At 37.1% G+C, this 144,179-nt stretch overlaps 6 protein-coding genes across 12 annotated transcripts; 5 read left to right on the top strand and 1 right to left on the bottom strand.

The window, feature by feature from the left end:
* Positions 1-53,936: 53,936 nt before the first annotated feature.
* LOC109179737 (aquaporin PIP2-4-like) lies at positions 53,937-55,411 on the top strand. The gene is made up of 3 exons (XM_019329230.1): positions 53,937-54,283; positions 54,500-54,795; positions 54,901-55,411. Exons 1-3 carry the CDS (start codon positions 53,980-53,982, stop codon positions 55,153-55,155), a joined length of 855 nt encoding a protein of 284 aa, XP_019184775.1. The 5' UTR covers positions 53,937-53,979; the 3' UTR covers positions 55,156-55,411.
* Positions 55,412-60,644: 5,233 nt separating this feature from the next.
* On the bottom strand, positions 60,645-61,879 carry LOC109179740. 3 transcript variants are annotated; one of them, XM_019329238.1, is made up of 2 exons: positions 60,852-61,879; positions 60,645-60,779 (listed from the first exon to the last, which is right to left on the bottom strand). In XM_019329238.1, exon 1 carries the CDS (start codon positions 61,835-61,837, stop codon positions 60,854-60,856), a length of 984 nt encoding a protein of 327 aa, XP_019184783.1. In that variant the 5' UTR covers positions 61,838-61,879; the 3' UTR covers positions 60,645-60,779; positions 60,852-60,853. The 3 variants fall into 3 exon arrangements, with proteins under 3 accessions (XP_019184783.1, XP_019184782.1, XP_019184784.1); XM_019329237.1 differs by having other exon boundaries at positions 60,645-60,782; positions 60,855-61,879; XM_019329239.1 differs by having other exon boundaries at positions 60,645-60,790; positions 60,863-61,879.
* A 22,968-nt stretch (positions 61,880-84,847) lies between these two features.
* On the top strand, positions 84,848-88,149 carry LOC109179894 (peptidyl-tRNA hydrolase 2, mitochondrial). The gene is made up of 8 exons (XM_019329372.1): positions 84,848-84,978; positions 85,102-85,335; positions 86,145-86,205; positions 86,334-86,370; positions 86,808-86,885; positions 87,015-87,087; positions 87,434-87,473; positions 87,792-88,149. The coding sequence occupies exons 1-8, from the start codon at positions 84,949-84,951 to the stop codon at positions 87,839-87,841; spliced, it is 603 nt and encodes a 200-aa protein (XP_019184917.1). The 5' UTR covers positions 84,848-84,948; the 3' UTR covers positions 87,842-88,149.
* Positions 88,150-89,737: 1,588 nt separating this feature from the next.
* LOC109179892 (DEAD-box ATP-dependent RNA helicase 31-like) lies at positions 89,738-92,782 on the top strand. Of its 4 annotated transcripts, none has more exons than XM_019329369.1 (3): positions 89,738-89,861; positions 89,954-90,430; positions 90,461-92,782. In XM_019329369.1, the coding sequence occupies exons 2-3, from the start codon at positions 90,046-90,048 to the stop codon at positions 92,587-92,589; spliced, it is 2,514 nt and encodes an 837-aa protein (XP_019184914.1). In that variant the 5' UTR covers positions 89,738-89,861; positions 89,954-90,045; the 3' UTR covers positions 92,590-92,782. The 4 variants fall into 4 exon arrangements, with proteins under 4 accessions (XP_019184914.1, XP_019184915.1, XP_019184916.1 ...); XM_019329370.1 differs by having other exon boundaries at positions 89,954-90,586; positions 90,620-92,782; XM_019329371.1 differs by having other exon boundaries at positions 89,954-90,961; positions 91,028-92,782.
* A 17,413-nt stretch (positions 92,783-110,195) lies between these two features.
* LOC109179732 (probable LRR receptor-like serine/threonine-protein kinase At1g12460) lies at positions 110,196-137,985 on the top strand. Its single transcript, XM_019329222.1, has 3 exons — positions 110,196-110,554; positions 135,546-135,689; positions 137,311-137,985. Exons 1-3 carry the CDS (start codon positions 110,544-110,546, stop codon positions 137,825-137,827), a joined length of 672 nt encoding a protein of 223 aa, XP_019184767.1. The 5' UTR covers positions 110,196-110,543; the 3' UTR covers positions 137,828-137,985.
* LOC109179731 lies at positions 117,217-119,122 on the top strand. Of its 2 annotated transcripts, none has more exons than XM_019329220.1 (3): positions 117,217-118,449; positions 118,530-118,694; positions 118,904-119,122. In XM_019329220.1, exons 1-2 carry the CDS (start codon positions 117,373-117,375, stop codon positions 118,662-118,664), a joined length of 1,212 nt encoding a protein of 403 aa, XP_019184765.1. In that variant the 5' UTR covers positions 117,217-117,372; the 3' UTR covers positions 118,665-118,694; positions 118,904-119,122. The 2 variants fall into 2 exon arrangements, with proteins under 2 accessions (XP_019184765.1, XP_019184764.1); XM_019329219.1 differs by having other exon boundaries at positions 118,530-118,700; positions 118,910-119,122.
* Positions 137,986-144,179: the final 6,194 nt, after the last annotated feature.

The raw sequence follows: 144,179 nt of genomic DNA, 5'->3' as shown, positions 1-144,179 counted from the left end.
GCTAGCAAAATCTGTTCTAAATTCCATCCCCGTCTACACTATGCAAACGGCTTACTCCCGAAAAGCATTTGCATGGAAATGGAGAAGAGAACTAGGAAATTTATCTAGGGGTCGAATAGCGAGGGAAGCAACAAAATGAGCCTCATGAACTGGAACATGGTGACATCCGGGAAATATGCGGGGGTCTAGGCCTCAGACGCCTACATGACCTAAACAAAGCCTATATGATTAAGTTAGGTTGGCGCCTCAAAACCGAGCCATCCAGCTTGTGGGCCAGGGTTATTGCGACGAAATATGCACGGAACGGTAACCTTGGCATACAGGCTGTGGGAAAGAAGAACACCTCCAATGTCTGGAAAGGGGTGACTGCTACATGGGAAAAAATGGAAAAAGGCCTGACTCGAATAGTCCGGAACGGAAGTCAACACGGTTCTGGATGGACGCTTGGCTAACTCCGAGGCCGCTCTACGACCAGATGCTCCATCCTATTTGCCTGCCGGACTTGTACGCTTTTGTGGTGGATTATTGGACGAAATTCAGGGGTGGAAGTGAGACAAGCTAGATCATGTGCTGCCGAGAGAGACGATGGAAAGACTAGCGAGCGTTCTTCTGGCGGAGCCAAATATGACGGACAGGATTGGATGGGGTTTAAATGAGAATGGCAAATTCTCGATTAAGTTGGCGTACGATCTTATAGTACAAGCGAGCCGCCACAACCGGATGATGAATGGAAAATAATTTGGAAGCTCCGCGCTCCGGGGAAAATCTGCTTTTTCATGTGGCTTGTGAAACATGGGAGAATTTTAACCAACGCTGAACGTGTCAGACGACACATAGCAACTGATGCTAATTGCTTTCGTTGTGCAGGTACGATGGAAAATCTTGACCACCTTTTCCGCCGGTGCCGGTAGCTAGGGAGGTCTGGGACGCAGCGCTCACAAGGCGAACAGCGGAGCAGCTCAGCAGACTAAACTGGTGCGACTGGATTTCCGCGAACTTGAGGGGTGATGCAATCTTGGGGTTCGAGGAGGGATGGCCAGAACGTTTTGCAATTCGACTCTGGTGGCTATGGAGATGGCGCAACGACGAAGTGTTCAGGCAAGTTACGACCACTCCCACGCAACGAAGAGGGTGGCTTACGACGTACGATGCGGAGGTCAATGTGGCATTCGCAAAATGCAGGGCTTCGGTTAGGCACAACACTCAGTCTCATACGACCACAGTAGCTTGGGAAAAACCACCGCATGGCTGGTGGAAGATAAATGTGGATGGCTGTAGAAAGCCCAGTGGTGTCGCTGGGATGTGGGGGAATTCTTAGAGATGATACAGGGAACTGGCGAGGGGTTTTATGTGCAATATTGGACGGGGGGTAATGTGGAAGAGGCAGAAACTTGGCAATTCTACAAGGCATCAGGCTTGCAAAACGCCTGGGGGTTGATAAACTCATTGTGGAAGGTGACTCTATGGCGGTCATGGAGAGCTTGCGAAATGGGGATGTGACTCGTAACAACATTGTTGGACATTGCATGAGCGAGGCTGCGGGATTGGCACAGGTGGATTACAGGCATACTTACAGAGAACAAAACAAGGTGGCTGATGCCCTTGAGTCAATGTCAATCTCGAACCAGATTGGGCTACATGTGCTGAGTGAGGCACCTTCAGAAATACAGATGGCCATTCAACAGGACCGCGTCGGAGCCAAGTACCCGCGCAAGACACACCAGGGAAGAGCTGATGGATCGTTGCTTCTTAGGCGCTCTGGCTTACACCCTCTTTTTGATAAAAAAAAAAACAATGAAAATGTGATCCTGAGAGTAAAAGCCCCTCATCCATGAAGATCGTGCCTGTTGATCCAAACTCCCATTGAAGATCAAGCCATTTGAACCCGAAGGCCCTACAACGAAAAACAAGCTATATATACTAGCCTTTCTTTGAAGGTCAAGCCACTTGAATTCCGGAGGCCCTTCAGTGGAGTGTTCAAGGCATCCAATTGAAGAATCTGAGGACCATTTAGAGACTTGTTACCCACACCGTATTGATACCCGATGTAACCAAAATTTTGTATTTAAATATATACTTATTCAATTTTTTGTGTTCACAGTTACTTATTTGTTTTATTTCAGATGTAAATGCATGGATTAATGCGATTTATTTCTCCATCTCCGATAAAAGCTTGGTGTTGGGAAAAGTTGTTTATGTTGCTGATTTTGAACTTGCAAAATCTCTGTTTTCTTTCTCTTCTCTCAACTCTTTACTTACAAATAAATTCTGCCTACCGGTTTCCGTAAATCGTACGAAGTGCTTGCCTTTGTTTTCATTCGCCCACTAGTACAAAAATAAACATAGGAGACTCACTTTGGCAACTGTTATATTAAAAGAAGGTGGTGTTTTCTTTTTTTAAAAACTCACGGTGGCATAAACGTAAATATTTAGATAAGAATTCTCCACCATTTCTAAACAAAACTGTTGAAAAAAAATGCGGATGTTTTTCGTCATTGTTCCAACCGCAATAGTGGCGGAAAGTTATTATTTAAAAAAAATGTTAAACAAAAAAATGCCCTCCCATATCATATCGCAATGTCGCGTCGTCCACAGATCCACAGCAAAAAAAAAAAAATGACAGCCTCCACAGTCTCCTTCTCACTCTCTCAGATCCACCGGGAACCGCCACCACTGCCATAGCCGCCAACTCTCACTCTTTCAGATCTATCTTCTTCGCCAGCCGTCACGCCCCTGCCACGCTCTCACCGCTGTGCCCATGTCTTCTCTGATCCGTCTTTCCTCGTTCTCTCAAGCTTCTTCTTGTTTTAAGATCTATAGTTTTCTTTCTGCAACCTTTTTTTTTTTTCTTTCTACAAATGTTCTCACCGGCGACTACCATTTGTGAGGCGAGAGCAGCGGTGGTGAGTTTCGGCTTCGACACCAACGGTGAGGACTTGGGTTTTTTTTTGGGGTTTTCTTTTTCAGATTTGAACATACTTGATGGGGAGGGATTCAAAAATTCACGGATGAGGTTGGAAGACTTGGCAGGATCTCTTTCTAATCCCATTCTTTCAGCTAATCAAGTCTCTATGCTTTTAGAATGATGGAATAACTGCATTTTTAAGATTTAGATTATGTAGTTTTATTTTTAAAGTTCGGGAATTTAAAAAAAATGTTTTTATGTATGGTTTGTTGAATAGAAATGTGTTATCACAAACTCTACATTAGTTGTTGGATTTGTATGATCAGTTTTAGTACATCTCTTTTTGTACAATTACTACATACTATTCTAGGTTCAGGAATGTAAAGAGTGGAGTGTTGCAAATTACATACTGTTATGTAATGATGATAAGGAAGAGCCTTAATAGAAATTGTAACCATGAAAAATTAAGTCAAATAAGGCATACCATATAACTTTTGGAAGAATTAGTATTTTTATTTAGATTTTTTTCACTTTTGGTCCTATGACTTTTAGTGTTTCCATGAACTTAGGTTCACAACTTTCATTCTTGACATAAGTAATGCTTGACTTTGATTTTTTTGCCACTTTTAGTCCTTCCGACCATCTAAGCGACAACTTTAATCAGAATCAATAAATTGTCTTTTATATTTAGATTTTAGAGGGGTAAATAAGTTTTTCACCATCACTTAAACAATAAGCAAAAGAAAAAGAAAATTAAAGCCATCTGTTTATCTTCTTCCCCCGTATGTTCTCCCTCTATTAATGTAAGCACAATGGACAAAACCTCTAAAAATCCTAACTCAAATCAAGCAAAATATTCTTCTCAATCAGTAATGCCGAGACGAAATCAAGGAAGAAACAAGTATAATATTGGCGTATTTGGCATGTCTTCACAAATAGTTGCATCTTCTTCTGATTAGTTTGTCAGTAATATGGTAAACCAGATGTTCTTTATATGAAGTTGATTTGAGCTTTCTCATCTTAACTCAATCGGCTACTCCCATCTCACTTGAGCCAATTGGGAAAGGCTTTTAGCTGGTGGTTTCATGATAAAAGAAACAGATGACTTTCCTTTTTTTTTTTTTTTTTTTTTTTTTTTTTTTTTTTTTTTAAGACCATATTAGAGGAAGTATTTCCCTTAATTGATTTTCATGTAGAAGGGTCTGTTAGATATAAATGGTCTAACTATAATAAACCATAGTATACGAGAAACCTGACCTCGTATGATAGCGGAAGCGTAGCCGTGTTGATCTCCAGCCATAGTTGATGTTCCTGTTGTGTTGCCTCTTAACGGTAGACCGTTATGTTAGACTAAAGTATCACATGCATCATATAATATGTGATAATAGGATCGACTAACCTCCAGCCATAGTTCTTGATACGGTTGAGCGATCTGGACTGCTGCACAGATAACGAGTACTTTGTCTCTCACTTTACTCAGCTCTCTCTAGATGGTGTATGAGGTATGTAATGTGAGCAGTGAGAGGACTAGTGACCTTATATAACCACTGGCCATCATTGTGGTTGATTGTCTTTAGGTCTCCTAAACCCTAACTAGACTCCTAATCATAATGGTAATCTAGCTATTAGGTTATTAGTGTTGCACCACATATCAAATACTGAATATTATCATAACTTATCCTAATGTTATAATAATAGTAACGGATAAACGTTACATTCTCCCACTTGGTGCAAGCACTACCACTCAATAACAGAAAAACACAACCATAATGATATGTTCTCATTAGCACGAGTAGTATCCATTATGATCAAATGCAAACTGCCAATGAGCACTTAATTAGGAAACAAAACCCAACGAAATAAACCCTATGTTTATTCCAAGTCCCTGAAGTACATTTTCTCATCAATATGAAGCAAATGAAGGTGTACACACTTAATTGAGAAATGTATGAATGCCAAAGAATTTTATTGAAACTGAATGTATATACAAATCACAAAGTGGATGAAAGTCTCATTTTCTGAACCAGATCCTTGAATTTAACTGATGGCATGCATTTAGTCAAGGGATCTGCTATCACCAACTCAGTATGAATGTGTTCAAAGAATACAACTTTATTTTGACACGCTCCCTAATTGCTAAGAACTAAATGTCGATGTACTTAATTCGACTCCCACTTTTGTGGTCTTAGCTTGGAAGACTGCAGTTGAGTTGTCACAGTAGACTTTCAATGGCTTAGATATAGAATCCATAATTCTAAGCCTAGAGATAAAATTCTTTAGCCAAACACCCTATGAAGTTGCCTCGAAACTGGAAACGAACTCGGCTTCCATGGTAGAAGTAGCTATTAAGGACTGTTTAACACTTCTCCATGAGATAGCCCCACTGGCCATAATAAAGATGCACCCTGAAGTTGATTTCGAGAATCAACACAGCCAGAGAAGTCCGCGTCTGAATAACGACAACATCTAAATTGTCTGTCTGCCTAAACCCAAGCTTGTAACCTTTAGTTCCTTTAAGATACCTTAGAACCTTCTTTACAGCTCTCCAGCAGTCTAACCCCAAATTGTGTTGGTAATGCCCAAGCATTCCAACCGCAAAAGCAATGTTCGGTCTTGTACAGGCTTGAATATATCCAACACATCCAATAAGGGATGTACCACATATAAAACAAGGAAACAAATTTTACTCCCACTCACCTTTTGGTATATACAGTTATCTGAGGGATTTTCAACAAAACCAAATGAAGAAATTACCCCATCGAATTTGATATACCATTGACGGGAGGCTTGTTTTAAACCGTATATGGATTTCTTAAGCTTACATACTAAATGCTCACCACCCCTAGAAGAGAAACCTTCAGGTTGTTTCATATAAACCTCCTCTTCTAGATCACCATTTAGGAAAGCAGTTTTCACATCCATTTGTTGCAACTGAAGATTAAAATGTGCAACTAATGCCAGAATGATCCGAAGTGAATCTTTCTTTGATACAGGAGAAAATGTCTCCTTGTAATCGATTCCTTCTTTTTGAGTAAATCCCTTGGCAACAAGCCGGGCCTTGTATCTCTCAATGTTGCCTAATGAGTTTCGTTTAGCCTTAAAGACCCATTTACAACCAACAACTTTGGCCCCATTAGGCAACTCAACAAGATCCCAAACTCCATTGTCCTTCATGGAATTCATTTCATCTTTTATGGCGTCCAACCATAAGTGCACAATTTGTGGCTTGAGAGAATGTTTCAGGATCATTTTCAGCCCCTATGTCAGATTCTTGTAGATACGAAACATAATAACTAGGAACTGCTGATCGCCTTATCCGAGTAGACCATCTTAAGGTTGGACCTCCACCGCCTTGCACAGGCTGCAGGTCAACTACCTCTTCAGGAACTGGTGGCAGTTCTTAAATTGGTTCAGTCTGCATCGGCTCAGAATCTTGCTGTATATCCTGAGTTGGTTCAACCATTGGTTCGAAATCTAGTTCAGGCGGTTGCTGTAAGTCCTGAACTGGTTCTTCCAAAGGTTGATCCTCAACAATTTGTGGAATCTCAACAGTAGGTGGTAAATCTGCAGGCGGAACTAAAGGAGCACTGCAGACAAGTACAACCCCACCAGATGACGTAGAAGGTTGAGAGTCAATATGATCGAATGAAGGAACTAGGTCCTTAAACCGATCACTCCCACTAATCAAGTCATCTTCAAGAAATTTAGCATTCCTTGATTCCACTATCCTAGTAGTATGAGATGGATAATAGAACCTATAACCCTTAGAAGATTGTGCATATGCAATAAAGAAAGCACTAATCATCCTTGGGTCAAGTTTCTTCTCGTGTGGGTTAATATCCTCACCTCAGACGGACATCCCCAAACACGCATATGTTGCAAACTCGGTTTCCAACCTTTGAATAACTCAAACGGTGTCTTAGGGACAGCCTTGGTTGGAACACGGTTTAATATATACGTTGCCATCTTAAGTGCTTCATCCCACAACGACTTCGGAAGCTTAGAGTTGCTAAGCATACTCCGCACCATATCCAGAAGGGTCCGGTTTCTTCTTTCAGCTACACCATTTTGGTCCGGAGAACCAGGCATGGTGTATTGGGCAATAATCCCATGCTCTTGAAGAAACTTAGCAAAGGGACTAGGTGTTTGTCCATTCTCAGTATATCTACCATAGTATTCACCACCCCTATCAGACCTAACTATGTGTATTTTCCTGTTACATTGGTTTTCAACTTCAGCTTTAAATGATTTAAAGGCATCCAATGCTTCATGTTTATGATGAAGTAAATACTCATAGGAAAATCTTGAGAAGTCATCAATAAAGGTGATGAAATATTTCTGACCAGGTATTGTCATATCAGGACAACATATGTCAGTATGAATAATTTCCAACAACGCTGAACTTCTGTTGGCACCTTTCTTTGACTTGTTTGTCTGCTTACCCTTAATGCAGTCAATGTAAGTCTTAAAGTCAGTATAGTCTAGAGTAGAAAGTACTCCATCCTTTACCAACCCTTTAATACGCTCAAGGGAGATATGACCTAATATCCGATGCCACAACATTGAGGAATTGTCGTTAATACTACACCGTTTGGTGCCGTTTCGAACATGTAAAGAATTGTAAACGGAATCATTCTTTAATTTAAGATGGAAAAGACCATCAGACAATGTACCAGTACCAACACAAGTAGAATAACGAAATAACTTGATATTATTGGTATTAAATTCAAAAGAATATCCGAAGGGTACAAGTCTAGATACTGAAACTAAGTTCCTAGAAAAACTAGGAACGTAAAATGTCTTTTCTAACGCCATTACAAAATCATTGTCCAAAACTAAATTGCAAACTTCGACAGCTTCGACTGGTGACACAATCTTGTTTCCAGAGAAGATGCTACACTCAGTTCCCGTTGGCTGTCTCAATTTTGTCAAATCCTGCAAAGAGTTTGTAATGTGGATTGTTGAACCAGAGTCAACCCACCAAGAATTAGTATTAACTTCTGACATATTAAATTCGAAACAAACAAAAGAAGATGGAACATACCCAAGCTTAGCCACAAGCCTTTGTTCCTCCATTGCACACATGGTTATCAACTCATTGATAGACCAGTCCACTTTATGTGTGATGTAGGAAATCTTAAAAGGATTGTACTCCTGAGGAAGGGTATCAAGTGCAAAAAAACACCAAATAATCATCTGGTAGAATGATTTCCAACTCCTTTAATTGAGCCGCAATATCCCTGAGTTGCATAATGTGTTCACGCGTTCCCTTGACAGTGGAAAGACGCAAATTTCTCAACTTCATGATTAGAGTCATTGCCAAAACTTTCTTTGATTCAATGAAGTTATCATCGATAGCTTTGAGCAAGGGTTTCGCTTTCTTAATGTCCTCAAAGCAAAAACGAATTTTTCTGGAAATTCTTGACTTAATGAAGAGCACACATAATCCATTGGATTTCTCCCATTGTGCGCGAAGCTGCTTGGCTTCGCCAGTGCTTTCTTCAGCAACCTTAGGGGGTTCCTCATTGAGAACAGCGTAATCCAACTCTAATAATCTTAATTGCAAGAGAATAACATCTTTCCATTCTTTGTGGTTATCTTCATTAAGGATTGGAACATTAATTTGTGTTTGGGTGCCAGGATGAGTTGCTGTAAAGAATAATAATTAATGCGTGGTTAGAATTTTCGAGGCACAAAAATTAGAGAGAGATACTGAAGTACATAATATTATCAATGTAAAATTATGCAAAAAATAAATTCGGATGCCATAAAAATTGCCTGTGGGCTAAATTTTTACGCATAATGAATTTACCAAAACCGAATGGTGGAAACAGAATGGGCGCGATTTTAAATTTTCCACCCTTAATGACAAAACTACCAAAACTATATGCCGATACATAATCCCTGTGGCAAATTGTGATCATAGTATGGTATTTCATCCTAATTAACCCTACAAATATAACAAAATTGCCTGTGGGCTAAATTTTGCCATATCACGCAGAGTGAATTACAATATTCTTGCAGTAACTTTATGTGAGTAAAACTTAATATGTAATTTTGGAAAAAATTCAAGATGCTGTGGCTACTCTTTAATTAACCAAAGAACATAATCACATTAGCAAGAAAACCTAATAAACAAACAGATTAAACCAAAATATGATAGACAATCCTTAGGTATACTCCCAGAAAAGTTGGTCGAGGCGAAGCTCGGTTAAAAACCAACTCCTTAGACAGAGTAGCGTCGCAAGGGGACTAGTAGCAACAAGGCTTTTAAGCCAGGGCCATAGAACTAGTATTCCTCCCCAAGAAACTTCCCTAATTCATGTGTTCTCATTTTTGAAGTAAAATCGTTTGAAAGATCTAAAGAGTGTAGTTTCACCTATGGATAAGGCTTTAAATAGGGTAAACTACAAATTGTTTATGTACTTTATGTGCTTTAGGAACTTTATAAGAGCACGAATGGAGTAATAATTGAAGAGTGATCAATAATATGCATAATCTAACCTGAAAGGCACTAATTCACCTAAAGGCACTAAATCATGCAAAGCATATAATTCAGACCTAAAAGGCTCTAAATTTCTTAATGAACATGCTTTTCTACAGGCATAATTATAACAGTCAAATAATTATTGCAATAAGGAGATAAATAGCATGCTCAGATTATGCATATTACTCACAAAATACTCCACAATTAAATTGTAACACTTAATACAATTTAAACTGAAAAACATTATTAAATTAAAATTCAACCGAAAAATTAAAACTGAATAATTATTCAAAGTTGAATAATAATTTAATAATAGACTTAATAAAAAAAAAATTCAATTGGATAATTTAATTAGAAGAAGTCCAAATATGATGAAGATGTTAATCTGAATGAATTGATGTAGTCCAAATATCAATTCAGGTTTAACCCAAAACCATAACAGGCCCATATTTAATAAAAAAAAGATTTTTTTTTTTTTATTATGATGAGCCCAAGTCTGGCCCAATTGGGCCAGACCTGGCCCATTTAGCTTATTCTAGCTTCATTCATCATCTTCTTCTTCACGCAGCCAACAGCAGCAACGAAAAACCGTCCGCCCGCCGCAGCCATGTCGCAGACCAGTCACCATCGTCGCCGGTGATGCGTCTCCACGACCAGAACGGCCGCCGGCTCCAGCCATAGCCACCACCGGAATTCCAGAACCAAAAGGAATTCCGGCGAAGCAGCAAAAGCCAAAATTTATTATCCATTATATATATTTTTTTCTTTGTTTCTTAATGCGGAAAAAAAAAACTTAATATTCCAGCAGCCCAGACAATATAATTACAAACAAATATTTAAATATGTATCTCAATTATACAAAGTATACAACATATTTAAAAAATATATGCAATTAAAAAGAACTAGGCAGAGATTATTTATGGCTCTGATACCAACTGTTAGACTAAAGTATTACATGCATCATATAATATGTGATAATAGGATCGACTAACCTCCAACCATAGTTCTTGATACGGTTGAGCGATCCGGACTGCTGTAGAGATAACGAGTATTTTGTCTCTCACTTTACTCAGCTCTCTCTAGATGGTGTATGAGGTATGTAATGTGAGCAGTGAGAGGACTAGTGACCTTATATAACCACTGGCCATCATTGTGGTTGATTGTCTTTAAGTCTCCTAAACCCTAACTAGACTCCTAATCATAATGGTAGTCTAGCTATTAGGTTATTAGTGTTGCACCACATATCAAATACTGAATATTATCATAACTTATCCTAATGTTATAATAATAGTAACGGATAAACGTTACACGTTAGCCATGTTTTGCCTCAGACCTGACTTAGAACCCTAGATGGTGTATTGGTATCTACTGAGCCGTCTGAGTACCATAACTGAATGTGCTAACATCAATCATCCTGTATCCCATCAATCCAGGATTATATTAGGCACAGAGTTTGGTGGACTAACAACTTCTAGTTATTCAGTCCAACCAGACCACTTAATATGCCTAGTCAACTTGCACCACTTAATTAAGGTCCTAATATATAATATATAATATATATTATTAGGGAAAATCTTACATTCTCCCACTTGGTGCAAGTACTAGCACAACCTTCACCAAAGAATAAAACACACACGAATCATAGTGACATGTCCTCTATTTAATCAGAGTAATACCCACTATGGTCACATACATTTTAATTCTCCAACTTAATGATGCAAACCGCAACTGCCTATTGCGCTAACAACGATGACGATCTGCTTGAAAAGAAAAAAAACTCCAGAATTCTCCCAATCTTTACTGTCGATGTCAGCAAACTCGATGCAGCGTCCAATGGCACGTTCAAAAAGTTGATTGGTAGGACTTAATTACCAACATTAATAGTCATATAAAATAAAGTGGTAATCATGCCAATGTACCAAATATAGCAGATTACCATTAAATGATAATTATTATGAAAAGTAATAAAATGAGATTAACCCCTAAGCTTAATAACAGTAATTAATAATGCCAATTAATAATAATTACAATAAAGGTAAAACTGTAATTAAGGGATGCCAAATACTAATCTCAATTGACCATATAATAATTAACCATGACTATAATGATACTTAGGGAGACTGAAGTTAGGTAACGACCAAATTACCATTAGACAGGCAATATACCAACTATATTGCTTTTGCCATAAAATTAAAGACTTAATGTTATTATTAAGGTCCTGAAGCTATTGATGGTCCGTTTGGTTCACGGAATAGACTGGGAATGGCATAGCATTCCCAGTAACAGACCTATTCTTCTGTTTGGTAACAATGTGTATTACAAGGAATACTGTTCCTAGTAATAGCCTATTACCTCAGATGAGGTAATAGCTAATACCAGGGCCCCCCTGGTATTAACTTATTCCTGAGTCCTCAGGAATAGAATATTTTTTTTTTTCAATTTTAACCTTATCTTTCTCGCCGTTCTCTCCCTACGTATCATTCTATCCTTCCCGATTCCTTCATCATCATCATCGATTCCTTCATCATCAACATCAAAGTCAAACAATTTTTCCAGCCAGATCAAATTAAAGCATCATCAACATCAAAATCAAGCAAATCTTTCTGCGACATCAAAGGTAAATTTTCAGAATTTTATTTTTTACCAATTAAATATTTAATTATATATACATAATTATATATATATATATATATATATATATATATATATATATATATATATATATATATATATATATATATATATATATATATATATATATATATATATATATACTGCGGCGGCGAGGAGGGTTCCGCAACCGCATCAGTTTTGTTTAATGTTTTTTTTTAATTAGTTTAGTTTATTATATTATTAATGTAATTATCACAAAATTTATATAGAATGACAAAAGACTCTAGGTCCAAAGTGAGGAATTTCGTTAGCAGTCATCGACTCAAAGAGTCAGCTTAATTAGTTTGATTCTATAATGATAGATTTGGTAGGAGTACCGAATAATGATATGTTCATCTAATAATTTACCATCTAATATCAATCAAAGTTTATTTAATTAAGATTAAGGTTGACACACAGATAATCTTTAACATAGAAATTGGTGAAAATGAAAGAAAAGATTGAATTTTATTTATCTTGAATTGAATTGTAATACTTAGTTAGGAATTGTAATACTTACTCAGGAATTGAAAATGGATGGGTCCTTCACTTAGTTTTTTATTTTTTATTTATTTATTTTTGGTTTTTAGTTTAGTTTATTGTTTATTGTTTTTTTGTTTTTTTGTTTTTTTTTTTTTTTGCTGAAAAGTGTTATTGTTTATTTGGTTTTGTTTTTTGTCATAGCAATGTTATTGTTTATTTTTTTTTACGTAGTGTTATTATAATCTGTATAAGTTATTGTAAGTTTTAAATTAAATTTGCAGTTATGGCTCGATTGCGTTTAATAACTCGTACTGAAAGAAGGAAAAGATGTGTAGCTGTATTGCGTGTATGGTTGGATATGTATGCTTCTGTGAGTTTATTGTTTATCATGATGATGTCAACCTTGACAATTTTGTGTTCTAATAAAAAACGAGTGAAATCTTATATTATAAATACTTTAGGGTCTCGAGAATATATGTTACGAACTGTGTATTCGTGTGATGAAAAATGCATATCTCAACTTAGGATGAATCGACATGCTTTTGTGAAGTTGTGTGCAATGTTACAAACTATAGGAGGGTTAAGGCCAACAAGAAATATGCTTGTTGATGAGCAAGTAGCAATATTTTTACATATTATTGCTCATCACGTAAAAAATAGGATCATTCAAAATAATTTTCAAAGGTCGGGGGAAACTATTAGTCGATACTTTAATATAGTATTGAATGCTGTTTTGAAACTCCGAAATCATTTATTCAAAGATTCTGAACCAGTTCCAGCTACCTCTACATATCATAGATGGAAATGGTTTAAGGTAGTTAAACATATCCCTACAGTTGAGTTATAAGTTTAATAACAATGTGAATATATATTTAATAATATTTGATATTATTTCTAGAATTGCCTAGGCGCTTTAGATGGAACTTTCATTAGAATACAAGTGTCATCGGAAGATAAACCTAGATATCGATCTCGCAAGGGTGAAATTGTAACAAATGTATTAGGTGTATGTACACCTAATATGCAATTTGTGTATGTTCTTCCGGGATGGGAAGGATCTGTAGCAGACAGTAGAGTTCTTCGGGATGCATTATCTAGAAGACATCCACTTAAGGTCCCTAATGGTAAGCATTATAATATTACATTCCAATTATCATGTAATATAATATGCATTCGTATTAAACTATAAACTTATGTTTCTAGGTTGTTACTACTTAGTTGACGGAGGATATGCTAATAGTGAGGGATTTTTGGCACCATTTAGAGGTCAAAGATACCACTTAAATGAATGGCGTCAAGGTCATCAACCGACAACTCCTCAAGAATTCTTTAATATGAAACATGCAGCTGCTCGTAATGTCATAGAATGCTGTTTTGGATTATTGAAAATGAGATGGGCTATACTTAGAAGCCCATCATTTTATCCTATTAGAATACATAACAGAATTATACTTGCATGTTGTTTGCTGCATAATTTTATTAGAAATGAGATGAATGTTGATCCTATGGAAGAGGAATTCGTACAAAGTAACGTCATACATGAAGATGATGATGTCACACAAATAGAGCCTTCAGAAGTTTGGAATAATTGGAGGACAGAATTAGCAAATGACATGTTCAATGAATGGATATCATCTAGAAATTAAGGACATGTTCATTGATGTTTGATTTTGTGATTTGGTGTTTTTTTGTAATGTGATTTATGAACAATGTAATGTGTTTGAGTTTGATGAATAATTTATTATTTCAATTTATTTGTAGTTAAGAATGGCTTCTCCCCCTACTTCTGCAACCATTGGATCTCAAAGTGTTAAGCAAATAAAAAGAAAGTGGACACCCGAAGAAGACATTATATTAGTGTCCTGTTTGACTGAAATGCACACTGTAGGAAAATTTAATTCCGATACAGGGTTTAAGACAGGTTATTTATTAGAACTTGAAAGAATGATTTTGAACAAAATACCAAATTGTACCATAAAAGCTAAGCCACATATTGAGAGTAGAATTAAAACTTTAAAAAAAGAATGGAGCATTATTCATGATATGGTGCAAGGTAAGAACACTAGTGGGTTCGGTTGGAATGATCAAAAGCACATGGTGTATGCTGAAGATGCAATTTGGGAGTCATACTTAATTGTAAGTATTTACTTTTTTTTTTTTTTTTGTACTTTCATTTATTTTTATTAATGTATACATACAAATAATTTATTTATGTTTATTATAGAGTCACAAAGAAGCTGTCCCTTTTAGAACAAGAAGCTTTAGGTTTTATAATGAGTTATCTGTAATATATTCTAAAGATCGTGCAACTGGAAAAGATGCACAGACAGCAGATGACGTAGTTGAAGAAATACAAGATGAAGAACAAAATGATATAAGAGCTGACACAGAAGATAGTGCATTTGTTGGTTTGGATGATATAGATTTTACGAGTACACAACCTGAGCCACAAAATGATGGTAGAAAAAGAAGCAATTCAAGTAAGAGAAAGAGGAGCCATGATGAAGCTATTGAGATATGTGCTGAGAATATGCTTAATGCTGCGAAGCTAATAAGCAATACAATGTCAGAGGTTGGTAAGAATCTGTCTGATGGTCTTCAATATGATCGTGATATGGATATGTTTCAGAAGCTTGAACGTGCATTAAAAGAGGTTGATGGTTTGGCAAATGATGAAATGGACCTTGTTTCGTTTAAGCTCACTGATCATCCTAATAAAGTAGCTTTCTTTCTCAGTCTTGATCCTGATCGAAGACTACAATGGATCAGAAGATTCCTTGCTATCAATTAATCATTTTATGAACATTGTAACTTGCATTGGATTGTTTTGAGTATTTTGTTAAAAATAACATATGTTATGCTTCTTTTGAATATTGTTAAATGTTCTTTACAAAAGTTTGTTATTTATATGACTATTTTGTTTTGAGTATTAATCACTTGATATGACGATGATGATGATGATGATATATAATAGTTGTTGTAATAATAATAATAATAATAATAATAATAATAATAGTAATAATAATAGTAATAATAATAGTAATAATAATAATAATAATAATAATAATAATAATAATAATAATAATAATAATAATAATAATAATAATCATAATAATAATAATCATAATAATAATAATAACAATAATAATAATAACAATAACAATAATAACAATAACAATAATAACAATAACAATAATAATAATAATAATAACAGTTTTTGTACAAGGGCATTTATGTCTTTTAAACATATATTCTATTCCTATTCCTTAACCAACCAAACATTGGAATACAGTTCCCAATGTCTATTCCTTTAGCGAACCAAACAACAGAATACAATTCCTATTCCATTCCTTGCCTATTCTATTCCCTATGGAATAACATTCCTATTCCCTCCAAATTCATTCCGTGAACCAAACGGCCCTTGATAGATTAAAAATTAATCAACTTAAACAATAGTTTGTAATTCTTAATGGCCAAAATAGCAATTAAATCCTTAATCCTTAATGTCTCAAAACAGACCAAGACAATAATTATAACACTTAACCACTCAAATTAGGCTCATAAACCTCAATGGCCCAAGTGAATTATAACATGGATGAAAAATGGTCTAATGGTCTAATACTGAAGTAGACCCAAAACTTAATATTATTACCAACGATGAACCCAAAATATGGTAGTTAGTTATAATTAAAACTTAATAAACATGTTATAAGGAGCTATAATTACTATTTAAATTTAAATATCAATCAAAATGACGGGATCCAAACAAGCTGCTTTAGTAGGTCATAATACCTAAAATTGACTTAAGGATCCAAAATTAAATGATATTTAATAATGAATTTATGAGTTAATAATATGGTAAATCCAACCTTAATGCATGCTATTATGAATATAAAATTATAACAATAATTAATAAATATACGTAGCATGCTAGGATTTGCATATTAATATATTATTAACCCATATATCCTAAATAAATTGGAATATTTCAGGCAAATTAATATAAATCTCAATATTAAATTAAAATTCAAACAACAAATTTAAAACTTAATATCTGTCCTAAATTGAATGATAATCTAATAATTAATTAAGGAGGAATTAAACTGAAAATTGAGCTAAAGAAGTCCAAAAATATGATTATGGTAGTTGAAGCAAGCCCAAAAACTAAATAGGCCCAATTTTTTTTAGTAAGACTGGTCCAGGTCTGGCCGGATTGGGCCAGACCCGGCCCAATCTATAATCCACCATCATCATCTTCTTGTTTAACCAACCAGAAGCCCTAGCAGCGGCAACCAGGAGCAGCGATTGAAACTCGGAGCAGCAGCAACTTGACGTCGCCGGTGTTGCCTGAAGGAGGGAATGGAGCATCGACGCCGCCGGGGAACCCAAGTTCACCTCCACCGCACCTCCTCTCTGCAACGCTGGTGACAGCCGCTGGTCGTCACCAGAAGAACCAGCTCCGTCCAAAATCGAGGAGTAGCTTTAAAGCACAACGGCGTCGCCTGAAGCAGGGGAGTGACAGAGACATCGCCGAAGAATCCAGCTCGCCTGCGCTGGCTCTCCTCGTCGCGACACCAGGTCTGCCAACGCCACCCATCGCACGCGATAACCACGATGCAGATTACCGCTCGCAGTCACGCTCGAGAGCTCGAAAAACAAAAAAAAAAAACAACAACAGACGGGGCAATGCAATTTTCCAGAATCAAATCTCCCTTCACCGCCGTTCATGCTTGCCTCGTATAAAATTAGATCAGTTCGCCGGAAAAATAACAATAAGTCCGGCGAAAAAAGGCTTAGGCAGAACTGAAGAAGGTGATAGAATACCGACGAAACTATCACATCATTTTTGCCATTTTGCTTAATGCCGAAATTAAATTTCAACCATCCAACAAATCAATTATGATTAATTCATTCGAAATATACATGCTAAATTACTCAATTATATCCTAACCAAAAGATATATTTTAGATGCATATTTTGATGAATTAGGATGAATGTAATTCTAAACCAAAGCATATACAAAAACTTAACGTATATGAAATTAATGTTGATCATAGGCAACTCAATCAACCAGACAGAGATTATAAGGGCTCTGATACCAAATGTTAGATCTAAATAGTCTAACTATAATAAACCATAGTATATGAGAAACCTGACCTCGTATGATAGCGGAAGCGTAGCCGTGTTGATCTCTCCAGCCATAGTTGATGTTCCTGTTGTGTTGCACGGTAGACCGTTAGCTATGTTTTGTCTCAGACCTGACTCAGAACCCTAGATGGTGTATTGGTATCTACTGAGCAGTTTGAGTACCATAACTGAATGTGCTAACATCAATCATCCTGTATCCCATCAATCCAGGATTATATTAGGCACAGAGTTTGGTGGACTAACAACTTCTAGTTATTCAGTCCAACCAGACCACTTAATAAGCCTAGTCAACTTGCATATATATTATTAGGGAAAATCTTACAGAGTCAATTATCAGTGGCCTTAAAGACATTTTCTGCACTTATATTCTTTTATTGAAAGAGCCCTGATCTGGACAACATTCCAGTCTATTGTATTGGTGGACTGTGGGATTAAAAAATACATGAACCAGAGCCATCCATTTCTTACCAGGAAAGAATCAACATTGGCACTTTCAAAGCACATGTCAATTAAACTAAACAAATAGAACCATTTAACCCAACAAATTAAATCATTGAACCATCAGAACATTTCATTCATATTTGTAATCCAACTGATCATTCACAACAAATCATTACATTGTTAATTAAAATACTTCATTGCAATCAAAATTAACATAAAAACTACATACTAAACTGCAATGCAAAGTGAACTACAAATTATATTAGTAAAGTGCTAATTGCTTGGGATACATAACAACACTGCTAGAAGATTTGAGATAAACACAAAATAGGATCACAACACTAGCTACAAACACAACAACTAAATTTTGTTTCCATACTGCCTGATTTCAAGCTACTCTTTCACCAACACTGAGTTTTTCTTGCAAGTTGCAACCTTTTAATTTCATCTTCATGTTTATTTATCTTCCTTAGCAAACCTGGATTTATTTTCTTTGATCTCTTGCGCATCGGAGGGTCGAACCATTGCATGTAATCACAGGGTGTTGAACACTAATAAAAAAAATTAAATTTAGATTTCATGTAATCATAGAGTGTTGAACACTAATAAAAAAAATTAGACCTTAGATTTCATGTAATCACATGATTCATAGGGTGTTGAACACTAATAATAAAAATAAAATAAAATAAATATTTCAAAAACACAACAATACAAAAATCTTACTTGACTCATTGGGCATTGCCAAAATCTACGACTAGGATTTTCATTTTTTCAAGACGTTCGTAACTTCAGTTGATGCCCACAACCATAATGTATAACATGAGGCCATTCACCATACTCATTGTACATACTTGTAGAATTCGATGTCGAAGAATGTGGCATTTTCAGTTACCTTCTCAATTGCTTATCTTTGTCTTTAATTTGCTCCTTCAATTTACTTAATTTGATTTCTCTAGCAATGGAGTTAGGGTTTCCCTGGTCAAATGATTGTAGTATATTTTCAAACAAATAAACTTTGAGTAACGAGTTATCAATCCACATGGAAGTGGTTGTATCAAGCACTAGCTACTAATCTATTCTTTTGAAGGTAATCCTAACGAAAGACATGGGTGAATGATTAAAAATAAACATGGAAGTGGTTGTATCAAGCACTAGCTACTAATCTATTCTTTTGAAGTTAATCCTAACGAAAGACATGGGTGAATGATTAAAAATAAGACTATTATAAAAGCAAGATTCAGGTTTTGAAATCAATAGAGAGAATGTGAGATTCCTTGGATTCAAGTATTTAATCACCTAGTGCTAATTCTAAGAACAATATTAAAATTTGGGTTTAACAAGTGTGAGGATGCAAGGTGGTATAGAGTTACTCCCGTAGTCCCTAACACTAGTGAATATCCACTCCCGTTATATAAACACTGAATAAAACAAGACAAGCATTCATAATAAATTCCTAACTACTACCATCTCTCGAGGTGCAATAATTAAGAAATAAACTCCCTAACAAAATTACCCTCTCCCAAGGTGCAACAGTTAGGTGCAATTGTGTGTGCCGTAAGTTATGCCCAACTCCCGTTGTGAAACAAACAAAGCTATGAAGCAAGTAATTTGGGCCCTAAACTACTAGCAACAACAATATAAAACACAATTGCAACACAAGTAATAAACCCAAATAATAATATATTAAAGCATGAAACAACTAGGCATAAAGGTTCATAAATACTTTTACCCAAGAATCTCTAAAGAAAACTTAGCCACACATGGCTAAGATGCAATACATATCAATAATTAAGAGTTTACAAAATAATCTAAAGAGTACAAGAATTAACCAAGCAATTCTCCCAAATCTCCTTGGCCTTCTCCTTGCTTCCCAAGACAGTTTGTAGCTCTCAATTCTCCTCTCCCTTGTCTCCAAAACTAAGCATGAATTCTAGGATTGAACTGTGACAACCCAAAAAATTATTTTCCTAAATCCTATTTTATAAAATTCCAAAATAATTATTTTTACTCTTTCAAAATTTTTCTAAAAACGGTGTATGAATTAAATATTTTAAATCGAGATTTTAAATCAATTCAACACCAAGAAGTAACCTATTTCGAAAATCCTAAATTTCGGGTATATTTATGTACCAAGTTTTGACCCACAAAGTCAATTTGAGTGAAACCTGAGAGGAACTTGTGAAACCTGAACCAAATGTTTTAACTAGAAACTATCTTATAGAAAATCTATTTTGACCCCAGGTTAATGTAAAATTATTTTTAAAACCTTAGATGAAGCATGATGATTTCTACAAAGCCAAAGAGAATGTCTGATATTTTGAACAAGCCATTTTACCCTTTTGCCCTCCTTGCCAATGATTCTTCCACCTAGGGTTTTGAACCCCTATAAATACAACACTATTCCATTGCATTTCTCCTGATCCCCTCCATTTGCCTCTCCACTCCAAACCATAGGAATCTGCCAAGAGAAAGAAGAAGTTTCAGTAAGTTACCTCTGCCTTTATCCTCTCCTGTCATTCATCTCATCTCTTAGACTATCCATCTTTGCCTCTCAATCTCTGAGTATTGTCTTAAGCTTTGTGTGTATTTATGTTTGTTTGAGGAAAATAGGTGGTGAAGGGGGTAACCTCTGAGAAAGAATGGAAGGGGGTCCACACAAGAAAAGACCATGCTCAAGGTATAAACCATGGATTCCCAAAACTAAGATTTTTGGTCTGATAAATGCTAGAAGCCTGAGATTAGATGTTTAGAAATTGTTGAAAATACTTTTTGATGAGTTTTTGTGTGTTGTTGATGTTCTATGATTGATTTATTGTGGTCTGGAATCATATTTTTGTAGCTTTGTGTTGAAGTTTTTTGGAGAAGAAGCCTCTGGTGCACACTGTCTGGTGCACCAGACATACCTTACGGCCCTAGCCAACGGACCTAGGGAAGATCCGCTGGCTAGGACCGTGGAGCAACGGACAATGGGGATGGATCCCAGCTAGATCCGTCACCTAAAGCCGCTGCTTGGCGGAGCCAAGTGGCCGGGTTTTTCAAGCCCCGTCACCAAGCTCCGCCAGGCCAATGTTGAGATGGTCGGGCCCTTTGTGGCTCAGCCATGTGTTGTTTCAGACCGGGACTTGTGGGCCCTTGAGGCTCAGACACTCGGGCTTGTTACGGGGCGCTAGTATGAGTTGTTCTTGTTTGATTTTAGACTAAAAGCATGTTTAGAAGACAAAGATAAAAGATGAGCTCTGTGTGTTGGTTTGGTTGTGAATATGAGTGTGTGAATGGGATTTTAGCATTTGAGTATATGATTGGTTGAGTGGTTGTTCTTTGCACTCTGTTTAACTCTTGTTTAGAAGAATTGCTAAGTTATGGAATTTACTTGCATGAAGTGGTGTATTTTTCCAAGCTTTATACTGAAAGAACATGTTGGCATATTTCCAAGCTTAAGAATATTAACGGCTCTAAGTAAAGCTTAAGTCACATTTCAAAACCTTATATCTATTTTGGAAAATTTATAATTTTTGCATTGAGAAGTTGCATGGTAAATTGATTTCCAAAATGTGAGAAAGAAAAGTTATATGAGATGTATACGTGCATTGAGAAGCTTGCATAATATTTAGATTATTTGCATGAGAAAAGAAGTTGCATGAGAGATATATATATATATTCTATCTATATTATGTGAGAAAAACCTTGTTTTGGAGGCCCGTTAGGACTATGTCCTTTCGGAAGAAAAGAGAAAGAAAGAAGTTTCAAAAAAAGAAAGAAACGGTCATAGAGGACCGACATATATTTATGAAGTAACTTGGTCGATATTCCCGAGTTTCTAGGTTGGATACTACACGCGGGGCTTGAAATCCTGGTTAGGGGGTGTGCACACTGACAAGTACGATACCTGATTCCACAAAGATTTTGTAAGAACCAAGAGTACCAGTTCCGTGGGCGAGATGAGTATTAGGCCGGCTAGATTCCGAGCCCGGATAGGTCCATTCATGATGCGTGAAGTTCCTACCTCGCCCGCGAGTTCAAAAAGAAAGCAAGAAAGAAGAAAGAAGAGAAAAGTGAGTCTAGAGACTCAATAGAGATCCTCCACAGAAAATGTTCCTTTTTATATAAAGAGCGAGAGTATATATATATATATATATATATATATATATATATATATATATATATATATATATATATATATATATATATATATATATATATATATAGAGAGAGAGAGAGAGAGAGAGAGAGAGAGAGTAAATACCGCTTATGGTCCCTCGAGTTTGGTGGCATCGCCATCAATGGTCCCTAACTTTCGTAATTACCATCCGTCATCCTCCGAGTTGTGAAAAGTTACCTTCTAGCGTCCTTCCGTTACTTCCTCCCGTCTCAGCCGTCAAAATGGAGGGTAATATTGCCATTTGACTTATACGAAAATAGTTAATACTAGCCAAGGTCCATCGAGTTTGGTGGTTTGACCATATTTAGTCCCAAGTTTGGGTGCTCAAGGATGGAATTGGATTTCTTAGCAAGATTCTGTTGTTAAACCAAGGTCCCTCGAGTTTTGGCACGACCTCTCAAATCGACCGCCTCCTCTGTCCACCTACGCCTCTTCATTTCCTCCGCGACTACGTTTCCACCAACAAGCCATGCCTTATCTCCTGCGCCATCAACCACTGGCCGGCCACCACTCTCTGGCACTCTACCCAGTACCTCCTCGACGCCCTCTCCTCCTCCATCGTTTCCCTCCACCTTATCCCAACCGTCCGAGCTGACTCCGTTACCTCCCTTCCTACCTCCCCTTCTTCCTTCTACTTTGCCTCAGCACATGTCGAGCAGCTCTCTTTCCCTGACGCTCTGTCAAAGGTTCTCCAATCCGACAACAGTTCCACCATTGCTTACCTGCAGCAATAGAATGATTGCTTCCGTTCGGAGTATGAGGCTCTTGGTTCGGACTGTGAGCCCCATTTTTCCTGGGTATCCGAGGCCCTGGGATGCCTTCCTGATGCCGTGAACCTCTGGATTGGGAATGATTTGTCGGAGACATCGTTCCATAAAGATCATTATGAAAATCTATACGCCGTGATCACTGGGGAAAAGCATTTTCTACTTCTTCCTCCCACGGATTTCCACAGGATGTATATTAGAGAGTATCCGACTGCTCAATACCACTATTCCCAGGTTTAAATTTCTTCTCTCATTATCATATCATAAATTTTTTTTTTGTGTGTGAATATATATGAATTCTGCTAATATGTAGGCAATGGCGTTGAGAAAAATTGAAGAGGAGAATACTATACATTTGTAAATTTTCTTTAATATTGTATAGGAGAAGAGGGAGTTCGTGTTGGGAGTTGAGAAACCACCAACTTTCTTTAATATTGTTTGGCCAAGTTTGGGACTAAAGATGGTCAAACCACCAAACTCGAGGGACCTTGGCTGGTATTAACTCTTTTCGTATAAGTCAAATGACAATATTACCCTCCATTTTGACGGCTAAGACGGGAGGAAGTAACGGAAGGATGCTAGAAGGTAACTTTTCACAACTCGGAGGATGACGGATGATAATTACGGAAGTTAGGGACCATTGATGGCGATGCCACCAAACTCGAGCATCATATCCTTACTTTTTTCATGACTTAGCATATGTTTCATTTAGAGCATTTGAGAAATACAATCTTATTATTGTTTAAGAGTTAGCATGATAGCATGATCTTACTTGTTGAATTTCAGTTATCTCTTTATCTATCGGTATGAGTGTGAGCAGTGCATAATAGACTATAGTTGGTGATATCTGTTTATAGCATGTGAATGTGTTTAAGTATGAGTTATGAGTTAAAGCATGTTTATATGAGTTATAGGTTGCAAGCATATAGAAGTGTTTATGTATATCTATTGAGACCTGTTGACTAAGTGTTGTAACTGTTTATGTTCATACTTGAGATTGTGTGTGAATGCATAATGTTTTCCAACCTATATCTATAGTACTTTACAGGGTTGGGTGGCTTTATACTTTGCATTAATTTGCTAATGAGCTTATTTTCTTACTTTTTTTATAACCCCTTTCAGGTGGGCCTAGTTCTTGAGAGCGCATGTGATAGTTGAGTGCGTAGTTCTAGTGGTAGTAGTTACTAGACAAGTACCGTTTATTTATTAGTACTTGTAACTGGTTGTAGTAAACTATCTTTTGATGGTGCGTAGACACTGGGGTTGTGTCCCCTATATTACTATTTTGTAGAGCTTTTGACTCTAGTTTTGTTAGCTGTTTCGTATCCTGTGCAGTTACCGTGAGTGGTGACTGTGGCGGTGACACCCTTTTAGTTTATTGTTTGATTGGTTATTTAGTTATCTAAGTTATGCTTATTTATCTTAATTAAGCTTGTTTATCTGGATTTAGATTTTAGAAAAGGGAGTGTTACATGAACCAAGCCGGGATTTTATAGCGGGAGTGAAACCGGGGCGAAATCAGAATTCTCCTTATTTCTTTTGGAAAATTACCAACTTTAATCTTTTGGAATTATTTCCCCTTTAATTATTGGAAAGTGCAGCTTTTAATTCTTGGAGGATGCCACGTCTTTGTAATTTGGAGAATGCATTGTTTCAATTTGTAATTAGCAGCGCCCTTTGTAATTTACAATTCAGTGCCGCTCCCTTTATAATTCGAAACAACGCTTTATTTCTTCAGTAAATCTCGACGCGTCAAAAAGCAACTTGACCCGTCTAGTAATGCTGAACGCAAACCACAAACTTTCTAGAATTTTTGGACGCGTCGAGTCCAAATCTCGACGCGTCCAATCCTCTGTAGCATCTCCTTTGGTCCATTTTGACTCTAAAATTGTCCTAGCATTTTCTTTGCTCTTGCACTTGACCTAAAATGATTCCAAAAACAACCACAAACATCGTAAAACATTCAAACCATGTATAAACCATATCTAAATAATAAAACAAGGGAATATGAAATTAAATGTACCAATTTCATGAACTTGAACCCAACAAATATAGTTAATACCAGCCAAGGTCCCTCGAGTATAGTGGTTCCGCCACCTATGGTCCTAAACTTTCAAATCAACCTTCTGTGATCCTCCAAGTTTCAAAAATGACATGCCATAGTCCAACCGTTAGTGTTTTCCGTTTCAGCCATCAAATGTGAGGGCATAATAGTCTTTTCATTTATTATCCAGCCAAAACAATTCATTTTGTGAGGATAAACATCGTCGAGGACACTAACGACGACGATGAGCTTTAGTTTTCAGTAAGAATCGCTTCCGCCAGCTTCCCGATCGACAACTTCTACGAGAGTCCTGAGTGCGGCTGCAGATTCGACTGCATGAATTCGCTCAAATCTGAAACTACCCCCGCTGCCAGGCTCAATCACAAACGTCTCATCGCGTTTTCTTCCTAATTCTACTCCGTAGCTTCTAGAAACGCGGGTTAGTGGTGCTATTGCCTTTGTCGCAAAGGCACAAGAAATCCAGCGTCTTAGTATCAAAACCACACGTCCCGCCGCCCTTAGTAACGTCTTGGAACTCTAAGCATTTTGCCGTCACCGGAATATCAAAGTGCACCTGGACGCCGTACTCCGGCACCTGGTTAAACGCCATGGTGGCACCGAGGTTTCGCTAGTACACGCTGGTGTACGACTTGTAGTGACGCAGCATCAGCCTCAGGGACTCCGTTGCCTTGGGGTAATACGAGCAGTATGAGCTGCCGCCGCGCTGGGCGGAGGGGCACTTTGGTAGTGGCGGTACAGGAAGATGGCGCTGTCGCACGTCGAGTTGCACTGCTCCGGGAACCGCTCGCAAAATGCCAGCTTTGGCTCCCCGATCACCTTGTCACCTTCTCACCGCTGCAGTTGAAGAACAGATAATCGTTCTGTGGCGAGAAACTGAAGTGGGTGCTCGTGTCCAGGCTGAACGACCGCGTCGGCCAGAAATCCTCGTCGTCCTCGTCATAATCCATCTTTGAAATGGATTAGGTAGGGATAATTTTAATTTCCAAGCATTGAAAAATGTGAAAGGTCCATTATGCCCTCACATTTGATGGCTGAAACGGAAAACACTAACGGTAGGGCTGTGGCAGGTCATTTTTGAAACTTGGAGGATCACGGATGGTTGATTTGATAGTTTAGGACCATTGGTGGCGAAACCACTATACTCGAGAAACCTTAGCTGGTATTAACTCCCAATAAATATTATCAAATGAACACTAGAAACATGTACGATTTGACACACATCATTGAAGAACAAAGGCGAAGGAGAACAAGCAAATACGTTTCTTTTTCCTATTCTTTCTCTGATTTTATTTATAAATATATTTAGGGCTATATTAAAAGACACTTTTACCCTTAATGGCACAAGGGTTTGTTGATTTTGAATAAAAGTTGTCGCTCAGATGGCTAAAAGGACTAAAAATGGAAAAAAAAAATCAAAGTCAAGCACAACTTATGTCAGGAATGAAAGTTGTGAACCTAAGTTGACGGAGGCACTAAAGTCGTAGGACCAAAAGTGGAAAAACCTCTTTTTATTTAAAACAAAGCATTATATTCAGTGCTTGCCAAGTAATTTTCTTTCCTAATGGATTGTGATGGATACCAAGTATGAGAACCCGATTGGACTACCTAAACCCGGTCAAACACCTAACACCCCTTCATAACCCCAAAATAAATATCGCTTTACTACCCTATTAACTACTCATAAATCCTCCTAATTACCTCTAAAATTCTATAACCTCCTGGTCAAAACATTATTTCCCACTAACCTACCATTCTACTACCTATTATTACTCATAAAAGCCTAATAAATCCCTTATTAATGACTCATTTCCTCCCCCAACGGCTATAATCTTAATCTTACCACTATAAAAGAAGGGAGGAGCACAACGAAAGGGGGACCACATATTATTCTCCCACATATTCACTACTTTTCATATTAGAGGACTCTTTCTCACCACTCTTCCACTCTTATGAAGGGTCCATTCCATCACTCTTCCTTACACAAGAATGCTCTGATGTTATCACATTTGTGCTTATTTTTATTATTGATTTAATTATATTTATTAGGGTTGAATTCATGATTTTGGTATTTTAATTGCACAATCTCTTGTTTTATTATTTAATTATGGTTTACACTCGTTTTGAATGTTTTACGGTGTTTGTTAGTGTTTTTGAACCATTGTAGGTCAAAGTTATGAGTAAGGGAAGTCCTAGGACAAAATTGGAGTCAAAAGTGGACCGAATGGCGCCTACACAGTACACTCGACGCGTCTAGCCAAAAGGCTCGACGCGTCCAAAATTTCCAGAAGACAAAACGGGCGAGATCAACAGGTCTCGACGCTGATGACAAAAAGGCGCTGAACTCTAATATTGCATGCTGTGCTAATTACATAAGGAAAGGGCGTTGGTTTCAGCAACCTCAAACCAAAACAATTTCCAATGCAAGCTACTTTAACAATTATGGCAGGTTTCCAAATATTTAAGTAGGGCGGCAATTTCTTATTTATAAATTAGGAGAATTCCTATTTCGTCCTAGCTTTGTACCTACTATAAAATCCCACCTTCCTCAACTCTAATGAAGACACGTAATTTAGTTTAGAGTAAATAATTAGAATAGATAATTTACAATTCATAGTTTAGAATTCAGAGGTTATTGGAGACAAGAAGGAGAGAAATCAAGAGCCACAAGTTGTCTTGGAAAGCAAGAACAAGACTAGGGAGATTTGAGAAAATCGTCTGGTTAATTCTTGTACTCTTTTGATGATTTGTAATTCTTTATTTATATTTGCTATGTATAATTTAGCCATGCTTGACTAAATTCTTTAGAGATTCTTGGGTAAAAGTGTTTATGAACCTATGTGCCTAAGCTCTCAGTTTCTTTAATATATTATTATTTGGGTTAGTTTAATACTTGTGTTGCAATCGTGATAATATTGTTTGATGCTTGTAATTAATGGCCATAGTTACTTGTTTTGTTTGCTTTGTTTGTGTCACCAATGGGAGTTGGGGCATAAATTAGGGCACACACGATTGCACCTAATGGTTAGACCTTGGGAAAAGAGAATTTATTGGGGAAATCTTATTCTAGATTGTTGCGCATCAGGAGATGGTAATAATTGAGAATAATTGAATGCTGATCTTCGATCTTATCGGGTGTTTAATTAAGCCACGGGAGTGGAAATTCACTAGGGGTAGAAATTACGGGAGTAATTTTGTAACACCCCAGATTTTCAAGACATTTTAAGCTTATATAATAAAGGTAATATCTCATTACATCCCAAAGTATATCATATGTGTACGGGGTGCTATGCCACACCTGGGCTAGAGAACCCAGGTGCACAGGCTGTCTAACTAATATCCATTGAAACATAATGCATAATATGGCACGCAGGCCGAAAGGGAAACTACTCTACTTCTACGATCCAGTTCTAGCGCGCTCCAGTGCTCTAGTCCTCTGTGCCTGAAAGCCAAATATATCTGTTCAGCGAGAGATGCTGGTAACCCACTCCAACGCGTTGAAATACAATACATATATCGATATATATAGATATACGAAAACCATTTTGAACATGAAGATATATCCTACGAACTCTAGCTTTTAAAACCGGGAATGACTCGACAGATAAGGCCAGACACGAGCAACAGTTATAACAAACATATGCAGTTCACGACAGATAAGGCAGGTAAGGCAAAGCATAAACAATAGTCACAACCCAACATAAACAATCCCCAACATAGATCCCATAGTCACATCCCCCCCCAAGACACTCATGATCACCACTCATCCATATCATAACACATAGCACACTTTGTTGGCGCCACAGGACCAATCGCATGCCCATACATGAGGGTCAGCGCATATAGCTCTGACACGGCCCCGCAGCACCCTGCCCCGTATCGCAACACGGAGGGGTCGATCGCAACCGACCGATGAACCGCAGCTCATCATAGTGTTTGATCGCAACCAAACAGTGGACCGCAGCCCAAGAGAATGTCATCTGACCGCAGCCAGGAAAAAGGACGAACCGCAGCTCGTATAGAAACGTTTGATCGCAACCAAACGGTGGACCGCAGCCCAAGAGTATCAATCTGACCGCAGCCAGCTTCTGAACCGCAGCTCAGGATAACCAATCCGATCGCAACCGAATTGGGGTAACACACACATAACACATGGCAAGCACATGCAACCCACATTACACATTAGGAAGGGGGAGAAAACGTATAACAAAACCTATGCGTGATCCATCACTTACTAAGAATAGTCCTAAGGGGTTCATACTTCTTCCACCTAGGTCAACGGGATACCAATTCAACTAGCATGCAATATAACAGACTCATAAACCTACGAACGGTACCCGAAACATCAAACTAGACATAGGCACGATAAACGGAGTCCGTTGGGACACCACGGGGAACGGGGAACATCAAACGGGGAAGCCGGGATCCCAAGTTGGGGGAATTTCCAGCGGGTAGCCGGTGGGTGGGGGGGCCAGCCGCCGGCTGGCCGCCGGACTCACTGTTCCGGGCAGCGGGTCGCCGGCGGGCAGCTGCCCGCTCGCCGGCTGCCCGCTGCCGGATATACTATTTCCGGCCGTGGGTAGGTGGCGGGTCCCCACCCCCCACCTACCCCCCACTGACTCTTATCACATAATTTCGCCCCGGGAACCGTTGTGGAACCTGAAACCATGCTTAGACACTTTACAACGCGATTAACGACAACACGTAGACAATTAACGGATCAAATACGAGAAACGAACGACACATAACCTATCATGCTTTTCTAAACATAATCAACACCCAAACATGCGATTTCCCCACCCGATAAACCAAGAATAATATCATACGATACAACCTAGGGTTCTAATCACTTTTATATCAACAAGAATACGGTTCGTCTTCTAATTACAAGATTCGGTAAGAATAACGCATAAGCATCAAGAACAACACACAATTATCAAGAACATCACATAATCATCAAGAATTCCAAATAATCATCAAGATCCCCATGTAAGCATCAAGAACACCATAATTATCAAGAATCTCCCAACATCAAGATTATCAAGATTCCTCCTGGAATCATTATATCAATCATTAATAATAATCATCACCAATCATTAATACACAATAATATGGGGAAACCCTAAGGGGGAATCTTAACTATGAAAATAGGTTTTGTTGAGACATGGGTTACCTCTTAGCCTTAATTAATTCCTTGGCTATGAAGGATCTTTCTTTAAGCTTCCTTGCTTTCTTGATTTCTCCTAAGGGGATTCTTGGAGCTCTTTTGGGGTGGTGGGGCGTTATTTTTGTGGGAAGTTCTAGGTGTCTCCTAAGTCCCCTATTTATATATTTAGGAGTCCTAATTAGGAACTAATATTGTAGGCTCGCTAATTCTATTCCTTTTGGAACTAAGGATTGGGTTTAGGGGTTGGGTTTATATATGAGGGCCCGTGGACTATGGTGGGCCTTTTTCCCTAATTAATCATTATGATTTATTCTTTCTCTTGGGCTATTGATTAATTAATTAAATGGTTTTAGGGTCCGTAACACGGGGTGTTACACTCTCCCCCCCTTACAAGGGGCTTCGTCCCCGAAGCCCGGTGTTATAGTTCATCCTTTCACCCCTAGACACCTCGTAGCTCGGCCTCCTGATTAGGGTTGCGGCCTTATGTTTGTCTTGGCTTGGGGTAGGCTGAACTTTTGATGGTGTTGTGATAGAGAATTTTTTCGGTTGTACCTCGGTTTCCTGCGCTGGAACTGGATGCACCGCGAGTGCTCAAGGCGGACTCGATCGCTGCTACCCTTTGATCGAGTGCGCGTGTGGTGCGAATCAAGGATGAGAACCCTTCTTCCATGATTTGATTCTGCCGGTCGAGCTGAGCGAGTATGCGTTCGTTGACCGAACCCTCGTTTTGTCCCCTCGGGTTCCCTCCTGGCTGTGGGTGCATTGACGGGTTAGGCCCGTCTTCCTCCTCTTGTCCCTCATTTCCCTCCGTACCTCCGCAATCTTGCATGGCTCGCTTGAGCTTTTTGTTGGAGATGTCCAATCGATCAACCTATTCCCTACGTTCCTCCTCGGGTTTTTGGCAAATTTCTTCGAGGGTGAGATAGTGTCCTCCCTCGGTGTAGTAGATGTCGTTGCGGCGGAGGTTTTGGGCATTGAAAACCATGCCGTTGGCGGTTTTGACCTCGGTGTGGCTTAGGTCTACCCCCTTTTTCTCCATGATCCAACTTAGGATCATCCCGTAAGGTAGGCTAAGCCGGTTGTTTGTTTTGCAGAACTCTATGTGCTTTAGCATGAGTGCCGGCAGGTTGAACTTGATTTTATGTTTTAGGAGATACGCAAAGGTGCACTCCAAGCTCCCCACATCCTTGCTCTTGTTATTGGTGGGCAAGAGGCTATCGGTTATAATCATAACCAATATCTTTTGCTCCGCCGATAGCCACTTTCGGTTTGGTCGAGTGGCCGAGGTGAACCCGTCCTCTTTCCCGAGTAAGTACCCGAGGTAGTCTTTGTATCCTGTAGTTTGGGTATCAGTCCACCCCTTTCGGTCATAGTTAGACACACCCGTGGTGGTCAATTTCAAGAGCTTGGCCAACCGGCCTTCAGACAGCACAATTTCCTTGCCACGGACCTTGGTGGTAATTTCTACCTTGTCACCCCGTTTGGTGGCCACAAGGTGTTGGTAGAATTCTTTCACCAATTTGGGGTATGTGTCTCCTTTGATGGCGAGGTAAGTATCTAAAAGCCCTTGATGTCTAAGCATGTCAACCAATTCCGGAGAGAATTGGTCGGGTTCGAGTGCTTTACCTCCGATTACGGTGTAATCGGCATTGCTCCACTCCGGGGTGCGGATTCTGAGAGGTTTCTTTGGCATGGTGATGATCGTTTGTTGGTGACGTTTCCCGGCGACTCCTTTTTCCGGCACGGCGGCGACGACGCTTTTCCGGCGGGTTTCCGGCGGCGGTTTCCGGCGGCCTCTTTTTCGGCGGTGGTTTGAGCCGCTACAAGGTGGCGATGGTGGGGCGGAGCTCGGCAATTTTCCGGCGGGGCGGTGGAGGCCTACGGTCGCGTGGGCGTTGGTGGCAGCGGGCGAAGCTTGGGCGGATGGCGGGCGGCGTCGCTGGCGGGTAGGGAGGCAGCGGGTCGCCGCTGGGTGTTCTCCGGGCGGCGGGCAAGGTCGGCTGGGACAGCGGCGCGGCGGTGTGGCGCTTAGCGGTAGCGTTCGGCCGGCGACGGTGGTGCGTGGTCGTCGGTTCTGCTGGGGTGGGGCGGCGAGGTGTGTGAGGTTGGGAAGGGAAAGAGTGGGGAAGAAGAAGGGGAGGAAGAAGAAGAAGGGTTTTTGATTTGGGGGTTTTGTGGGTTTTAGGGACTTGGATGGATTTAACAAGGGGTTATCCCCTTAAGGGTCTAAGAAACACTCATGGCTTAGTGGTTGGGACTTGGACTTGCAAATGTGAGGTCTAGTGTTCAATTCCTAATGGTGACATTAGGCATTTCTTGGTGGTGTGGTCCTCTTTTGTCTTTTTCCTTATTTTGTCCTTTAGTGGGGGAAGGGTTGGGTTGATGATATCACTTGTGCTTTATCTTCGTAGTGGAAATTGAAGTTTGACCAAAGATCCTTATTCATAATACTTCCGAAGTAGCTAAGCTAAATAGACATAATGTTTTCGAAGTATTTAAGCTAAATAGGTGGTCCATACGATACAAGGGGTGGTTACAAGTGGTGTGATGGTTTATCCTAGACAGAATTCGTTTTCTGGGTTTTCTTCGGTGGGATCCGTATGGTCCTCGTCTTCCGGGATTGGGTTTTCCCCTTCTAGGTCTTCCTCGTTTCCGAGGTTGGCTTGAGTGTGGCTCATAACGAATACCTTTCCGGGAGCGCCGTAACTTCCTTGATGACTGGTGCCCCCCGTGTTGGCCCACGGTGGCGGGGCGCGGTCTTTGGGGTCGAGTGCACTGGAAGGCCTTGTGCCCCTCCTCTCCGCAGTTGAAGCATCGCCAGGGGTTGCCTGCGCAATCCTTGCCCCTATGGCTTTTGTTGCATCTCGGACAAGGGAAGCTTCTTGGGTTAGCTTCGTTGTTTCCCAGGGTCGGTCTCTGGTTGGTCGGGTTGTTCGTCCTTGTGCCGGTGTCGTTTCTCGTTCTTTTTACTGGTGGTGCCCCACTTCCGGTGTTTCTTCTTTGTATTTGTTCCTGAACTCCGCGTTGGAGTAGTTGGATCCGATAGAGATTCGCGGCACTGGAGTAAGCCTCGTTGAGGGTCCGAGGTCTGCTTACCACTAGCACCTTTCGAGCTTCGAAGTTGAGGCCCGACACGAATCTCTCTATCTTGGTTACCTCGGTGGGGACTAGCTCTGGCGCGAAGCGTGCCAGCTCGAGGAATCGTTTATGGTATTCTACGACGGTGGCCGTTCCTTGTTTTAGATGAAGGAACTCTTCGTACATGGATGCTCTCACGTGGGTTGGATAGAATCTCTCTCGTAGTCGTGTCTTGAGGTTCTCCCAATTGAACCCCGGTTCTTGTTGATAGGTGGGTCCCTCGTGGATCCACCAGAGGTCGGCCTCGTGCCCGAAGTAGAACGAGGCTATCTCTACGCGGCGTTCCTCTGGGCATTCCACTACTCCAAAAATCTTATCAAGCGTCCGGATCCATTCTTCTAGGATCGCGGGATCCTCTTCTCCCGAAAACGTGGGCGGTCGGTGATTTGAGACTTGTCGGGTGACGTCCGAGTTTGCGTTTGATGGAGGCGGTGGGGGCCTGTTGTTGCGAAGGGCCGCGTCACTTAGTGCCTGTGCGACCTGTGTTAGTTGCTGTAGAGTTTGGGTCAAGGGGTCATTAGTGGCGGGTTCCGGAGTCCTTGATTGCCTTCTGTTCGGTGCCATGCTATCGTCTTTCTGGTCAGTGTTTATAAGAATGTTAAGTTAGAGTTCGATGCACTTCTGGTGAAGTGATAAGTGGGGAAGGGTTTTAGAATGGGGAAGGGCAACGTGTAGGGAAGTTATGTGTAGGTTTCACAATCTCACCGCGCGTCCTAAGATTCCTGGGTCCTATGTTCCTAGGTACTTAGAGTTCAAGCCTAACGTCCTAAAGTCCGGTCTTAAGAGTCTTTTCCTAGGGTCAAACTTAGGCTCTGATACCAACTGTAACACCCCAGATTTTCAAGACATTTTAAGCTTATATAATAAAGGTAATATCTCATTACATCCCAAAGTATATCATAAGTGTACGGGGTGCTATGCCACACCTGGGCTAGAGAACCCAGGTGCACAGGCTGTCTAACTAATATCCATTGAAACGTAATGCATAATATGGCACGCAGGCCGAAAGGGAAACTACTCTACTTCTATGCTCCAGTTCTAGCGCGCTCCAGTGCTCTAGTCCTCTGTGCCTGAAAGCCAAATATATCTGTTCAGCGAGAGATGCTGGTAACCCACTCCAACGCGTTGAAATACAATACATATATCGATATATATAGATATACGAAAACCATTTTGAACATGAAGATATATCCTACGAACTCTAGCTTTTAAAACCGGGAATGACTCGACAGATAAGGCCAGACACGAGCAACAGTTATAACAAACATATGCAGTTCACGACAGATAAGGCAGGTAAGGCAAAGCATAAACAATAGTCACAACCCAACATAAACAATCCCCAACATAGATCCCATAGTCACATCCCCCCCCAAGACACTCATGATCACCACTCATCCATATCATAACACATAGCACACTTTGTTGGCGCCACAGGACCAATCGCATGCCCATACATGAGGGTCAGCGCATATAGCTCTGACACGGCCCCGCAGCACCCTGCCCCGTATCGCAACACGGAGGGGTCGATCGCAACCGACCGATGAACCGCAGCTCATCATAGTGTTTGATCGCAACCAAACAGTGGACCGCAGCCCAAGAGAATGTCATCTGACCGCAGCCAGGAAAAAGGACGAACCGCAGCTCGTATAGAAACGTTTGATCGCAACCAAACGGTGGACCGCAGCCCAAGAGTATCAATCTGACCGCAGCCAGCTTCTGAACCGCAGCTCAGGATAACCAATCCGATCGCAACCGAATTGGGGTAACACACACATAACACATGGCAAGCACATGCAACCCACATTACACATTAGGAAGGGGGAGAAAACGTATAACAAAACCTATGCGTGATCCATCACTTACTAAGAATAGTCCTAAGGGGTTCATACTTCTTCCACCTAGGTCAACGGGATACCAATTCAACTAGCATGCAATATAACAGACTCATAAACCTACGAACGGTACCCGAAACATCAAACTAGACATAGGCACGATAAACGGAGTCCGTTGGGACACCACGGGGAACGGGGAACATCAAACGGGGAAGCCGGGATCCCAAGTTGGGGGAATTTCCAGCGGGTAGCCGGTGGGTGGGGGGGCCAGCCGCCGGCTGGCCGCCGGACTCACTGTTCCGGGCAGCGGGTCGCCGGCGGGCAGCTGCCCGCTCGCCGGCTGCCCGCTGCCGGATATACTATTTCCGGCCGTGGGTAGGTGGCGGGTCCCCACCCCCCACCTACCCCCCACTGACTCTTATCACATAATTTCGCCCCGGGAACCGTTGTGGAACCTGAAACCATGCTTAGACACTTTACAACGCGATTAACGACAACACGTAGACAATTAACGGATCAAATACGAGAAACGAACGACACATAACCTATCATGCTTTTCTAAACATAATCAACACCCAAACATGCGATTTCCCCACCCGATAAACCAAGAATAATATCATACGATACAACCTAGGGTTCTAATCACTTTTATATCAACAAGAATACGGTTCGTCTTCTAATTACAAGATTCGGTAAGAATAACGCATAAGCATCAAGAACAACACACAATTATCAAGAACATCACATAATCATCAAGAATTCCAAATAATCATCAAGATCCCCATGTAAGCATCAAGAACACCATAATTATCAAGAATCTCCCAACATCAAGATTATCAAGATTCCTCCTGGAATCATTATATCAATCATTAATAATAATCATCACCAATCATTAATACACAATAATATGGGGAAACCCTAAGGGGGAATCTTAACTATGAAAATAGGTTTTGTTGAGACATGGGTTACCTCTTAGCCTTAATTAATTCCTTGGCTATGAAGGATCTTTCTTTAAGCTTCCTTGCTTTCTTGATTTCTCCTAAGGGGATTCTTGGAGCTCTTTTGGGGTGGTGGGGCGTTATTTTTGTGGGAAGTTCTAGGTGTCTCCTAAGTCCCCTATTTATATATTTAGGAGTCCTAATTAGGAACTAATATTGTAGGCTCGCTAATTCTATTCCTTTTGGAACTAAGGATTGGGTTTAGGGGTTGGGTTTATATATGAGGGCCCGTGGACTATGGTGGGCCTTTTTCCCTAATTAATCATTATGATTTATTCTTTCTCTTGGGCTATTGATTAATTAATTAAATGGTTTTAGGGATCGTAACACGGGGTGTTACAAATTTTGTTCCACTTTGCATTCTCATACAAGTCTTAATTCCAAACTAAATATTACAAACATTAATTGGCACTAGGTGATTAAATACTTGAATCCCATGAATCTCATCTTCTCGCTTATTGTTTTCAAAATCCTGAACCTCTGTTTGATTTTATTTATTTTATGCCAACCAATCATCTAAGTAATTGTTAGGATTGGCTCTAATGAATAAGTTAGTAACTAGTGCTTGATACAACCACTTCCCTGTGGATCGATAACTCGTACTCCGAGAATTATTTGTTTGCAAATATACTACGCATCATGCTCCATCTTCACTCTTCTATTCCCTCAACAAGAAGATTCTCTTTCTATGTACAAATATAGCTTTATTCCTACACAAACATGTACAAACAATCACACAACAAAATACGGAATTTAGGCTTGGCACTGCTCAATAGGCCTGTGGTTTTCACCCTTCGGTTTTCATGTAAAAATCATTGCCTTCGTTCTCTTTCTATTTATCTTTCTATTTTATTTCCCGGTGATTCACCAACTAAACCCAGTTGTGTTGGACCCCTAGTGGGCTTCCAAAAGTCCTAAGACCAACACATGCGCCATCTGTGAGGACCTAACAAAAGGTCACGTTACCTCTTTGACTGAGTAGTTCGGGAATGCATATCAAACAAAATTGGAAAAAGGAGAAGTTCAACGAGCACATGTGATTGTGCTTCGTCACGATCAAGCAAACTGAAATCAAAGTAAGTGATAAATGTCACCCGACTGAGTGACTCGATTGAACTAGTTGGGCGGTCAATCATAGAAATATGATCGGCCATGAAAGAAATGGGCGAGTGGGCGAAGAGTGCTGAATATGCGGTTCCTCCACCCTGGCTACGGAATTAAAGTAGCGGGCAAATGGGCGAGTGGCGCTGAATAAGTAGCCCCCCCCCCACCCCCACCCCGGCTACGGAATTAAAGTAATGGGCGAATGGGAGAGTGGCGCTGAATAAGCAGCCCCCTCACCCCGACTACGAAATTAAAGTAGCGGGCGAATGGGCGAGTGGTGCTGAATAAGCAGCCCCCCAACCCCGCTACGGAATTAAAGTACTGTTCCCCCCACCCCGGTTTGGCGGTTGGCACAACAGTTGTTGCTCTCGTGGTCAGAGTTTAACTCCCACGATCGAGACAACGCGTAGTGAATGTTAGAGACTTACGAAGCAAAAAATTCTTCCTAGTTGTTTCTATGTTCGACTATATCTATGGATATTTAGAGAGCCAAAAATTATGGAAGTTGTGGCAGTAAAATGTGTAAATGGCAACACCTAAGAAAGACTAAAGCTTTCAACTCAAAGATTTGTGTATTTTAACGAAGCAAATTGAAGTCGGCATTGATGCTCAAACCTCCAATTCCCGGTCGGCAAAGAAGAGCAGTCTGTCGTTGTAAAAGAATGAGTCGCGACAGATCAAATATATTCAAGCGCCTCTTCAAACACCCATTTAAAATAGAAAATCTATGGGAGGAAAACATGTGAATATTATTTGGAAATGCATTTTTCTCATTTCTAAAGCACATTCACACATGTCATATGGAAGGTAGGTGCATTACTATACATGGTAGCCAGCAAGGAAATGAGAGCCCCATGAAACCTGGAAATTCTTTTTATGCACTCACATAGGTAGTTTCAATTCAACACCATAATGATCGAACGATAGTCAACCCTTGCCACCTTACTCACCCGGTGATCGGTGGAGAACGCTTAGAGGGAGTGGTTGGCCTAGAGAAGCAGTCGGTAGTCACAGCTCCACAGGCATGACAAAGCAGACGAGTCGGCTTCCATGAAGCCATGACAGGAGCCGGCTGTCAAACATAGTCCTAGAGTGTTCATCCGCGACTACCGCTTATAAACTGCTCGAGTAATTATGATGATGGGCTTATTTTTCTCTTTTTGAAGTTTGAGACTTAGTTCTTTAAAAGCTCTAGGCGTTCCCGACTTTTTCCTAAGAAATACCACTCAAGAAAAATGTGAAAAATCGTCAACTCGAACTAAAATGTACATCTTACCTCTAATGCTTTCCGTTTGGGTTGGTCCAATGAGATCCATGTGGATTAGCTCTAGACAATGCGTAGTGTTGATAGGCTTTTGAGCTGTATGAGGTGTTTTGGTTTTTTTCCCATCTTGACATGCACTACAAACACCAGCTGATTCAATTTTAAAATTGGGTATGTAGACCACGAACACCTTCTATTTTTAAGAGCTTATCTAGTGATCTATAGTTCAGGTGGCCCAATTTTTTATGCCATAATTCAGACTCATTGATACTAGGCTTGCAACAGAGAACGTTATTAGTTACAATGTAGCAGCTGTCAGACGAACACTTACCTTCCATGATACATTGTTTTTTATCGTCCATGACGTTTTAGCTGTCCTTTGTGAATCATATGTTCCAGTTTTGATCACAGAGTTGACTTATACCTATAAGATTAACATGCAACCCATTTACGAGCAATACTCTTTTCAACTTAGGTAGACCTACAGCACTCAAAGTACCAACTCCAGTGATTTTGCCTTTCACGCCATCACCAAAAGTTACTTCTCTTTTGCTTTCTTTGACATCGTTTAGATACATTACATTTCCTGTCATGTGGCGTGAACAACCACTATCAAAATACCACTTTTCTTCTCTACCTGTACTTTTATAATGAAAGGAAACATGACAAGCATAGTCAGTTTTCTTAACCCAAACTTGCTTGATAAACGGAGTAATGCGCTATTGAGTAAACTTCTCAACCCTTTGGTCCTTGTAGAAATAGAAACATTCAGGTTGCCGATAGAGATATTCTGACTCAGGTTCATCGTCACTCAAGGTAAATGTAGTCATCAATTTCTTCTGTCTTAGGTATGTGGGACATTCTACTTGTACATGCCAAACCCTTCACATTCATAGCAACGAATACCTTTGCCATTGGTTTTGTCTTTTGACTGGAATGAACGTGATGAAGAAGGCTTGTAGTTTGATTTCCTATTTTTGACGTGTTCTTTGATGAGTTTGAGCTTGACTCTTTTGGTTTTGAAACCTACCATTGCAATAACCGTTCTTTTGTTTAACCTGCTTCAAAAACTTAAAAAATTGTTTAGTCAACAAAACGACTGGATCATCATTTAACTCATCTGGATCAGATACAGAATCAAGATCTTCAGCGGTAAAAGCAATAGTTTTCACCTTTTTAGTGTGACCGGAGAGGATTTCCATCTCATATGTTTGTAAGCTTCCCATTAGTTGCGTTATAGAATTGTTTTCCCAACTTGCATTTTCTTGAGTCTTCGTTACCTTCATCCTAAAGCATTGTGATAGGGATCGTAGGATTTTTTGATCCATTTTGGTTGTGAAAAAGGTTCGCCCAGTACTGTGGCTCTATTAGCGAGTTATTGCACACGAGCATGAAAATCCACAATAGACTCATCTTCTTTCATCCTTAGCTCCTCAAAATCATATTGAACAAGTTGCAGTTTTGATTGCTTGACTGAGTTTGTCCCTTCGTACGTAGTCTCTAATATTTCCCAAGCCACTTTAGCTGAGTCGAAACTTGCAATAAGAGTGAATTAACTTTCGTGCATTAGTGAATAGATAGTGCCAAGTGCTTTGTCATTATAATCGGCAGAAACCATTTCAGTTTCATCCTATTCAATTTCAGGTTTAGGTACTGGAGGATCGTTTGGAGTTACTCCAGCCTTAGTAGGATGTGTCCTCCAGTTAGGACTGCCCTCCAGACTCTCTCCCCTTGGACTCTTAGATGCATTTTGGTACGCGCCTTCCAATATGCATAATTATCACAGGTCAATTCGGGAGGTGGTCTATGTCTTTCCATCTTGAAACACTTTAGTGCACAGTGAGAACGAACAAAGCAACCAAAATAGCAAAAAAAATAGAAATTAAACGCTGAAACCTTGAGTTCAAGAAATACGATGTAGCCAGATCGGTTAGACTAATAATTTAAGTCCATAGGCTTTGATACCAATTGAAAAAGATTGTGGATCTTGAATGCAAGAGATTATCTAAATGTTCCTACTTAATTTTAACCAATTTATTTATCTGGATTAGGAACTATATCTGATACTGGATGATAAATAAACAAATAATAAGTTAAAGAAATAGAACTAGACACGCTGAATTGTTTACGAAATTCAGAGTTGAAACTCATACGTCTGCGGGGTAACTCACGTCAGTCCAATCCACTCGATGATCACCAAATAGTTACAAGGAGTAATTCGAAACCATACAAGCTAGTGTCTTAACCAACTACTCCAGTACAACCTTCATCACCTACGAGACTGGGTACATATATGCCAAAATCAATAAGCAACCAATTTTCATATACTCATCCAACACTCTCGTGTATCACTTGTTTAAAATTAGCAACAAAATATAAAAAACTAGGAAGAGGACTCGACGATTAAATCATACGAATTAATCAACCGTAATCTTTATCGAATAAGAAACCCAAGAGCCCGTTTTATAGTTAGGAGATGTAACCATCATGTCTGAAATAATGCAGCTTAATAGTCCTCAAAATAAGTTGCTCCATACGATTTGAATAAGCTTAAAATGTGGGTCTGAAAACCAGAATTCTATTAGAAGAATTTTGCCCACACTAGATTGCATCCTGACTGAGATCCAGACTGCTCTGAGGTAGATCCTAACTTAATTCCAGAACCTAATACAGTCTAATAAAATTAATCTATGTTTTGACAAATAATTAAGCCAATATAAATGGTTCAAATGTGTATCATTTGTACACTTACAAATATCATTCAACAATGATATGTGTTTCAAGAAATATAACTCTAGTTGTATCATCATCTGATTAGAGGTGGATGTCGGTTTGGTTCATGTGATACTATCCGAATTTTATTTTGGATATTTAAAAATTTTGGATGATTTTTTAACACCCGATATTCAAACCAAATTTAGATCAGATATGCTCGGTTCCGCTGAACTTATTTTAGGTTAGTTTGGCTATTCAAAATTTTATTTTTTAAAAATTAATTTTTAGTTATAAAATAATTGTATTGTTGTTGTATTTATAGTTTTTCGTATACTATCAAATTAAAAATAAGACAAAATGCCAATAATGGACTAAGAGAGTTTTAATATATATATATTACAGCCCTTACCAGTACCAACTCAAATTTGGGACACAGTCACGATGGATTTTATTATAGCTCTTCCATCCTCCCAAGGATTTACTACAATCATGGTGGTTGTCGATGTACTTTGTAAATATGCTCACTTTGGAGCATTACTCCCCAATTTCACGGCAGAGAAAACAGCAACCTTGTTTATTGAGGTGGTAGTAAAGCTACATGGTTTTCCAACAACAATCATTTCAGACCGTGATCCAATTTTTATTAGCAACTTTTGGACTGAATTGTTCAAACAAAGTGGCACTACTTTGAAGCGAAGCACAGCCTACCATCCCCAAACGGATGGCCAATCTGAAGTAGTTAATCGAGGTCTTGAGCAATATCTCCGAGCTTTCACACACGAAAAACCCAAGGCATGGCGCTCATATTTAAGTTGGGCGGAGTATAGCTACAATAGTAGTTATCATAGTTCTATCAAAATGACCCCGTATGAAGCGGTCTATGGTAGGAAACCTTCTCAAATTCCACCATGCAAAAAAGATGCTACACCAGTTCAGGCTGTGGATGAGTGGTTGCAGGACAGACATGCACTCTTACAATTGCTCAAATCAAACCTACGGGAGGTTAAAGAGTGTATGAAGCAAAAAACTGATGCAGGTCGACGCGAGGTGAATTTTGAAGTCGGGGATAATGTGTTAGTCAAGCTACAACCTTACCGTCAAACATCGGTAGCAAAGTGTGTTTCACATAAACTAGACAGACGCTACTATGGACCGTTTAAGATCACACAACGAATAGGTAACGTCGCTTATCGACTTGACTTGCCAACTTCGGCACGGATACACCCTGTCTTCCATGTCTCTATGTTAAAAAAGTTTATGGGAGATCAGATGCTTTCTGTCCACCCACTCCCGGAGGAATTTATGGGCCACCACCCGATACTCAAACCAATCGCTATTTGCAGCCAAAGGGAGGTGCTCAGAAATGGAAGGATTGAGCCTCAACTTCTAGTCCAATGGAGTGACGAACCCCCTGAAAATTCAACATGGGTTCCAACAGATGATTTTAGAAAAATGTACCCAGAGTTTCACCTTGAGGACAAGGTGACATTCGAAGGGGGACCGAGTGTTACACAAATAATTACACAGGACATGTGATCACAGTCAGAGAAAGAATCAAAAGAATATCAGCCAGTAGATCAGGAAGATGACGGAGCAGAATCAATAAGGAAAGGAAATAATTTGATGAGGTCCGTGCGGAATAAGAAATCAATTCAGCACCAAGATTATCCTATTATTAGTCTTTTATTTATTTGTTGTCTTTTATTAATTTATTACCATTGCTAATTATGGTCTTAGGAAGCTATTTAAGGTCGGTCTTTGTACTGCAAAAGCATAGCAGAATAATAGAGTTCTCTTTTTCCTTCCTTCTCGTTTTTCATATCGGAGTTATCGTAACTCGAATACGTGTGGAGCTTGAAACTTGCTCGAAAAGTTTCTTTCATTGTGTACTAGAACTTCAGTACATAACACTTCTACAACAAACCAACGTCAATAAGGATTTGCTTGATGGTGTTCGACAAAATCAAGTCACCGCTTCGGAGAGCTTTCAAAAGGTTGTTGATGCTGCCGAAAAGGGGGAAAGACTAGCAAGTAATTTTGTACCCCCATCCTATGCACCACAGCCGAGAGGACCAGTTGTTGTTGAGCTCATTCGGCCAACAACATCTGGAGGAGGATCTCGAGGAGGAGAATCAAATAGAGGTCGAGGCCGAGGTCGAGGAGGAAGCATGATTGACTATCTTAGAGGTACACATGCTAGCTCAAGCTCAACCCCACAAGGTGTTCCACAGCCCACGCCGATTGCACCATTGCCGAAGCCAATTGCCACTAGAATGCAGAAATTGCAAGAGCTACAAACCGAGTTTGGACATCGGAGTGAGCAAATGTGTGATGGCCGATTGTTTGATGAGTGCATCACTTGGCATGAAGCAGGCACGTTGAGAGGAAAAAGCATAAGGGAAGCCTATGGCAACTACGTGATTGGACAGGTGACAGCCCCGTATCAAAACAAAAGGCATGAAAATGATTTCAAGAAGTTAAGGGCGTACATCAATGCGAAGCTAAGAGGAGGGAGGTAAAAATTGTTTGATACATTTTTTGGTGTACATAATATTTAGCTAGCACATTACTATCTTTTGGTACGTTTTTAATGCTAAGCTAAATGGGTTGATTATGCATGACAAGTTAGTAACATACTTATCTTTTGTGTCCTAGTTTTTTTTTTTTTTTTTTTTTTTTTTTTTTTTTTTTTTTTTTGTTTTTGTATGTCTCAAGATTTTAATTTGGACCTAGAACTTTATGTCACGTATAAATGAGAAGATAAAATTAAGGGGGAAGAAAAGAAAATTCTAGCTAAAATGAAAAATTCCATCCCCACGGTCAAAGTCTCATATATACAATTAGGAATGTCCAAATTCAAAAATCTCTAAGTCTTATTTTGTTAAACCTGTCAATTGGCTAGTCGAAATAAAATCAATTAAAAGAAATTATTTTTCAAAAATTGACAAAGCCAAAATGACTTGGGTATAAGTTTCGGCATCATAAAAAAGGGTGAAGTTGTTAGGAATAAATTCTAAAATTTTGATGAGCCTAATGTATTTTTGAAAAATCAAGTAGTCCCCAATTCTATGTTATTTGAGTCAGTGTTGAGTTCACATAGTATGGTGCACCATATCATGCAACCCACGTAAAAGTCTTGAAGATCATAATTTATTTGAAGAGTTAAGCGGGATTATAGCTTAAAACAATTATGATGCGTATAATATTTAGCTAGCACATTAGTATCTTTTGGTACGTTTTTAATGCTAAGCTAAATGGGTTGATTATGCATGACAAGTTAGTACCATACTTATCTTTTGTGTCCTGGATTTTTTTTTTTTTTTTTTTTTTTTTTTGTATGTCTCAAGATTTTAATTTGGACCTAGAACTTTATGTCACGTATAAATGAGAAGATAAAATTAAGGGGGAAGAAAAGAAAATTCAAGCTAAAATGAAAAATGTCATCCCCACGGTCAAAGTCTCATATATACTAATATACGATTAGGAATGTCCAAATTCAAAAATCTCTAAGTCTTATTTTGTTAAACCCGTCAATTGGCTAGTCGAAATAAAATCAATTAAAAAGAAATTATTTTTCAAAAATTGACAAAGCCAAAATGACTTGGGTATAAGTTTCGGCATCATCAAAAAGGGGGAAATTGTTAGGAATAAATTGTAAAATTTTGATGAACCGAATGTATTTTTGAAATATCAAGTAGCACCCAATTCTATTTATGTGAGTCAGTTTTGAGTCCACAGAGTATGGTGCACCCATATCATGCAACCCACGTACAAGTCTTGAAGATCATAATTTATTTGAGGAGTTAAGCAGGATTATAGCTTAACACAATTATGATGCATAGAAGTCACTAAGAACCATGTTAGAAAAGTTGGATGATACACATGTGAGTTATGACAAATGATCCTAAGTTTGAATCTCATGTTAAGCATTTTGTCTCACTTGGGAGACTAGGTACCACTGTATGGGAGACTAAGGAGCAACCATATGGGAGACTAACCAAGTTGGCGACTATGCAAGGTGGAAAGGGTACTAAGTACCATGTAATAAAGGAATGCACAAGTCTCACAAAAGCTATGCACCAAATGAAGAAACACACCATGTAAGGTGGACCAAGCACTATATCGAAACAGAGCATCTCACCACTATGAAGCTGATATATTTTCATCTGAACATCAACCTTTTCACGGTGGAACCAGAGACGCTCAAAGGAGGCTGATTCACGGAGATATATTTTCATACTCAAGCAAGAATCAGCAGATGAATCATTTGATCAACTTGATATGTCAGAACATTTATGAATGACAAGAAATGTGAATGACAAGAAATGTCAAGCTAGCCGCGCCTAACTTATTCAAATTTTGGAGGCTACAATTTTCAAGAGACGGCAAAAGGCAAAAGACTACTGCCTAACATTTTAAATCAAGTTGACAACTTTATTTTGATCAACTACATACGAAGATGGACGATCGAGGTCAAAGTTGATAAACGGGCAAATAGCTTTCATTGGCCATAAATTGCTCAAGCAGGCTTGAAGACAAACACCCGATTGATAGAGCAGTTGAAAAAAATTGAGCACGGCTAATCGAAAAAGATATTCAAGCGAGATATACAAGCAATATTTGAAATTAGCCAAAAGGGGGAAAACAGAGCTTCATAGAAAAATATTCAAGTCTGAGTAAGATAGAAATATTTTATTTCTTTGTAAACTTCTCTACTGAGTGTAGAAAGAGGGCGGAGTAACTAGAGAGAGTGAAAAAACCCTGGTTGAGTGTAGCTTTGTGCGTACCACTCGTTGTAAAGGGCAGAGTAACAAGGGGAGTTTGTGAAAACCCTGTGAGAGCGTAACTTTGTGCGTAGTTCTCGTGGTGTAGGAGTAGTTCTCGTGGTGTAGGAGTACAGCTTGGTGCGGAGTACTCGGGAAGGCGGAGTAACAAGAGGAGCTTGTGAAAAACCTTGGAGGAGTGTAGCTTTGTGCGAAGCACTTGGGGAAGTGTCGGTGGACACTTATTCACTATTGTATCTGGGTGATCGAAGAATAGTAGATTTCCTCCTTGGAGTGAAAGGAGAAGAGTGGAGTAGGAGAATTACACCATCTCCGAACCACTATCTCTCTCTCTCTTTACTTACTGCTCATTTATTTTGTGCATGCTTGTTCTAACTGCGAACTAACCCGATTACGATTTATCGCATATCTTCAACTGTCTAGTTTGATAGTTCTCATGTTTGCATGCAAGCCAAATTTTACATACATCATGCTTGAGTTATATCAAGTGTTTCTAATGTGTTGCATGTTTAGAATCTCTCTTTGAGCACCGCACAATTAAGCATAACACTTAACCGCTATCTATTCCGCTACACACTCTAAGTTGTTTAACTTGTTGATGTTTGTTATTTAGAGTTGAAATTACCAAAGTGTTATTTGCCTTGTGTGCTTTAGAAGAAGTCGAAAAAGTTAGAGAAGTCTATTCACTCCCCCCCCCCCCCTCCCCCTCCCCCCAGACTGTTAGAATATTTTATTCTAATGTTATTGTGGTCCATGTATTAAAGTGGTCTGGACAATTAAAATCCCGTTGTGATAGGTAATGGGAATAAAATATGTAACGGATCAAGGGGTTATTACTCCCCTCTCTTTGGCTTTCAATAGGGCTATTTAAGCCTACTTAATATTTGGTTTATGGCCATTATTGCCATAATTCCAATAATCAATATTGGAATGTAAGTTATGTATAGAAGGCAATATAAAAGGGCATAAGCATTTTCCTATCCTATCATTGTGAAAACTAACGTGAAAGACCAGAGGGAAAAGTATTCTGAAAAAACACTCTACAAACTTGCATAAAGAAGTTGTGAAGAAGAAAGGGTTGAAAGCTTCATCAATCTCTCATGGAATCAGGTTACTGATTTAACGCTTCCGATTAAAGTATTGGTTAAATCATTCCATGCCTATTGTTATAGTATTATATGTGCTATCAAGAGCAAGGTTAGGTATAATGATTTACCTATAATTTTGTTTTGAAATTTGTGTATATATATGCGTTAATTTCAATTTGTGTATACATATATATGCGCTAGTTTTGTATTGCTATTATATATACATATTATGGTTGTATATATGTATATTAAAGTTTTGAATTGATTCGACGGATTAAAGATGATTTTGACAATTAAAGATTAACAGTGTCTGAATTATTCCGTCGTCGGCTAGATGGTCGGTGCCGTCGGTAGCCACCTTTTCTCCAGCCTTGCGGCTGGAGAAGGAAAGCAGCAAGCTGCTGCTTCTCCAGCCTTGCGGTTGGAGGTTTTTGATGGGCCGTGAAGGGCTCTAGCCAATTTGGCTAGAGCCCTAAGCCCATTATTTTTTTTATAATAATAATAATAATAATAATAATAATAATAATAATATATTATTATTATTATTATTATTATTATTATTATTATTATTATTATTATTATGGATGATAGTTTGAGAAGAAAAGATTTGTTGGATTCATGAATTATTATGGTTTGGTGATTCGTGGATTTGTATGGCTATCAAATTATTATTGTTATTATTATTATTATTATTATTGTTGTTATTTTGTCTATTGTTGTGAAGAGCTCGTTAGTCACCAAAGTGGCCTTGCTAAGGAACAATTAGATTAAAATAAATTATTGGTTTGGTGATTCGTGGATTTTTATGGTTCTCAAATTATCATTGTTGTTATTTTTTCTATTGTTGTGAGGAGCTTGTTAGTCACCAAAGTGGCCTGGCTAAGGAACAATTAGATTAAAATAAATTAAATTTTCCTACTTAAATTGTTTTTAGTCTATTAAGGATTCTGAGAGTCACCAAAGTGACCATGTTATATAATATTTGGACTAAATGAATGTTGTGTATGGCAATAAAATTCTATTTCACTCATTAAGGATGTCTATTTTTTTTAGCTTGTTAATCACCAAAGTGATCTAGCTAGATGGAGATAGATGTTGATTAAAAATAGAATTTATTTTGCCCAAATCATTGAGATGCCTTAGATGACAATTGCAATAATTATAAATTATATTGCTATGAGATTGCCAAACGTGAAATCGCTGCAAATAATTTATAATACTTAAAGAATATGATTTTAGTGCTTTGTCAAATAGCTTTGTTTATCCAAAGATGACTTGGTTATTTGACTAGTACTTGGTTATTATTATTATTGTTTTATGTATTGTTGGTATCTATTAAAGTTATGTAAAGTCTGAATTGGTTATACGCTTAGCATAAAAGCATTAAAGTGTAAATATGAAATTTCAGCTTTTGCTCAATTCTCGGCTTCAATGAATGCTGTTGTGAGGTTCAATGGCCTCAATTATCAAGACTGGTCTGAACAAGTCCAATTCTACTTGGGCTTAACCAGACTAGACCTTTCCTTAAACACAAAGGAACCTGTAGCCCTCACAGACAAAAGCTCGCAAGAAGAGAAGGAATATCATGAAGAATGGATGAGGTCCAATAAAATGTGTTTAAACCTCATGAAGATTACCATGGCAGAAAATATGAAGCCGATGATGCCAAAAGTGGACATTGCATCTGAATTTTTAGAAACAGTGAAAGAGCTATCTATGTCTGAAATTGCAGATAAGTCAATTGCAGGGAACCTGATGACAGAACTAACTTCTAAGAAGTTTGATTGGTCTATGCCAATCCATGATCACTGCGATCAAATGTCCAATATTGCAGCAAAATTAAAGGGGATGGGGATGGAGTTGTCTGAATCATGGCTAGTTCATCTAGTCATTAACTCACTTCCACCAGCAGAGTTTGGACAGTTCCATGTGAACTACAATACTCTTAAAGAAAAATGGAGTTTTAAAGAAACCAAACATTTGCTGGCTCAAGAGGAAACGAGATTAAAGAAGTTAAGAGATCACTCCATCCACTTCACATCTCAAGGAAATTCAAGTACCAATAAAAGGAAACCAGGTAAAAGGGGCAAGACCCAACATAACACTCAGTCGGGTCAAGCCCAGAAAAGAGTCAAGTGCTTCTTTTGTAACAAAATGGGGCATTTGAAGAAAGATTGTCCGAAAAGAAAAGCTTGGTTTGAAAAGAAGGGTAATGATTCTATCTCTATGTTTTTTGAATCAAACCTTATAGAAGTACCAAACAGTACCTGGTGGTTAGATTTCGGCGCTACTACTCATGTCTCTCATATTTTGCAGGGATTCAGTTCGATCTAAACCACAAGAAAAACTGATGAATTCTTGTTTTGTGGGAAACAGGATGAAGGCACAGATAGAGGGAATAGGGACGTATAGATTGATCCTAGATACTGGATATCATTTGGATCTAGCAAATAGTCTCTATGTCCCTGACTGTGCTAGAAATCTTGTTTCAATTAGTAAGTTAGATATGTTGGGATTTTACATCAAATTTGAGAATCGTACTTTTCATTTATGTAAGGACAATAAATATTATGGTTTTGGTAATTTAATTGATTCTCTTTATCGTTTTAATCTTGATGTAAATTTTGCTGAATCCTTATTTCATGTTGAGAGTAGTATAGGAGTTAAACGTAGTGCATTAAAGGAAAACTCTGCTTACTTGTGGCATAAACGTTTGACACATATCCAAGGAAAGGTTAGTAAGGTTGGAGAAAAATGAAATCCTCCCTGCCTTGGATTTTAGTGATTGGGATGTGTGTGTGGATTGTATCAAAGGAAAACAAACCAAACACATAACCAAGAAACCTGCTACAAGAAGTAGTGAGCTGCTTGAAATAATTCACACCGACATTTGTGGACCTTTCGATGTTCCTTCTTGGGGCAGCGAAAGGTACTTCATCACCTTTATAGATGACTACTCACGATATGGCTGTATATATCTACTGCATGATAAATCTCAGTCTGTGGGCACTTTAGAGGTGTTCATTAATGAGGTTGAAAGGCAGTTAGATAGAAAAGTCAAAATTGTGAGGTTAGACCGGAGGGGGGGGGGGGTTGAATATTATGGTAGGTCTGACGAAAAAGGACAATGTCCAGGTCCTTTTGCTAAATTCCTCGAAAGCAGGGGCATTTGTGCACAGTATACAATGCCTGGAACACCACAGCAGAACGGCGTGGCTGAAAGGCGTAATCGAACCCTCATGGATATGGTTAGGAGTATGGTAAGTAATTGTACCTTACCTTCTTCATTGTGGATGTATGCGTTAAGGACCACTGCATATTTATTAAATCGGGTTCCAAGTAAAACAGTTCATAAGACACCTTATGAACTATGGACAGGAAGGAAACCGAGTTTAAGGCATCTCCATGTATGGGGTTGTCAAGCAGAAGTAAGGTTGTATAATCCACGTGAGAATAAACTTGACCCAAGGACAGTCAATGGTTTTTTCATTGGCTATCCAGAAAGGTCTAAAGGGTACAGGTTTTATTGTCCTAACCATAGTATGAGGATTGTAGAGACTTGAATGCTCGATTCATTGAAAATGGTCAAAATAGTGGGAGCACAGAACTACGTAAGGTGGACATTCGAGAAATTCATGTTGAAACCTCTTCACATGAAAATTTCTTTCAAGATGTAGCTCCGGTTATCACATTGCCATCCTCTAGAGCACCGGAACAACATGAGAATGTCCTAAACCCACATGAGGGTATTGTGACCAATGAAAATGAATCAATCACAATTCAGCAAGAAATCAATGAACCACGAAAAGAAATGACATTAAGGCGCTCTACAAGGGAAATGAGGCCTGCCATTTCTAATGACTACGTGATATATTTTGCTGAACAAGAAAATGATTTGAGCATTGATAAAGATCCAGTTTCTTTCAAAACAAGCCATTGAAAGTGACAGTTCTGAAAGATGGTTAGATGTCATGAAAGATGAGTTGAAATCTATGAAAGTCAACAAAGTTTGGAACCTTGTAGAATTACCTGAAAATTCAAGAAGAGTCGGGTGCAAATGGGTCTTTAAGACCAAACGCGACTCTAACGGTAATATCGAAAGGTATAAAGCTAGACTTGTTGCCAAGGGTTATACTCAGAAAAGTGGCATCGACTATAAAAAGACCTTTTCCCCAGTTTCTAAGAAGGACTCGTTAAGGATTGTCTTGGCATTGGTGGCTCATTAAAATTTAGAGCTTCACCAAATGGATGTTAAAACTGCCTTTCTAAATGGTGATTTAGAGGAAGAAGTATATATGGACCAACCAGAAGGGTTTTTTACCACATGAAAGGAACACTTGGTGTGTAAATTAGAAAAGTCAATATATGGACTTAAGCAAGCTTCCGGACATTGGTACATTAAATTTGACAGTATTATTACATCTTATGGTTTTGTGGAAAATACTGTTGATCGGTGTATCTACATGAAAGTCAGTGGGAGCAAGTTTGCTATTTTGGTCTTTTGTGTGGCAAATGGAATCGGCTGGCACAGGACCTTGCCTGGTAAACCCCAGCAGAATGGTGTTACCGAACGTTTGAATAGGACTCTATTGGAAAGAGCTCGTTGTATGCTCTTTAATGCTGGGTTATGGAAACGGCGTGATTTTTGGGCCGAGGCTGTTTCTACTGCTTGCTATTTGGTAAATAGATCTCCACATTCATCCCTTGATTTCAAAATTTTAGAGGAAGTTTGGTCAGGTAATCCTGTTGACTACTCTATCTTAAGAGTTTTTGGATGTCCTGCTTATGCTCATTCCAGTACGGGTAAATTAAACCCGAGAGCTGTCAAATGCATTTTCCTTGGTTATGCCTCTGAGTCAAAAGGGTATCGTCTATGGTCTCCTGATTCTCAGAAAGTCATTCTGAGTCAAGATATTACTTTTGATGAAAATGCACTACTTTCTTCTGGAAAAGTTCCCAGTACAAGTTAGACGCAGAGTACTGGTGAAAAAGTGGAGTTTGAGTTCACGCCTATTGATAGTGTTACTATTACTGACGGTAATACTAAAGATGATGCATCAACTAGCACCGCACCTCTCGTCGAGCCACAACGAGAGTATTACATTGCTATGGATCGTCCTAGGAGGACAATTAAAAAACCTGCTAGGTATGCTAGTGATGATGAAACCAACATGGTTGCTTATGCTCTTTCAGTCGCATAGGAAGTTGATGGTGATCCATCCTACTATTCTGAGGTTCTTCCTGTTACTAAGTTCAAGCAGTGTTTGAGTTTAGTCGACTGTTCCAGTTGTTAATGCCATAATAGATTTGATCCAAGGTGGAGATTGTTAGAATAATAATTTGTGTGTCTCAATTCCATAATATTGTGTGGCTCACATTCATGAAAACCACGTTGCCTACTGCATGTCTTCGCATTACCTGCTGCATGTCTTCACGTCGTCACCGACTTTGCCAGATTTTCATTTGTTTGCCGCAACATTTGGTCTAAGTTTTGTATAAATAGGCTTAGTTTGTTTGCTTTCAATACGTACACCTCTTACATCAATTCATTATTGAATTCTATTTCCTTCTTTTAGTTTCTCACGTATGCATTAATATATATTCCTTTAATTCTCATTTGAGAGTTTATATACATATTTTATACTTTCCAATTTTATCAATTCTATTGTTTTTTATATATTTTTTCTTATTATTTAACTTCTATAATTCTCAATTTTCGATCCTTCGCTTCCGCATTATTCTGCTATATTCCTAACAGCAACCATACAAGCTACGGTCTTAACCGAATTTATATTTGTATAAACCATAAATAAAAATATATCCGAACCAATACCTATTCAATTTCACCTGAAATTTAAAATTCTATTCAGATTTTAGGTGTTAGTTCGGATAATCCGAATTATACCCACCCTTACATCTGATTATTTGAAAATAAATTTGCACTATTACGAAAATAAACATGTTGTGCTTGCTTAATAAACTTATTTAATGTTTATCAGTATAATGATGTATTTGTATCAAAATTTTGATAAATGAACTAATAGTATATTAAAAATGAACATAATATAACGACTTAATATAATTGCATGTTAATTTAAAATATTAAAATAATTATGTCATTTAAAAGATTATAATTATAATTTTTAATAATATATTTTTATATATTAATGTTATTTGTATAAAAATAAAAAATAAAAAATAAAAACTTAAATGGAAAAAAAAAAAAAATTCGGTTCACCTTGCAAATTACTTCTATCGTTTTTATTTTTAAAGCTTGTTGTTAATTAGCAACACAGTGACCCACTGAATACTATATTAGTCATAGCACTCCCTATGTATTTGTTCGACAAGTGGCAAACCCATAGCCAGATATTAATTTTGTGATTATTTAAAGCTAAATAAATGATTGGTTGGCGGTGGCTATGCTGACATGGCCAGAGATGAGTGGTTGAGAGAATCAAAGATGGTGGCTTAGTTGGAGTTGGGCGACTGGGCGGTGTTGATGATGATGATGGTCGGTTCTTGCATTGCATTCTGTTACTATCAACCCTTAGCACACCAGCGCAGCTTAGGATATATTATTATAGAAAATGAGACTCAATTCAATGATGTATAGAAAATGGGTAAATAGTGAAATGGGGCGGCAAAAGCTGAAGAAGCCAAAACTAAATGTAATAATTAAATTAAATCTTGGTCTCCCGGCCCCATAAATAGCCCTCAGCTCACTTCACACCACACTCCACCAGAACACACTTTAATTGATTTGTTTGAGTAGTACAGTTGAAATGGGGAAAGACGTTGAGGTTGGCAATGAGTACTCTCTAAAGGACTACCAAGACCCTCCACCAGCACCCTTCATTGACCCGGAGGAGCTGGGTCAATGGTCTTTTTATAGGGCCATCATAGCTGAGTTTGTTGCCACTCTTCTGTTCCTCTACGTCACTGTTCTCACAGTGATCGGATACAAAAGCCAAACAGACCCTCATGTCACTGGCACTGATGCCTGCGGCGGTGTTGGCATTCTTGGCATTGCTTGGGCCTTTGGTGGCATGATCTTTATTCTTGTTTACTGCACTGCCGGCATTTCTGGTATGTACTTAATTACCTTATGTTTTTGTTGGGCGAATTGAAGGCCTGTAAAGGGCAGAAAAGAACATGTGATGACTGTCTATAAACAAATAAAGTTAGACCTAGCTTGGTTATTAACTATATATATATATGGATGATAGTTCTTAAAAATGTGATAGCAAATTAAAGGAAATAAAGCTTGATCCTAACAATTTAATTTGTACGTGTATATGCTAGGGGGACACATTAACCCAGCTGTGACATTTGGGCTTTTCTTGGCGAGGAAGGTATCACTTGTCCGAGCCATAATGTACATGGTGGCACAGTGCTTAGGAGCCATTTGTGGATGTGGGCTGGTTAAGGCCTTCCAGAAGGCTTATTATGTGAGGTATGGCGGTGGCGCCAACGAGCTGGCTGATGGTTACAGTAAGGGTACTGGGTTGGGTGCTGAGATCATTGGTACATTTGTTCTTGTTTACACTGTCTTCTCTGCCACTGACCCCAAAAGAAATGCTAGGGATTCCCATGTTCCTGTGAGTAGTATTTTGTATTTTATTTATTCAACTTTAAAACTGTCTCATCACGTACGTTATATATATTACTGATGAATAATCTAATCTTGAACTAATAACGTTAAGGTTTTGGCACCACTGCCGATTGGATTTGCTGTATTTATGGTTCACTTGGCGACGATTCCAGTGACGGGGACGGGCATCAACCCAGCAAGGAGTTTTGGAGCAGCTGTGATATATGGGAAAGACAAAGCATGGGATGATCAGTGGATATTCTGGGTTGGACCCTTTATTGGAGCTGCAATTGCTGCCATATACCATCAGTTCATTCTCAGAGCAGGAGCGCTGAAAGCCCTTGGATCACAGAGGAGTAATGCTTAATTAATTTTGCAACAATAATTCTGGAGGAAATTGTATATACCAAGATTTTCTGGGGGTAGAGAGTCTCATCATCCTCTGTGTTGCTTATTTGTGTGTTGTACTGTGCTACTTTGTTTTGTTTTGTTTTTAAGTGTGCCAATTAAATCAATGCTTTCCTTTTCCATCTCTTCTTGTGATTATGTACTTTTTTTGCTGTTGGTATCATGCATGTACCACATAGTGGAATATAGTAATGGTATATATCTTCTCAAATTAAAACTGCTGGAAGAATTATTTTTCAATTTTTAATTTTGTTCAAATTGTTAAATATTTTGGAGTACACAATCAAAATTAAATAAGGGATAAGACAAATACATAAATGAGCTCAATGATGACTTTATTCTTAGATCATTAACCATTATTATACAAAACTTTTGGAGTATTTAGACATAAGTGTGAGATTTTTTTAGCTAGTAAAATCAAAGAAATATTGGTTTGAGAGTCACGTTTTTGACAAGCAGATAAATTGCATATACCCATAAAAAAAAATAAGTGTGACAAATTGTAAAATACAACGAAAAGTCAAAAATAGAGTTGTATATATTTTAGCAAAATAACCAAATATTTTTTATGTATTTGCTAAACTACATATTGCAATGAGGTTTGGGACGCAAATTATGCCGTGGAAACGTGTTCACCATGCTTGGTGAACACGTTTCCAAACGACGTCGTTTTTGGTGTTTTTTTTTTTTTTTAAATATTGTTCTATTAACGGCGTTAGCACCCGATTTTGAAGGCAGTTCTGATTTGCGATAGCCAATTTTTTGCGATTGATTTGATCCGACATTCGTGATTATTTCCTATTCGCGATGGAGAAGACGACGGTTCGAGGAAAAGATTCCACCGATCCGATTTCTGCGATTCCAGGTTCGTTCGATTCTATGTGTTTGATTTCGTTTCATTTATGAGATTTAGCATGTTGAAGATTTAGTTTGTTTTTATTGGTATTTGTTCAGTATGTATGCAGTTTGAATGTTCATAATGTCGTAATTGTGTATTAGTACCATGTTTCTGTTATGAATTTTACAATATAAGATTATGTATTTTCTGTTACGCAATTATGAATTTTGATACTCTGTTCATGCATGTGGTATGAATGTTCATAATGTAACAGTACTATAAACATTGACATTGCTGGTATGTTACCATGTTTGCATATACTCAGTGAATGAAGAATTTGTTGGTGATTCAATAAGCACTGATCAAGCAGAGTTAAACATTGACACTGCTGGCTCGTCTTCAAGTCCAGGTTCTTTTTATTAGTTTGTGTATCATGAATGTGGTTTCTGGTAGTTGTAGGTAATGATTAATGGTGATTGTATGCAATTTGAATGTTAGTTATGTTGTGATTGATATTAATACTCTGTTCATGTTATGAATTTACAGTTTTGATGTTATGAATTTTCTGTTGTGTTATTATGAATTTTCTATATGAGATTATGAATTTTATGTTATGAGATTATGAATTTTATGTCATGAGTATATGATTTATGTGTATCTGTTATTGATGGAAAATATGTTCTTCTTAGGCTGGATTTATTCGGCATTCCCCCCCCCCCCCCCCCCCCCCTCTACGTAAATGAAGAATATATTTCCATCAAACTTATTTTTGTTATGATATTATTCACTATCTATGCAGCTTTGAATGTCCATAATGTCACAAATGTTATTGATACTTTGTCTCTGTTATGAACTTTCTGATATGATATTATGAATTTTCTTCTTTGTGATTATGAATGTTCTCACATGAGATTATGAATTTTCTATTGTAGCATATTATATTCATTATAGGTGAACTGCACATTCATATTTTAGTAGTTCATATAAGTGTGGTTATTTTTTTGTTGCAATTGCAGTTGATGAAGACTTGGTTGGTGTTGTAGTAAGCAATGGTGACGAAGCTTTTGAGTTATATAATGGATATGCATACAGAGCTGGTTTTAGTGTGAGGAAAGGCCAACAACGTTATAAGGCATCTACTAAGTCAATTCAGATGAAGAGGTTTTTCTGTGCTAAGGCTGGGTATAAGGAGAAACCAAATAGTGGTGTTAAGCTTTATTCAAAGATAGATATGAGGACCGGCTGTGGTGCACTTGTTCAGTTTGATGTGGGGGGTGATGGGATGTGGATAGTTACAAAACATGTGAAAGAGCACAATCATGAGTTATGTTCATTTGGCAAGAGTCATCTGCTCCGGTCGCATAGAAGAGTGGGAAACAATCATCTTGAATATTTAAAAGACATGAAGAATAGTGATGTTGCATTGGCGGATGGTATGAGGTTTTTGAAACATCAGTCAGGGGGTTCTCCATTGGTTGGCTTTACCAACCGCGATGCTTACAATTCGATGGCTTTTGTGAGTTTGAAGTGTTTGGATGGAACTGATTCCAATTCTTTGATTGAAATATTCAGGAGGAGGCAATCTAATGAGGCTGATTTCTTTTTTGATTTCGAAGTTGATTTGGATGGAAGATTGTGTAGTTTTTTTTGGAGGGATGGTCAAATGAGAAGGGATTATGTGGTGTTTGGTGATCTGTTAGTGCATGATACAACATATCGCACTAACAAATATGATATGATTTGTGGTCCTTTTGTAGGGATGAACCATCATTGCATGAATGTAATGTTTGGATGTGGGTTTTTGATGAATGAGAGGATAGAGTCATTTGCGTGGTTGTTTAGAGCGTTTAGATCCATGGATGGCAAGTGTTCACAGACTATCATGACGGATCAATGTTCAGCTATGGCTGCTGGCATTTCCATGGTGTTTCCTACATCACGCCACCGTCTTTGCATATGGCATATTGGTGAGAACTCGAAGAAGCATATCAAGGCATTAAGGAATCATAAGGATTTTCTGGATATGTTCAATTGTGTGTTGAAATACACCGAGACTGAAGCGGAGTTTGAAGTTTATTGGACAAGGTATGTTATTATTTACCTTGTTCATTGGGTACAGTATCATATTTTGGTATGTTTAGTCATTTACTCTGTGTATTCAACAGGGGAAAAAAATTATGAATTTACATTACATAATTATGTATTTTCTGTTATGTCATTATGTATTTTCTGTTATATGATTATGAACTTTCTAATATGAGATTATGAATTCACAGTTATACAATTATGGATTTTCTGTTATGTCATTATGTATTTTCTGTTATATGATTATGAACTTTGTAATATGAGATTATGAATTTTCAGAATATGATTAGTAAACATGTGTTTTAACTTTTTCAGGATGGTTACAAAATATAATTGTCATAAGAATACATGGCTAGAGAAGCTTTATGACTATAGGGAAAAGTGGTGTCAAGCGTTCAACAAGGATTATTTCTTCGGGGGTATTTTATCTTCGCAAAGGAGTGAAACCACAAATCATTCAATTTCCAGGAGGTTGTCCAAGACTGCTGGTTTATGTGATTTTTATTCATCCTTTGTGAGTGTTATTTCTGAATGGAGAAGTAAGGAAAACGGTGAGGATTTCCGGTGTTCTCAAGGAGTACCCACCATGATAATGGATCATGTGAAACTCCTTTCACATGCTAGAGAGGTTTATACGATTGAGATATATTTTTTGTTCGAGGAACAGTTTATGAAAGGTAGCTCTTGTTATCAAGAAATGGTGTTGAATAATGGTTGTAAGTGCAAGTATCACGTATGGCGACCAGACATAGATATCATAAGGCATGAAGTAACTTTTAAGCCAATCAATTTGGATATATGCTGTAGTTGCAAGCTGTTTTCAGAATTGGGAATACTTTGCTGCCATTGCTTAAGTATACTTCATGTGCACTGTGTTTCCAGTATTCCTGATAAATACATTCTAAAAAGATGGACTAAAAAGGTTGTTGAGGGTAGAAATTTGGACATTGCATCCGTGTTTTATAATGGTGGTGTCCCTTCTTCAATTTGGGCTGTTGAGATTAGTAGGAAATTTCAAAGGCTTATTGTTTCTAGCCAAGATAACAGTGTTGCTAGACAATTCTGTGATGAAGTTGTTGAGAATGCAAGGAAAAACATTGAAGCTGAGATTGGGGATGTGAATACTGAGGAGGGTGCTGTGTCTTCGTCAAGTGGTATTGTCCAAGATCCTTCAAGCCGGAGGAGTAAAGGTGTGAGAAATAAAAGGAGTAGTAGTGTTATTGAGAAAAAGTACAATGCAGCAAGGGGGAGAAAGAGTGCTGCAAACAAGCTTGCTTCAATTACAAAGGGCTCTATCCAATCATTGGTATTGGAAAAAAAAAATTGTGAGTGGTGGGAGTTAACGGTGCCACTTACGGGCACCGTTAGTCCCACTCACACAAAACGGGGTCGTATGGAACCGTGTTCACCATCCATGGTGAACACGGTTCCATGGCATAATGATTGGCATGGGCAAATTATGCCCTGGACCCGTGTCCACAATGAATTGTGGACACGGGCCCAAAACGACGTCGTTTTTCAAAAAAAAAAAACGCGTCATTTAGTTAAAAAAAAAAAAAAAAAAAAAAATAATCGTGTGCGTTTTGCCGTTAACGGCGTTATTTTTTTTTTTTGGATTATGAATGTACAGTTATGCCGTTATGAATGTACAGTTATGTAATTACGAAATTATGAACACAGAGCTCTAACATTATGAACTTACAATTATGAACATATAGTGATAAAATTATGACCATGGAGCTTTAAAATTGTGAATATAGAGCTTCGAAGATTATGAATGTACAGTTATGGAGTTATGAATGTACAGTTATAGAGTTATGAATCTACAGTTATGGAGTTATGAATCTACAGTTATGAGATTATGAATCTACAGTTATGGAATTATGAATGTCCAGTTATTGATCGAATTATGAACAAAGAGCTCTGACATTATGAACATATAGTGATAAAATTATGAACATAGAGCTCTAAAATTCTAAACATAGAGCTTCGAAAATTATGAATGTACAATTATGGAGTTATGAATGTACAGTTATAGAGTTATGAATGTACAGTTATGGAGTTATGAATGTACAGTTATAGAGTTATGAACGTACAGTTATGGAGTTATGAATGTACAGTTATTAACATATAATAATAAAATTATGAACATATACTCCTATAACGAAGCGGTCTGGAAACCCGTGTCCAACATGCATGCTGGACACGGGTCCAACGCATAACGATTGGGTAGCTCAATTGGTCATAGAGGTGAAAGTTTGAAAGAATGATCAGGGATCAAGTTTCACCAGTGGCAATGTGGGAGCAACCTCCAGCTCACACCTGAAGCTGTTCATCCTCTAAAGTGAACAACAAAACACCTAAAAAATACACATCCCCAACAAAACCCACTCATAATATCAACATTACCCAAAGATTTAACAAATAGAAAGAATATATAGAGCACAATTGTAAGCAAATTTGTGGCTTATCACTAGTATTTCACCAAGCAAAGTTGCATATATCAAATATTTAAGAGTAGGAAGTAAAAGTTAGGAATACATATATTATTTTCCATATTATCATGATTACAGGACACATTCATAGATCATAGAGCTTACAAATACCCTTACATAAATTAAACGTTGGAAGGAAGCATACATGAAGACGACTACAAAACAAATAAAACAAGCTACCATTATTTATATATATATATATATATATATATATATATATATATATATATATCAAATAATCAAACAACCTCAGAAACCTTGTGAGCATGGTGAAAAGGTAAGCACATATAGTTGCTACCAAAATCCAAATCCCCCTCTGCTAAGGCCTTGCAGTAGATATACAGAACCACGTTTGCAGCAAACGCATGAAGCATGAGTTGAGCCTCAAAAACTATATACAACACTGCCTGAAATACATGGGTCCAGCTCCAATGCCCATTAGGCGCACCCACCATCATTATCATCATCATCAGGTAAGTCATAGACAAGCTCAGAATACCGAAATATAGCAATACACACAATGCTACTCCTCTCATCCCCTTCACTAACTCCCCACTTCTCCTCAAGGCTTCATACCCCCATTTTGATTCCTCCACCACAATCACATACGCTAGGCACCACTTCACCTGTAGCCATAAAACCATGGATACAAGAAGCAGCACCAACATAATAATTACCAAAACCTTAAAACTAATTGACAACCCGTGGTAATTCACTTCAACAACACCTAAACTTTGAAGCCCGGTTATCAGAATCGCCCCCAAAACCCCGAAAACCATAGCGATGCAAAACACAATTGTTAGAAAGACAAATTGGGTTGCAAGTAGAGGCAAGAAAGTGTACAGCAGGGACTTGACCGAAGAGGCAAGTGTCAAGGGTCTACCGTAGAACCCGTTGAAAGTACTATAGGTGATAGTGCCCCAGGCGCAAAGGGTGAAGAACTGAGCAAAGAGGTTGATGAGGAAGGGGAGGAGGATGGGTTGGGCTGATCGGTTGCCAGTCGGGTCAGCGGGGAAGAGGAGTAGCCATTGTTGGGGGTAGAAGCCATCATGGTGGGAAAGGGCGGTGTAGAGGGCTAGGTAGATAACGCTGGAGAGACACAAGGGAAAGAGAAAGAGAAGTGAAAGCGAAAAGAAATGGCGGTTGTGGGCTCTGATTATCCGTCTGGCTTCAGAGATCACTGCCCAGAAGGAGAAGCCTTGTGCACCAGGCGCAGTAGACATGAGATCAGAGAGATTATGTTCAAGAAGATCAGATGATTGTAATCTGTATACTGAGAAGTGTTTTCTATTTTTGAAATGGGAAAATAACATTAATAAATTATCAAATTTTCAAAGTTTCTAGAAAATCAGGCAAATTTCTTGTACCCACCCGGTCTGACTTCTAAATTTTCCATATGGAAAAGTATTTCCATTCAATTAATCTAATAATCTAGCGTGTGGAAAAACTAAGTACTTTGTAATTTAGGATAAGACTATCATTTTCAACCATATTATTTTCAATCACACCATAGTGGCCAACAGGCCAATACCGTTGTCCATGGCAAATTTTACAATTAACCGCACCTAGCAGCTAGCCTGGACCAGATAGAAAACAGACATCATTTGAAGTTTCTTCCATTAATGATAGTTAGAAATTTTCGTTATGATCTATATAGCACCTACTCTTATCATTTTGTTTCATTTTATACCCACTATAGTTTCATTACAACATCATTAATGTATCATTCTAATTCAACTACAGTTTAATTTTATAATATACACTCAATAAGTGAAGTCTACTATTCAGCTCCATTTTATATACAATGTAGTTCCATTACTGTACCGCTAAAGTATAATTCTTATTCAACTACACTTTAATTTGACAATATACATCCAATATGTAAGACCTATTATTCAATTTCATTTTATACACGCTATAGTTTCATTATAGCATCATTGAAAAAAAAAAAAAAAAAAAAAACCTGGACGCGTCGCAGAATGTAACAACTGCCATTTCTTTTGAAAAGAAACAACGCTGTTTTGGACCATGCATGGTCCATTGTATAATGATTGGTTGTCCATATGTCTCAGACATTGGTATGAGAAGTCTCATTTAAAACATGCTTTTATTCAAAATAAGCTTGGCATGACTTGAAGCCTTTTTAAAGACCTATTTAATATACTCTCTCTGTCCCATTTTATCTGTCCTACTTACTATTCATTGGTCAAACGAACTCTTTTTTTTTTCTTTAGTATTCTTTACTTATTTTTAAATTTGATTTGTTGTGTTTAATAGTACTTTTTGTGTAGTTTCTAAATATATAAATTTTGTATACTAACACTAAACTTAATATTATGAAAAATTGAATTAAAATAACTTCAGTCAAGCTTCGTTAACCGAGCCAGACACATAAACCGGGACGGAGGGAGTATATGCCATTGAAGAAACTTTTTTTTTAGGTCCAAGTCTGAGCCTACAATAGTTTGGAATGGCTTGAAACCTTTTTTAAAAGCTCATTTAATGTGTAGGTCATTAAACTTTGAGTCTACAATAGACTTTGAGTGTATTTAAGATCTGTCAGTGTTGTAAAAATTGCGCCTAGGCGCTAGGCGCCGCTCGGCCGCGGCGATGAAGGCTGGAATCGGCCTCCTCCACGGCCGGGCGTTTTTTTTTTTTTTTTTGTAGGGTGGTTGAAAAAGTGTAGAAACTTTGGCAAGGCATAATGTAACACCCCACTTTTTCTAAATCTTAATTACAATTCTAAACCACAATTAATCATAAACTATGCAGCGGATAAACAACTTAATAAGAAAACTAGTGGGAATGTCACCGCCACAACCACCACTCCGTGGTGATTGCACAGGTTAAGGGTGGAACTAGAAATAAAGATAAAATAACTAACATCCATAAACTCAACCGAAAGTCGTAAGGGGGAAAAAGACACCCTGAAGTCTACATCATCCAACATCATCAACAACATAAGTCTATAAATCTGACCAATAAGATCATAATAAAAGTAATAAGAGTTTAGACTTCTATAACTACTAGACTAGTCTAACTCGATCACTTCTCAACGCTGGGCCCACCTGAAAAAAGTTTTACAAACAACATATAGACAAATAAGAATATACCCGTTAGCACGAAGCTAAGTATAACCACATTCAACCCTGTAAAGTATTATAGAATATACTTTGGAAAAACATTTGTTCGCATACTAAGTCAAACAATCTCAACACATAAGCAACTGTAGATACATCACAGACTTTCTATATGTTTGCAACCTATAATATCAACAGGCATGCTTCAATACAAATGACTTAACAACATAAAGATTCCAGCACATAAATGTCACAACGATCTCATCGTAACGAACTCATGCTTACAAGCAATTTCATACTATTAAACAATACGAAAACTATCGTCATGCTTTCAAGTTCTCTTCATGCAAACTGGATATACAAGACCTCAAAATTTAACTAAAGCAATCATACTCGACATACAATCTTGATTCATCATTATCATTATGCAATCTCATGCAATACTCTACTCAAATGCAATCTCGTGCAATACTATACTCAAATGCAATCTCGTGCAATACTATAAATGTACTCAAATGCAATCTCGTGCAATACAATAAATATACTCATACACTCGTTTGTAAAATAGAATACTTTTTGTGGAGGTCTCATTGAGTCATAAATGACTTGCTTTCTTTCTTTCTTTCCTTAGAGTCGCAATGACTCACTTCTTACTTTCTTAGAGTCGCAATGACTCACTCTTTCTTTATAAATGAACAAGGTAGGAACTTCACCATAGTGTGAATGAACCTATCCAGGCACAGCGTCTAGCCGACCTAATACTCTGCTCGTCCACAGAACCACTCTCTTGGTTCTATGCTCAAACTCTGTGGAATCAGGTATCGAACTATTAGCGTGCACACCCCTGACCAGGATTCCAAGCCTAGCGGGCAATTTCCAACCTCGTAACGTTGGAATACACTGCGTTACATATACTGGGACCGCAATGTCCATAAAATCATCTGAGAGGACATAGTCCAAACGGGGTCCTCCAAAACCTCACCGATATAGATAATACATAAATATATCACTCATGCACCAAACGTATGCATGCCACAACTCAACAACTTCTCAATCCATCAAATAATGATATACCACATGCTTATGGATTTTGAAAGTAATACTTAGACTCAGGTTGGCCACTTATGCATCTTTTAAAACGTGGTCTACTTGGAATGCCAAAGACTATACAACATGCTTCAAATCCATGTATATAAAGCATAAAATTCTCAAGAATAAAATATCATGCTCGGCTTGCAACATGTCAAATTCTATATATTTCTATCATCAAAATATACTCCAAATTCCATTGATTCAACAACACATTCTAGTCATGCTTTTCTAATAATCTTATTCTCTAAAATGATAAATATATTCGTAAAATATAACATCTCTCGAGACAAAAATTTCTCCTGTGTTGGTATCATATAACTTGTAACCCTTGGTGCCTTTTTGATATCCAATAAAAATACATCTTCTTGCACGCGGAGAAAACTTTTTCCGACCCGATACTAAAGTCGTTGCATAAGCCAGGCAACCAAACACCTTTAATGTAGTATAGATTGGTGGTTTATGAAACAGTACTTCATAAGGGGTTTTATTGCCAATAACCGGGGAAGGTAACCGGTTAATAATATAAACTGCATGCGCCACACAGTAAGCCCAAAATTCTTCTGGTAAATGTGCTTGGAATCTCAAAGCTCGGGCTACATTTAGAATGTGTTGATGTTTTCTTTCCACTACACTGTTTTGCTCCGGGGTTTCAATACATGAAGTCTGATGTTCAATTCCCAGTGAACCATAAAAAGTCGGCATATTAAATTCTTGCCCATTATCTGACTGAATGCACTTGATATTAACTCCAAATTGATTTGAGACAAATTGGCAAAAATTTTGCAAGAATGGTCGTGTTTCTTTCTTTGTTCGCATAAAAAAAATCCAGGTAGCTCTACTGAAATCATCAACTAATGTCAAAAAATAATAATGACCATACAATGAAGGATTACCATAAGGTCCCCAAATGTCTGCATGAATAATATCAAAGCATTTTGTAGTGGTAGTGACACTAATAGGAAATGGCAAACGTCGTTGCTTAGCAAAATGGCAAACTTCACAAAATATATTTGGTTGACAATTTATTGAATTATCAAGGTCCTGCAAACCTTTTATTCTACGGTAGGAAGCATGGCCTAGTCTAAAGTGCCAAACATTAGAATCAGTGACAGAAGTGAATGCCAAACTCTTTGGAGGAGGTAAATTCGGCCTGCTCCCAACCCAATGGTATAGTCCATCACGTTCCTTAGCTAAGCCAATCATCTTCTTGCCACTCTGAATTTTACAACCATCGGCACAAAACACCAAGCAACAACCCAAATGTTAGTTTACTAACTGAGATTAAATTAAATTCAAATTGTGGAATGCATAATACATCTCGTAGTATTATTTCAGCAGACAAACACACATCACCAGCATGAGTTACCATGGCATGATCACCATTTGGCAACATGACTGACAAATGACGCACTTCATGAAAATTTGAAAACCATCCAACATCATTTATGATATGGTTAGTAGCACCTGTATCAATTATCCAAGAAGGAAAGAAGAACTTACCATCTTGAGCAATCGGCTTGAAAGTTTTAAAACAAGCATTTGCTCGAGTAAATGCTCCTGTTGGACCTTCACTTGTATCACAGGGCCTATCATCCAATGGTGTATCAGGAAGTGAAGCAGCAATCCCAAATTCTTTGCTATGCAATCCCATATTCTTTGCTATCATTTCCTTGAATGGTTTATTCCCTTATTATTCTTATCATCTGTATCTCTCCACTCAAGTGATTGATTGTTATTAACCTCCCCCAAACTGTGTCGAGGCTGGAGACATAGTTTGTTGCAAATGCGAAGAAGATTGGCCTTACATAAGGGCTTGGTAAAAATGTCCGCAAGCTGGAGAGTAGAGAAGACATGGCGAGTAATAAGGATTCCCATTGCGACTCTCTCACGAATAAAATGGTAGTCCAGTTCAATGTGTTTGCTACGGGTGTGAAACACAGGATTAACAGTCATGTGTAATGCACTCAGATTATCACAGAAGAGTATAGGCAGGCGGGTTTGAGGAACATCAAGATCACGTAAGAGAAAAGTGAGCCATGTTAATTCAGCTGATGTGTTAGCCATTGCACGATATTCAGCTTCAGTACTTGAACGAGAGATGGTCGGTTGTTTTTTTGCACACCAAGAAATGATGTTATGTCCCAAAAATGTGCAAAAACCCGTCGTAGAGCGTCTAGTAGTAGAACAGCCTGCCCAATCTGCATCAGAAAAGGGAAAAAGATCAAGTGTAGTGTTTCCAGTTAGATACAAACCTAAAGTAATAGAGCCTTTAACATAGCGTAAGATACGGCGAACCATTTTTATGCTAGCAATAGTTGGTGATTGCATGTATTGAGATACATAGTTAACACTGAAAGAAAGGTCTGGTCTTGTAAGTGTTAAATATTGTAATGCACCGACAATGCTACGATAAAAAGTAGGATCAGAGAAGGAAGTGTTATCATGAAGGCCCTTGGTTTTAGACTCCATAGGTGTATTCATTGGTTTGCAATCTAATATTTGAGCTTTGTAAAGAATAGTGCGAGCATAGTGAGTTTGAGAAAGGTGCGAAGTATTAGCAAACCGTTGAACCTCAATACCAAGAAAATGATGTACAGGTCCAAGATCTTTCATGGCAAATTCATAATGTAAAGTTTTGATAAAATCATCAAGTAATATCGAATTAGATCCTGTCAACAACATATCATCAACATAAAGGAGTAAGACCAATGTGCCAGATTGAGAGTGCAGAATAAATAAGGATGGATCAGCAAGACTACAAAAGAAACCAGTTTCGAGCAGAAAAGCACTAAAACGATCAAACCAAGCCCTTGGTGCCTGTTTAAGGCCATAGAGAGCTTTTTGAAGTTTACAGACATGAGATGGAAATTTTGGATTATGCATACCTGGTGGTTGCTCCATATAAATATCCTCAGTTATGTAACCATGAAGGAAAGCATTTTTAACATCAAGTTGACGAATGTCCCATTGGCGAACCATGGCTAAACTAAGAACTAAACGAATAGTACCTGGTTTGATGACTGGAGAAAAGGTTTCAACATAGTCGATACCATCCACTTGGTGATACCCTTTTGCTACTAGTCGGGCTTTGAGCCTATCAAGTGTGCCATCAGCTTTTAATTTAGCTTTAAACAACCATTTTGATCCAATTACATTCATATGAGAATCTCTTGGAACTAAAGTCCATGTGAGATTTTGATGCAAAGCATCAAGTTCATCAAGCATGGCTTTCCGCCACCCATCATGTTGAAGGGCTGCTTTGACTGACCGTGGCTCACTTGGAATATCTCCACATGTGAGAAGTAAAGCATATCGAGGATTCGGCTTGTAAATCCCATGTTTTTCTCTTGTAACCATAGTGTGAGATGTTGATGAAACAGGTTCAGAAGAGGAAGCAGGAGGTATACTAACCGAATGATTGTCTTCAATGGGAATAGGTAGTGAGGAAGACATATCATGTTCTTGTGGGGACAACTCAAGATCAATGTTGGTGGAAGTGTGATCATAGGACTGATTTGATGGTAATTCAAATGACATAACTGGACTTGTAGGATCTAGTACAAAAGGTGACGAACTTGAGATTGGGGTTGGAACAGGAATATGCATTAAATCTATTGATGGAGATGGTGAATTCACTGAGACAGGAGATGGAGAATCAAGAAACGCTAATATACTAGCATTGGAGGATGACAAAGGCCCGTTTGTCTTGTAAGGGTACAAATTCTCATCAAACACAACATGCCTAGATACCAACATTCTGTGGGTTTTAGGATCAAAACATTTATACCCTTTATGCCGATCACTGTAACCTACAAACACACAAGGAACGGTTTTAGGATCAAATTTACTCTTTTTGGTGTTCCATGTATATGGATAACATCTTGAACCAAACACCCGTAAAATAGAATAGTTAGGATTAGCACCATGTAAACGAAAATAAGGACAATCAAAATTAAGAGAGGAAGAAGGCAAACGATTGATTAAAAATGCTGCAGTGGTGAAGGCTTCGACCCATAGAAAAGTAGGTGCCCCACTGTGAAAGATCATAGTCATCCCGAGTTCTCTAATAGTACGGTGACGACGTTCAACAATGCCAGTTTGTTCCGCTGTATGTGGACAAGAAACCTGATGAATGATTCCCTGTTGCTGAAAGTGTAAAGAAAGTCTTCTATTCACAAATTCACCACCACCATCAAAATGAAAAATTTTGATTTTCTTATCAAATTGACGTTGCACATAACTTTCAAAAGATAAGTAAACATCAATAAAGCCAGACTTGGCACGAAGAGGAATTATCCAAATATAATGAGAATAATCATCCAGAAGACAAGCATAATATCGAAATTTACCAAGAGATAGAATAGGGGTTGGTCCCCAAATGTCACAATGAATTTTTTCCAAAACACCAGTACTGGAAGAAGAAGATGAACTAAAAGGTAGTTTGCTAAGTTTGCCTAATTGACAACTTTCAAAAACAATGTCCACCTTGTTATTTGAACTAACATGAATTGAATTCTTAGTACGTAATAATTGAACAGTTGATTTTTGCGGATGTCCAAGACGTTGGTGCCACAGCTCTTCAGTCCCGAAGTTTTGTCTATTGGAAAAGTTTGCTTCCTTTGGTTTGGACAAAACATAAAGATCCCCTTTTACGTTGACCGACTATTATGGCTCGACCTGTTGCTTGTTCCTTAATGCAGAAAATCTTATCAGTAAATTCACAATTTAAGGGATATTGTGATGTTAACTGACTGATAGAGAGTAAATTACGAGTTAATTGGGGTACATGAAGGACATCACGGAGTAATAAATCATTCTTACCATCAGAAACTACAACATCCCCAATAGCATTTATCTTTAAGTGAGAACTATCACCAATGAATACTGAATCATGACCAGCATATTTTTTAAGATTTTGTAGCATACCTGGGTTTGCAGTCATATGATTTGAAGCACCAGTATCAGTTGTCCACTCGACATCTGGAACTGATGTATCCATGGTGAGAGAAGCAAGAGCTTGAGGAAGATCCTCATCATTTACTGATTGATTTGGTAGACTCCAACATATTTTGGCAATATGTCCAAGTCTTCCACAAAGCTGACAGTGTTCGTTTTTGTACATTTCTCGTTCTGTACTTGTTATGCGCCGTTTACCGGGCGGTGGTGGTCGTGGGGTGTGATTTCCCTTTTTGCAACCGTTGTGAAACATTTCCTGCATAATTTGAATGCTGAGAACTATTGTTAGTGGCTGAAAAACCTCTACCTTTTGAGGAGAATTGATTGTTGTAACGGTTGTTGTTGTTATAAGTATGTTGCTGGTTTTGGTGATGCTGTCCATAAAAAGCATATGATGGTGAGTCTGTTGCTTCAACCCATGTGTTTCGTTGTTCGAAACCCTATAAAAGTGACACTGCTTCTGAATATGACGGCATGGGAGGTTTGAGCATTACCGTTGTGAAAGATTCATATTTCTGTCCAAGATTAGCAAGTAAAGAGTATACTTTTGTTTTGTCAGGTACCGGGTTCCCTATGGCTGCAAGACTGTCGCAAATACTTTTGAACTTTCTTAAATATTCTGCCAAAGACTGATTTGGATCTTTTCTGAGATATGTGAGTTGTTGCCGAAGAGTAAATTCACATTCTTGTGAATCTTGGGCGTATGCTTCTTTTAAGGCATTCCAAACTGATTGTGATGATTCAAGGCCAATAACCAGGCCTAATGCTTCTTCAGTGAGTGTTCCAATTGTGACACCCCAAAAATCCACACTCCAAACCATGAATTAATTGAGTAATTAATTCTATTTCTTTTGAGGAATTGATTCCTAAAATCCTGATTTTTGATACTCAAGGACTAGTATTTGACTAGTCAATCTTTACGTGGTGTTGTACCTTGTGCTTTGAGAGGAGTTCCCTTGTTCCTTACACTTTTTAAGAGTTAGTAAGGGTATCCTTGTCTTTTCACCAAGAGCTAGTTTTGTAACCTAAACCTAGAAGACTTCTTCATTTCATTCCCTTACATTTCCTAGAAAATATCTCTACCTTCTCTCTAGAATAGAAGAGTAGCTTGTTCTTCAAGCCAAAAGAAGCCTTTGTCAAGATTCCAAGTTTTGCTTCCAAGATTCAATCTTTCCTCTATTTTGGCATCTAGAAGGGTAAGATCTAAGCTTGTCTAGTCTTTTTGGTTCCATCTTAGTTGTCTTTTTCTTAAGGGTTGGATCTTTATGATCTTTTGGTTTGATCTTGAAGTGGGTTTGGCTAGTGAGCTTAGTGGAGAGCTTGTTGTGGTGTAAGAAGAGTCTTTTGGTCTTCAAGAGGTAACCCATGTTCTACAAAACCTATTTTGCTTACCTATATATGATTTCTTGGCTCCTATTTGTGTTTTGCTATGAAATGTGAGAGTTTATGCATTTATCTTGTGATATTGCATATCTAGAGCTTGTGTTTAGGATTCCTTTGTGCCATTGCTTGGCATTTTCCTTGATTCAAGTCATTTTGCCGTGTTTGGTGAGATTGGGTGTGTTTTGGACTTGAATTTGTGTTTGGAGGAGAAAATCCTCGAAGGGATTTGTTGTGGTACAGGGGTGTACCCGCGGGCGGAACGGCGGGCGGGGCACCACCCGCCGGCCTACCCGCGGGAACGTGATGCCGTGTGGGTGTTGTACCCGCAGGCGGGACCACGGGTAGGGCACTACCCGTGGGTCCACCCGCGGGGAGCACAATGGTGTTGAGATGAGATTTGTTCCCCATGATTTGTTTGTCTCGGTCTTTGATCTTTTGGCCTCCCGATGTTCTTTTGTGGAACTATTTGAGCGTCTTCTTGATGTTTCGTAGGTCTAGAGCTTTTTAGTAGGTATCCATGTAGGATCTTTGGTGTTGTGAATCGTGCTAAGTGTTCAACATTGTGTTTCGTTGAACCGTGTGGTGTCTTGTGTGTTCCTCGGAACTATCTTGAGTTTCCCCGTTGTTGAGCTTGCTAGTTATTATCTTAATGCTAGCGTCGTTGTTGTCGTTGGGTGGTGACCCGTCTCTTGATTGAGTATGTTTCATACCTCTTTTGCAATCCGTTGTTTGTTTCGTGTGAGTGGTGGTGCGTGTGTGGCTCTACCTGGATTGCACGATTAGTGGTATGGGACGCTAGTCACCAAGGTATTGCAGCGGTCCTCGTGGTGGCCGTGACGTGATTATGGAGTTGTGGCTGAGTCCACGTGATTGGGGGATAACATTGTGTTATCCGGGCATGTGTTGCCGTGAATTGGTGGGTTTTTGTTGGTGGTTATAGGTGGGCGACGACGGTCCCGTGGAATAAGGTTGGACTTGGCGGTACAGGGGTTTTCTATAGGTAATGGTTGGCTTTGAAGGTACAAGGTTGGGGGTAGCCATAAGGTTGGAACAGGGCATAAGGAAGGCATATCAACTCGTGATGGGTGATGTCACGAGGGCTTGTGTAGCCGTGTGGTGAGTTCTCTTCTCTCGTGACGTGTGTAGTCACGGAGTCTTGTGGTGTTTTGGCATGTGTTGCCGTTGGGTGAGTCTTTATCCTTGTGTGTGGTTAATCTTTGTGGTTGGGATGTGTTCCCGGTGTTATCATTGTGAGTGGTAAGTCTTGTGTTGTCTTTTGATCTTGGCTTTTGACTTATATATATGTATTCCGTTTCGAAAATGGTTTTCATATTATATATCTACCTATTTATGATACTTAACGGTATTGGTGGGTTACCAGCATCTTTCGCTGACCGGGCGTCGCCCCGATGTTTATCTTTGTATCTTTCAGGTGATGCGTAGTCGAGCGCGATGTCTAGAGCCGGTAGCTTAGCACCTGTATCTTTAGACAGTGTTGTTGAGGCCTGTGTGCCAATGTCTTTAGATTGTTCTAGCTTGTTGTTTTTGGGATAGTGGTACACTTGCAGATTGTCGCCGTAGCGTATGCCAAGTGTGGTATACGTGGCATAACACCCCGTTTTGGATTCCTTTTATCCAGTTATCTTTCTATCTTCCGCTGTGCTAGTGTTTTGTTGTTAATCTGCATGTGTTAAGACTTGTTTTTAGGTCTTGTTGTTTTGGGGGTGTTACATTTGGTATCAGAGCCTAGGTTTGAACCTTGGTTTAGAGCCTAGGAAGAGTTGAGTCTAGACTTTCTAAGTGTTTAAGTGTGTTTTGAGACCTCTAAGCGACCTTAAGAAGCTATGTGTTAGGCTTAGGACTCTAGGTTGCGCGGTGAGATGTGTGTTGTTTTCTGTCTTACTTGCTTGCTTTTTGTGGTAACCTTGTTGTTGTAGCAGAAGTGCGATGCCTCCTCGTCCTCGCGCCCGCTCCCCAGAGACCTCGACCAACGAGCAGCTCGCCCAGAATCTCCATCAGCTAACGCAGACGATGCAGTCGCTCAGTGAAGCTCTGTTGAACAACAATCAAGCTGCACCGCCTCCGCCTCCGGTTGAGCACCGCGATGTGGGTCGTTTTGTGTCCGGGCATCGGCCGCCTTCCTTTGCTGGTGAAGAAGACCCTGTAGTCCTTGAAGAGTGGCTACGGGTGTTTGATAAGATTTTTACCGTGGTGGGTTGTCCCTAAGAGAGGAGAGCAGAACTGGCAACGTTCTACTTCTACCAAGAAGCTGATCTGTGGTGGGTTCACGAGAGTCCGGCCTTTCTTGAAGAGCCTGGGTTTGATTGGACCGCGCTCAAGGACAGGATGCGCGAAAGGTTCCATGTTTGATGAGTTCCTTCATCTGCAGCAAGGACCCCTATCTGTGGTGGAGTACCACAAGAAGTTCCTAGAGCTGGAGCGCTTCGCGAGGGTGTTGGTGCCTACAGAGCTTGCCAAGGTTGAGCGTTTCGTTGCCGGTCTGAATTATGAGGCACGAAAAGCGTTGACGGTGAGTAGACCCAATTCCCTCAAGGATGCGTATCTGTGTGCCGCAGATCTGTTTCGTGTTCAGCAGCTTCAGAAGAGTTCGCTTGAGTTGGCTAGGAAGAGAGTTGAGAGTGGTGGTTCTTTTGCTTTCAAGAAGCCCCGACCGAGTTTTCCGGCTAGAGTTGTGTCATCTTCTTCTCAAGGACCAGTTAGGATGGAGCCTCCAATTCAAGCTAAGTCGGTTGGTTGTCGCAAGTGTGGGAAGGTGCATCCAGGTCAAGTTTGCTATGGCCAGGCGTTTAAGTGTTTTCGCTGTGGGGTTGTTGGTCATAGAGTTGCGGAGTGTCCTCAGTTTTTCGGTCAGAGAGTGTTGCCGACACCCCCGGGAGTCGGAGGAGCACCAGGAGGGAGTTCGAGTCGTGGAGCTGTTGGAGCTAGGCCGCCGGGCGCGTTCGCACGCAAGTGTGGGAAGGTGCATCCAGGTCAAGTTTGCTATGGCCAGGCGTTTAAGTGTTTTCGTTGTGGGGTTGTTGGTCATAGAGTTGCGGAGTGTCCTCAGTTTGTCGGTCAGAGAGTGTTGCCGACACCCCCGGGAGTCGGAGGAGCACCAGGAGGGAGTTCGAGTCGTGGAGCTGTTGGAGCTAGGCCGCCGGGGAGCCGGGGAGAGTTTTTGTGATGGCGCGTTCGCAGGCGGAGTCGGAGGAGAGAGCTTTGTGTTCTTTGTTGCCTTGGGTGCTATCTTGTGTTTCGTAGTCGGAGGGTCTGGTGGAGGAGGAGAGAGCTTTGTGTTCTTTGTTGCCTTGGGTGCTATCTTGTGTTTCGTAGTTGTCTTTGGTTGGCAATCCGCTTGTTTTTTCGTTGGATGCTTAGTATAGACTTTTTTCTTGCTAAGTGTTTTCTTTAGTTGGCATCTTGTTTGTGGTAGCCATCTATCTATCCTTGAGTTATCTTGTGCTTAGCCCAATTCTTTCACCTTTGGACTTGGTTTACAACAATTCCAAGTATTCTTTGGTTTGGAAAATAGCCAATCCCAACCAAAATCTTTCCTTGTATAGCCTACAAGTTGAGCCTAAATGTTTCTTTATAGCCTTTGAGGCTCGAACCCTAGCCAATTTCTTTTCTACCCAACCTCTAAACCACTTGAGCCAATTATCTTTCTTGAAACCTAACCAATTTTAATTCCTTTTTAAACCTTAAATTCCACTTTGTTCAAAATCCCCAAACTTAATCATCTTTTTCCCCAATCTCACCCAAATCCCTAATTTCTTTCCCCAAAATTCTCTTCATCTTTTTCCTTCTCCCTACCCGTGAGCTACCCGAAGCCACCCCACCCCGTCGCCCAGCACCACCTGCCCGTCGCACCACCGCCTCGCCACCGCCGGAGTTCGCCGCACCGCCGCCGCCGCCGACCTGCTGTGTGCCGTGCCGCCGAGCAGCCGCGAGAGAGAGAGAGAGAGAGAGAGAGAGAGAGAGAGAGAGAGAGAGAGAGAGAGAGAGAGAGTGCAGCGAGAGAGAGAGCCGCGAGAGTGTGGTAGAAGAAGAAGAAGTTGTGGGCTTTGTTTGTTGAGCTTTGGATCATCTTTCACCATGCCTAGAAGGTCAAGTTTGGCTAGAAAAGCGGAATGGGTGGATGCCCACTACCTTGTGCTTGAAGGTAAAGCTTTTGATCCGGAATCTTTTTCAAGTTCCTTGTTGGATTTGCTTAAGTTTCAAGGTTTGCTAGATGGTTTTCTCGCCATAAGGGCCGAGACTTACCCGAGTTTGGTGAAAGAGTTTTACCGTCGCATGGTTGTGACGAAGGAAGGTGAAAGGCTTGAGATCACCTCCAAGGTGAGAGGTGTGAAGGTTGTGTTGTCTGAGAAGAGGTTAGCTCAGTTGTTGAGTTTGTCTGCTACCGGAGTGGCTCAGTACAGTGGTCATTCTTGGATTAGTACGGATACCATGGGGTACCGTGACTATTTGAGCTATCTGTTTGGCCGTACGAGTGGTTTCACTCAAGCTTCGAGGCCGGAAAGGAAGTGGTTGTCTGCAGAACAAAGGATCTTGGTTATGTTGGTGTCAGATTGTTTGTTGTCTAACAACAACAAGAGCAGTTTGTTGGGTAAGTTGGAATGTACCTTTGCCTTCTGTTTGAATAATGTGGTTAAGTTCAATCTGCCTGCTTTAATGATGCAACACATGGTGTTCTGCCGGGATCACAACCGGAAGAGTTTGTCGTATGGAATGGTGCTAAGTTGGATCTTGGTTAAGAAAGGTGTTGGTGTGGATGGTTGTCCCTCGAAGGCTGTGGGAAAGATGGTGTTGGATACCGTCAATCTCCGGAGTTGTAATCTTTTTCAGTTGGATAGTGGTGAGTACATCACGCTTGAAGAGGTTGCTAGGAAAGCACCTGTTGAGAGAGCAGAGTTAGCTGCTGGGCTTGAGATTCATGCCAGGAAGTTGAGCCTTGCAGTCCAGAGTTTGGGTGGTGACGAAGAAGTTGAGGAGGAAGCAGATCAGGAAGAAGAGGAAGGAGCACCGGAGACCGCTGAAGCTGAAGTAAGTGAATCAGACAGTGAGGAACGCCGTAGAAGGGAAGAAGTTCGCACCAAGAGAGGGCAGGATGTCGCCTCTTTGCTTCGTCAGCAGAACAGTTTGATCGCCGAAGGTTTTGCGTTTGTGAGGTCGCAGTTTGCTGCAGTGCATCAGAGGCTGGATCGGTTCGAAGCTAGTTCTAGTCACAGAGTTGAAGCCGAAAAAGAAGAGTCTGAAGAGGCCGAAGAGTCGGAGAGTGAAGAGTTCTAGTGGTGTTGTGGTAACCCCGTTCGCTTCTTCTTTGTTGTTTCTTAGCCTTTGTAGCTTGGTGTTTGGTTGTTGTGTGCTTCGTGTGCTTGCTTGTTTTGTTTGTTGCCTTGTTGTTTAGCTAGTGTGTTAGTTGGTGTTTGGGTTAGTAGTTTAGTTCTTGGTTGTAGGCTAGAAGTTGGTTGTTGTGTTGAGGTTAGAGTTCTTGATGCCCAATCTATCCGTTTGTTAACCTCTTGCCTATCCTTGAATTCGTAATGTCTTTCTCTTTGCCTTGGAACCTTGTGAGAACTTTTGGAGTTTTTGACCGAAAGGGATATTCTTGGACATCTTGTCACAATTTTGTTTCCTTGTTACCTTTCGTTCTTAATTCGTTGTACCCAAGTTTCGGGGACGAAACTTCTTTGAAGGGGGAGAGGATGTGACACCCCAAAAATCCACACTCCAAACCATGAATTAATTGAGTAATTAATTCTATTTCTTTTGAGGAATTGATTCCTAAAATACTGATTTTTGATACTCAATGACTAGTAGTTGACTAGTCAATCTTTAAGTGGTGTTGTACCTTGTGCTTTGAGAGGAGTTCCCTTGTTCCTTATACTTTTTAAGAGTTAGTAAGGGTATCCTTGTCTTTTCACCAAGATCTAGTTTTGTAACCTAAACCTAGAAGACTTCTTCATTTCATTCCCTTACATTTCCTAGAAAATATCTCTACCTTCTCTCTAGAATAGAAGAGTAGCTTGTTCTTCAAGCCAAAAGAAGCCTTTGTCAAGATTCCAAGTTTTGCTTCCAAGATTCAATCTTTCCTCTATTTTGGCATCTTGAAGGGTAAGATCTAAGCTTGTCTAGTCTTTTTGGTTCCATCTTAGTTGTCTTTTTCTTAAAGGTTGGATCTTTATGATCATTTGGTTTGATCTTGAAGTGGGTTTGGCTAGTGAGCTTAGTGGAGAGCTTGTTGTGGTGTAAGAAGAGTCTTTTGGTCTTCAAGAGGTAACCCATGCTCTACAAAACCTATTTTGCTTACCTATATATGATTTCTTGGCTCCTATTTGTGTTTTGCTATGAAATGTGAGAGTTTATGCATTTATCTTGTGATATTGCATATCTAGAGCTTGTGTTTAGGATTCCTTTGTGCCATTGCTTGGCATTTTCCTTGATTCAAGTCATTTTGCCGTGTTTGGTGAGATTGGGTGTGTTTTGGACTTGAATTTGTGTTTGGAGGAGAAAATCCCCGAAGGCATTTGTTGTGGTACAGGGGCGGAACGGCGGGCGAGGCACCACCCGCCGGCCTACCCGCGGGAACGTGATGCCGTGTGGGTGTTGTACCCGCGGGCGGGACCACGGGTGGGGCACTACCCGTGGGTCCACCCGCGGGGAACACAATGGTGATGAGATGTGATTTGTTCCCCGTGATTTGTTTGTCTCGGTCTTTGATCTTTTGGCCTCCCGATGTTCTTTTGTGGAACTATTTGAGCGTCTTCTTGATGTTTCGTAGGTCTAGAGCTTTTTGGTAGGTATCCATGTAGGATCTTTGGTGTTGTGAATCGTGCTAAGTGTTCAACATTGTGTTTCGTTGAACCGTGTGGTGTCTTGTGTGTTCCTCGGAACTATCTTGAGTTTCCCCGTTGTTGAGCTTGCTAGTTATTATCTTAATGCTAGCGTCGTTGTTGTCGTTGGGTGGTGACCCGTCTCTTGATTGAGTATGTTTCATACCTCTTTTGCAATCTGTTGCTTGTTTCATGTGAGTGGTGGTGCGTGTGTGGCTCTACCTGGATTGCACGATTAGTGGTATGGGACGCTAGTCACCAAGGTATTGCAGCGGTCCTCGTGGTGGTCGTGACGTGATTATGGAGCTGTGGCTGAGTCCACGTGATTGGGGGATAACATTGTGTTATCCGGGCATGTGTTGCCGTGAATTGGTGGGTTTTCGGTGGTGGTTATAGGTGGGGGACGACGGTCCCGACGGAATAAGGTTGGACTTGGCTGTACAAGGGGTTTTCTGGAGGTAATGGTTGGCTTTGAAGGTACAAGGTTGGGGGTAGCCATAAGGTTGGAACAGGGCATAAGGAAGGCATATCAACTCGTGATGGGTGATGTCACGAGGGCTTGTGTAGCCGTGTGGTGAGTTCTCTTCTCTCGTGAGGTGTGTAGTCACGGAGTCTTGTGGTGTTTTGGCATGTGTTGCCATTGGGTGAGTCTTTATCCTTGTGTGTGGTTCATCTTTGTGGTTGGGATGTGTTCCCGGTGTTATCCTTGTGAGTGGTGAGTCTTGTGTTGTCTTTTGATCTTGGCTTTTGACTTATATATATGTATTCCGTTTCGAAAATGGTTTTCATATTATATATCTACCTATTTATGATACTTAACGGTATTGGTGGGTTACCAGCATCTTTCGCTGACCGGGCGTCGCCCCGATGTTTATCTTTGTATCTTTCAGGTGATGCGTAGTCGAGCGCGATGTCTAGAGCCGGTAGCTTAGCACCTGTATCTTTAGATAGTGTTGTTGAGGCCTGTGTGCCAATGTCTTTAGATTGTTCTAGTTTGTTGTTTTTGGGATAGTGGTACACTTGCAGATTGTCGCCGTAGCGTATGCCAAGTGTGGTATACGTGGCATAACACCCCGTTTTGGATTCCTTTTATCCAGTTATCTTTCTATCTTCTGCTGTGCTAGTGTTTTGTTGTTAATCTGCATGTGTTAAGACTTCTTTTTAGGTCTTGTTGTTTTGGGGGTGTTACACCAATAATCCATCCACGTAGGAGACGGTCTTCTTTGCGCCATCTGAGGTATTCATCTGAGAGCGTATTTGTATCAGTGGTGACTGCTGTTGTAGCATTATTTTTATACATGGCTGATTTTGTTATTTCACCAGTGAGGTGTCCAACCATGTCTTGACTTTCAGCAAGAGCAAGAAGTTGCTCACGCCACAAAGGGTAGTTTTCTGGGGTGAGTTTGAGTGTAACAAAGTTGGCAACATTCAAGGAAATTGTTGAAGCCATGATTTAATTTGCAAGAACTCTCTGTTATCTCACAAGAGGCTCTGAAACCATGAAGAAAAACAGAAACTTTTGAATAGACTTTGTGAATATAATTGTCTCTTTTCAACGTGAGAAGGGAGTTCATTAGCTTATCATATATATAGGAATTTTTACAGAAGAGAATAATACAATAAAGGAAAAATATAACAATTCCAGATTTTGTGCTATCATTCCCTTGAATGCTGTGGTTGAATGCAATCCCAGATTCTTTGCTATGCAATCCCATATTCTTTGCAATCATTTCCTTGAATGGTTTATTTCCTTATTATTCTTATCATCTGTATCTCTCCACTCAAGTGATTGATTGTTATTAAATTTGACGCTCTTCTTGTTGAACCAAAGATCAAGCTTTACCAACTGTAGGCAACGGTGTCATAAGCATAATTTGAGATTTAACACCTAAATAGTTTTCATTTAAGCCTTTTTAAAAAAGTAGTCACTTGTTCCATTTTATGACCCTCCTTGATTCTATTTAAGCACCCACAACTACATCTTGGTGTACAAGCACACGTAGGCAATGGCTTTAAAAGCAAAAGTTCATCCCACAATAGTTTAAATTTAGTAAAATATGCACTTACAGAAAATTCCCCTTGTTTTATGCTATAAATTTCCTCAAGAAGATCCGCAACACGAAAATCGTCCCCTTCATAAAATCGCTCTTTTAAGTCATCCCAGACTTCTTTAGCAGTGTCGAGCCATAAGACACTTTGAGAGATTACAGGTATCACTGAATGTAGGAGCCAGGACAAAATCATATTATTTGCCCTTTGCCATGCCGTGAAATCAGGTGACGTCACCTCTGGAGCAACAATTGAGCCATCAACGAATCCAAGCTTATTTTTGGAGAGTAGTGCCATCTTCATTGATCTACTCTAAGAGTGATAATTTGTCTCATCTAAAGGGACAAAAACAAGAACTAAAGATGGACTTTCGCCAGAGTGAAGATAGAATGGGCTTCCAACATTAGTCGCATCAAAATTTGTCCCAACCCTAGGGACAACAAGGGTTGGCACAACTGGATGGACTTGTTCCTCAGAATTGTCAGCCATAAATAAAAACAAAGCGGAAACAAATTTAAACAGGCTTTGATACCATAATGAGAAAATGACAAAGGAAGAAAGGAAGAAGCAAAAAATATTAATTGAGAATATTTCTGATGATGGACAAAGAATGAACAAAATCGAAATAAATAGAGCAGGCTACAACTAACTCCACGCTAGTTTGATGCTAGACTAGGTACAAAAACAAAACAATAATTTAAATGAATTCAAAATAACAAGAAATAGTCAAAAACAAGAAATAGTCAAAAACAAGAAATAGTCAATTCACATGCTACTTCAATACAAAGTGAACATGCTTTTCTAATCATTTCTCAAAATCATCACCAAATCCATCATAACATGCTCATTTCTAGTCCAAATTTAACGAAATCAAAGCCAAAACGTGCGTCGAGACGGCCCCGAGGTACCGAGCCACAAGGGCCCGCGAAACCTGGCCCGAAACGATACGTAGTTGTGCCACAAGGGCCCGTCCATTGCACAGAACATACTCAAGGACCAGGGGCGGGGCTCCTTATGAGCCGCCCCCTAAGGCCGTAACAATGCCGGGCCTAGGCAACGGCCCTCTCCTAGGGTCGTGCCCTAGGCCTGGCTGGCCACGGCACTAGCCAGCGGCCCCTTAGATGGGCCGTTGGCTAGGGCCGTTACTTCCATCTGGTGCACACTGTCTGTGCACCATATGGTCCATTTCATCTGCAATTCACTTCCAAGCAATTCCAACACATCCCAAACATTATCAACACATCATGGACAAGTAATAGATCACTTCCAAGCTCAAACGCAATAAAAATCTACCATTTCTACTCATTTCTACTCAAAAGACTAGGCTTCACAGAGCCAAAGATTAAAGAGGGAGTCCATGGGGTTATACCTTTGTAGACTTCTTCTTCTTGCTTGGATTCCCCATCTTCCCAAGCTAGCTACACCCTCCTTCACCTCCTAAAAACCTCATACAAACCATACATCATCATACTATCAAGTTCTAAGAGAAGAAAGAAGCTTAAGTAAATGGAAGACTAAGATTGAATGAAGAAGGATGAAGAAGCTTACTGTGTTGTCTTCTTGAATTGCAAAGCTGATATATGGGAAGCAAGGAGTCACTACAAGAATAATGACATTTAGTGACGAATCTTTTGTGATACTTCGTAATTTAGTCACAAATAATACCCTTTTTGTGACCAAAAAAATAATTCGCCACTATTGTGTGGTGTAATTGTGATAACTTTTTTTGGTCACAGATAACATGGTAATTGTGACGAGTAAGTATTTGTTGCGAATAAGTTGTTACTATTACTAAAATAATAGTGTCATAACATGCGTTGTCAAAGTAAATTGTACAAATTGCATATGAGTTGGTAAAGTAAATTGTTTTTAATAAAAATTGATGTCATGGTTTTTTATGAATAAAATTTCTAGTTAATTATTTCTTTTTGTTATCTTTATTCTCTATTTTACAGAAAGACAAAGATTCTAATGAATGGTCAGATGCTGTTGAAGTTTGGAAGGCATCAAGAAAAAAATCTAATGGAACTTAGTCCGTTCCAAATGGAGAAGAAATCATGGTATGAAAATTATAGTCATATAAATATTGTGACATTTCTTAAATTAGTTTACTCAATTATTAATATTTATCTTAATTGTAGAATAAACTTCAAGAAGAGGGAGAGAAGAATAAAGAAAATATTTCAGCTGCACCTCTACCACTTGTTGAGCATTTTGATTTGGTATTAAAAAGAAAGTCAAGCTATGTACGTGGTTTAGGTCTTAAGGGGATAACTTCAAAAGCCCAAGAGAAGATTCTTCTTCAAGCAGAAATAGAAGCTTCAAAGAAGCATGAAAAGAATTTAGAAGAAGAAGTTGCAAAATTTAAAGAAATCGCACAAACAGCTTTAGAGAAACAAGCAGCTGAAATCAAACAAATTTTTGCTCACTTAGCAAGCAATCAAGGACTTCAAAATATCCTAAGCAATGCATCTCCATCAACTACCTCAAGTGAAGAATAATCAAGACATTTTATTTTTAAACGTTTTTATTTGAATTCAGTTGTATTTCTTACAAAGTATATTTGTTAGACAATGATGTCTTTTTTATATATATGTTTTTTAATTTAACGAGTAACATTTGTTGAATGCATGCATTATTTTATTCCAAATAATAATTAAACTAAAATATTTAATTATGACAAGATTTTAAAATAAATAATTTTATATTTTGTGCATTTGGCTAGTATTATTTGGAAAAATAATTGTGACCAAGTAATGGTCACTTATAAAAACATTAAGATTGACAATAGTGACTTCAACTAATTTTAGTGACACAAATTTCGCAACTAATTTTCAGTATTTTAGTGACAAATACGCTGCCACTATTTTCAAAGATATTAGTGACGAAGATGATGGTTACAAGAAATTGAATTGTTGTATGACTTTAGTTACCACTAATGAGTGTTTTAGAGTCAACTTCTATTGTCACAAATAAATACAACATTTGTTACCATGATTGTTCTCACAACAAAGTAATTATTGATACAACTTTTTTGGTCACTAATAATCGTTTTTGCGTCAAGAACAATTCTCACAAATAAGTACAACTATTGTGACTAAAGTGTTGTCAGAATAAAATAATTAATTGCCACGATTTTAGTTGTCACTAGAACAATATTTTGTAATAACATATTTGGTCACAAAGTATACATTTATTGTGACAACCCATCATTATCACTCAAATACTACGTGTAGTGAAAGTAAATATTGTCACAAAGTAGTGAGTAATTGTGACAACTTTTCAAAAGTCGTCAATACTACAATAGTGACGGAGGATATAGTGACGACAGGTGACGACTTCAAAAAATGGTCACTAATTTCAATAGTGACCAAAATTGATAGTTTCAGTGACAACTTCTGTTGTCACTAAATGTGAAATTTCTTGTAGTGAGTGGAATCAAAGAGGCAAATGGCTGATAAGGGTTCTATTTATAGGAGCACAAAACCCTAGGTTGATCCCATATGATTAGTTGATGGCAAAAATGTAATTTCTATAGGCTAGAAGATAAATCAGGAAAGGAATTTTGGATGTCTAGTGGTCCACCATGCTCCATGGACCAAGGGCTAGAATTGCTATTTAAAATACTTTGGGGTTAAAAAGGAATTTTCTCAAAGAGTTCTCTAGATGAACACTTGTTTAAGGCTTCTTAGAATTCTCTCGGTCTCACTCAGATTGATTTTCTCAATTTAAAACTTGGTACGCGAATTACCCAAAAATTTAGGATTTTTGATTAAAAATAAGTTTTGGTGTTGAATTAATTTAAAATGTGTTCAAAATAATTTATTTAAACACCAAACGATCGCACAAATTTTTAATGGAGTGAAAATGACTATTTTGAAATTTCTTAAAATTGGATTTATGAAATTAAATTTTGAGTTGTTACACATAACTTTTGACCCGGTTATTCGTTTTGGACAATTTTTTTTTTGTTGAAATCGCATATTTTTTTGAAATCTATCCAATACAAACAGCCGTAGGCGGTTTGCCCCACCAATTTCTCAAAATTTGAAATCGCGTATTTTTATTCCTTCTCCCTAAAAGTTGAATCCCCAACCCCAAAAGCTTCTCATACCCTGGTCCGACAGAGCATTTGAGATTATGTAAATCACAGTCTCAATGACTCAATAAACAAGGTCAAATGTTGGTGCGCACAAGAAATCTGCTCAGTTTGGACATAATCCCCACACTTGATACTTATTAGGGGGCGTTTGGTTCACGGGATCTTGGATTACCCCAAGTAATAGGATTACCTCTTGGAAGGTAATATGAGATTTTGAAAATGTAAGATTACCTTGTGTTTGGTTTGAATTGTGGAATATAATATTACCTTGTTTGGTTAAAGGTTATATTTTGAGTTATATGGATCAATTACTATAATGTCCTCAATAATATATATATATATATATATATATATACATTTTATTCATTTCACACTATTAAATAGTGGCTATGAGCTTCTAAGAGATTTAGTGTAGTTGATTTGTTGCTTGACTTAAACATCATAGCGGTAATGTGACCGTTCGAATTCAATTGAAAACATGTATGAGAAAAAAGCTTAAAGATGTTGGAGAGCAGAAGGTATGGATTGAATTCTTTGTGCTCACATACAGACTATGATGTGATGGGTGAACTAATTGTGCAACTTACGATTTATCAATGATTTTAAGAACGGAGTCTTGTGAGATTATGATTAGTTCGATAAAACTAGAAACACCTAAGTTAATAGAAAATAACAAAAAAAAAAAAAAAAAAACTTAAAATTATAAAACCAACTATTTGAATTATGAACGACAGCGTATCAGTCGGATGGTGCCACTCTAATGTAACTGCAGCTCCACCGCTGAAACTTTGAGGCCCCTATCATAAGCAGGTAGTTCTTCTTCTACCAGAAACCCAATGCAGCGTTATTCTCAAACTTCAAAGAAGGTGATAAAAAATCCATTTTTTTTTTTTCTTTTTCCAATTCCATATATTTTTTACTCTATTTTCTCATTCAGTTTTTATTCGCCCGTTTATTGATTTTCAAAACTTTACCCTTAAAATTTTCAGCCGAAAGAGCAGAAAGAATGGGTAGGAGCGAGTTTCAAGCCAGAGAACTTTATACCCGGGGTAGTAATTGGGTTCATTCTTGGACTGTTATTGGATTGGTCGAAGCCACCCACCCCCAGCAATAACAAAAGCACCAGCAGCTCTCTAACTAGGAAGAGTCGCTTGTTGTCCAAATACCAACAGGAGAAGATAATGTCCCCTGGAGCAGCTAGCTCTGATGACGAGCTCAAAATGGTATCTTTTCTTGGGTTTTTAATAGCGTTTTACAGTTCTTTGTGCTTTCTTGCCCTGTTTTCCTTACTGATGATTTTCATCCCTGTGTTGCAACTTGCCAGCAAATTATGTTTTGGAATTGTCTGGAATTTTGATCAGTTGGATGGCCATAGTTTCATTTACTTTCTGAAACCGTAGCCAATAGGGTGTGCACAAGATAAATCCGATCCTATGATCCTATGACCCTAGCTGGCAAAGGACCATGTGGAGGTCTAACCTAAATTGCCCAGGCTTAAACCAAGAAGGCCAACAAGCCGCTGTTGGGATTCGAACTTGTAACTTGCTGGGTTGTCCCACTTTCCATTGCTATACTTGCTAAAGTTTGTAACTTTGAGGAGGATTTGGGGAAGGGGGGGGGGGGGGGGGGGTATTTTTCATCAATAGCAACCTTAGACGAAGTTGGTTGGTGACTTCACAAATTTTGTGAACGATAAGTTAAATGACAATTCTTGGAATTTTTTCTATACTTGCTAAAGTTTGTAACTTTGAGGAGGATTTGGGGGAAGGGGGAGTTGGGGGGTGGGGGGTTTATCAATAGCAACCTTAGACGAAGTTGGTTGGTGACTTCACAAATTTTGTGAACAATAAGTTAAATGAAAATTCTTAGAATTTGCAAGAGCCGTGGCTCAACAATCTCCATCATGATGGTAGTACATTTTTGGAACTATAGTTGATGATGTAATATGTAACTGGATTTTTGTTTATTTTCAAAGATGTTCTGTATATTGCTCTAGTTTATCTGTTTCTAACTTTAAGAAGCTCAATGACAGGTTTTGGTGGTAAGGCGGGACTTGAAGATGGGGCAAGGAAAAATTGCATCCCAATGTGCACGTAAGAAATCTTTGGTGTTTATAGTTTTAGAATTTCCATGTGCCTTGCAGATGATGTTTTATTTGATATCCCCTTGGTCATTTTGATCTTCTTGACTACTCAGTGCTCACAAAAAATAACATATGCAGATGCTGCGACTGGCATGTATTCAGAGCTAATGTCCAGGTAAAATTGTCAATATCCGTTGTGTCATTTCTAAGACTTTGAGAGGAAACACATTAAAATTATTACCGTGTGATTTTCACCCTAAAACTATAAGAAACATAAATTAGGAGGCCTTAATTGCACTTGGACAGACCCTAGCCAGCAAAGGACCACAAGGAGGTAAAGTGGTAAACCGACCTAGGTTGTCCATAGCTGATCGGCTCGAATCAAGAAGGCCAATAGGCTGCTCCCGTTGGGAGTCGAACTTGTAACCTTGGTTATTAAGTCAATGACCAACTTGGTTGGGGTTGCCCCTGATATCCTGCCTTTTTTGATATGTTTTATTCTGCAATGAGAGTTCGTCCATGGGTATTGTCTCTTTATTAGTTTTACTTTGACTTATTTTAATTACTGTTTTATACGACAAACAACATATTGGGATGAACTGTCTGATGCAGTGATAGGTCTCTGTTGAGGCAGTGGGAGCTTTGTGGACAGCCCAAAATAGTTGTTACCTGCAAGAATCAGCAAGAAATGTAAGCGTTTTCTATACCTATACGGTAACATGCCTTATAAATTGAACGCATTACTATAAAGCATCCTTCACCGTAGAGTTTGCCCTGTGCACATGATATAGAAGAATTAAAAAACGAAACGTTGTACAGGAACAACTTGAAGGAAGCAGCTGACAGCATAGGCCTCCCAACTTTTGTGGTTGCAGATGCGGGACGTACACAGGTATTTTCATGACCAAATCTGTGAAACTGACAAAAAAGTATAATTTCTTTGCAAGTTATAGTAAATTATGTTTATGGTGCCAAATGATGTATAAAATCGGTAATTAATGGATTTAAATCCTAGAAATAACATCGTAACAACAAGAGTGATGTGGTTCCTTGCACCCTGCGTCTAACCTTAATAACTGGATTGCTTGTAAAAAAGCATTTTCAATCTTATTCGTAAATTTTCACACATTTTGTACTTAGAGGCCTTGGACAGACTTCTCTTCTGCAAGCTATCTATGTTGAAATATACTGTTTGTGTCCTTAACTATTCTTGGGTATTGTTTATTTGTTTGACACAGGTTGCTTCTGGTTCGAAAACAGTTCTTGCTGTGGGGCCTGGTATGCTTCTCGACTAAGTTTTGAACTGATTCTTCTGTAATCTAATTGGAAGTTTCAATGATACTAACTTCGGTTGATTGCATATTGATAAACTTATACATCATTGGCTAAGGCTTTACATGATATAATATGCACTTTTCGGTGTTATCTTTCAATTCTATCGTTTTGTTCCCATAAGGTGTCGTACTTCTAAAACATCATCTACTTAAACTCTTGGTTCGTTGTTTTCCATGTTCCTGAGGATTTGCAAGTTGATGATATTGTGCCTTCAGAGTTTTACATTGTTGGTTTGTTTTGTCGAATCTAAAAAATGAGCAGGAAGTAAAGCAGCGGTGGATTCTATAACCGGGAAACTGAATTTGCTTTGATGGCGGTTGAGTACTAGGGTAGTTTCTTCTCAATTCTCTCGAGATCAGACATATGAGCTCACAGAAGAGATGTCGTCGTTCTTCATGGATGGCAGTTCTGCTTCTCGAAAACAGATTCTTATGGCAGAATGATCCGATATGTAGTGTTAGAAAGATCCTCTATGTCCTAGTCTAGTTTATTGGTTCATTTTAGGAAACGGATTAGAGACATTCATTTTAATGTTTATGGAACTTGTCTTGATGTCATGTTTGCCCACATTACAAGATTCAATGTAGTATTCTTAAAGCTAAACAACATTTGCACTGCATTTCCTTTCACATTCCCCTATCCTTCAATAACAAGAAATCGATTTGCGGCAATTTCAGTCAAGTTGTTTGGACTGTTAGCTTAGTAATTATAATCTTTCAAGTTCGACTCACAGTGACAGCGGCTTAGTGGGCTCCTTGGTTTGAGACTTTGAGTCGGTCCGCTCACAATGCAAAATTTATCTAGTATTGAAATTTTAAAAATTAGACCTATAGTCGAAATCTAAGGATATTGTTACACTACATATCCTTCAAAGGACAAGAAATTTTACTTTTCCGACTTTGATATTAGAGCATCCTCAATAGGCAGAGATTTTGAGGGCATCCTCAATAGTGAGGTTTTGTAGATCGATTTTTGAGGTGCCAAATAGGAGAGAGGAGAGAGGAAAATGTGAGAAAAAAAGGAGGTCTAAAACAACACAAAAAAAAAAAAATTATATATTATATTTACGCGCTCAGCCTAGCGTGTGACGTGCACGTGCCAGGCTGGGCGCCTTTTGTGCGCCTCATGCGTTCGGAGGTTGCTTCTTTCTCTTTTGGTGGGACTCACAAATTTGAAAAAACCTTGGTCTTTGCAGGGAGAAGTGGAGAACCCACTCTCTCTCTCTCTTCCATGTGGGCAAAAAACCTGCAAAAATCAAGAAAAAATAACTTTTTTTTGGATGTCTTGAGCAGTTTTTGTATGTGTGACTAAGAAAGATAACATGAGAGAGAGAATGAACAGAAGAAAAAAAAACAGCAAAGGAAATTATGCGCCTAGCGTGGAGTGCACTCGCCCAGCTAGGCGTTTTTAGTGCGCTCCACCTGACAAACACATAAGCCTTTTCAACTTTGGTGAGGTTCACTGTGCAAATAAAAATCAGGTCCTCATCCTAAAACTCCTAGTCTTCTCTCCTCACTCTCTTTCCTCTACATGTGCATCAAAACCTACAAATACCAAATTCATTATTGTGGATGCCCTTAACCTAATGATAAAAAGTGAAATAACAGATCCCGCAGAGTTAGCTCAAATGGTATACCATTTGATTTAAAGTCTAGATACCTCTTGCGCAGAGTATGAGAAATAAATGAAAACACTAACAATTAAATGGGGTGTTTGGTTGGATCACGGAGGTAGTTGTAATTCTTTTCTTACTTTATTCCATTGCAAGATAAATTACAGTGTTTGGTTGGAGGGAATTGTAATTCATGGGGTTCCCCCATGAATTGCAATTCAATGCTTTTGGGAAAGAAAAAATAGATGAAATGACAAAAATACCTTTGATAATTGTTATTTTTCTTATTACACAAGGACATTTTAGTCTTTATACCACTTTTTTACTTATCATTCTCAATATTTCTATTCTTTCATACCAAACAATATAATTTGAATTCCTACCTTATTCTTTTTCCATCGAATTACAATTCATTTCTTTTCTAATTCATTCCTCCCAACCAAACACCCCATAAAAGATTGAGTTAGTTTTACCCGAAGGTTAAAAGTGTGATTTTTTTTTGAAGAAGAAGAAGAAGAAGAAGAAAGAAGAAAAAAGTGTGATTTTTTTTTTTTTTTTTTAAATACAGGATATACTATATTCTTGGATAAAATTTGAATTTGAGACCATTGAGACATTGAGTGAAGTAGGTTATCTTCATTGTTGAATCACTCCCGCCACTCCACACTCCACTCCGCCGTCTCCTCTGCTCTGCCCACCGCCGCCTTTCACGTCTCAAGGTGCGCTCTGCAACTCATTATCTTATCATTTCCGTTTAATTTAACCAATACTCCGTTTTATTTATTTATTTATTTATTTTGGTTATTATCAGGGCTTAAACCCTAAACCCTACCTGCCTCGCCGCCGCTATATATAGAAAAATTCGGTAAAACTTTCTTAAATTTCCGAATTTTGACAGTCCCCATGCCTGTCAAGCTCTTTCCACAGCTCTGCCTTCTCAATTCTTATATACCCATTACCGCCTCTTCCGTAATGAAGTCCATCCCGCTTTCGAGACCTTCTCGGGCCATACCCATTTTGTCTCGGGTCTTCCCGTACAAGCTCAGGTACCGGCCTTTCAGGGTTGCGCTGGAGCTGCCAATGTTAGAAGGCCAGTTTGGTTCTCGGAAATTCTCGGCCCGGGCTGGGCGAGGAGGGGTCTCCCGGGGGAGGTCGGGCTCGGGCCATGAGGTTCAGGCGCAGAAGAGTTTGATTGATGATGAAGCTGACCTCAGTGATTGGGTAAGCGGGTTGAGGTCTGACTCGTATTTGAAAACTCGGGTTTATAGCGATAGTGATGATGAGAGTGGTGGGAAAGCTAGTGGGGGTAGTGGGAGAGATGAGAGAGGTGGAAGGAGGGGGAAGGAGAGTGGTTTTGATGATTTACGTAGGTCTAATAGGCAAGATGTTGGCCAGAATCAAATGCCTCCATCCTCTAGGAAAGGAGGGAGATTTGGGAGTGAAGGTTCTAGGAAAGAAGGGAGATTTGGGAGTGAAGGTAGATCTGATAGGCGAAATGAGGGGCGTGATAAAATGCAACCCTTTGCTAGGAAAGAAGGGAGATTTGGGAGTGAAGGTAGATCTGATAGGCGAAATGAGGGGCATGATAAAGTGAATACCTTTTCAAGGAGAGGAGGAAGGTCTGAGGGTGAAGGTAGAAGAGGGCAAAAGAGAGGTGCGGAAGAGATTGCCTCGGGATATTGTAAGGAGAAGAGAGGAAGTGGTGGTGGTATTGCCAAGAAAGGTGGAAGGGAGATACGTGGAAAATCTCTGGCTGTGTTAAGCGAAGATGATGATGAAGATGACAAGGACGTGGAGGATAATGGATATAAGCGGTTCAGTGATTTGATAGATAGTGAGGAAGAGACTGAAGAAGATTTGATAGATAGTGAGGAAGAGACTGAAGAAGATTTGATAGATAGTGAGGAAGAGAGTGAAGAAGCTAGTGGTGATGATTCCTTTGAGAAAGAGACTGTTCTGTCTTCTGTGGGAAATGAAATTCGTTCACAACCCTCACCTCCAAGTTCACTGGTGGGAGGTGACTCATACCTTAGTGAAACAAGGTTTGATAAATTTTCCCTCTCTCCTTTGTCGCTAAAAGGAATCAAAGATATTGGATATGAGAAGATGACTCTTGTTCAGGAGGCAACCTTTCCTGTTATTCTGAAAGGCAAGGATGTTTTGGCCAAAGCAAAAACTGGCACTGGCAAAACTGTAGCATTTTTGCTCCCTTCAATTGAAATTGTTTTGAAATCCCCTCCCGTTACTCGTGACCAAAAGCGACCACCAATTCTTGTGCTTGTGGTATGCCCAACTCGAGAACTTGCAAGTCAAGCGGCTGCAGAGGGTAACAATCTGTTGAAGTACCACCCCACAATTGGCGTTCAAGTTGTTATAGGGGGTACAAGGCTTGCATTGGAGCAGAAAAGGATGCAAGCAAATCCATGCCAGATTCTCGTGGCTACACCTGGAAGGCTTAAAGATCATATTGAGAATACAGCGGGTTTTGCAACTCGATTGATGGGGGTTAAAGTTTTGGTGCTTGATGAAGCTGATCATTTGTTGGATATGGGTTTCCGTAGAGACATCGAGAGAATCATTGCTGCTATTCCTAAGCAGCGCCAGACACTTCTTTTTTCTGCCACAATTCCACCAGAGGTCCGTCAAATTTGCCATGTTGCTTTGAAAAGAGATCACGAGTTTATCAATACAGTTGAGGAGGGCAGTGAAGAGACACATTCACAGGTCCAACAGAAGTACCTGGTTGCCCCTTTAGACAAACACTTTTCACTTCTTTATTCCATGCTGAGGGATCATATAGCAGATGATGTCAATTATAAGGTTCTTGTCTTTTGCACGACCGCGATGGTGACTAGACTCGTTGCAGGACTTCTTGGTGAGCTTAACTTGAATGTTCGGGAGATCCATTCTCGAAAACCACAAAATTACAGAGCCAGAGTTTCAGACGAATTTCGTAAATCCAAAGGTCTTATTCTTGTAACGTCTGATGTGTCTGCCCGGGGAGTAGATTATCCCGATGTTACCCTTGTTATACAGATTGGCCTGCCATCTGATAGGCAGCAATATATCCATCGACTTGGTCGAACTGGGCGAAAAGGTAAAGAGGGACAAGGAATATTGGTGTTGGCTCCTTGGGAGGAATTCTTCTTGTCCACAATCAAAGATTTACCAATGACAAAGGCAGATGTACCTTTGGTCGATCCAGAGACAAAGACAAAGGTGGAGCGTGCACTCTCCCACGTTGAGATGAAAAACAAAGAGGCTGCATACCAGGCATGGCTCGGCTATTATAATTCCAACAAGACTGTGGGCAGGGATAAGTGCAGACTTGTGGAGCTTGCAAACGAGTTTAGTCGGAGCATGGGGCTTGACAACCCTCCAGCAATTGCTAAACTCGTCATTGGTAAGATGGGGCTAAGAAATATTCCGGGCTTGCGTTCAAAGTAGGAATAGGCTAATACACACTGCAGAATTATTGAATACTCAGGTTTTGCAATTTTTGGTTGTTTCTACTGAAATTATATGCTATTTTAGATTACTAGTGATTTACATAATTGATGTATGGTTTTTATACTTTGACTGCCAATGTTTTTTATGTTTGAGATTTCGAGCTGCAATTTGATGATACAATGATATCAAATATGATGTTTTCTGCACAATATTCTCTCTTTCAGATTTTGGCTAATTAATTAGGCTGTACTCATTTCAATCTTCCATCCTTTATTTCCTTTGAGTTTTTATTTTATTTTATAATTAGTTAATAATAATACAACAACGTGTAGTTAGACAGTAGATTTTACAAAACGCCACATTGGGCAACCATTCCTGTCATCTTCTAACAAACAAAGTAGATCATCTGGAGGAGAAGCGAAGACATGCATGCCTTTGGGGTAATAGCTAACTTAGCAAGGGAGTCAGCCAAGTAATTCTGTTCACGGTAGACTGCTGTTATTTGCCAAGTTTCGAAACAACGCATCTCTTTTCTCCAAGCCTGTAAAATATTATGGGTCACTGAGGTAGGCGGAAATGAACCGTTCACAAAGCTGGCTATCTCGCAAGCATCAGTTTTGAATATCACTTTGCTAAACCCCATGTATTGAGCCAATTGTATACCTTTAAGGAGAACCCAGGCTTCCGCTTCTGAGGGAGAGCACCTTCCAGCATTGTAAATGAAACCTTGCTTCCACGTACCGGTGTCATCCCGAATGATTCCTCCACAGCCGACTTTGAGCAGAATCAGGATGGACAGATCCATCAACATTTATTTTTACAAAACCAGGCTGTGGTTTCAACCAACTTATTCTTTTCCAAGCAGCTACCTCCTCTGTATTTAAATGATCCTTACAGACATGCCTGGATTTGTCACAATGTAATTATAATTAGTAGTATGAAAGCTAGTATAATGTGGGAAGCTTGGCCTCACCACTATAATGCACTTTAAAAAAAAAAAAAGAGAGATCCCAAATACAATAATTGAAACTTGAAGCTTACTTCCTAATAGCTAACACCATTGTGGGCAAATTATACTATGGACCAAGACACCTTGCATTGCGGATCCTAGTACAAAAATAACATTTAGATTCTGTATTTGCATTTGATACATTCTATACATGCAGTTTACTGTAAATACATAAGATGCATATTCTGTACTTACAGTTAACAATTTACCAAAATTGTTAGTTGCAGGTAAAGAATGTGTGAATTGCAGACCCATCATTTTTGGATCAGGGTTCACAATGTAATATGAACCCATGGTCCATGGTATAACAATTGACCATTTTACTAAACCGTTGTGATTTTTTTTTATTTTTTATTTGCGGGCCTACTTATTAGAGCAACCCCAACAATTGAGAAATGCTTTTTTTTTTTATCAAAACAATAACAAAATAAAAAAATAAAAAAATAAAAAAATAAAGGAAAAAGTAGGGTGGTTGTCAATTGGCGATTACCTTCAACATAACACGCCCACTGAATGTTACTGGTGCGTGAAACGCTCACCAGCATTGCTCTTTTTTTTTTTTTTTTTTTTTTTTTGGGTCTTAGTCTTGTAGGACTCACAGAGTTAGAAAAATTCACATTATTGCAAGTTTGCAACATATCCTCTCTTCCCTACCCTAAGTGCCTAACCCCAAAACCCACAAAAAAATCAGTACTGGAGAGACGTCTAAAGTTAAAATTATATTATAGTTGTCTTTCTCACGGTTATAAAGCAAATGACAACAAGAGAATGAGAGATATTATGACTCATCTTTGGTAACATAGTTAGCTTATAAGCTAATTTTAACTTATTTGATCACTATTATGATTTGAATTGGTTAAATAATTCATGTGAATCTTTGATTAATTAGCTTTTTGTAAAAACTTGTTGCTCTCAAATGTTAAAATTCAAAAAGCTGCTCAAAATTATTTTTTCGATCAGCTTCTTGTGAAAGTCATTAACTCATTTTGCATGTATTAGCTATTAGCTAATTTACAAAACACTTTTATACAATTAACTAATGCTATCAACTAATCAAACTCACTAACCCAATTAGCTAACAACTATTTACTAAACACTCCCTATATATATTCAATATTTTCTTTTCATTATTATCTTGTAGCTCAACTCAATTAACAATTTTATTATAGCAATCTTCTCACAAATATTAAAAATAGAACAAAAAGAGAAAGATATAGATATTGCCCGAATTCATCGGAAATGTTGTTGTCCAGTTGAATAGCTTATGCAATGCTTATATTCTTTCTTGAGTATCATTATTTTATGGATCATTATCTACATAGTTGCATGGACCATAAATAAAAAATACATTATTTTATAAATACTTGTATTCTTCCTTAATGACCCCTCAACCCTTAGTTGTGATCCCAACCTCTCTCGGGCAGACACCCTTTTGCCTGGGCAAAGAAAATAAATGTAGAGATATGAATAGTAGTTCATGTAGTAAGCTAATGTGATCATTTTCATTATAATAGTTCATGACGCAAACAAATTGCACACATGTACTGTAGTACTCACTACAGTTCACAAAATTAATTTGAGACTAAAAGTTATTAATTTTTCAATATCAAAACCCGAGAGTTTTTTTTTTTTTTTTTTTTTTTTTTTTTTTTTTTTTTTTCAAATTAAACTCAAAATGAAGAGATTAGATTAGAAACATCCTATTGACAAGAGGCCGGTACACTACCAAGTCCACCGCCAGGTGATTAGGAGGATTGTTGGACGGAGGTCTGAAGGGGCAAGTCCAACACCCTTTTGAAAATGTAGTGCGATATAAGAAAATAAAGTTGCATCTTCGCTACTAGCTATATACCTTTCCTTTTACCACAATGGTAAGTGCTTTATTGAAACATATCCAATTAAGTTTTTTTTTTTTTTTTTTGTTTTTTAATTTTTAATTTTTTTTTGAGTTAATGCCAAATGGGGTCCTCCGAATGTAGTGGTTTTGCCACGTTTAGTCATAAATTTTCAAATTGAACATTTGTGGTCCTTCGACTTTCAAATTTAACCATTTGTGGTCCAAGTGGTCATTCAACTTTCAAAATTTAACCACTCGTGGCCCCCTTCAAAGTTGGAGAACCATGAGTGGTTAACTTGAACCACGAATGGTTAAATTTGAAAGTCGAAGGACCACAAATGGTCAATTTGAATGTTTAAGACTAAACGTGGCAAAACCATTATACTCAGAGGATCTTAGATGGTAATAACCCTTTTTGTTTTGTTTTGTTTTGTTTATTTACAACTTTTGGATGTTTTCTTCTATTTATTGTATTAGATAAGTTAGAATTTAGTTTATCAAGCTTGTATATTGTTTTGGGATTTCATTCATGGTCGGACAAGTGAAAACGAAAAGAGTCTCAGATGCTTTGTCGGATCGGGATGTGAGGGACCCTTAGAGTTGAGGAAAGGACCGACCCTGGGCATGTTTGCCCAGGACATTGCACAGGGCCTCCAATTAATAATTATATATATATATATATATATATATATATATAGCAGCCTGCTGCTGTAATGCTGTATAGTATATATATAACTTTATTTATATAATTGGGCCCCAAAAATTTGGGTCCTAATTATTTTAAAAAAATTATATATATATATATATATATATATATATATATATATATATATATATATATATATATTAGCGCTCAAATGCGGCAGTGGCTTTAAGTGTGGCGGTGCGGCTATATCAGCATCGTCCATTTTGCTTAATCTAACGGCAACGGCTAATTTCTGAAGATTTAAAGATTTAAGCGCGTCCTGATAAATGGAGGGTGTTATGATAATTGTAGTGGTCATTTATATCGGTCGCTTGTCAGAATACACCAACAGTGTTAACAAAAGATACCAATAGTGTTAGGAAAAAGCACCACAATGAAATGCACAAATATACCAAAAACACACAACACACCCAAAAAATACACCATATAACTCACCACCTCAATGGTGTATTTCTGAACACTGTGTGATGTTTTTATTCATACCTAATGGTGCGTTCTGGTGATGCATATCTAATTTGTGCATGTTTTTTTGGTGTGCATTTTCTAACATGGATGGTATATATTTGTATAACTATTAGTGCACCCGCACTGACCGCATGGGAAGGCGCGGGCGCACCTGAACTTGGCACCAACACGAATCCTCAAATACACCACAGTATGATTAATAATGCACCAATAACGAACATAAAACACACAACACTATGATTTGATCTATTCAGGTGCCCAATGACGACTTTAACCTTGCAGTTCGCGTAGTGTGAGAACGTCGCGAAAATATCGGAAAAGTCTGGATGAATGTGATTCGTTGGATTTATCTAATCTAATGGCCTACAATTAATCGCACCGCCGCACCTAAAGCCACTGCCGCACTTGAACCTTTCTCTCTCTCTCTCTCTCTCTCTCTCTCTGTGTATATATATATATATACACACACACACACACACACACACCATACGTACATAAATTGTATATATATATATCATAAATTATATAAAAGAAAGTACATTTTTAATATATTAAAAGTATACATTATTTGTGTGCTGAATATATATTATATAAAGTAATGTATTTTTAGTATTTAAATAGTGTACTTTTCCTGAATATAAAGTACATTTTTAATATATTAAAAGTACATTATTTGTGTACTTAATGTACATTATTTTATAATATACAAAATATGGTCCACATAATGATGATTGTACGCAACGCTAATGCAGTAATGCCTAAATCCTATTTTGTATTTTTCCTAATCCCTTTTTATGGCAATCACTCTAGTCAGCAATTGGCACACTTTCCGCATAAGGCAAGTACGCAGAGTCTGGAATTTAACAAGTCAGCAATTTGATTTTTGTGTTTAATAGTACTTTTAATATAGTTTCTAACCAAGACTATGTGGTCTAATTGTACTTGAGTTGGACTTTCATTTGGAAGGTTATGAGTTTGAGCCTTAGTGGAGGCGTTATAGGTTCTTTGTGTTTTAGTACATTGTTATAGAGCCAGTAGTTTCTAAATATATAAATTTTTGTATACTAATACTAAACTTAGTATTATGAAAAATTGAAATAAAAATAAGTTCAGTCAAGCCCCGACACGTAAAACGAGACAAAAGGAGTAATAATCTTCATACAGAAGATCAAGGTGAGTGTGACATTGGAAAAATTTTAACGATAATATGCACAACAATGATAGATATCACAATGACAATTAAAATGATAAGAATATTGATAGTTGTTTAGATGATGGTGGTCACAATAAAAACAAAATTTTGGAAGAAGTTGATATTAAAAATTTGGTTGAAAATTTTGCGTCTAAATGTGCGCGTCACTGTTTAAGTGAAATTGTAAATGTATTTTTTATACAATGTTTCTATTTTTCAATTTTGTCACAACTTTTTAAACAATTATTATTTATATATACTAAATACTTGAAAAGGGCTCAAATTAAAATATCAAACAGGACTTCTGATTTTATTAGAATGGTCGTGGGTTGGGGTTCAACCTTTCTAGAAAGAAAGAAGCAAAAAAAGGTTCAAGTACTCTGGAGTTGATCTGTATGTATTTTGTGTGTTGAATTTATTTATTTTTATTCAATTTGTGATTCCTTACAATAATTGAAACTCTTTCAAAGCTAAATAATAACGACACCATGATATCACGCTGACTTATTTCAAAATAAATAATAAAAAAATTAACATGTATTGTGATTTTATCTTGTAATAATCTTGCAGTATGGTACGGTCCAACTTATTAAATATGTAGTTAACATCTTAATTTGAATAGTTTTCCTGGTATGATTTATCTCTCATGTGTGATTTATAGGTTATTACACTGGAGTAGATTTTTCTAATAGACACCATCTACTACTGGATTCAATTCCCTCGTTACCAAAAAATATTAATTTGACAATATTTTTAGATTAACTGTACTGCAAGAGAAAGAGATCAGAGACCATTCAATATTGTCTATATTATTCAACATTTTCTTATTATTATCTTTATTTCGTGTCCTAACTTAAATTAAAATTTTATTATAATACACGTATATGGAAAAAGATAGAAATTAAAGAAATAGAGGCACTGCTGGTGCGCATGACGCGTACCAACGAGATTTCTTTTTACGCAGCTCACAAAAAATCTGTTATCTTTACAGAATCATTTTATTCTGTCTCTTCTCTTATCTTCTTTTTCCTCCACATCATACTCTCCCCCCTTCACATAACTAAAATATTGGTATTCTTTATATTGTTTATATTATTCAAAGTTATATTTTCTTTTGTATATATAATGGTCACGTATATTATATAAGTAAATACTTTTAGTTTTGCAATCTCCTTAATTGTGATAAGAAAATATTATTAAAAGAAAATGAAGAGATAATACATTGGTTGTATTCTTTGGAGATGTCCATGTCGATCAAGCTAGTGGATCTATAACTTCTATTGACGACCAAGTCAAGTGAATAAAACAGGAATAGAAATGTCATATCTATTTATCATCATACTTTCTAACACATTAAGTACTCAACTTTGTAGAAATATCATGGACGGCTCCTAATAGTGACAATGGACTTATAAAAATAGGCTATGTTTAGTTATTTTTACTTTTTATCCCTAAATATTATTTTTGACACATTTGATGCACGACATTCAATTATTTATCGTCACACTTAGTCCTTCATACACATTTGATAGAAAATATTTAACACATCACATTTCAGTTCAGAATCATACATGCTTGAAATGCTATTGTTTAAAAAAAAAAAATTATTCATATTCTCTTTCTCTTTTCACCCCCCCCCCCCCCCCCGCCTTTTTTTTTTTTTTTTTTTTTTTTTTTTTTTGAGAAATGAAAAGAAACTTAATATTGCATGCATGTATTTAAAATTTTCTTAGTCTTATATTGGGTCTAATTTAAGTTTTTGTTTTTTTGTTTTTGTTTTTGTTTTTTTTTCGTTTTATTTTTTTTTTGTTTTTTTTTTTGTTTTGTTTTGTTTTGTTTTTTTTTTTTTTTTTGAGTACGTCTAATTTAAGTTAGGATTGTATTATAACGGTCTTCTTACGATATTAAAGAAAATGACATAAAGAGAAAGAGATTTATAAATATTGCCAAATTCATTGAGGATGTCATTTTCTAGTTATTTAATTGTTGGAATAATTATTATTCTATTATTTTGTGACTCCCTAATTATGATAAATATCCATTTTTGAATTTAATAATTATCTAATATTACTATTGGTCAGTTAAGAAAATAAGATAGCAGTTTCAACTACCCATCATCAGGTAATTTACGTTTATGGAACGTAAGTTATTATTTATTCATCACAGACTCTGGTCCTCTCTCCAACCTTTCAAAAACCAAAACTAAAGTCTCTCTCCATCATGACATGTTTGGTTCATGGAATAGGTCAAGAATGGAATAACATTCCTTGGAATAGACATATTTCATTGTTTGGTTGGGTCATTTTGTCTTGGGACTAACATTTCTAGGAATGAGCTATTACCTTTGCAAAGGTAATAGCCATTCCTAGGGGGGCCTTGATATTAGTTATCCCCATGCTCTCGAGAATAATTTTTATATCACAAATACCAAAAATACATTTTGCACATTATTTAATATTTATATATATTTAATAAATATAATGTATTATATAAATGTATATATTTAATTAATTATAATTTTTATCTATCAACAAATATATATTTAAATAAATTATATATTACACACATTTTACAACGTTCGCAATTGGCATTTTGGGGAAAGAAAAGTCTTTCCCCAAAACACCCTTGACATTTATATTTATATATTTATATATATATAAAAATAACTGTTTAAGGCTCCTAAATTAAGTAACCTGGCCATCCGCTTGCCCAGTGATGGGCACTGCAATTGAAATTATGGAGCCTTAAGGCCCATTTTATAGTGAATGGGCACTGCAATTGAAATTATGGAGTCATGATGCCCCTTTTATAAGAGCCTCATGAGGCCCCTTTTATATGAGCCTCAAGGCTCCATTCCCCACTTCTCGGATAGTTATGCTGTGCATCCGTATGCACCATGCACGGTGCATACGGATGCAAAAACGACGTCGTTTTATTAAAAACGCGTATCCCACTTAAAAAAAAATCAGGTTCGATTCCCCTTAACAGCATTATGTTGTTCATTGATTCCGGAATTTTAGTTCATTGATTCTGGAATTTTAGTTCATTGATTCTGGAATTTTAGTTCATCGATTCTGGAATTTTAGTTCATCGATTCTAAAATTTTAGTTCATAGATTCTGGAATTTTTAGTTCATAGATTAGATTCTGGAATTTTAGTTCATAGATTAGATTCTGGGATTTTAGTTCATTCATTCTGGAATTTTAGTTCATAGATTCTAAAATTTTAATTCATATGTTGTTGCTGGGAATCTAAACTGAATTTTTTTTTAAAGTGAGACGCACGTTTTTAATAAAACGATGTCGTTTTTGCATCCGTATGCACCATGCATGGTGCATACAGATGCACAACATAATTTGCCCCACTTCTCCCACCTATGTGGGATAAGTGGGAAACCAAATATAAACATAAATATAAATATGTATTTTTATAATAATAATAATAATAATAATAATAATAATAATAATAATAATAATAATAATAATAATAATATATTTTGTACAGGGACATTTATGTCTTTTACACATATATTCCATTTCTATTCCTTAACCAACCAAATACAATTCCTAATGTCGATTCGTTTAGCGAACCAAACAACATAATACAATTCCTATTCTATCCTTTACCTATTTCATTCCCTATGGAATAACATTCTTAATCCCTCCAAATTGATTCTGTGAACCAAACGGGCCAGAGTTCTTAGAGAAAAGGAATGTTGAAGGTTTGGAAGGAGAAACCAGGTATCTAGTTTAACCATTCACTGATTAACAATGGAGTCAAGTATATTCACAGAACGCCATCTAAATACAGTATGTGAAAGGCATGTGTTCTGAAGATTTTGTATTTATAGAAATTTAACTTACATTAATATCTTACAAGTGGAAAAGAAAGAAAGCAGAATTGAAGAGGTCCAACTGCTTTATTTGATATGTATATATGTTTTTTGCACGTCAAAATTATCTCTTTTTATTGAATTTGTGATTCCTAGCTTACAAGTCTTAATTTTTTGTTTCTACTTACAACTCTGAATTGTTTTTTATTTTTTATTTTTTATTTTTATAACCAAGAAAATGCTTATATTAAATCAAATGTTCAATATGAGAAGGAATAGAAGACAACCAACAAAACGGATCAGTTTGAGAACGAGCAGCCCTAGCCAAAGCGTAGACAACCTTGTTTACTTATCTAGGGACAAAATGAAATTAAAAGACACTGCTTCAAAGTGTCGTTTTAGACTCCAACACTGGCCAATCACACAACCTGCATAGGATAAATAAGTTGGCTTACCATTCAAAGACTAATACAAACCCCCTAGCAATCTGATAAAATTGATACTTTAACAAAACCTTTATCCTTTACCCAAGATAAAGTTTCCTTAACCGCAAGGGCTACAACTAAATGCGGGTCATTATATTAAAAACTCCAATATTTAAATACATTACCATAATAATTACGCAAAAGAATGAAAGAAAAATTATCACAATAATTACCTTTAATAAAAATAAGGAAATTATATTAAAAATTAACTATATATTAAGGTAAGTATAATTTATTTCATGCCAATAAATTACCATAATAATTACACCGAAAAATGTAACAATATATATAATTATTAGGCAATAATATTAATAATTAATTATTAAGTCAAATATAATTTATTTTGTACTAATAATACTATACATTATATATATATATATATATATATATATATATATATATATATATATTTATATATACACACTTTTAATTTTATATTGATAACCATAGTATATGTATATACTTTAAGAAAATATTCATGATTAAAAAAAAAATTTAATTTAAAAAGTAAATTATTAATTAGATTACGTAATATAATTGTCTTACTAATTGATTCCATGTTACTATGTATAATTCATATATTTAAAAACTTTTTAAATCTAAATACCTATTAATTGCCTTAATAATTAAGATAATTGTTAGTCAATCAATATTCAATAGTACTAAACGTATTATTTTGAATTTTTATACATAAGATATAATATTATTAAACCGAAATAATTAAAAATAAAGTGTCCATATTACAAAAAATTTTATAATAGTAATTTTTATTGCCTAATAGAATTTGTCAATTATTAAACATTGTTTATGGTAATTATTGTATGACATTTAATACTAAAATTATTAGGTAGAATTTTTATAATTAAGGTATAATATTATTAAATCAAAATTATTAAAAGTAATGTATCCACGATATAAAATAAATTATACTTGTATTAATAATCATTTTTTTAATGCTATTGACTCTACTAGTATTTGCACCCGTGCGATGCACGGAATGAATTTGTTGTAATATATTAAGAATATATGAATCGATATATAATTATTTAAATTAAAACATTAAATATTATATAGTGCAATTAATGATATAATTTGGACAGTTTATATATTTTGATGTTAGCATTGCTTGAATTTGTGCAAATAATTGCTCAAATTAATAGCTAATGTCTAGATGTACGCATGCGGTGGTATAACTTTGAAGATTTTGTTTATCATTGTTTAGTATTTTCATAAATTAGACAAATGTGCTCGTTCTCTAACTACTCAGTTATAAAAATGAATTGCTATCCTTATTCATTTGTATAGAAGATATAATTTTTGTCTAGATATATAACAATTTTTCCAAACATTTTCAATGTGAGATCAAAATGATCCAACATCATTTACAAAAGGAACCCGTGACTCCCTTTTTTCTTCTTCTTATTATTTTTAATTTTTTAATTTTATTTTGTATATCATTTTATTTGGATTGTTATTATTATTATTATTATTATTATTATTATTATTATTATTATTATTATTATTATTATTATTATTATTATTATTAAATTATTGATAAATTCGTCAAAATTTTAAAAAATTCGTCATTTTATCATTTTAACTTTAATCAAAACACCAAAATATTAAATAATAACTCAGTAATTTGCTCCAAACTGCTAAAAACTAATACAACACATACATTTTGAGTTAATCTTTCAGAACCCCCACTAATAATAAATAAATAAATAATAAATAATAAATAAATAAATAAAACTAAAATAAGAAGACAAAGCTAAGGCTTCTTAAATAAGAACATTTTGACTTCTTAATATTTGCCCACATTAATGAGAAAACAATTATGTTTGTAAGAGGAGCAATTATATAGAGGGCTCTTTCTTTTCAAACATTTTCAATGTGGGATCATTTTACAAAGGGAGCCCGTGGCTCTCCTTTGTCTTTTTTTTTTTTTTTTTTTTAAAAATTTTAAATTTATTATATATATAGTTTGTTTATATTATTATTGTTGTTGTTGTTGTTGTTATTGTTGTAATTTGATTATTTGACAAATTCGTCAAAATTTTTTTAAAAAAAATCGCTGATTTAACATTTTATATTTAATCAAAACACCAAAAATATTATTTATTAACTTAGCAATTTGCTCCAAACTGCTAAAAACTAAAACAACACATATACATTTTGATTAATCTTTCCCAAACCTCGTAATCTATATATCTATATCTATATCTATATCTATATTCTATATATATATATATATATATAAGTAAAATCCTCCTAACAAATTTTCCCCCCAAAACTTTTGTAGTAAAACTTATTTGGTAAGTAAATGTCAAATGGAAATTAAATAAATAAATAAATAATAATAATAATAATAATAATAATAATAATAAGAGAAAATTGCACTTTTCATCCCAAAGTTATAGGGTAATTGTAGAGTTGGTCCCTAAGTGTTGGTCATGCTCACTTTTTGTCCCTAAGTTATCATTGGCGTTGCACTTTTCGGCCCTGAGTTATAAGGTAATTGTAGGATTCGTCCCTAAGTGTTGGTCATGTTCACTTTCCGTCCCTAAGTTATCATTGACATTGCACTTTTCGTCCCTGAGTTATACTAAAATTGCAAATTTTTCCCATAATTAATACTACATAAATGGTATACTACGTCACTTTTTAAATAACCGTTGTCTAATATATTGTGTTCTACACTTATACTACGTCACTTAATAGACGATGGTTGTTTAAATAACTACCTATATAGTTGACATACACGGCAGTTTTTTAACCACCGTATATAGTTAACATACACGACGATTTTCAAAACCGTTGTAGAAAGTGTATATTTACAACGGCAGTCACTTACACGCACGACACTTCGAAAACTGTCGTGTATGTGTAAAAAAACCGCCAGTGGTTATTTAAAGTGTATGACGTAAAAAAAAATTAATTAAGTTATATACGGCGATTATTTAAAAACCCGTTGTCCATTAAATGACGTAGTATAACAAAATATATAAGATGGTGGTTATTTAAAAAACATCTGTCTATTAAGTGACGTAGTATACCATTTATGTAGTAGTGATTAGGGACGAAAATTGCAATTTTAGTATAACTCAGGGATGAAAAGTGCAACGCAAATGATAACTTAGGGACGCAAAGTGAGCATAAACAACGCTCGGGGACAAATTCTACAATTATTCTATATCTCAGGGACGAAAAGTACAACACCAATGATAACTTAGGGACGAAAATTGAGCATGACCAACACTCAGGGACGAATTCTACAATTACCCTATAACTTAGGGACGAAAAATGCAATTTTCCCTAATAATAATAATAATAATAATAATAATAATAATAATAATAATAATAATAATAATAATAATAATAATAATAATAATAATAATAATAATAATAATAATGTTATTACCTTAAATAAATAAATTATTATACTTTCCCTTAAGTAAATAAATTATTATACTTTCTTTTTGAATTAGTATTTTCTACCTATAAATACAAGGGCTTCTTCAATCAAAGAATCTCAGACTCATCTCTCTGCTTTCTTTTTGTATGAATTTCTACATTTTTCTAACTATATTCTCATGTACTTCAATATGTTTTGCAGTTTATATCATCTGGTATGAGTTTGAAGATACTTAAGGAGGCTCTGCTTCAACAAAAGAAAATTGAGGAGGATGAGCATTTGTAACAGAACCCTATTGGTTTAGTTTTTATGGAAGATTGTAGAGATGCGATTGAGGATGATAAAGACGGTAATTTTGATAATTTTGTAAGATTTTCTGAAACTTAGAGTTAGTATGCTGATTTCGAGATTTGTACATGTCATTCAAGTTTCTATGTTTTTTTTTTTTTTTTTTTTTTTAACAAGCAGAGTTCATTTTACAGCATTTTTATAATTAATATATATATATATATATATATATATATATATATATATATATATATATATATATATATCATAACTTAAGTAGAATGTTTGTTTAACCTATTAAAAATCTTGCTATATTTGATTTTTTCTAAATTTTTGTAAAACACAAAAATAATGATTATTTAAAAAGAAGAAATAAATAACAAATACAATTTCAGATTTTGTGTTACTCCATTCACATATTAGTATAAATAAGAAAAAGTAATAAAATAAAATACAAAGGAAATATAAATTTTTAACCAAAAATTTAATTAGAGAAACCTCCCAAAAAAATCCACGTTGTACTGAACATAAATAAAAAAAATACTGGCACTGACACAATCATAAGGATCAAAGGGAACAATGGAAGACCCAGAAATCCAGACATCATTGATGTACCGAACGGTGATGAGAGACTCAGAAATAGGAATATCATTATGAATGAAAACAGAGATTTTCTTGACACCCAAATTTAGTTTAGGGAGAAGTTTACTCTTTATATATATTTCAGAATATAAAATTATATATATATATATATATATATATATATATATATATATATATATATATATATATATATATATATATATATATATATATATATATTAGACCCACACACACATGTGTGTGTGTATATATATATAAGATTATATGAAAACAAGTCTTTAGGAGAAAACTAAGAACCAATTTCACGTGGAGCATTATTGGGTTAGATCATGGTTCATACAATTGTGTAAATCATAAATAGAAAGTACATTTTTTGTGTACATAAAGTATATTATTTGAATACTAAAAGTACTTTATTTTGTATGTATTATAAAATAATGTACATTCATTACACAAATAATGTGTTTTTAATATATTAAAAATATATCTTATATTAAAAAAAATACGTTATGTTATATAATATATATTAAGTATACAAATAATATATTTTTAATATATTAAAAATATATATTTTTATGCTCCACACAATAATTTGCGGGTAACATTTCCCTTGCTCCCTAAACGCACTCATCCTCCGCAATTTATGCGAAAACAGACAATGGTTTTTGAGTTTTGACAACGTGTTTCTTACGGATTTCATGCCGTAATTATAAGTTAATTAATTCATATAATCAGCTGTTCCTGTAGAATTTGTACCTCCTTGTTGACTTGCAAATTATAAGTCTTTTCCCCAAAGTAAGGTACTTTCAGATATTATTTATTAAAATAGGATAATTTTAAATTTATTTACCAAGCAATAGTAAGAAATGTTAAGAATCAATTACACTCGTTCATCTAAGCAGATCGCGAACAGCTCTAAATTCCAGTGTTCATAATATATTGGTTTTCTTTCTTTAATTTTTAAAACTTTGGGATGTTAATTTTCTGACTACTAATACATGCATACTCCCACTGCCACTTATATAAATAGCCTACATTACATATTCACCTCCAATCCACCACCCCACAACTTATTAAACAACGTATACAGTGATCTGATTGAGTGATAGATGGCCACTTCTCATATATTATTTCTCTCTTTCCTTTTTCATATTCTTCTGGAACAACTGAGGGAAGAGCCCTTCTCAAATGGAAGAACACCCTTGATTTCAATACTGATGTTCTTCATTCTTGGTCTATTGCTAATCTTGACAACATTTGCTGGAATTGGACGGGTATTACTTGCAACAATGCTGGAGCGGTTTATAAAATAAAGCTGGACAATTTCAGTTTCTCAGGTACACTTGAAAGCCTTGATTTCATTTCATTTCCAAATCTCACCTGTTTTAGCCTCCATAATAATAGCTTTACTGGATCAGTTCTGTATGCTATTGCTAACCTCTTCCAACTAGTTTTCTTGGACCTCAGTTGGAATGGTTTTTAAAATTTTATACCAACAGAGATTGGAACATTAACAAATCTCCGGTTTTTAAACCTCGGACTAAACCATCTTAGTGGTACTATTCCATCCGAAATAAGCCATCTTCAACAACTTACTTCTCTCTCCTTATATTTCAATTCTTTGACGGGCCAAATTCGAGAAGCAATATTCTCCAATTTGAGCAACCTTCAAAATTTTGATTGTGAGTTGAATTTGTTCCATGGCCCATTTAATTTCCAACAAGTTTACTCAAGCTATCCAAACTTAAAAGCCTTATCCTAAGTGGCAACACTTTCTATGGGTCAATACCTCCCACAATTGGAAATCTAAGTTCAGTAGCCAATCTTGATCTATGGTTCAACATGTTGCAAGGAAATATTCCACAAACACTATGCAATCGTCACTCCCTTAACAATCTTTATTTATCTTACAATAAGTTTAGTTGTCTGAATCCTCAATGCCTTGGAAATATTGCCTCATTAAGACATCTTTCTCTAGATTCCAAGGTGCTGCATCAGAATATTTCTAGAATACTATGCAATCTTCACTCCCTTGAAGGCCACGATTTAAATTATTACAATTATTTTAGAGATGTAATTCCACAATGCTTGGGTAATATAACATCATTAACATATCTTTTTCTCCATTCCAACACGATGCAAGGAATGATTCCAGGAACGCTTTGCAACCTTCATTCACTTGAGGAACTATCTTTGTCTTTTGATATTTTGGGAGGTCTGGTTCCACAATGTCTAGGAAATATAACTTCACTAAGAGTTCTTTTACTCCATTCTAACACTGGGCAAGGACATATTCCAGAAGCACTTTGCAATCTTCCCTCCCTTGGGCATCTATATTTGTCCATTAATAGTTTGGGAGGCCTGATTCCACAATGTTTTGGAAATATAACCTCACTGAGATCTCTTGATCTCTACTCCAACATGTTGAAAGGAAGTATTCCAAGATCACTGTGCAATCTTGGTTCCCTTGAGTCTATGGTTTTCTCAAGCAATAGGTTGGAAGGTTTGATCCCACGGTGCTTTGGAAATATAACCTCACTGAGATATCTTAATCTCTACTCCAACATGTTGAAAGGAAGTATTCCAAGATCACTGTGTAATCTTGGTTCCCTTGAGTTTATGTCTTTTTCAAACAATAGGTTGGAAGGTTCAATTCCATGGTGCTTTGGAAATATATCCTCACTGAGATATCTTAATCTCTATTCCAACATGTTGAAAGGAAGTATTCCAAGATCACTGTGCAATCTTGGTTCTCTTGAGTCTATGGTTTTATCAAACAATAGGTTGGAAGGTTTGATCCCACAGTGCTTTGGAAATATAACCTCACTGAGATCTCTTAATCTCTACTCCAACATGTTGAAAGGAAGTATTCCAAGATCACTGTGCAATCTTGGTTCTCTTGAGTCTATGGTTTTATCAAACAATAGGTTGGAAGGTTTGATCCCACAATGCTTTGGAAATATAACCTCACTGAGATCTCTTAATCTCTACTCCAACATGTTGAAAGGAAGTATTCCAAGATCACTGTGTAATCTTGGTTCCCTTGAGTTTATAGCTTTATCAAACAATTGGTTGGAAGGTTCAATCCCATGGTGCTTTGGAAATATAACCTCACTGAGTTATCTTGATCTCTACTCCAACATGTTGAATGGAAGTATTCCAAGGTCATTGTGCAATCTTGGTTCCCTTGAGTTTATAAATTTATCCGACAATAGTTTGGAAGATTTGATCCCATGGTGCTTTGGAAATATATCCTCACTAGGAAATCTTTATATATACTCCAACATGTTGAAAGGAAGTATTCCAAGATCACTGTGCAATCTTCTTTTCCTTGAGAATATGGGTTTATCAGACAATAGTTTGGAAGGTTTGATCCCATGGTGCCTTGGAAATATATCCTCACTAAGATATATTGATCTTAACTCCAACAACCTGAAAGGAAGTATTCCAAGATCACTATGCAATCTTCAACCATCTCTTGAAGTGCTTATTTTATCCAACAACCATTTGGATGACTCAATTCCTCAATGCCTGGGAAAGTTGAAATTTTTGACAACTTTAATTGTTTTTAAAAACAAGCTTGGAGGCATGTTAGCTCCAACTCTAGTTCCTGCAATTAGTAATGGCACAGATCAAACAACAAATACAAGTTTGATTTATGGAATTGAGACATGGTTGTGCAGTTTGAGTTCCTTGAAATATCTTGATCTATCAGACAACAATTTACATGGTCCATTACCTCAGTGTTTAGTGAACTTTAGCGAAGAACTTACTGTTATTAATTTAGCAAGAAATCATTTTCAGGGGTTTATTCAAGGAGTTTGCAGGACCAGAAACATCTTGGAGTATTTCAATTTGAATGACAATCAATTGGGAGGCCCATTGCCTCGAGGTTTGAGAAATTGCAACAAGCTTAAATTTCTAGATCTTGGAAACAATAGGTTTCATGATTCATTCCCTCATTGGTTAGATACTCTTCTTGATTTGCGTGTTTTTGTGTTGAGATCTAATCATTTTTATGGTGAAATAAGCACTTCTAACACTACATTTCCATTCCCAAAGCTGCATATATTTGATATCTCACACAATGAGTTTAATGGTCCTTTGCCAAGGTATTATATGGAAAACTTTGAAGCTATGCAGAGTGCAAATGATGATGAAAGGTTATCATCTTATGAATCTTCAATAAGCCTAGTGTGGAAAGGAGTAGAGCTTCAAGTGGTGCATTATAATATTTGCACATCCCTTGATTTATCCAATAACTACTTCCACGGTGAGATTCCAAAATCTTTAGGCAAGTTAAGTTTCATTCGGTTTCTCAATCTCTCACGCAACCATCTCACTGGTTCCATTCCACCATCGTTGGGAAATCTGAAAATTCTTGAGGCACTAGATCTATCATCAAACAAACTAGTGGGCGAGATTCCAGATTTGCTTTCAAGATCTTTGAAATTTCTTGCTGTACTGAATCTTTCTTATAATAATCTTTCTGGTCCTATACCTCATGGCCTACAGTTTGACACCTTTGGCAACAATTCCTATTTAGGAAACCCGGCTCTGTGTGGATTTCCACTAACTTTGAAATGCCAGTACAGAGGTGAAGGGAAAGCACCAGCTGTGGAGGATTCACAATTTTTTTGGAGTGGATTTGGTTGGAGAAGTGTTGTTATTGGATATAGTTGTGGCATGCCATTTGGTATCTTCATAGGATATCTCATATTCAAGTATCGAAAACCACAGTGGCTTATAAGGTTAATACTTGGGAATTGATAGTGTGAGTGCAACAGTCAAGAGGATGGTGAGATGAATTGAAGCAATGCAGCAGTCTTAGTGTGTGGTACATTGTGGTTTTCTTTGTCTGTTTTTACAGTTTTTGCTGTCTTCATTTTCATGCCATGGTTGTGTGATTGTTGTAGTGTTTGGTTTGTAATTCTTCTCATTTTGGGTGAGCATTTTATTAAACACGATTGGCCTCACAGTTGTGAGTCCAGTCGTGACTGTTGGACTCTGCACAAAAGTTTTGGTTTCTAACTATTTTTGTAACACCCCCTAAAACCATGCTATTTAAAGCCTTAAAACATGCATATATCTAAACCAAAACATCAAACACAGCCGAAGACTGAAAGAGGAAATATACAAAATAGAAGAAACGGGGTGCTATGCCACGCTCACCCAGAGGTGAACGCACAGGCTACATCTGCATTGTTCAACATCTAAAACCAACATAACAGAGTACTAAGTCTAAATTGGCTCACAGGCCACAAAACATAAGGGAGGAGCTACTCTAGCTGGCACTAAACCGCGCACTCGTCTAAGCATCACCTGAAAGAAGCATATAAAACATGGGACGACGCCCGGTCAGCGAATAATGCTGGTAACCCACCAATACATGTGAAATATCATACATAGATAAGATATAAGTTTGTAAAGCCATTTTCGAAATGGAATACATATATATAAGTCCAAATCCAAGAGTAATAGCCAACACAAGACTCAACACTCTCAACAAGAACACGGGAACACATCCCAAGACTACAAATAGAGCAGTCAAAACGGGCCAGCCCGGCCCATATGGGCTGGCCCGTCTTGGGTTCAACTGGAAACGGGACGGGACGGGCCGACCCGTTTTCCCACGGGTTGGGATTTTCCCAACCCAACCCGTGTAGGACGGGCTGACGGGCTAAACGGGCCGGCCCGTCAGCCCGTTTATTATTCTTTTTTTTTTTTAAATTTAGGTAATTAAAATATTTATTGCCGTATTGCTTAAGAATTGAACCCATGACCTCTAAGTTAGTAACCAAAAGTATTTCCAATCAACCACATTAATCACGATTAACAAATATGTATATTTATATATATAGAAATATGTATATACACATATAACTTATACACATATAAAATTAGATTTTAGTTTTTAATATGTAATTATAATTTATTTAATTTATATTTAATACTAATATATTTTACATGTAATATTTTTTATTTGTAATTATAATATATACTATTAAGTTATAAAGTTTATAAAATATATAATTTATTACTTTATGTAGTTTATATAATAAATAAACTTTAAATTAATATTTATATAATGATACAATTAATTGTATTAATTAATATAGATATATATTTACGATATAAATAGATATATAATTATATTAAAATGTTTAACATGTGTTCTTAGCGTAATTGATTTTAATAGTAATAATTTGATTTGATAACTTAACTAAAAGGTCAATGGTTCAAGTCTTGTTAGCAACAATGTTTTTAAATATTAATAAAATACCCAATTATACAACACATTTGGAAGTGGGGTGGGTGGGGATACGGGTTATACGGGCCGGCCCGTGGGTTCGTATAACCCGTATCCTCCACGGGTTACACGGGCCGGGTTGGAAACGGGACAGGCTGGAAATCCTCCAACCCAGCCCATGTAAAATACGGGTTAAACGGGCTCAACCCGACGGGTTGGGACCGTTTTGATAGCTCTAACGTCTACAAAGAACAACAACGACTCACAAGAAGTCTCAATGTATAATCTATCATCACACAATAGATTGATACCCGACATGCATAACTCAAAGGAATAAAGACACAACACACGACAACACATGCCAAGGAAACACATGCCTTTGTGACTACACACGTCACAAGAAGAGAACTCACAACAACGGCTACACAAGCTCTCGTGACATCACCCATCACGAGTTGATATGCCTTCCTTATGCCCGGTTCCAACCTTATGGCTACCCCCAACCTTATATCTAGTTCCAACCTTTACCTCCAGGACCCCTGTACACCAAGTCCAACCTTATTCATCCGGGAACCGTCGTTCCCCCTCCAACAGTCCCTCCAACAGAACCACCGATTTCATAGTACACGAGGGTACCGATCACACACACGGCAACACATGCCTCGGCAACACATGCCTCTCCCAAAAACACGTGAACCTTACACAAAGGTCACAACTCCATAATCACGTCATGGCCACCACGAGGACCACTTCAATACATTGGTGACTAGTGTCCCATACCACTAATCGTGCAATCCAGGTAAAGTCACACACACATCACACCTCAACAGGAATCAATCAACGGATCACAACGAAGATATGAAACCATACTCAATCAAGGAATGGATCACAGTCCAACAACAACAACGATGAATAACACAAGTTATCATCAACAATAGGAAGGTACAAACAACACACACGCTAGCATTTAAACACCGAACTAGCATGCTTATCAAACGGTAAACCAAACGTAGTTCCGAAGAATACACAAGACTCATCACGGTTCAACGAAACACAATGTTGAACACTTAGCACGATTCACGACACCAAAACCTACATGGATTCCTACCATATAGTTCTAGACATACGAAACATCAAGAAGACACTCAAATAGTTCCACAAAAGAACATCGGGAAGTCAAAAGACCAAATACCGAGTCAAAAGGATCACGGGGAACAAATCCCCACCATACACCACTGTGTACCCGTGGATCCACGGGTAGGCCCCTACCCGCGGTTCCGCCCGCGGGTACATAACCCACAAGCATCATGTACCCCGCGGTTGGGCGACGGGTGGAACTCCTACCCGCCGTTCCGCCCGCGGGTACACACCTGTACCAAAATAATCCCTTCGGGGATTTTCATCATCAAGCTCAAATTCAAGTCCAAAACATGTCAAATCTCACCAAATCCAACAAAATGACTTGAATCAAAGAAATAGCCAAGCAATGACATACATGAACCCTAAACACAAGCTCTAGATATGCATTTTCACAAGACAATGCATAAACACTCACATTTCATAGCAAAACACATGTAGAATCCTAGAAATCATCATATAGGTAAGCAAAATAGATTTTGTAGAGCATGGGTTACCTCTTGTAGACAAAAACCTTCACTTAACACCTCACCAAGCTCCTAACAAAGCTCACCTTCCAAACCCACTTCAAGAACCCACCAAAGATAAAAAGATTCTATCTTTAAGAAAAGACACCTTAGAAAACACTAAAAACACAAGATGAACATGGATCTTACCCTCCTAGATGCCCAAATGTATGGAAGGTAGAATCTTGGAGACAACTCTTGAAGTTTTGACAAAGCTTCAACTTGGCTTGGAAGAAAAGCTATCTAACTTTTTAGAGAGAAGGTAGAGCTATAGAATTTTGGAAAGTGTAAGGAGAGAAATGAGGGTGTTCCTACTAGGTTAGCTGACAAGACTAACACAAGGTGAAAAGTCAAGAATACCCTTACTAACATGAAGAGGTGTAAGGAAACAAGGGAACTCCTTACAAAGCTCAAGGTACAACTTTGACTTTGGGGTTGACTAGTCAATTACTAGTCCCCGACTATTGAATTTTCAGGAATTTAAGGAATTAAATTACAAATTGAAATAGGATTAATTATTTAATTAATCCCTTAATCGAATTTGAATTTCGGGGTGTCACAATTTTTCACCTTGTAAACGTTCAAATTGGACTTTGTATTCTACATAGAAGTTGTAGCTCTTTCAATTAGCTTTCTAATGCCGCTTGAATCACTTGATTTAGACATTTTTACATTGAGATATGATTAAAATATCGAGATGCCGCATGAAAGAGGAAAACATAACAAAGTTTCTCACGTAGATATTCACAATCGTGAGCATTAGCATGAGTCTTGATCTTCACTGTAAAATTGCATTTTTCTTCATTTCCCTAGCTTGCTCCTTTGGATCCCTGGTCATGTCATGATACTTCTTACTCGCTCTTCTTCACTTTCTTAACTTCCCATGAGTCTTGAAACATACCTTTATGGTAAGATAAGATGACTTTAAAACGCATTCACTTTAGCTACAATTTACATGATTTTACCATCAATGTCTCCAGATCACGTACCTTAATGACACAAAGGAATCAAATAAGCACATACTTTGTTTCCAATTAACACAGAATCATGTGTTTGATGCCAAATATACACATAAAGTAGTAAGAATTTTCACTTATCAAATGGACAAAAATAATATTAAAATACAAATTAATTTGATATTTTTTAAAAATAATACTCTAAATCAATTAACATTAAATAAAGTATAATTTTTTTAAGGGAAAAGTGCATTTTTCGTCCCTAAGTTATAGGGTAATTGTAGGATTCGTCCCTAAGTGTTGTAAATACCCACTTTTCATCCCTAAGTTATAAGCTATGATGCAATTTTCGTCCTTTTTCTAACAGAGGTGTTAAGTGACTGTTTAATGTAAGGGTAATTCTGTCCAAACACATTTAGGCTCATTATTAATTTAATATTTCCCTAATTATACTCTTGCGTAGGTTTTCAACACTGACTCTTCCACTTCACAGTTCACGCTACTATTTTTTCATATTTCAAACACACAAAATTGATGGTCAAGAGATGAAGCATTCTAAAAATTTCTCGATAATTAATCGGCGATTACTTGGCTGGAAGGGAACTCTACCGTGCAAGTTCTTCCCCTTTGTTAATTTTCGAAGGTTTAAGCAATTCAATTTCTCGTTAATTTTGCAAGGCATATTTTTCTTTAATTTCGTTATTTTGTTTTAATGTTTAGGGCTTAATTTTTGTTTGTTTGCTTGTTGGGTTAAATGTTAGTTCATGTTACTCCATATTTGTTTAATTGTTTTGCATTTAGATTCTAAATATTTTACAAATTAGTTTATATAATTGAAAAATTTGTGTATTTGTTTAATTGATTGTTGGGTAAAATATTAGTTCTTGTTATTTGTTTAATAGTTTCATGTTTAGGGTTTTGAAATTTTTATGAATTAGTTTATGTAATCAAAAAAATATTGGATCCACGTATGAATAAAACCAGAATAGTATATTTGTTATTCTTTGTTTGTCTTCATTATTTAATGTTGATTAGTGTTGTACTTGTTTAATTGTAAAATATATTTTGGTTTGTTTGTTTGTTTTTTTTTTTTAACCGAGTCTTTTGGTTTGTTAGATTCACATGAAGGACATAGTGGTGAAGGGGGTAACTGTAATTCTGAGAATGAAAAATCAACATCATTAGATGGTGAATTTGATGATTCTCAGTTTTCAAGTGAAGATGAACATGGTAATGTTGCTGATAGTGCAGCTACAAATGTTGTAGAGGAATTTGGTAGTTCAATTGCCCAAATAAATGAAGTAGATTGTGTTGATTCTGAAGATGAATTAAGGAGTATTAGTTCAAATTCTGATGTGGAGGAAGGGAGTAATTCTAGTTTAGTTTTTAGTGAATCAAAATTCAACTTGGAGGATTTTCAATTTCAAGAAGGAATGATTTTTAAAGATAACAAGGAGTTTAAGTGGGCAGTTGAAAGGTATGAAGCATTGAGAAAAAAGGATGTCTACTTTGTGAAGAATGAGCCTAGGAGAGTTAGAGCAAAGTGTAGGGATGTAAATTGTGACTGGGTTATATTTGGTTCTAGGAGCAATGAAAATTGTCCTTTTACCATTAAAACATATAGGCTCAATCATAGTTGTGGTGAACAACATGACAATCAACTGATTAAATCTGGATTTCTTGCCAAATATTATAAGGATGAATTCAAATTAAATGAGGAATGGGGCAGAGTTCAATTCCAAAGGCATGTGAAGAAAAAGTTTAGATGCTATATTTCAAAATTTTAGTCATTTAGGGCCAAGCAAAAGGCAAAGTTGCTAGTAACTGGTTCTCAAAATCATCAGTATAATTTGTTGTCGGATTATTGTGAAGAACTTAAGAAAACTAACCCTGGCACTACTGTGAAGTTAATTTTGGACAACACTTATTCAAAGGAGGGTAGGAGTAGATTCAAGAGGCTGTATATATGTTATGGTGCATGTAAAGAAGGGTTTTTAAATGGATGTAGGCCCTTAATTGGTGTAGATGGATGCCATTTGAAGGGAAATCAAAAGGGAGGACAATTATTAAGTGCAGTTGGAGTAGATGCTAATAACAACATGTACCCAATTGCATTTGCTGTGGTTGAAGGTGAGTTAAACGAAACTTGGAAGTGGTTTCTTGAGTTATTAGATGGTGATCTTCATATTTCTCAAAACCCCATTGGATGGACCTTTATTTCTGATAAACAAAAGGGATTAGTACCTGCTTTTGAAGAGTTATTTCCATATATAGAACATAGGCATTGTGTGAGGCATCTCCATGCTAATTTCAGCAAGGATGGATATGGTGGTCAAGTCATGAAGCAGAATTTTTGGGCTGCTTGTAGATCAACTACAGAAAGTGAATTTCAAAAGCACTTGGAAGGTTTGAGATTATTAAATCCAAAAGCTGCCCAATGGATATTAGATAGGGAACCAAGACACTTTTGCAGGGCATATTTTTCTGATTATCTAAAGTCTGACATGCTGCTGAATAATTTGTGTGAGTCATTTAACAGCTCCATTCGTCATGCAAGGGATAAGTACATACTAACAATGTGTGAGAGCTTGAGAATTTACCTAATGTCTAGGATGCAGAAGAACAGAGACAAAATGAAGGGAAGTGTAATGAAAATATGCCCTAAAATCATAAAAATTCTTGAACAAAACAAGGCACACACTGGTGATTTGATAGCATACAAAGCAAATGATGACAACTACCAAGTTGAAGACATTTCTGGCTTTTTTAAGACTTACAAGGTAAATTTGAATCAAAGATGTTGCAGTTGTAGGAGGTGGGATCTTAATGGAATCCCTTGTAGTCATGCCATTGCAGCAATTAGAACAAAAGGGGAAGTACCTGAAGATTATGTCCATCATTGCTATACTGTGGAAGCATATATGAGGAGTTATAAACCAGCAATAATGCCAATTCATCCCTCAGATTTATGGACAAAAACTGGCCAAAAACCACCACTACCACCCAAGTATAAAGTGCAACCAGGCAGACCAAAAAAACTAAGGAAGAGAGATCCTATTGAGAATGAATCTGTTGTGGGTGATAAGCTAATTAGCAAGTTATCAAGAAAGGGTGAGAAAAAGAAGTGTTCAATTTGTGGACAATATGGCCATAACAAGCGTAGCTGCAAAAACCAGGTAATTACACTTGTATTTGTCTTTACATTATGTTTTCTATATCGACAATTTCATTATCATTTATTACACTTTCTCAATAGAGGCAAAATGATGTTGAACCCCCTGCCGAAGTTGAAGTTGAACACCCTGTTGCTACTGAAGTTGAAGTTGAACACCTTGTGGCTAATATAGCTGCTGAAGTTGAACCACTTGCTGTTGAAGTTGCTAATGTTTAAGTCCAGCCCCCTGGTGCTGTTGCATGGTTTGTTCCAAATGATAATATCATTGAAATGATAATCTCTAATGCTTTGCATGATGAATTGGTTGGTCAATACTCTTAAATTTTTCTTTTTCTTTAAAGATAATATGTAAATTTGCAAAAAACTTTGATTTTCAATGCACTACAATTATCTAATTCCTTGTTTGCAGAACATAACTCCTTGGTCCCCAATGCACACAGATACATAGAGAAACAACTCCATCACAGACAGTTGGAAAGTCACCAAGAAAAAGAAAATTGAGTCAAGGTTGTGCACCAAGAAAGACCAAACAACATAAATGAAGATGATGCTTTATAGCATCAATTAGTATGTAGGTTTAGAAGGCTTTTTGAATGCTGCTTAGATCTTGAATTTTTTATTTTTATTTTTTGTAATGCAACCAATATTTAATACAAGCTAAGTAGTTAATAGGTAAGTTCTGGAATGATTTTTGTGAATCACTTTAATTTTGAAAGTCTTTTGTGTTGAAAACTACCAACATTTCAATATATTGAAAGAAATCAATATTATATTTATTGAAAGTCTTGAGTGTTGTTTTAAAATTTTTGTGTACTTACAAGCCGGAGCATCTCAAAAACAATTTTTAACATCATAAATTTTGCATGTTTAAAATATGAAAAAATGATAAAAGAAATGACCCAGTCTACGCAAGAGTACAGGAGTATAATTAGGGAAAGAGTATAATTAGAGAAATATTAAATTAATAATGAGCCTAAATGTGTTTGGACAGAATTACCCTTACATTAAACAGTCACTTAACACCTCTGTTAGAAAAAGGACGAAAATTGCATCATAGCTTATAACTTAGGGATGAAAAGTGAGTATTTACAACACTTAGGGACGAATCCTACAATTACCCTATAACTTAGGGACGAAAAATGCACTTTTCCCTTTTTTTAATGAAAGGTTTAGCCATGTCGATGTATAAACTAGTCAATCCTTCCTCTTATTTTCTTAACCATTAATTACTCAATTTTGTGATTTTTGTCCAAATTCCTGACATTGACATCTTCAATTACTTTATATTATTCTTTTTCTTCCCCTGAGTTCATCAACTTTATTGTAATTTTTTTTTTGGGTATTAAAAATAATTTTTAATCAAGAGAAAAGAAATCTGCAAAAATCAATTTTGTTAGTATATATAAAATTTAATTGTTATTCATATTCTATTGATTACTCATAGTCCATAAATTTTCATGGCTTAAAATTTAAGTGAGTTAATACCTAAAATATCATCGATTATAATGGGTTTTCTCAATTTCGTCATAAACGACTTTGATGACCTAATGTAATCCCAGACGTTTATGTTTGTGCTTAATTTAGTCATCCGTTTGTTATTCCATCCACTTGTTGTTAAATAGAGCTAAGGGACAATTCAATAATTTCAATATTAGCATCTCTTTACTCCTAGACCTGCGAAGTGCGAATCCCTATTTCTTTTACAAATTACTCCCAAAATTACTCTAAACTTGCGAATATAAAATTTGATTTGCAGGTCTGTGAGTAATTCGTAAAAGAAAGAGAGATTTCACACTTCGCAGGGTTGAGAGTAAAGCTAGAGAGACCAATATTTTGAGATTACTGATTTGTCTCTTTATTTAACACTAATTTGACATAATAACAAACGGATGACTAAATTGATCAAAAAAACAAAAGTCAGTGACTACATTTGGTCAGTGGTCACCAAAGTCGTTTAGGATGAAATTGAGAAAAACTACTATAGTCGAAGACGGGTATTAACTCAAATATAATTCTATCTTGTCCAGTGGTCAAACATTTTATATAAGTTAAAATTTTTGCTTAGTGGTCAACTCGCAATTCTTACTCCATTTTTTAAACATATTCTACGTGTGATTGCCTAATAAAAAGGGATATACCATAATTTTACATTGACGACCAAGTCATGGGGTCATGTTTTTTAAATAAAATGTTTTGTTAGTTAGTATTATATATATATCCATGACCCATGTCCAGTGGTTTCCATTGACGACCAAGTCAAGTGACAAAGTGTGGAATAAAAGTATTTATGTTCTTATTTTCTAACCCAATTTTTTTAATACTATTGGCTCTATTACAGGGTAGTATCTGTTATATACTAGCTTTCTCTAACTAGTGCAGCCCAAAGAGTCAATACCTCACCATCGGATCGGAGTTCGATCTTGTGACCTTCCCTCAAGAAGAGCCAGAGATGTGTCATCTGAGCACAAGGTGCTTGGCATTTTCTAACCCATTAATCAATCAAACTTTACATATTCATAACATTAGAGGTGTGTTTGGTTCGCACATGGGAATTGAAATCGGAATGAGAATTAAATATTTGGTAATGGTAATGAGTTTTGGTGAAATTATTTTGCATATATGTTTGGTAATAGGGTGGAATTAGAAGGATTACCAATATTGCTGTTTGGTTATGTATGATCCTATAATGGGAATAAATGTTTTAAAAATATATGAACAAAAAATCAAGACAATTTATTATAATATAAAGACATCCAAAGCACTAATCCAAACTTAAAATCAAATTACCAATCAGGATGGGAATAATGGAATGAAACCCTTATTTTATTAGGGGATGAATTTGCTAATTAATGGGGGTAATCAAATCTCATAGTAGTGCTCTAGAAACCTGTCAACTAAATAATAACAATGACTTTGATTCCCATTCATGATAGCTAAATCCATGAACCAAACACAGCTTAGATTTCTACCTAATGACTAGTAACAGTGCCCGTCGCACTTTTATATATTAAAAGTAGAAATGTATTAAAAATGGTTCATATTTCATGGTCCATGTTGCTACAAAGATCATGATCCAGAGTAAAATTTGCCAAGTGGGTGAATAACTTCTACAAAGCGTATGGTTTTTCCATTCACGATAATTTAATTTCAAGTCACACTTCAGTGAGACGGTCAAATCACCATGCAAATGTCATACTTATATGTTCAAATATAATATTGATCAGGAATAAAATGTTTATTACTTATAAGCAAAAAAGTAATACTTTTGAGAAATAATGTAATACTTTTACATTTTGATATAAAAGTATTATTATATTTTTCATCAAAAGTATTACGTTTTCCTTAATAAGTCATGTTGACAACTATTTGTTACTTATAAGGAAAAATATAATACTTTTAAATCAAAATATAAAAATATTACATTTTCCCATTTAAGTAATAAGCACTTTATTCATAAATAGTATTACAATTTTGCATATAAATATTACATTTTAATTTTAACCCGACTCCTCTCACAAAGAGATGGTCTCATACAAATTTTTACCTTTAATTTCTTGGACTCTGTCTCTGTTTTCTTGAATTCTAGATGGGAAAAATAATAGAAAGAAAATCAAGAGATAACACATAGCCTTTATTGATTGGAGATGCCCATTTCTTGAATTCTAGATGGGAAAAATAATAGAAAGAAAATCAAGAGATAACACATAGCCTTTATTGATTGGAGATGCCCATTGCATGACCAGTGGATTAATAACTTCCACAAAACAAGTCAATCCTTCCTCTTATTTTCTTGACCATTAATTACTCAATTTTGTGATTTTTGTCCAATTCCTGATATTGACATCTTCAATTACTTTATATTATTCTTTTTCTTCCCCAGAGTTCATCAGCTTTATTTTATTTTTTTTTTTCTTTTTGGGTATTAAAAATAGTTTTTGATCAAGAGAAAAGAAATCTGCAAAAATGAATTTTGTTAGTTAGTATAATATTTATCTGTTATTCATATTCTATTGATCTTTTGATTACTCCATAGACCATAAATTTTCATGGCTTATTGAATTTATTATGATACTAGTTTTTTTACACACATTGCGCGAATGAGATAATGCCCAATGTTTATTTTTAAATAAGTACTTCAAAGTATATCAATACAAGATTATATAGAAGATGTTCCTGTATATGTAATTGAATTTTGAATTTGTTTATTTAAATCGGTAGTTCAAAGTATAAGAATGCAAAATAATATATGAGAGATTTATTATAATTGTCACAAAAATAAATGTTTGCAATTTTGTGAAAACGCTAGTCTAAACACTTAGTCTAAAAATGATAGTCTAAATAAATACTACTTTTGGTTTGAATTTGTCTAAGTCTTTTTTAATTCTTTTTCTTGTAGCAATGTCATTGTCTTCATTTTCAGTACTCTTTTTCTTTTATTTTTATTTATTATTGGTAATGTGTCATGTGTAATTGGGTTACTGGTGATAGTATAGAGGGATGTGTCATGCAATGAGATTATGGTGTACAAAGTTGTGGATTTGCCTCGTTTTGTTTGTGTACATGACTGAGATCTTACTTGTACTATGAACTCTTGATCTTGCAAGCGTTTGTTGATATTTGGCAGTGATAGTTTTTTTCCTACACGTTTCATGTGTTGTAAGATGTGTGTGTACATTCTAATGTAAAAGAATTGAACAAAATATTAATATTTATTACCAGGGACGGAGCCAGAAATTATGTTGAGGGGGGCAAAGAAGTAGGGATGAATTCAGTTGCAGATTCAGGAATTTTTTTCAGTGAGGGCAAAAAATAAAAATAAAAGAGAATTTGAAAAAAAAAAACACTTAAGAAGTATATCAATAAATATTGTTGGATATAGCGAAAAATAAAACATATTAAAACTTTATAAAAATATTTATAACAAAATATGAAACATAATTAATTTGATAAAACAATTCGAATATAAAACACATTATAAATTACACATTTCATTATTAATATAAAGAAAGTTATATATACATCCCATTATTAATATAAAGAAAGTTATATATACATCTCATTATTAATATAAAAAAAGAAAGGCATCTCATTATTAATATAAAAGAAACTTATGTATACCATGCCAAAATTTAATTGTGAATATTTATAACAAAATATGAAACATAATTAATTTGATAAAACAATTCGAATATAAAACACATTATAAATTACACATTTCATTATTAATATAAAGAAAGTTATATATACATCCCATTATTAATATAAAGAAAGTTATATATACATCTCATTATTAATATAAAAAAAGAAAGGCATCTCATTATTAATATAAAAGAAACTTATGTATACCATGCCAAAATTTAATTGTGTTGAGCAAAGATGTGAAGAAGATTGTGACAATGTCAATGCAAGGAATCAAACCCAAGCCATTTTGAAAATCAAACACATTTCCTACCACCTTGTCTACCAAAGCTTATATTTACCTAATCTGTTTTATAATACTTATACTAATAATGTACTATATATACATATTATATACAAAGGCTATATATAGGGTAGGGGTGGGGTGGGGTGGGGTGAAGGGGGGCAGCTGCCCCCCTTTGGCTACGTCTCTGTTTATTACGGAGTATATTTGTAGAAGGTTAATAAGTAGTACCTTTTGTTCTAGTTTCATAACCTGTTTACTTGATAGTAACAACAATGACTTTACAGGTAATCTGAATACTGATGCCGCAATATGTCCAGTTTAATCAACAGTTTCCACATCCATTTTGCACCTATTCATTTTGAAGTTAATATTTTTGGAATTAGTATGAATTAGTGTACTATTTAATTTTTCTATTAAATTGATATTAACTTTCGAGTTAAATTGTTTTCCATTTTGTGCATAAGTTTTTTTAATTTGTTTTTTTTTTTTTAAATAGTGATTACATCCTATATACCAAGTATTTTTGTTGTAAAGGTTGATGTTGATTTTGCCTGTAATCTAAGCAGGTTGAGTCTAGAAGATGAAATGAATAGTAAATTTATATTAGTTCTTCTTTTTTTAGGTTTGCCAAATTGATTGCAGCATTGTTGTAGTCTCAGCATCTTTTCAGTGCATCAAGTGTGTTACGATGTTCTATTGCTTACATTGACAATTTTAATAATGAGTTTAATTTAAATGTAGCTACATAAGATAATGATATAATTAACATTTACATATTATTATCAACATAAAAGCATATCAATCCTTTAGATGTTCTGCATAGGGTTCATTTGGTACAACCATTATTGTGGGAATGAGTTATCGTAGATAAAAAAATCCCTAGTTTAAGTAATAAGATTAGATAAAGTAGTAAAAATTTGAATATTTTAAATATGATGTAGTCCAAAGATATTACGTGGTAATTTCATGATTCAATTTGTTGGGTAATTTGAATACCCTCTTTGTCAACAAATCCCTCGAGTAGTTAATATGATTGACTTCAAACTATTTATTTTTTTTTTCATGGTATTAATAAAATACTTGGTAAATAAATATATAACATTATTTTGTATTATAACTTTGATATTTAATTACAAGATTACAAGATAGTGTAAAAATAAGATAATGGACAATGTAATGAATATCAATTGATGAATTCGTATATAAAGAATCTTTGCATTGGATGAAATAAAAGACAATATAACTAATGAAATTATTTCTCCTATTTAATTATTGATAATGAATAATTTTTTTTTTTTAAATAATGACATTGTAGACACATAATTTTAAATTAAGGAAATCCATGCATCATTTTTTGTTTTAACTACTAATTTATTTTTTTAACAAGAGTAAAATAGAGTGAGGAACTTAATTATACCAATGAGGTTCTAACCTAAGACCTTTCTTATTGAAATCAATTAGTAAGTTAATAATTAAGGATAAATTTAGAAATCTCAATGAAAAATTAAAATCTAAATAATCTGAACCATTCATTCCATTTAATAATTTGAGAGACATTTTTTTTCTACCAATTATAGGCCTTGATATTAATGAGTAAGTTAATAATTAAGGATAAATTTGGAAATCTCAAGGAAAAATTAAAATCTGAATAATCTGAACAATTCATTTCATTTAATAATTTGTCGGACATTTTTTTTCTACCCATTATAGGCCTAATTTTATTGGCTCTTATTAGTATTTATTACTAGTTTTACACACACATTGCGCGAATGAGTTAATACCCAATGTTTATAATTAAATAAATATTTAAAAGTATATCAATGCAAGATTATATATGAGAAGTTCATACACTAGTAATTTAATGTCAAATTTTTTTATTTAAATATGTAACTCATAATATATGAATACAAGATAATATAGGATCTGAGATTCATTATAATTGTCGCTAAACTTTTTTTTAAAATTGAGATCAATAAATGAATCAACGGTACTAGTCCTTTAGGTGTTTTGCTCGGTGTTCATTTAGTTCAACCATTATTGTTGAATAAATTATTATGGATAAAGAAATTCCTAATTTAAGGAATTTAGATGAAGAAGTAAAAATTTAAATTTTTAAAATATAATGTAACCCAAAGATATTGGACGGTTGGTAAATATGATGTAACCCAAAGATCAAAATGCTAAATAAAGTGTTTGGTTATTCAACAGTTTGGGGCAACAATTTGTTCCAAACCACTAAAAATACAAAACTGCAATTTACTATATTTTCACTTAGCATTTTTTAGAATGATTTCCCCAAAACACCTCTGTATTTAAAAAAAAAAAGTTAAAATTATAGAACTATTTCGACTCCTTGAATAACAAGAGCCAATTTCGCTGGATCATTGCTTGCCCATCAACAGATGGGCAGGCTTATTTTTGAATTGGAGCCTTAAGGTTCCTTTATAGGAACCTCAAGGCTTCCATGCCACTTTTCCCACCTCGGTGGGAAAAGTGGCAAAACTAAGCGAAGCCGAACGTTCGGCTGCCCATATGTTTTCTTATTTTTATTTTCAAAATTTTATTTCTTTTATTAGATTACTTTTATTTTATTTTTACTTTTTTAAAATTATTATTATTATTATTATTATTATTATTATTATTATTAAATATATGTATACCCTTAGTTTATTTTACATATTAATTAATTTAAACAGTTATTTTTTTCAAATATCTTTTTACCAACCGTTGATATAATTTACTTGTTAAATCCGCTAATATAATCCGCTAACGCTAACCGCTAGCTACTGATTGCCATACAAGGGCATAGCGAGGTAGTTTCCCACTTCAATTTGTTGTGTGATTTGAATACTCTCTTTGTCAACAAATGCCTCAAATAGTTAATATGATTGACTTAATTATATTTTTTAATTTTTTCATGGTATTAATAAAGTACTTGGTAAATAAATATATAGCATTATTTTGTATTATAACTTTGATATTTAATTAAAAAATAGTGCACAAAAAAGATAATAGACAATGTAGTGAATATAATCAATTGATGAATTTGAATGTAAAGAATTTTTACATTGGAGAAAAATAAAGACAATATAACTAATGAAATTATTTTTCTTAATTAATTTGTTGATAATGAATAATTTTTTTTTGAATAAAGACATTGTAGGGACACTGTAGCGAATATAATCGAATTTGAATGTAAAGAATTTTTATATTGGAGAAAAATAAAGACAATATAACTAATGAAATAATTTTTTTTAATTTATTGATAATGAATAATTTTTTTTTGAATAAAGGCATTGTAGACACATAATTCCAAATTAAAGAAATGCATATTTATTATTTTTTGTTGTAGCTACTAAATTAATCTTTATTATTTAATTTAATAAGAGTAAAATAGAGTACTAATTATGCCAACTTTGATTGGGATGAGGTTCGAACCTAAGACCTTTCTTATTGAAATAAATGATTAAGTTAACGGTGAACTAACAGAAATTAATAGAGAAAATAATATTTAATAGAAAAGTTCACAGATAATCATTTAATTAATGATAAATTAGGAAATCTCAAGAGAAAATTAAAATCTGATCAATTTGAGCCATTCATTTGATAAAAAAATTTGACCTATCATTTTTTCTACCCATTATAGGCCTAACTCTCTTTGGCTATATATATATATATATATTTGTGTGTGTGTGTGTGTGTGTGTGTGTGTGTGTGTGTGTGTGTGTGAGAAGTTCATACATAGGTAATTGAATGTCGAAGTTGTTTATTTAAATATGTAACTCAAAGTATATGAATACAAGATAATATAAGATATAAGATATTCATTAGAATTGTCAAATAAATCTTTGCAACTTTATAAAATCGATATCTAACTACCTATTCTAAAAACGGTAGTCTAAATAAATACTACTTTTAATTTTGTTTGAATTTTTCTAAATATATTGGGCTGTTGGTAAATATGATGTAACCCTTTGGGTCAAAACACTTAGTGTTTGATTATTGAGCAGTTTGGACCAACAATTTGTTCCAAACCGCTGAAAATATAAACACTGCAATTCGCAATATTTTCACTTAGGGCCTGTTTGGTTCACGGAATTAATTTGGAGGGAATATGAATGCTATTGCATAAAGAATGGAATAGGTAAGGAATATAATAAGAATTGTATTCTGTTGTTTGGTTCGCTGAAGTAATAGACTTTAGGAATTGTATTCCAACGTTTAGAAATGGAATATATGTGTAAAAGACATAAATACTCTTGTACAAAATATATTATTATTATTATTATTATTATTATTATTATTATTATTATAATTATTATTATTATTATCATTATTATTATTATTATAATAATAATAATAATAATAATAATAATAATAATAATAATAATAATAATTATTATTATTATTATTATAATAATTATTATTGTTATTATTATTATTATTATAATAATTATTATTGTTGTTGTTGTTGTTGTTGTTGTTGTTGTCGTTGTTGTCGTTGTTGTCGTTGTTGTTGTTGTTGTTGTTGTTGTTGGTGGTTAGCAAACCCTAGGCTTCCACCACGTTAATAGATATATACAAATAATAATCAATAGTGATCCAGAATCAAGAGCTAGTTTCTGCCACAATTGCCACCGTCTGCTTCTTTATCAGTTTGTCGCCCGCTTCTATTCGTCGAGAATCAGCCCCAGAAAAATATGATCGTTGAGAGGAGGCGATCCCGATTCTTCCCTCTCTTGCTTCCTCCGTTAGCGACGGTGGCCATGGTGGAGATCCGGTGAAGGCGGATCTAGAAAGCAATGAGTAGATCGGCGAAGCTCGAAGGCGGTTGACCTTTTTCCGGCTTGAACTTGGACGACGAGTAGCAGATCGACGAGCAGCAGCAGATCCGACGGATGGCAGCAGATCTGGACCAAGTCTTCCTCTTTGGCGAACTGTTGCGGCGGCCTCTGGCGTGGGTAGTGGTGGCAGATAGCGTCGTGGCTCCTCCCTCGTCCGACGAAGGCAGTTTCCGGCGGTGGTAGCTTGAGAAAGAGAAAATTTGTATGGAATAATGGAGGTTTGACAATGCATGTATATAATTAATTAATATATTTATTTATTTATAAAAAAATTTAATAAATTTTAGATTTAGTTGAGGGTAAAATGTGAAATATCAATTTTAAGCTAGGAATAGTCTAATACCTAAGGGGGGGGGGGGGGGGGGGGGGGTCAGGAATCTCTATTCCCCTTTCAAGGGGAATAGATCATTCCCAAGAACAATGTTCCTGGTAATAGAAGTTTTTACCAAACAACGGAATAAGCGTATTACTGAGAATGTTATTCCATTCTAGGTATATTCCGCGAACCAAACGTGCCATTAGCGTTTTAGAGAAAGATTTCTAAAAAACATCCATGTATTTAAAAAAAAAATGTTTACTATGGATGAGCCTTTTCGACTCTTATAACGCCACGAGCCAGTTTGGTTGGCTCACTGCTTGCCCACCAACGAATGGGCAAGCTTAATGTTTAAATTGGAGCCTTGAGACTCCTTTTATAGGAGCCTCAAGGCTCCCATGCCACTTTTACCACCAATGTGGGAAAAGTGGCAAAACTAACCCTTTTTTTTAATTTTTTTTTATTTCTTTTATTAAATAATTGTTATTATTATGAAATATATATATATATATATATATATATATATATATATATATATATATATATATATATATATATATATACCATTTAGGTCATTTTATATGTTAATCTAAACAGCTAATTTTTTTAAATATTTTTTACCAACCGCTGATATAATTCACTGGTCAAACCTGATAATATAATATGCTATTTGCTAACTTCAAACATAATCCGCTAACGCTAACCGCTAACCGTTGATTGCCAAACTAGGACATTGCAAGGTAGTTTCCCGCTTCAATTTGTTGTGTTATTTGAATACTCTCTTTGTCAACAAATCCCCCAAGTAGTTAATATGATTGGCTTAACTATTTTTTTTATGGTATTACTTTATTAATAAAATACTTGGTAAATAAATACAAAACATTATTTTGTATTATAACTTTGATATTTTAATTAAAAAATAGTGTAAAAAAGATAATGAACAATATTGTTGAATGTAGTATATTTCTCAAACAAATAATACCCGAAGTATCGGGTTATCGATCCACAGGGAAGTGGGGTATTAAGCATTAACTACTAATTTATTCACGAGAAGCTAATCCTAACAAAAGACATGATGGTTGATTAATTGCAAAACTAATCAAAAGAACAAGTATGCAAGTTTGTGAAAACAATTGAGAAAGAGTGAGATTCATGAGATTGAAGTATTTAATCACCTAGTGCCAAACTCAAGAACAATATTAAAATCTGGGTTCAACAAGTGTGAGAATGCAAAGGTGGTATAGAGTTACTCCCGTAATCTCTAACCATAGTGAATATTCACTCCTGTGATATAAACACCCAACAATAAAAGAACAAGCATTCATAATAAATCCCTAATTACTACCATCTCCCGATGTGCAACAATCAATAATTAAACTGCATAACATATTTGCCATCTCCCAAGGTGCAACAATTAAGTGCAATTGTGTGTGTCCTAAATTATGCCCAAATCCCGTTGTGACACAAAATAAAGATGTGAAACAAGTAATTACAGTCGTTAACTACTAGCAACAACAATATAAAACGCAATTGCAACACAAGTGAAAACTACTAGCTTTCTCCTTGCTTCCCAAGACAACTTGTGTCTCTCAATTCTCGTCTTTCTTGTCTCCAAAATTGAGCATGAATGTGACCTAGGGTTGAGGAAGGCGCCCTTTTGTAGCGGGAGTCAAATCGGGACAAAATAGGAAATTTCCGCCAATTTTTGGAAGCTGCTAAAAATCTGCCCAACAGCCCGCTCGATGCGTTGAGAATGAGGCGTAGACTTTTCTCGGTTCTGGGATGGGACGTTTCGACGCTTTGAGACATGACTCGACACGTCGAGTCTTCAACTCCTCGCTCCAGACCGCTACTGTAATTTCTCAACGCGTCGAGTCTGCTAAGCTTCGAATGACCACCCTACTGGAATATTTGGAATGGCTCGAAGCGTCGAATCCTCTAAATCGCGCATTTTTGGTCCATTTCGGCTCCAAACTCGTCCTAGAACATCCCTTGCTCTTGCACTTGACGTAAAATGGTTCCGAAACACTAACAAACACCGTAAAACATTCAAAACAAGTGTAAACCATATCTTGATGAGAACAAGGGAATATGTATTTAAAGTGATATTATCATGAACTTAATACAAACAAATACTAACAAACTAATACAAGAAATATGCACAATTTGGCTCACATCAATAGTGAATATAATCAATTGGTGAATTCGAATGTAAAGAATTTTTACATTGTAGAAAAATAAAGACAATATAACTAATGAAATTATTTCTCTTAATTAATTAATTAATTTATTGATAATGAATAATTTTTTTTTTGAATAAAGGCATTGTAGGGACAATGTAGTGAATATAATCAATTGATGAATTTTTATTTTTTTTTGAAAACCAACCAATAAATGATTGTATTAATGAAGCAAAGCTGCAATCGAGTCAGGAGGGATTGAATCCCAAAACATAAACTGGTCCTGAGCAAAAGCTAAAGAGGCTAAAACATGTGCATGTGAATTAACATGCCTAGAAACATAACTTAACGAACAATAAGCAAACGAAGCCACTAAATACCTACATTGGTTCACTATGACCCAAGCATAAGACATTATAATCTTTGACTCCTGGTGTATGGCATTCTGGAGTTGCGTGCAATCCGTGAGTAGATCCACAATCATTATATTCTTCTCGAGTAGTCAGGATAGGGCCTCCTTACAAGCTATGTCCTCCGCCATAAATGGTGAGAACCAAGTTGGTGAACCATCCCAACTGTTAACCAGGTCGGTTGCGATCGGTCAGGTATATAAATATTATATAGGGCTGCGGTCCACTGTTTGGTTACTTATGAGCTGTGGTTCATTCTCCTGGCTGCGGTCAGTGATTCACTTCTTGGTGAGCAGTTATATTTGGCTAAATGACTGATTTTTTTGTAGTGTCAGCTACAACATGTTGAAAGGAAGTATTCCAAGATCACTGTGCAATCTTGGTTCTCTTGAGTTTATGGCTTTATCAAACAATAGGTTGGATGGTTTGATCCCATGGTACTTTGGAAATATATCCTTACTAAGAAGTCTTTATCTTGAATCCAACATGCTGAAAGGAAATATTCCAGTATCACTATGCAACCTTCTTTCCCTTGAGGATATGGATTTATCAGACAATAGTTTGGTAGATTTAAACCCATGGTGCTTTGGAAATATATCCTCACTAAGAATTCTTCATCTCGAATCCAACATGTTGAAAGGAAATATTTCAAGATCACTATGCAACCTTCTTTCCCTTGAGGGAATATGGATTTATCATACAATAGTTTGGAAGGTTTGATCCCATGGTGCTTTGGAAATATATCATCACTAAGAAATCTTTTTCTCTACTCCAACATGTTGAAAGGAAGTATTCCAAGATCACTGTTCAATCTTGGTTCCCTTGAGTTTATGGCTTTATCAAACAATAGGTTGGAAGGTTTGATCCCATGGTATTTTGGAAATATATCCTCACTACGAAGTCTTTATCTCGAATCCAACATGCTGAAAGAAAAAAATCCAGGATCACTATGCAACCTTCTTTCCCTTGAGGATATTGATTTATCAGAAAATAGGTTGGAAGGTTTGATCTCATGGTGCTTTGGAAATATATCCTCACTAAGAAGTCTTTATCTTGAATCGAACATGCTAAAAGGAAATATTCCAAGATCACTATGCAACGTTCTTTCCCTTGAGGATATGCATTTATCAAGAAATAGGTTGGAAGGTTTGATCCCATGGTGCTTTGGAAATATAACCTCACTGAGATCTCTTAATCTCTACTCCAACATGTTGACATGAAGTATTCCAAGATCACTGTGCAATCTTGGTTCCCTTGTGGTTATGTTTTTATCAAATAATAGGTTGGAAGGTTTGATCCCATGGTGCTTTGAAAATATATCCTCACTAAGAAGTCTTTATCTCAGATCCAACATGCTGAAAGGAAGTATTCCAGGATCACTCTGGAATCTTCTTTTCCTTGAGGATATGGATTTATCAAACAATAGTTTGGAAGATTTAATCCCACGTTGCTTTTGGAACTATATCCTCACTAAGATATATTGATCTTAGCTCCAAAAAGTTGAAAGGAAGTATTCCAGGATCACTATGCAATCTTCAAACAGTCTCTTGAAGTGCTCATTTTATCCAACAACAGTTTAGATGGCCCAATTCGTCAATGCCTGGGAAAATTGAAATGTTTGACAACTTTAATTGTTTTTAAAAAAAAAACTTGGAGGCATGTTAGCTCCAACTCCAGTTCCAACAATTAGTAATGGCATAGATCAAACAAAAAATTTTAGTTTGATTTGTAGAATGGATACATGGTTGTGCAGTTTTAGTTCCTTGCAATTTCTTGATCTATTAGACAACAATTTACATGGTTCACTGCCTCAGTGTTTACAGAACTTCAGCAAGGAACTTACTGTTATTAATTTAGCAAGAAATCATTTTCAGGGGTTTATTCCAGGAGTTTGTTTTTAGAATTGGATCGTGTACACAACGTTTTCCATGTGTCCCAACTAAAGAAATATGTGCATGATGCTACTCATGTCCTTCAACCCGAAGTTGTGTGTTTAGATGAGACTTTATCCTATGAGGAAAGACCCTGAGGATCTTAGACACCTTGACGAGAGAAACTCGCAGGAATTCAGTGAAGATGGTGAAAGTCCTATGGTCCAATCACGAGACTGAGGAGGCAACTTGGGAGCTAGAGGATGCGATGAGGAACGCTACCCCAACTTGTTTACTCATGGTACCTTATTTATCCCTTAGCTTACGTTACTTAGAGTTAGGGCTAGGTAAGTTGTTTAGTCCGACGTTCGACCTTAGTTAGTTTGTCTTAGTGGAGACCTCGTTGAATCTAAGCTTCGAGGACGAAGCTTCTTGTTAGGGGGGAAGAGTGTAACACCCCGTAATTTTACCCTTCAAATCTGAATTAATTAATTAATTAATTAATTCTTAAGTTGCCTCATCATTATTTTAATGATGTCCGCTAAGGGTGGTTAAAAGGAGTTAATTTGGATCAGAATCCCCTAAATTATTGATATGGTCCATGGTAGACCGTGGACCCTTATCTATAATAAAGCCTTTGAGCCCGTTAGAATAAAGAAGGTGAGCCCATTACTATTTAGATTCTTATTAGGAATCCTAAACCTATTTAAAAGGAATTAGAAAGCAGTTAGAACCCTTTTTCACCCATCCCTATTCTCTCACTCGAAAATCCCTCCCAAAACCTAGTCAAAGAATCCCCATATTTTCCACCATCGAAGGCTATCAGGTTTAGACCTCTCCCGATCACCAAGCTTAGGATAGATTAATTGGAAGAGGACCTTGAAGAAGGATCTTAGGAGTTGTGAGAAGTTTAATTAGGCTGAAAGGGTAACCCCCATGTCTTACAAAAACTATTTTCGTTGCTATATTATGATTTATTGGCATCCATGAGTGGTTGAATGCAATGTCTTGTGATTATGCCTTGATATAGAGCTTGTATTTAGGGTTTATATTGTGGTTTCTTGAGGTTCTTGATGTTCTTGAGCGATTATATGCATATTCTTGTGCTCCTGCATGTTTAGAGCTTGTGTTTAGGGTTCAATAATGATGTTCGTCGAGTTATTCTGTGTACTCAAGTCTCTATTATTGTTGATGTGAGTTTTGGAGTGTTTGGAATTGAAATTGGGCAAATTGGTTAATTCCCGAAGTGGGAAAATTCCCGGTGGATGTTGTTCCAGCGGGTAGTCAGTGGGGGGGGGGGGGGGGGGGTCGAACCCCCACCTGACCACCCGCCGAACGTGGTGTAGGTTCCAACAGGGGGCTGGCGGGTGGACAAACACCCGCCACTTCACCCGCTAGAACAGTGGCGTGTTCCCGGCGGGTGGTTGTCCACCCGCTGGAACGTTGTTGTGGTGGTCCGTCGGCCTCCGTTTGGTCGAACCCCGTGCCCCGAAGTGTCTTCCTTGATGTTTGTAAGTCTAGAATGATGCCCTAAGTACCGTAAAAGGATCTGTGAGTATCAAATTATGCATGTGGAATAAACTTGTATCTCGTTGGTTCAAAGTATGGTCTATGATGTTCGTTGTGAGTTTTATGGTTGTCTTGATGTCACTTGTCGATGTGAGTTTGTACATATGTTGTCTCCCTTCCCTGATTACACATTGAGTATGTTATGAGTTTGCAGAACCAGAAACATCTTGGAGTATTTCAATTTGAATGACAATCAATTGGGAGGCCGGTTACCCCGAGGTTTGAGAAACTGCACCAACCTTAAATTTCTAGATCTTGGAAACAACAGGTTTCGTGATTCATTCCCTCATTGGATAGATACTCTTCTTGATTTGTGTGTTCTTGTGTTGAGATCTAATCATTTTTATGGTGAAATATGCATTTCTCGCACTATACTTCCATTCCCAAAGCTGCATATATTTGATATCTCACACAATGAGTTCAATGGTCCTTTGCCAAAGGTATTATATGGAAAACTTTAAAGCCATGCAGAGTGCAAATGATGATGAAAGGTTATCATATTATGAAACTTCAATAAGCCTGGTGTGGAAAGGGGTCGAGCGTCAAGTGGTGCATTATAATATCTGCACATCCCTTGATTTATCCAGTAACTACTTCCACAGTGAGATTCCAAAATCTTTGGGAAGGTTGTTGAGATTAACAAGAACAAGAAACAATAATAATGGCAAAAGAGGTCAAGAAGACAAGATTTACGTGGTTCGGCAATGTGCTTACATCCACGGGAGTGAAACAATACACTTATTCATAGTGGTGATGATAGTGGTGACACAACCCCTTAGGGATACAGCCAATATATTTATAGGCATCTAATCTGTGTACACAAGGTCTACCCATTTCACTCCTACTCCTAGTATGAGACAAACCCATATTCCTAATCCATATATGAGACAAACTCAACAATCTCCACCTTGGCAAATATGCTCTTTAGGAGAAAAGATAACTTAACAAATCACCACCTTGACGAATATGCTCTTTAGGAGAAAAAACTTATCTCACCATCTCCACCTTCACATATATGCCCTTTAGGAGAAAAGACTATCTCCACCTTGACGAATATGCTCTTTAGGAGAAAAGATAACTCAACAAATCTCCACCTTGGCAAATATGTCCTTTAGGAGAAAAGACTTATCTCACCATCTCCACCACCTTCACAAATATGCCATTTAGGAGAAAAAGACTTATCTCACATACACACATGGGTAGGAGCAACCATGCTCATCCCAACTAGCCAGCCACATGCATACGCATCATCAAACGTTACCCAGTGCATGTACACGAATCACTTCTTCCCAAGCCATTCGCCCTTAGCCGTCGACTTGTTATACCAGCCGCGACTCATGCTAACTGCCCGTTCAACTGACCTCCTACATCTGGCCCATACCAGGTCCATGTCCCCCCTGGTATCCACGATGTCTCTAACACAACAGCGCCCCTGCAAAGTCACACTAAACCAGTGTGCCTTGCCCAATGCTCCATTAACCAGCAATTGCCACTAGTCAGTAACACGCACCACGCAGCATCAAATGTTTCCCCGTGCATGTTCACTTCGTCCCAAGCAATCCGCCGCACCAGCCGTGACTCATGCCAATCCCGGCCTATACCAGCCATGACTCATGACAAACCCAGCCCATACCAGGTCCGCGACCCCTCCTGGTATCCGCGCTGCCCAACACCACAGCGCCCCTCAAATATAGATCCTAGAAACGCCCAACAAGTCCAAAAAATATTCGAACTTGTTACTAGTTACCGCTCGAACATCACCTTCACTATAATAAGAGTCATCGGCTTGAACCACGTTCATAGCTTCCTGCTTCTTCAACTCCTCCCAATCAGCCTCTTTCATATTAGTTGACTTTTCCGCCCTCAAGGTTTTCAGAAGGCCTTGGAATACCAACAAATCCATTACCCTAAACTGCCTTAACCTAAAATTCCTTGTACCATCAAACCATCTCAACAGTGCTCTGATACCAATTTGTTGAGATTAACAAGAACAAGAAACAATAATAATGGCAGAAAGGGTAAAGAAGACAAGATTTACATGGTTCGGAAAAGTGCCTACATCCACGGGAGTGAAACAATTCTTATATTCATAGTGATGGTGATAGTGGTGACACAACCCCATAGGGATACAACCAATATATTTATAAGCATCTAATCCCTGTACACTGGGTCTACCTGTTTCACTCCTACTCCTAGTATGAGACAAACTCATATTCTTAATCCATATATGAGACAAAATCAACAAAGGTTAATTCTCATCCGGTTTCTCAATCTCTCACACAATCAGCACACTGGTTATATTCCACCATCACTGGGAAATTTGACAATTCTTGAGGCACTTGATCTATCATCGAACAAACTAGTGGACGAGATTCCAGGACAACTTTCAAGATCCTTAACATTTCTTGCAGTACTGAATCTTTATTATAATAATCTTTCTGGTCGTATACCTAATGGCCCAAAGTTTGAAACCTTTGGCAACAATTCCTATTTAGGAAACACGACTCTGTGTGGATTTCCACTAACTTTGAAATGCGAGGACAGAGGTGAAGGGAAAGCACCAGTTGTGGAGGATTTAGAAAATTTTTGGAGTGGATTTGGTTGGCGAAGTGTTGTTATTGGATACAGTTGTGGCATGCCATCCATTTGGTATTTTCATAGGATAGCTCATATTCAAGTATGGAAAACCACGATGGCTTATATGTCTAATACTTGGGAATTGATAATGGAGTGCAAGAGTCAAGAGGATGGTGAGATGAATTGAAGCAATGCAGCAGTCTTAGCGTGTGGTATGTTGTGGTTTTCTGTCTGTTTTTACAGTTTTGTTGTTTTCATTTTCATGCCATAGGTGTGTGATTGTTGTAGTGTTTGGTTTGTAATTCTTCTCATTTTGAATGAAATGCAATAAATTATTACTTTGTAGTGGGAGTGTGAATATATTTCTTTAATTAGTAGAATAATTTAAGCCTGGTAAATATATATATATATATATATATATATATATATATATATATATATATATATATATATATATATATAGAATAATGCTCATATGTGGTCATGTTGTTAGGTGTGGTCGTGTGGCGGAATTTCAGAATACACTAACAGTGTTAACAACATGCACCAACAGTGTAAGGGAAACACACCACTATGAAATGTAAAAAAAATACCAAAAAATACACAACAGACCCAAAAAATACACCATATAACTCACCAACCCCAATGGTTTATTTCCAAACACTGTATGGTGTTTTTACTCACACCTAATGGTGTGTTGTTGGTGATGCGTACCTAATTTGTGTGCGTTTTTTGTGGTGCATTTCCTGACGTTGATGGTGTATATCTTACTTAACTATTGGTGTATTATGAAATTCCGCCACACGACCACACCTAACAACATGACCACATGTGATCACCCCTCTCTCTCTCTCTCTCTATATATATACATATATAAAGATTTGTGTTCATAAAAGGATTGATTGGGGTTCTTATTGACAGAAGTGTAGTGTTCATAAAATGCCTTAATTTCCTGTAGTGTAGTGTTTTTCTTTCCTTAGCTTTCCTGTAGTGATAGCTTTGTGTGAGCTATTCCCTTAAACATGATGTTGCATTGTTGACAAAGCAAAAATATTTGTTGAAGAGTTTGGGAAAAATAGTTTTGGATTTCTGATAATAATTTTATTATAGGATTTTTTATTTTCTTATTTTAATAATATACTAATGTTTTATCCAAGGATTGGTCTGGAATTTTTTAAAATATTATTTAAATATCCAAGTTTTTTTTTTTTTTGAAAGGAGCCTGTACGGCATTTTATTCAAAGTATGCAGAAATAGAAGCTAGTGGATCAGAGTCCCAGTACATAAAAGTCGAATGAGTAAAAGCGGTAGATGCTAAAGTATGAGCTAAATAATTTTCTAAGCTAGGAATATAATGAAGAAAACAATAATCAAAAGTCGATATATTAGTCCTGCAACTATCAATGGCATAACCCAAGTAGGTCCGTGACGAGTGTGTCATAGATGACAGATATTGTTGAAGCACCAAACAATCCGTGTAGAGGTCGATAGACTTTATTTCGCAGTTTCTCAACCACGACAAAACTTCCTTGCATGCGTAAGCTTCCGCCATTAGGGGTGAAAAACAATCTATCATTGGAGTAGTCATAGCCGAAATATAACCCCCTTGTCCGCTTAAGATAATAGCCCCCACTCCTGCTTTGTTCGTCCGTGGGTCGTATGTCGCATCGAAGTAACATTGATCCCTTATGTTCTGAGCAACATGGTGTGAGCTGCTTGGCGTGTACTGCTGTGGGTGTCGCAGTTCCGTGTTCGGCATGGCAGTCCCATTTATCGGCATGGACACAGCCGCTATAGCGTCTTCGGTCACTGCTACATGGCTATCCGAAACCGTAGCATTGGACTGCTGATTTCGACTTCGATGATGAACTGATTTCCATGCACTCAGAGCTGCTGATGCCATTACAATCACTTTCCGAGGTCTGGGTAAGTACGCATCCCATACAGCTCCATTCCTTGTGCGCCAAGTATAATAGAGAATTGCCACTGCATAAATAATTCCATCATCATCTAAAACATTCATCAAATCATTAAACCAATCTCTAAAAGTATTTGTAACATTATTAGGGATTGGAAGGTGGGATTGTGTCCAAATGTCTGCCGTATAGTCACACGTAATCAAAGAGTGCACAACATCTTCATGTCCAATTCCACACATAGCACATGTTGGATCAATATCCACCCTCTTTATAAGTAGGTTCATTGTAGTGGGCAAAATATCATTCAGAGCTCTCCATAAAAATGTTTTCCACTTGGGGGGGATTTTAAGCTTCCACAATTTATGCCATTTATCAAATGTCCCCACTGGTGGGGTATATTCTCCAACTACTGTTCTATACCCACTTTTAACAGAATATTCACCTTTTGGGTCCCCATACCAATACCACAAATCTTCATAATCTGGTGCCACCGGTATTTTCAAAATTCGCTCGACATCCTCAGGTATGAAAATATCTGTTAGAATATCTTTATCCCAGGTTCCTGTCTGTTGATCCATCAGACCCATTACTTTTGCCTGTGCCAACTGGGGTGGTTTTTCTGTTAATATTTTTGGTCGACTTTCATCATGCAACCAAGGGTGATCCCATATCAATGTTGACTGGCCATTCCCAATTCTTCTCCTAACTCCCCCACAAATCAACTTTTGTGCTGCCAAAATACTTCTCCAACAAAAACTCGGGTTATTTCCCAAGCATGCATCATAGAAAGAGTTAGTGGGATAATACCTGGCTTTATAAACTCTTGAAACCAATGACTGTGGCTGTGTGAGGAACCGCCACCCCTGCTTTCCTAGCATAGCAAGGTTAAACGCTCGCAACTCCTTAAACCCCAATCCCCCATACTTCTTTCGGATACATAACTTATCCCATGCTTTCCAATGAATACCTTGATCATTCTTTGACCTCCACCAATATCGATTCATGGTTCGCTCAATGGCAGTGCATAGAGTGGCAGGTAGTAAAAAGACACTCATTGAGAAGGTAGGCATAGACTGAGCCACACTTTTCAATAAAACCTCTTTCCCTGCCTGTGACAAGAGTTTTTTATTCCATGAGCTAATCCTTTGTCTTATCTTATCTTCAATATAAGAAAAAGCTGCCCTTCTATTCCTGCCCACAAATGATGGAAGCCCTAAGTACTTTCCAAAATTCTGAGCCTGCACCACACCCAATATATTGGCAACTTCTTCCCGTGTTTCGTCTCTGGTATTTTTACTATAACAAATATTCGATTTGTGATAGTTGACAGCTTGGCCAGACATTTCCTCATATTTTTCCAAACAACATTTAATGACACCTGCTTCTTGGGCATTTGCTTTGAAAAAAAGCAAACTATCATCAGCAAAAAATAGGTGGGTAATAGAAGGTGCCCCTCTAGCAACTCTACATCCATGTATCTCTCCCTTTGCCTGTGCCTGTTGTAATAATAATGAAAGCCCTTCCGCACAAATAATAAACAAATAAGGCGACAGGGGATCACCTTGTCGTAAACCACGAGTCGGAATTATTTGCTCACTCCGTGAACCATTAACCAGCACACTATAAGACACAGTGGTCACACACATCATCAATAATTTCACCCATTTTTCATCAAACCCCAGTGCCATTAACATATTTTGCAAAAAAGACCATTCCATACGGTCATAGGCCTTTGCCATATCCAGCTTTAGAGCCCCCCAACCTGTTAGTCCACATTGCTTCCTGTTTAAATAATGCCCAACTTCCGTAGCTATCAATATGTTATCTGTAATTAGTCTCTCAGAGATAAACGCACTTTGAGATTCATATATAATATTCTCCATTAGTGGCTTCATTCTGGCAGTAATAACTTTGGCCATTACCCTATAAATGACATTACTCAAAGCAATTGGCCTATAGTTAGAAACCATCTCCGGGGTTTTCTTTTTCGGGATCAAAATAATATTTATTTCATTCAGTTTACCAGGTAACGAGCCAGCATTCAGGCAATTCACAATATATGAAGAAACATCAGTCCCCACCACATCCCAGAAGTGCTGATAGAATCCAGGATTCATCCCGTCTGGGCCTGGTGCTTTATCGGGATACATTGAAAACAATGCAGATTTTACCTCATTCTCTTCAAAAGGGCGTAATAGCCCCTCATTCTGTATAACCGTTACTCGTGGTTGTATACCCTCAAAGAAAGCATTATCAACTGTAGGTGAACTTGAGTGAAAAATACCACGATAATAATCCAAGATAATATTTCTCATGGCATCCCCCTCAATCCAATCCCCATTATCATTCATAATTCTAGTAATAGCTGTAACACCCCAGATTTTCAAGACATTTTAAGCTTATATAATAAAGGTAATATCTCATTACATCCCAAAGTGTATCATAAGTGTACGGGGTGCTATGCCACACCTGGGCTAGAGAACCCAGGTGCACAGGCTGTCTAACTAATATCCATTGAAACACAATGCATAATATGGCACGCAGGCCGAAAGGGAAACTAATCTATTTCTACGCTCCAATTCTAGCGCGCTCCAGTGCTCTAGTCCTCTGTGCCTGAAAGCCAAATATATCTGTTCAGCGAGAGATGCTGGTAACCCACTCCAACGCGTTGAAATACAATACATATAGAGATATATATAGATATATGAAAACCGTTTTGAGCATGAAGATATATCCTACGAACTCTAGCTTTAAAACCGGGAATGACTCGACAGATAAGGTCAGACACAAGCAATAGTTATGACGAGTATATGCAGTTCACAATAGATAAGGCAGATAAGGCAAAGCATAAACAATAATCACAACCCATCATAAACAATTCCCAATATAAATCCCATAGTCACATCCCCCAAGGCGCTCATTGTCACAATTCGTCCATATCACACACATAACGCACATTGTTGGCGCCACGGGACCGATCGCATGCCCATACATGAGGGTCAGCGCATATAGCTCTGACACAGCCCCGCAGCACCATGCCCCGTATCGCAAGACGGGGAGGTCGATCGCAACCGACCGATGAACCGCAGCTCACCATAATGTTTGATCGCAACCAAACAGTGGACCGCAGCCCAAGAGAGTGTGTCATCTGACTGTAGCCAGGAATTCCCATCTGACTACAGCCAGCCTCTGAACCGCAGCTCAGGAAAATGTCATCTGATTGCAGCCAGGAATTCCCATCTGACTACAACCAGCTTCTGGACCGCAGCCCAGGATACCATCATCCGACTGCAGCCAGGAATTCCCATCTGACTGTAGCCGGCTTCTGAACCGCAGCTCAGGATAACCAATCCGATCGCAACCGAATTGGGGCAACACGCACACATAACACATAGCAAGCACATGCAACCCACATTACACATTGGGAAGGGGGATAAAGCGTATAACAAACCTATGCGTGATCCATCACATACTAAGGATAGTCCTAAGGGGTTCATACTTCTTTCACCTAGGTCAACGGGATACCAATTCAACTAGCATACAATATAATAGACTCATAAACCTACGAACGGTACCCGAAACATCAAACTAGACATAGGCACGACAAACGGGGTCCGTTGGGACACCACGGGGATCGGGGAAACATCAAACGGGGAAGCCGGGGTCCCGAGGGGGGGAAAATTCCAGCGGGTAGCCGGTGGGTGGGGGGTCCACCCGCCGGCTGCCCGCCGGCCAACACTGTTTCGGGCAGCGGGTGCCCGGCGGGCAGCTGCCCGCCCGCCGGCTGCCCGCTGCCGGAACTGCCCGAAGTTGCCACGGGTAGGTGGCGGGTCCCCTACCCCCACCTACCCCCCACTGACTCTTTTCATCACTTTTCGCCCCGGGAACCGTTGTGGAACCCGAAACCATGCTTAGACACTTTACAACGCAATTAACGACAACACGTAGACAATTAACGGATCAAATACGAGAAACGAACGACACCTAACCTATCATGCTTTTCTAAACGTAATCAACACCCAAACATGCGATTTCCCCACCCGATAACCCAAGAATAATAACATACGATACAACCTAGGGTTCTAATTACTTTTATATCAACAAGAATACGATTCACCTTCTAATTGCAAGATTCGGTAAGAATAACACATAAACATCAAGGATGCCAATTAATCATCAAGAACATCATAATCATCAAGAACAACACATAATCATCAAGGATCCCGAATTAATCATCAAGAATATCATTATCAAGAAACTCCCAATTATCAAGATTATCAAGATTCCCCATGGAATCGTCAAATCAACATCAATAATAATCACCATAATTTCGCCATTCACAATAATATGGGGGAAACCCTAAGGGGAAATCATAGCTATGAAAATAGGTTTTGTTGAGACATGGGTTACCTCATTCGCTTATCAATCCCAAAAATACCGTTAGCAAAACCTGTAAATCAAATCAGACTTTCCCTAAATAATCAAACTAATAGAATAATTAGACCCTAGGGGATTCGAACCCTAATATTCTCCCAACGCTAAAGGTATCCTATCCATCTAGGCTAAACCCCTTTTGTTAACCAATGGCATTATTACTTAATTCTAACCTAATCTATTTCA

The sequence above is a fragment of the Ipomoea nil genome, unplaced genomic scaffold (assembly GCF_001879475.1).
Source record: "Ipomoea nil cultivar Tokyo-kokei standard unplaced genomic scaffold, Asagao_1.1 scaffold0980, whole genome shotgun sequence".
Lineage (NCBI taxonomy): Eukaryota > Viridiplantae > Streptophyta > Magnoliopsida > Solanales > Convolvulaceae > Ipomoea > Ipomoea nil.
The sequence above is the reverse complement of the archived record's forward strand: the minus strand, read 5'-3'. Positions and strand labels throughout refer to the sequence as shown.

What these genes read in the sequence shown, in the direction of transcription:
- LOC109179894 (XM_019329372.1), top strand. Translation starts at nt 84,949, where the DNA reads ATGCAGCGTTATTCTCAAACTTCAAAGAAG. An exon ending in CTGATGACGAGCTCAAAATG is followed by an intron (nt 85,336 to 86,144) that starts GTATCTTTTCTT and finishes GCTCAATGACAG; the next exon opens with GTTTTGGTGGTAAGGCGGGA. An exon ending in AATTGCATCCCAATGTGCAC is followed by an intron (nt 86,206 to 86,333) that starts GTAAGAAATCTT and finishes TAACATATGCAG; the next exon opens with ATGCTGCGACTGGCATGTAT.
- LOC109179892 (XM_019329368.1), top strand. Translation starts at nt 90,046, where the DNA reads ATGCCTGTCAAGCTCTTTCCACAGCTCTGCCTTCTCAATTCTTATATA.
- LOC109179740 (XM_019329239.1), bottom strand. Translation starts at nt 61,837, where the DNA reads ATGTCTACTGCGCCTGGTGCACAAGGCTTCTCCTTCTGGGCAGTGATC. An exon ending in ATGCTCACAAGGTTTCTGAG is followed by an intron (nt 60,791 to 60,862) that starts GTTGTTTGATTA and finishes AAATAATGGTAG; the next exon opens with CTTGTTTTATTTGTTTTGTA.
- LOC109179731 (XM_019329220.1), top strand. Translation starts at nt 117,373, where the DNA reads ATGTACCCAATTGCATTTGCTGTGGTTGAAGGTGAGTTAAACGAAACT. An exon ending in AGCGTAGCTGCAAAAACCAG is followed by an intron (nt 118,450 to 118,529) that starts GTAATTACACTT and finishes CTTTCTCAATAG; the next exon opens with AGGCAAAATGATGTTGAACC.
- LOC109179737 (XM_019329230.1), top strand. Translation starts at nt 53,980, where the DNA reads ATGGGGAAAGACGTTGAGGTTGGCAATGAGTACTCTCTAAAGGACTAC. An exon ending in CTGCACTGCCGGCATTTCTG is followed by an intron (nt 54,284 to 54,499) that starts GTATGTACTTAA and finishes TGTATATGCTAG; the next exon opens with GGGGACACATTAACCCAGCT. An exon ending in CTAGGGATTCCCATGTTCCT is followed by an intron (nt 54,796 to 54,900) that starts GTGAGTAGTATT and finishes AATAACGTTAAG; the next exon opens with GTTTTGGCACCACTGCCGAT.
- LOC109179732 (XM_019329222.1), top strand. An exon ending in ATTCCAAAATCTTTGGGAAG is followed by an intron (nt 135,690 to 137,310) that starts GTTGTTGAGATT and finishes AAATCAACAAAG; the next exon opens with GTTAATTCTCATCCGGTTTC.